The 134,224-nt window shown below is 43.4% G+C and overlaps 5 protein-coding genes across 10 annotated transcripts; 4 read left to right on the top strand and 1 right to left on the bottom strand.

The window, feature by feature from the left end:
- Positions 1–1,801: 1,801 nt before the first annotated feature.
- LOC142376989 (protein FAM72A) lies at positions 1,802–6,027 on the bottom strand. Its single transcript, XM_075460692.1, has 4 exons — positions 5,482–6,027; positions 5,168–5,245; positions 4,610–4,734; positions 1,802–4,521 (listed from the first exon to the last, which is right to left on the bottom strand). The coding sequence occupies exons 1-4, from the start codon at positions 5,631–5,633 to the stop codon at positions 4,427–4,429; spliced, it is 450 nt and encodes a 149-aa protein (XP_075316807.1). The 5' UTR covers positions 5,634–6,027; the 3' UTR covers positions 1,802–4,426.
- A 749-nt stretch (positions 6,028–6,776) lies between these two features.
- srgap2 (SLIT-ROBO Rho GTPase activating protein 2) lies at positions 6,777–62,584 on the top strand. 3 transcript variants are annotated; one of them, XM_075460701.1, is made up of 23 exons: positions 6,777–7,329; positions 36,501–36,693; positions 41,914–42,076; positions 46,183–46,245; positions 47,354–47,569; positions 47,924–48,052; positions 49,715–49,936; positions 50,030–50,131; positions 50,261–50,458; positions 50,608–50,692; positions 51,166–51,193; positions 51,447–51,477; positions 52,223–52,283; positions 52,484–52,561; positions 52,655–52,789; positions 52,878–52,983; positions 54,983–55,204; positions 56,514–56,593; positions 56,954–57,152; positions 58,457–58,594; positions 58,709–58,925; positions 59,285–59,395; positions 59,488–62,584. In XM_075460701.1, the coding sequence occupies exons 1-23, from the start codon at positions 7,263–7,265 to the stop codon at positions 60,040–60,042; spliced, it is 3,399 nt and encodes a 1,132-aa protein (XP_075316816.1). In that variant the 5' UTR covers positions 6,777–7,262; the 3' UTR covers positions 60,043–62,584. The 3 variants fall into 3 exon arrangements, with proteins under 3 accessions (XP_075316816.1, XP_075316818.1, XP_075316817.1); XM_075460703.1 differs by having other exon boundaries at positions 59,285–59,377; XM_075460702.1 differs by having other exon boundaries at positions 56,972–57,152.
- Positions 62,585–65,736: 3,152 nt separating this feature from the next.
- On the top strand, positions 65,737–77,135 carry ikbke (inhibitor of nuclear factor kappa B kinase subunit epsilon). The gene is made up of 21 exons (XM_075460707.1): positions 65,737–66,002; positions 66,299–66,398; positions 66,609–66,746; positions 67,446–67,575; positions 67,661–67,842; positions 69,046–69,206; positions 69,296–69,406; positions 69,566–69,745; positions 71,472–71,662; positions 71,946–72,004; positions 72,127–72,218; positions 72,354–72,455; positions 72,749–72,806; positions 73,065–73,177; positions 73,260–73,336; positions 74,523–74,562; positions 74,670–74,771; positions 75,868–75,964; positions 76,165–76,256; positions 76,569–76,640; positions 76,733–77,135. The coding sequence occupies exons 2-21, from the start codon at positions 66,300–66,302 to the stop codon at positions 76,794–76,796; spliced, it is 2,160 nt and encodes a 719-aa protein (XP_075316822.1). The 5' UTR covers positions 65,737–66,002; position 66,299; the 3' UTR covers positions 76,797–77,135.
- Positions 77,136–80,486: 3,351 nt separating this feature from the next.
- Positions 80,487–108,727, top strand: rassf5 (Ras association domain family member 5). 4 transcript variants are annotated; one of them, XM_075460709.1, is made up of 6 exons: positions 80,487–81,393; positions 94,524–94,651; positions 103,442–103,555; positions 104,398–104,725; positions 106,057–106,172; positions 106,273–108,727. In XM_075460709.1, the coding sequence occupies exons 1-6, from the start codon at positions 80,580–80,582 to the stop codon at positions 106,414–106,416; spliced, it is 1,644 nt and encodes a 547-aa protein (XP_075316824.1). In that variant the 5' UTR covers positions 80,487–80,579; the 3' UTR covers positions 106,417–108,727. The 4 variants fall into 4 exon arrangements, with proteins under 4 accessions (XP_075316824.1, XP_075316826.1, XP_075316827.1 ...); XM_075460711.1 differs by having other exon boundaries at positions 103,445–103,555; XM_075460712.1 differs by lacking the exons at positions 80,487–81,393; positions 94,524–94,651 and adding an exon at positions 97,376–98,416 and having other exon boundaries at positions 106,273–108,724.
- Positions 108,728–110,489: 1,762 nt separating this feature from the next.
- dyrk3 (dual specificity tyrosine phosphorylation regulated kinase 3) lies at positions 110,490–120,346 on the top strand. The gene is made up of 6 exons (XM_075460714.1): positions 110,490–111,359; positions 113,461–113,570; positions 116,610–116,815; positions 116,944–117,247; positions 117,340–117,756; positions 117,865–120,346. Exons 1-6 carry the CDS (start codon positions 111,317–111,319, stop codon positions 118,594–118,596), a joined length of 1,812 nt encoding a protein of 603 aa, XP_075316829.1. The 5' UTR covers positions 110,490–111,316; the 3' UTR covers positions 118,597–120,346.
- The last annotated feature ends 13,878 nt before the right edge of the window (positions 120,347–134,224 follow it).

The raw sequence follows: 134,224 nt of genomic DNA on the forward strand, positions 1-134,224 counted from the left end.
CCATCAAGGATGACATTAAGGAGTGACTTTGTGTTATCTGAAGCCTGGTTTTATTTTTCACTTTAAATGTACTTAAAATGGTGGCATTGGGTTCAGTTTGGAAAGTGAAATGATTTTGTGTTCAAATGACAAAACAATCCCAGGTGTTTTTTTTTTCTGGTGAAGCAATATCCTCCATTTGTTTTACACGGACCCGAGGCACTGAATATTTGAAAGGAAGAGGTTTTGCACAACACTGCAGTCATGTTATGGCAGGAGAAGCACGTATAATGAACGGCATCAATCATGGCTCCATTTCCAGGCTGGCTCAACACAGTGGCTTACAAGGACATTGAAGTGGAAAAACGTTTTGGGTACAATGCAGTGAAAGCCAACGCTGCAATACAACGCAGCATAGATGACAACGCATAGATCACTGGGAGGGCTAGTAATATAAAGCAGAATTCACAGTGTTTTCACCACGTTTGTTTTTGTTTTCTGGAGCCAGTAAGGGCCTGCTTGGTAAGCGCGGTGGTTATCGCTCTCACCACACAGCAAGAGGCTGCGCGTCAGGCTGATTCTACGTTTACTTCAGTCGCGAGTGTGAGCACGCGTGGTTGTTTGTCTCCGTGTTGGAGATCCACCTCGGGTGTCTTGCACAATGGGAGCTGGGACTTGCTCGGGCCGCTCCTGTGACCCTGAAAGGAATGAAAAATAGCAGAACAAGTGGATGGAGCCAATAAGAAAGAAATGTCTCACAAATACCACGTGACCAATAAAGGCAATAAAGGCATGACTGATGAGTGTGTATGACGATCCTCTGGTTTCCAACATTTTGGCCACGGTAACGCTGCTCCCTGTGAGAGATGTAAACGATCTAATATGTCACAGACGTTAGTTTACCAAATCAAGCAAGTAAAAAGCTTATTTCTGGAAAACAAGGCTATTAACAGGTAGTATCTGACTTGCATAAGCTTGGTATGAGTCTCTCTGTGATTAACCAGAGCTGCATTCAGATTTTATACAGCACTCAGTTACACACGCACCCGAAGGCCGCCCTGAGCAACCCATGAGTGCTTTAGGTGACAAAGCAGAATGACAGTCGCTTGTCCTCCAGGACACAAACGATCCCCAGAATCTGGTTTTGTTTACAACCTAACATCCAAACCACCGCGGCGATGTCCTGAGAGGAAGTTTTGAGTCACACCTAAAACAACGGGACGATGCCTTTGGTGAAATGAATGAAAAGCTGCTGCTGCTGCGTGGTCATAAATAAGTGGAGATGGAAGAAAAACATGTGAAAATAGGATGAGCCACAAGAATCTCTATGTCTTTTTTTTTTTTTTGCAACTCTTGTAGTTGCCTTTAACATGTCCCAACAGCAGCTGGGAATGCTCCATATGGAGGCACGAAAAAAAAAAACAAATTCCAAAACTTCAGTCAAAAAGAAAGATGGACTTTCATGGTGCATGTAGGTTCACAGTCTGAAAGGATAAGGACACAATGTTGATGACTGATGATCATGTAACACTTGGCACGTATTTGAAGCATGTTCCCAAATATCCATTACAATTTTTCAGGTCGAGGCAATTCCCCTCGTAAAGACAACCTTTCCATGTTCTGACCAACTAACCCCTTCCACCTTTATGCAACTCAGTACATCTACAAATTAAAATGGCTCTCCTTAACTAGGGTCCAGTTAGGGGAAGCTCTTGGATAATCCCTGAAAATGCCACTTCCTCCATGTGTTACAATGTCTCAAAATGACAGTTAAAAGATAGAAGATGATATGTGTTGCGCATATTACCATTAAAACAAAATCTGGAGCTTATAGATCTTTATTCCCTGAGCTCCTGATGTTTTTTTTGGAATCCAAGTTAGGTAGTTGAGGTAGTAGTAGTAATATTCATAATGATCATACAAAAGAATAACAATAAAATGAAAAATTGGGGTGGAAAAAGACAGCCGAACTTCAGTGTCTTAAGATGTTTTGATAAAAATAAAAATAAAAAAAAAGAAAAGTTTATTAATTTAACAAGCATACAAAACAACAAATGATTATTTTCAAACTACCAAAGTAGTTTCAGTGCAATTCCAAAATATACATTTTCAGCAGGGCATGTTAATTCACATCAGAAACAGCCATTTAAATAGTTTTGATTATCATTTGACAATTGTCCTAGCCAGAGGAAGATCACACATGATACCTTCTTGAGGTAAAACTGTACAAGTCCAATTCTTAACATACAAAACGAAGCACTACACAATGGAAACGTTAAATATATGAACAGAACCATAAGTACCATAGCACAATGCAAACTAAAGCATTTGTAAACCAAGTTTGTAAACCTAAAATTAAGGGGACAAAAAAGAAAAGTATGTGGTTATATGCATTCAGTTTGCGGATTTAATAAATATCTTTTTTTGATGCACCGTTTCCAATCCACACGCAGAGCATTTGGTGTGAAAATGTAAAACAGACTGTCAGTTAGAACTTCTAAAACTCGGTAAAGGGTTTCCTCCTCCGTTGACGTTTTTTTTTTTCCTAAACCACTAAAACATCGGAGCATTGGTCATTCTGGAGGCCAAGTAATATGGTGAAAAGCCACTTTCATCTACTCCTTTTATCTATCCTTTAGGCAAATAAAAAAAAAAAAGTTCAACATTCGATGTTTGCCACCCTAATAGGCAAATCTTTTCGACTCTCAGAAACACTGTCAATTTAGATAAACACAGCATTTGTAGGGCACAGCAGTGAAACGGTAAGAGCTTTCGGTTGGCACTGCCAAAAAGCACTGCTTCCAGTTACTTTCTTAGCGACTGGAGGATCTTTTGTTTTTTTCCGTAAGTTTGCACAAGACAAAGCCCGGTCAGTTAGTGCAGACTACCTCGCACACAGCAGGAAAACACTTCGAACGGTGGTTCGTTGTCAGAAAACACATCAGTACGGCTAAAATACTAAAGGTTACACGCTTTACCGTCTGCTGTCTGAATTGTCCAAGATGTCACAAGAGATGATCTAAAAGTGTAAAATGTCAGTTTAGAAATTGACAACAAATTACTTGACTATCATTTTAGTCTATAAAGTCAAATTCTGACGTATTCCACGATTCTCTTGAGTTCACGATTTCTTCTCCCCAGTTGCTACAGGATCGCTGCCACAACAAACGAAACAGTGGTGCAACGGAAGCACAACTTAAACACAGGCACCTATTTTGAGCGGCTCTTTTTATAATTTAGCCCAAATAATCTACACTGCAACGTCAAAGTTTCACAAAAAAAAGCCCTCTGTTGGTTCTGATTCAGATTTTTTATTTATTTTCTACATCACTCTGGACACTTGGTATTGGTTCGATCAAAAACATTTCTTTAAATTCAGCGGCTGTTCCAGTCTTTTCTGGAAGCGAATCCTTTTCCTAAGTTAGTACGTTAGTCCGCGAAACTGCTGCCGTCTGATTCCGGTGGGTGCTAAACGCATACTGCTGCTGTCAGAAGTGTGACAAACACCGCAACAACATATCAACATCCATCACTCATAGAATGTCCGATCATAAAGTACCCTAAACGTGCCCTTTAAAAAGCAAAGAACTCGTTCATTCATTCATTCATTCGTTGTGCCATTTCTCTAATGTGTGAGATTCAAAGAGCATTCCAGGTTTCAGCCGTCACCCAGCCACACAGCAACAATATAAGCCTTTAAGACATGACGGATAATAACTGTTTTTCTTATCACAGCATATTCAATGTATACATTATACAGTAACCACCATTAAAGATGGGCTTATGAGGCCATCTTCCCAAAAAGAAAAAAAAGAAAGTTATTTAGCGTGAAGAGTGTGAACAAGCACAGCATTCACAGGTAAGTTCCACTGACTTATCACAGCACACCCTCACCTTCTCATGAGGCTGATGAGAAATAGAAGCTCAAGAAAGCAGACCGCTCTAGTTTAAAGAGTCTAGTTGTCTGTCATCTTCAATTTGCTTAAGCTACATGTTTTATAATGGCCCATGGAAATTCACACACGAAAAAAAAAAAGAGGAAAAGGTGAGAAAAGAGTATTTGTGAATGTGTGCGTCTGTGCTTTAAACTATGAAAAGTAGGAGGGAATGGCGTGGTTACAAATTAAAGGGTAATTCAACACTCAACTTCAAGGACCAAAAACTTTTGAAAACGTGTGGTTCATGGCCATGATGTAAGAGCAGGTGTTCTCCATCATCCCTCAAAGGCAAAACACCAGGTGTGACGTCACCGTTTGGGCTATGGCCAGAGGTGCAGCATGCTCTGGTGTTTCAGAGTGCAAGCTTATCTGGCTTATATGTTTTGGTGTTCAATTACCCTTTAATCCTCCTCTTTTCCGTCTCATCTCAGCGTGGTTTGTACACTTCCTTTGAGCTCCTCCTTTCAAGCGTTAGCCTCCAGGTCTTCTCACATTGTCCATTTCCACGTCTACCTTATGCACTCCTCCTCCGACGGGCTTTCCGATTCTTCATTCTCGCTGTCATCTAGCTCGGGAAGATCTCCCCACAAGAGCAGATTCAGACCTGCGAACAAATTTGAAGAAGACTTATGAACAAAGACCTAACAGATCGGCACGGCGCAGAGTTTCAGTATTAGAAAGCAAATACTAACCTGTTGCATCCAGCCTGTTGAGAGTAGACACAGCATCGCTATTAAACATCCAGAAATGGCCGTTGTTACAGGAAAGCAGGCAGGGTTTACAGGGGGCAACTACATGGTAGCCCACAACATTACCACTGGCAGTGGGAGGGAACGAGAATAAAGAATAATTGTGAGTCAGCAAATTGCTGGGGGCACTTTTGAAAAGTGCTAACACCACTGGTGGATGTCTATTATCTAACAGATGTTTGTTTTTCCCATGTGTACAACAACAAGAAAAGGCTGGTATTACAAAAGAGGCTCTAAAAAGTCCAACTATGGCACCAACCTCGTCAAATAGAGCACTAAAATGATCAATTAAAAGTCATCATGCTGGCAAACGTCTTAGCAACCATCTTGATATCAGTTTTGCTTATATTTTCTAGTTTAACAAATGAGAGCCTTAGATAGAGGTGTATGAACTGCTGGTTTGCTGTGCTAAAAGAAGTAGCTGCCCTTTTACTAGCATTTAACATACACAGATGAACATTAATAAGCAAACCCTGCAAGTTACAGAGCAGGTTTACATACCATTTGAGGCATGCGATGTCTCTCAGTTTGCATTTGCAGCTTTCAGTAGAGTAGCAGCTGGCCACAAAGTCAACAGTCCTTCGGGGAGGGTGGGTTCAAAAAGAAAAACACAAGCATACAAAGGATGCAACTCACATTAATCATATTTCTATACAACAAATTCACTCATAAGAATTGCTATGCATTTATACTCCTACAAGTCAACAGCAAGACATCGCTAGCCTAGGGTCAATGTTTGACAGGTACGCTTTGAACAGCCTGGAAGCATCACATAAACAAAGGCTAGCGACGCCGCTAACGCAGTTAGCACCTACCTGTTTGGAGGTATATCAGTCGAAAACAGCTCAACCTCGGTGTCTGCAAGGAGCACTGCCTTCATGCCTCTGGTGCAAAGCAGACTCTCACAAAATATACAGTTCACCTGGGTAACGCACTTGTTTTTGAAATTGGCGTTGGATGTAGACATTGCGGTTCAGCTAAAATGGACGAACTCTCTCGGGCTTTCTGCCTACAGGCAGCAACTAAAGCAGAAAACAAAACGGACACTTGTCCTCTCTATCCGTTCAGTTCGATTAAATAATAGTTGATTTGAGTCCACTTTACGCGCAGTAGCGACAGTTCTAACGTCCTTGTACAAACGTTAGCTTTTCCCTAGCGGCGGAACGGGAGACAGTTAACGTTAGCTTGTGGAACAAACACTTCGGAAACCCACGAAGTAACCTCTTTGTGAGACTGATATCATAGAGATATACACAATACCGGCGAATAACCAGCCTGTTTTACAAAGCAAGCTCAACATCCATTCAGATGCGGTAAACAGCTAACTAAATAGCTGTCAGCTTTGTTTACAACTTCCTGATATTCAACGACACTTCCTGAAACTATCTTTAAAAAAACCTACACGTCATTCTGATTGGATAGAAACTAGAGTAACCAATGCCATTGGAGGTTTCGTTGCACATTCTGAATCTGATTGGTCGAACATTTGAGTAGGGAAACCTTTAATTCAAAGGTACTACTACTGGTGTGATTGGATGTCATTTAAATTCCGTTCTACAAACCGTGGTACGGTTAGTTGTTCCCTTAGGCGGGGCTATCGGCTAAAAACAAAAAAGTTTATACTATGGTATTTCGGAGATTGTGCCTTTTAACCAGACACTAAGGGACTAATTTAATTTTAAAGGTTATTTCCGAAAAACGTTTTAATCATAAACATGGGGGTGTCTTTAGGAGTTTGTAGTGGTATCCAGTAATCAGTCTTAACGCAACTGAGACGTTAAAATGGATTTTTAAACCAATTGCTGCCAACTGCCACCATTTCAGCTGACATGTTAACCCAAACAGTGTTATGTAAAAATGACATTATTATAGTTGTTCAGTTTATTTGTCCGTTGGTGATGCTTTCTCTGTCAGTCATTTAAACGAAACTCACCTGTGCGAACAGGACACACACTCCAGAAGAGTTTCTTTGGAGGTTTGTGCACCCAAATAAACATTACCCATGTATGCATACACGCCTGTCCTGCGCACTGGGACTGACCAGCCTCCATCCACTCCATCACCACTTGGTTTCCTCTCTCTCACTTCAGGAGGGGGGGAAGAAAGGAGTAGTTTAGTTCAGACAGGCGGACTGGCAACCACGAGACGGTCTCTAAGAAGGTTTTTCTTTTAAAAAAAAAAACCGCAAAATAACTTTTGTGTAAGCCTAGTATAATTGTTTGGGTTTGATTTTTTTTTATTTATTTATTTATTTTTTTTTATTTTTGAGAAGGGAATGACTCTCCTCTCACTTGAAGCTGTTTGCTCCATAACCGGTTTTGAGGAGGCGGTGAGGCGCGGCGGCGGATACAGCACCACTAGCAGCAGCAGCAGCAGCAGCGCCAAACTCACAATGCGCCCTGAGTGAGCAGAGGCAAGGAGACAATACAGACCCACGGGCACACTGAGGAACTGCAATCTCTCATCTGGCTTCTCTTTTTCTCGTCAAAGCCGGTTCCAGGGAGGCTTTTCCTTTCATCCACGTTTGCTTTACTGAGCAGTTGAGAGAAAATTGACTTCACAACGAGGACAAGCGGTTTGATCTCCAAACTTAGCCATGACGTCTCCAGCGAAATTCCGAAAGGACAAGGAGATTGTGGCCGAATATGAAACTCAAGTTAAAGGTAAAAACTTTTTAAATGGCTCTCTCCCGTCCAGGGACAACGCGTGCAGGGCCGATATGGCGTTAAATCTGTGCTTCTCTTGATACGTCGTGTGATATCCTTGATTTAGTGGATTGCATGAATTCTTTATTTTTTTTTCTCCCCCCCCCCCCACCACCCCTGCAGCCTCACCTCTCCTTTCATGCGTAAGGGGTTACGCTTGCTTTTGTACTTCACCAACCATTTGTGAAGGTTAATTGTCATTATGCGGACGTGGCAGGTCACTAATATTTAAATAATTGCAACCATGAATAGAACATCATGATGTCTTAAAGCGTGTGATCGCTTCACTGTGAGGCAGCGCGTGAATGGCTAACAAAGACAGTGGGGGGAGAAAAAAAAGCGCAGAAATCTGCAGTGATGTCCAGATGTGGCTTCAACAGTCTCAAAAACGAAAAAAGCGTAGGTGAAGGTGAAGTGTGTACGTTGTGTAGACGATCCGGGAGGCTGGGATTTCGACACAGAGCAGGGCAGGGCGTTTTCTTCCCCTCTCTGTCTCCTGCGTGTCTGTGCAGCTGGTCTGCGCTGCCGCTCGTTCATGCGTGAAAAGCAGATTGCAATTAAATGATCAATTTGTAAAAAAAGGCTTGCTCATTGATCACAGTTCACAGGGGCCTCAAGGGCAGGGGAGACCAACCCGTGTGCGAGGAGGGGGGCGGCAGATTGGAGTTATTATAAAAGGGGGCGTTCAGATTGTTAACTGTTTGCAGACTGATGGGTGTGAGTGGATTTTTCTGTCTCCAGGCAGGTACAGTGGATTGGTTTTGTGAGGCTTATCAGATCTATGGGGTAATGCGTTTCGTACGTCAATCTGGAGATCAAGGGGGGTGAAAGCAGAGGTACCTGGAAGGAGTGGGGGGCAGAAGAGGGCGGGCAGGATATTATCCTCAAAGTGAGCAGCATGTTTGCGCTGCTGCTGCTGCGGTGCCAGATCACCTGATAACATTCCATTCTGGAGCAATTCAACCGGCCATCGTCCCGGTCACATTAGGGCACCCCCGACCGCCCGTAGTGCTGCTGCCCACTGCGACTTTGTCTCAGGAATGAAGTGGTGGTGGAGAGGCGTGCAAATTGTGAAGTTGTTAAACTGGAATTTCTGGTTTTACCATGAAGATGAGTGATGAAAGATTATTAAACGGATAGGCCACAGAGACGCGTAAACTGAATCCAAACACATTTTGTCCATTGGATTAGTTTGAATAAATCCTGGAACTCATGACATTGCTGTATATTTTATTTCAGAATATGTTCAAATGTGATTTTTTTTTTAATTTTTTTTTTTTGCCTTGAGATCCTCTGACTGCAAAGGCCGCACTATGTAATTGAGGTCAATTTGATATCCACCAAATTATAAATCAAGTTTTCCTTGATGCCCTCATTCCCTGAGTTAGAATGTGTTGCTTCTCTACTCTGTCCAGGTATTTTCAAACAAGCATTGATGTCAGTTCCAGAGGTAACTCAACTTGTCCCACTGGTACCCTCGTCTCGATCATCTCTTCCCATTGGTTTACACGCCAGTTGAAAAACTTCTCTGCCTCTCACCACAATGACATTAATGCTGTTGTCTCAATCTCCCTTCAGACTGCCGTTTATGCTTCGCAGCCCGTGTAAAGGCTTTCTATCGGTGCTGCATTGTGAGAGCTGTCAGCCATGTTTGTCAGAATGTGGACTTAATGTTTGTCCATCGACCCTCTGCATTGATTTCTATCTGTCAGTTACTTCACTGCTCCCCAGTGAACAGCTATATTGTGCAGCCTCTTCTCTCCTCTCTTTGACCGCACATTTTTTCCACACACTGTCTTCGTTTTTTTTGGGAATAAACAGGTGAAAGAATGACCCTGTGTTTCTACATAGTTGTTTTAGGTGTACGAGTGTGTGTGTGTGTGTGTGTGTGTGTGTGTCCCGTACAGAGATGTCTCCAGATGTTGTACATCTGGCACTGCTGTTAGGGATTCTGTAATATAGATTATAAGAGAGCAATACACAAAGCAACTGAACGTCATACTTCAGTCTCTTTTTGGTCTTTTACAGATCCACTCTGCTGTTTCACTCCAGCCAGCTGAGAAGGACTCATGCATACCTGAGTGTCTCTGCTGTAATTAGACAGCAAGACTAGACTTTGCATGCTGCAGCCATACGCAGCGGCATCATGGGGAAGATAGACGTTAATCTTCCCGTGGATAACAGTCAGGGCTGTGCAGCAGGAGAGGGAGCTGCAATAACATCCACATATTCATACCGATAGGCTCGACACTGTAAATCAAGCACCTTAAGAATGTATTCCTCCAGAGTATTTAAGATCCTTCCTCGGCATATTAGCGAGCAATGTTTATTCTGATGTATTTTTCAGACGCAACACTCCTGCCATCCTTCCCGTAGCGCCACACAATTATGTTGTTGAACCGTCGTACTACTCTCAAAATACTTGTATACTCGTGCATCATTTTTATCAGTTTAACCTCATCTTGTTTGTTTTAAGCTCGAAGACTTAGGTTGTGACAGCTTAACTTTTACATTTTGTAATCAACCTAATGTGACTGGTCTTGTGTGGCACAGATACAGAGGTAAACATACTTGAAATGGTAAAGGGAAGACATCACAATCCACCATTTTTACTCCACAATGTTCTGAAGATTTTTACTGAATCCGGAAAGCTGTCGAGGGATGTCCCGCTCAAGATTTTATAAAAGGTTGAGTGTCTGATACCTACCTATTTTCCTAAAGCACGCAGTTTCAAATGAAACACTGTGTGTATATTAAAGTTATTAAAATCGGTGCCGTATGTAAGCTCGACACCTCAGTAGCTCTGCAATGCAGTGAGAAAACGACCAACTGGGAGAGTAGACCCTCGTGTACCGCCAGCATGAAGTATGTATGTGTGTGTGTGTGCAGTCCATGCTCCGAACCCCTTATCATCCATCACTTGTTTCATATTTCTTGCATTATGACATGCAGTTTGTCTGTCTTTAGCTTACTTTAAGTGCTCTGCTCAGTACGAAACCCACATACGGCTGGGCATGCATGCGTTTTTGATCAAATGAGAAATCAAACCAGTGTGCAGTGAAGCAATGACATCAGGCCAATACGTAAACTCCACAAATGTCTGTAGTAAAGCCAGTAGCATCAGATACAGCACCTCATAGGTGGTGGTGATCATTTTTAGACAGCTGAGGTGGTGCCGTGTTGGAGTGCGGGCTGTGCCGTGGCTCCAAATGCTCCAAAGCACGTTGAAAAGCCGTGATTTCATCACAACGAGGATCTTGTCATCCAGGAGAATCACTGTCCTATGGAAACTTCTCTCTTCTCTTTACAGTTTTGTTCAGTGTGTGTTACCTCAAAGGACCCTTAGCCCAACATACCTGAGTGAACCTGATGGATTCAGTTTATGGTTTGAACTTGACTTAAGTCGGTTGCACCAAATGGAGCTGCTCGAATGAAAATGCTCAAATTGCAGACACTGGAAGTGGTTGTACTCAATTTCCACTTTCAAATATTTCCACACAGCAGACATGTTGGTAAAGTGCCATAACTCGTAAACACCTTGATCAAGACCCCACTAAAATGTTTTGAGATTCGGATTGGGACATCGCTTATTCTGCGGGAATTGTTGCGAGCGTGCTGACAGGTAAACAAAAGATGGTCATTAGATGTGCATTTAGAAAAATGCTGCTGAGCATCTCACAAAGTAATTTGGAGACTTTCTAAAAGCACTCTGGTCTAATGGCTATCTGACATCCCTCTCTTTCCACTCAGCAAACTTCCCACATTATTTCAGGGTTTTAACTCAGGCCTTGGGAAACATCTTTGTGGAAAACTAAGAAGTGCTGAGTCTTTAAAAATATTTGACATGTTTTGTTTTTCTAGTCCTATTTTTGCCCGGAACTTCAGCATCTGCCCGTGTTGGAGGGGCATTCTGGGAATGTTCACATGTGTTTGTTGCCTCTGATAACGTGCATTGATTACTGTCTTTTGAGGACTAAGACAGTAAAATACAGAAAGTATGTGAACGGCTATGCTGACTGGTGATGCTTGAGTAACCGTTGACTTTTATTCTTCATGCCACTAAACACCCATGATGAAGCGTGCACAGGCAGAATCTTCAAAAGGCTATAGACTGTTGTGATTGTCCAAACTGGCTAATAAACTCATTCAGCTGTGCACAGATGACGTTGATCTGTCTTCCTGATGAGGGAGGAGTGCCTGTGGCAGTAAACCGAAAACTGCGACTGCTTACGTGTGCACTGCTAAGCTCCGTGTTTACAAGGAAGCTAGAGAAACGTATGATTTAGGGTAAATGGCTGCTTTCACCAACACACAATGGGAAAAGTGGCGACAGAGTTCAGGATTGTGGATCCGTCTCTTTTGTTTTGTGTGACACTCTGTGGTTGTGCCTCTGTTTCTGATTGTGAGTAAACGGTCAGCTGATTTTTCATCATTTTAACAGAAGGAATGGGGGATAATGCAAAAGGCTCGGTGAGTTTCTCACCAGCTGTAATGCAGTGAGAGGAAGAGGGAATAGAGAAAAAACAGGAAGTGAAAGGTATGCAACCTTATTGAAACACTGACCTTCATATCAGTCATGTGTGGTGGGAGGTATGTGAGATGCTAATCATTTAGAGGCAGTTTTAGGCGACTTATTGGTGTAATTGTCAACCACGAGTCAATCACACAACTCCAAATGATTCTGTTTACCCACTGCACAGGGGTGTGTGTGTGTGTGTGTGTGTGTGTGTGTGTGTGTGATCGTCTGTCGGAGTGTGTTGGTTAATTAGGCAGCAGGGTCCTGCATGTGAGGGTTGTATTGTGTGCTGAATGAAAATGCTGACGGAGCTCAAAATAGTCACTCAGGAAGGATGTTTGTGTGAAAATGGAACACACATGGATCATACTGGAGTGTGTGAAGCTTCCTGTTTAGGCCCACTGCTTTGTGTTTGGTCAAAGGGAATCAACTGCCTCCCACATAACACACACAGTGCAACTGTTCCTAAACTGGTGTGTGAAGCTTTTTATTTTTTTTGTTCTGCAGTTACTCCGCTTGCCTCTTTCAGTACAGGTACAGAGACGGATACATTCTCTAGTCTGTGTGTCACAATGGAGCAATGTTCTGTGTTCTTAACCAGGTGTCTTCTGTCCTTTAAGTTTTCTGTGTGTGTGTGTGTGTGTGTGTGTGTGTGTGTGTGTGCACGCTCGGTAACAGTTGCCTGGTGCTGTGTCAGCATCATGCACAACATGGCTGAAAATTCTCATTGATTTCCTGTTCCCTTTGCCTGCTTGCCTCTTATTCTCTGCTGTTCGATATGACAGTTTACTGCGGCACCTGAAAGAAAACACTGCATTAAATTTACTAACTCAGTGCTGAGCTAGTAAGATGTCTACTCCTGCTCTGCTCTAGAGGCAAACAGCTCATTTCTGTAAGTGACAGAAAAATGAAAGAAAACTGAAAGAAAACATAAGCGAATGAGAAATAATTGTGTAGAGAAGAAAAGGGCAGCCAGTGAAGCCAAGTGGGATAAGGTCAGAGTTCATCCGCTGAACTGTACACTGGTGGCAGATGTTCCGGATGCTCTGATTGGTTAACAGATGTTTCGTCGGCCCCTCGTTGGCTCATCCTGACACTTTGGCTGCAACCCCCAATCCTACTGCACTGAGGCCTGCTGGGATTGGTTGGAATCCCCCCTCCCTTTTCTCAGGTGCTCATGCTTTGATGTAGAAGTAGTGTGTGTTTATGTGCACCCGTGGGAACCTGATTTGTAGATCCAGGTCGCCTCTTGCACTAACATTTTGAAATCCACAAAACCCACATTTGTCCACGCACAACTCATACTCGGATGCAAACACACACAGGCACGCACACACCCCTGCAGCCTGGTAGCCTTGTTTTTACCTGCTGTGGGTTTTTATTTTGCATAATGTCAACCGTCACATTCCCCGGAGACAGTTGTTTTTTGTTTTTTTTGTGAGTTAATGAAGATGAACAGTGTTGCGGTGGAGAAGAAGTTACCACATGCCTGTGTTTGTATATGTGGGCGTGTGGGCATTGTGGCTCAAATCTTCCCTCATTTTTGTATGATTTTAATATTGCAGCATTGTATATTTTTGAGAAATGAAACAGAGCAAACCTTTATTTAGGAAAACATAATCAAAACTTGCTCACACTTTCCATTAGTCAATTTTGCCATGAATCTGTCTTTTTTTTTTTTTTTTTTTTTTTTTTTGTCCTATCAACCTACATCCAGTGACCCATTAAACCTTTATGAAAAGTGTTGGTCCTCACTTCGGATTCTCTGTTTTTGCCTTTCTCTATCCTTACCCCCTATTTTTCTCACTCTCTCATTGTTACTGTAATTGTGTGTGTCACTTGTCATGAAATATGACACTTGTTTTGGAGCGCACCTCCCATGACAGCCCAAACCTATAATCATCACTTTATGATTACAGCAAATGTGACACGTATCATGTGTGCATGCAGGAGCCTCTCCACCGGACACGGATTTACTACCAGCGGAGAGAGAGGATGTTTGCATGTGTGTGTTGCTGAGAACATCTTTGAAAACGCAGAGATCTATATAAAGCCGAGCTGGACTGAGACGAAGCCCGGTCACATCCTCTGTAAAACAATCAATAGGAGAACAGTTACCCAGCTGCAAATAAATAGGAGAGAGGCGGAAAGAAAGAAAGGAGAGAAAACACAACGGTAGAAGGGTTGGATAATGCTCCCAAGGGGCGCTAGAGGAAACAGGTTGTGTTTGAACAGCCAGAGTGCAAGAGGAGAAATAGCAAGGGCTCTAACCAAGGAGAGAAAAAAAGAGTGGGGAGAGAGGAGGAGGGAGCTGGGAAACATGCAATCGGAGGCCTGGTTTTAAAGAGGTATACAGGTGTGAATAAAGCATCTATTAGCTCAGTTCAATATGTGTATAGTATACTTCTGGTGGCCTTATCTCCGTCTCTTCCTCCCTCCTTCCCCCTCCATCAGCAGGTTTTATCGGCACGTAGGCACAGTTGGTTGCTAGGGTTACTGAATTGCCCCATTTTTTTTTTCTGGGTTTGTGAGGAGCAGAGGGAAATGAGGAAGAATAATGTAGATTTACCTCCCCTGTAGGGCCTGACTAATTAGGTTAGCAGTATACACATACACACCCTTTGGTTCCATTTCGAACCCTCAGACCGTTTTCTTTTTAAGGTCTTCCTTTGGATTGCTATTCTTTTTATTTGCTCTCCTCCAGTCCCATTATTCCTTCTTTCTTTATTGCGTTCTTCCTCCACCGTGTCACTGCTATTTCCTCGTCTCCCTCTGGCTGCGGGGTGGTATGCCATGCATGTGTGGGCCATGAGACAAAGTGCTATCCGAGGAGATGAAAATCTGAATTGCTGCTGATGTTGCCTGAAAATGATACGACCTGCTGTCATTAATATTTGAAGCTTGATGTTTTTCGAAAGCCTGAGGTGGCTTTTTAAACCCTGTAAATAAGTAGCAGAGGGTAGACAAGATGTGCTGGTACCAAGGAGAGAATTTCAGCTTTGTGACAAGCTTTTCTGTGTTGGAACAGACCAGTCACAGCACAGTGGCACTCTCTATTCAGGTTCACACCTCTCTTAATGCTGTTTTAATGAGTCCATTCATCACCTCTTCTCAGCTGAATCTGCATCACTTACACACACACACACACACACACACTCAGCCTCCTGCTTTCTCTTTTCTTCTATATATTCAAGTGCGAGAACACCGTGTTCTCCCCTTGTTGCTATGTGTATGTACCAGTTCTATTTTAGTTGTTCCCAGCATCAGAGCTGCTCTAGTTCAACCCTCTCCCCGTTTTCCCCGCAGTATTTCTTGCAGGCTTATTGAGGCTCGTTTAAAGTGCTGAGTCCTACCTCTACTTCAAATCCACTTTTATGCAGTTTTCTTTCCCACGGTAAACACACTTGCCTTCCATATCCACGGTGTAGTGATTGGAGGAAAAAAAAAAAAACATGACACGCACCCAGAAGGGGAGCATCCCCTGCTCTCCGATCCTGTAAGCAGAAAAAAAAACCTCTTTCCATCTTCAGTCCCCTGATGTCTCATCACCTCACACCTAAACCAGATACATAAACTCGACTGAAACCAAAGCATATTACTGTGTTTGGGTGCGTGCACTGCTAACCCTTTTAACCATAGCTGAAGGTTACATTGAAGTCACAGCTAGGCGGTTATGCAGGAGCGGGAAGTAGATGTGGAGATTAAACTTCACCCAAAAAGTCATTAGAAGAGGACTTGGTGTGTACAGATGAGGAAAACTCTGTGAACAGACAATGCATGCCAAAATCAACAAAGACTTTTTTTTTTATATATATATATATATATATCTTAAAGGGATGATTCATTTACTGGACTCTTGTCACAACCTGGTTTGAAAAAATAAAAATGACTGGATGCTGTTTGAGTTTGGGTGTAGTAAACTCTGGTGTAAACCCATGTCTTAGTGCTACCCCTGCTCCTCAATTTTGACTTTCCCTTTGGCCTCTGAAACAGAGTTACTAAGATTAATGGTTGAAATATTCCACCTGCTGAATTGGATGCCCAAGAAGCGAATGCGTCGTTTAGCAGATAAAGAAATTGTTGCTATTGTGGTTGTCAGCAGTAAATCTAGAAAAACAAAAAACATCTTCAACACCTGGGAATGCTGATGTATGACAGACTGCAAACTGATTTTGTTGTCAATTGAGACCGTTTGTGTTGGATTAATATCTATTTGTGATATACAAAAACCATGCATTCACCGTGAACACATGAATCAGAATATGTCTTGATGATGCCCTGTTTGAAATGTGCCTTTTTAAAAACGAAAGTTTACGGCGCCACGTAACCTGATCACTTTGCTCACTTCCTCTGTCCCAAAGAGAATGTGGACTCCCTTTTGTTTTAAAACCTTAATAGTCTTATCTTTCAATTCTGTATATTGTCTTACATGTTTTTTTTTTTGTCTTTTTTTGCAGAAATGTTTAATTTCTGTGTTAATTATCTGTATTTATTGATGCTTTCATTGGCTTCTAAGTACATTGAATCTACGTCTGATGTATGAAATGTGCTATAAAAATAAAGTTGACTTGGTCTAGGGCATGGCATGAATGAGGGTGGTATGGGCAAGGGATCAAATGGAACTGGGCCTACAAGTGGAGCGATTTTGAAATACTTTTTATATAATTTTTTTATATATATAAAAAAACTGAAAGGATCAAGAGGGACAAAGACACCGGCGGTGCATGTGGTGTGCAGGTTTGGGAGGTTTCTGTAAAGTTTACAGTTGATGGCAGATTTCCATGAATGTGATCAAACCGGGTTAATCACACCTTCAAAGGACGTGCGTCATTCATGTACTGCTCTTCATCTTCATAGCACTATATGTTAGAGGGCGTGGTTGTAGGCACATTAATGATCTTTTAAATTCCTAGCAGCATTTTTGCATTTGGGTTGAACCGACATGCCACTGCTGCACGGTGCTTTGGCTGGTGTGGATGAACCCACCCTGAAAATGTGGTTTACATGTGGGGTACTTTGTACTGGAGCTGTCAGAGGCTGGAGGCAGAAACGCATACCTGAGGCCTTTTTACGTGTCTGCAGCAACCTGCATGATGTCTCTTGATGTGCGCCTCACTGAGCACTGCCACAGTGACTTGTGTTGTGAAGAACAGAGTTATATATGCTCTTCACTCATGCATGTTAAAGTGTGTCCTTAGGATGTGGGATACGTGCTCAACTACTACTCAACGCGAGAGAAACAGTCTTTGTTTTGGTACACTTTGCCCACTCGCTAATCCGGCTCTTTGTGGCAATTATGACAACAACTTCGCAGCTAAGATACTAAAGATAATCACACACAGAGTTACCAGTTACAGTTTCCACCTGTACAAAAGCCGTGCAATAAATCATAATTGCCTCGCCACAGATGTCCTTTTTTTTGTCTGCGTTATGCTGGAGGCCCCGTTGTTTCAGTGGATCTGAGTCAACATGCCCCTGAAATTACAGACTTTTTTGATGTATGTATATAGCTACATTGCTGCTTTGCCTAGGTTAACGTAAAAACAACGACTGTATCAGACTTTCACTAGTATTTCACTCAATCAAATCAAACAAACTCATGGTTTTAACCAAAGTGGATTTTGTTCACTCCATCACCTTTATAGATGATACAGATCAGTTGTGTCTTACTTGCATGTATGTCCATGGAGGCGGGAGATATCTCTACAGGTAAAAGCAACATTTCCTTAAATGTTCACTTATTTTCAGGTTGTTTGGTTGTTACAAATCCCAAATGTGTTGGTTAAAAGGACAGGTTGTGAAGCGGCCGAGTCTGTGCTGCTTTTTTTCTTCTGGTGGTTGTTTAAGCAGCATCCTGAGATATCCCACCATGTGCCCTGTCCCGTACAGGGATCTCCATGCACTCAGGCATGTGTGCAAGTGGCAATTATGCAACCGCAAGTCGGATGGTAATTGTGAAAGTCTCCTAAAGCAAGAAGTATCTAAAGTGAACTAGATGGCATGGGGAAGTTCAGAGAAGCCTTTAATGGATCAGATTCCAGCGGCATTCAGTCATTACTAAAAACTTTTCCTTCACAGTTGATTAACACTAACATTTGCACAGAGCTTTAGAGCATTTAATTGCGGTTTAAAAATGGATATAGGCTGTAGGGCCGCACTTTTGGATGTTTTTCTATAGGTGAAGCAATAGCGCTGTCAAATCTAGTTATTGTCATCGGAAGCGCATTGTCAGTAGTTTGGTGTGATGACCCCTAACAGGGACTATTGTATTCCTCTATTCAGGCCTGTGATCAATAGGAGAATCTTTTCTGTCAGTGTTTTCTCTCCTTGTGCTCTGAGCCCAGAGTAGTGTGTAAAGACCATGTGCCTGCCTGCACTGTGGGATACCCCTCTCAGATTACTGCCTTCGCCCATCCCCTGACCCTCCCTCTGTTACCCTCCTCCCCCTACACATTCCGACTCTGTCCATGTGCTTCCAACAGAGTGAAAATGTGAACATCCTGCCCCTCATGCATGCACACGCACATGCTCATTCCTGTTGTTTAGTGGCCCGTACAGGAAAGGGGTCTGATAGGTTCTTTCCACACAGATGATACACTGTATGCTACATTTTGTCTAAAGGAAGGAAGTGGGAACTGAACCTCTGCCTGGACCTGTGCTGAACTGAAAGTTGAGGCCAAGAGGTTCCTCTTGGAAATGAGCAAAGACGAGTCCCAAGTGTTGGGCTATTGGAGATTTTTGACAAAGAGAGGAATAAAGCTCTAAGAGGGGGATGTGCTTTAACACAAAGACCCTTCCCATCAATCACTTCATCACATTTGTGGCATAGCTGTTTGACACAAGCATGTTCTTGTGACCCCCATCACTCTTTTTTTTCTTTTTTTTTCACCGAATCTTGTCTCTCTCACTGCCCTCCTCTATGATTTCTTTCAGTCTGAGGTTAGTATGGAGTGCTAAAGGTTGCTGCCCATGACACATATGCACATACACACAGGCATTGTCTGTGTGTAAAGGTTGCAGTGGGAGGCGGCAGGCTAAGTGACGGAGTGTGAGTGGGGCTCTTGTCATGTGCTGATGGTGTTCTCTCTGAGGAATGTGGCGGAGAGAGTTCCCCAGGCTGGAATGGTGGATTCCATAGCACTTAGCCAGAGCATGAACATAACCCAACAGGAATCATGTGGTCTTGTTTGTGTTGTGTGATTATTGTAATGTCTACTTAAGAAACTTTTTTTATCAGCAACCTTTTAAAGACATAATCCCATGTGCTAGTTAATTGTGCAAATATGTGTTGGGTGTGTCTAATGAAGCATGTTTTGGAGTTCATTAAGAACTGACCCGCGTTTTCATGCATCGAAGCATCAAACGCAGGATCAGAGCAGCCAATAAAACTCATTGCAGAACTAAAGAGGACCATAAACATGTTGTCTGATATAATCTAACTCGGGTCATAAATGCATGTCATCATCCAATTTGCAAAAAAACACACTGCACTTAGGTTTCTGCATCATGTCCAGTATGTACATCCGTGGTTCTCTGAGAGTTGTTTATACACCACTGGAAGCCTGTGCGGCAAAGGCAGCTTCTGCTAATAACCATGAAAACGGCTTCAAAGAGCTCATTCAAAAAAGTTTTGTCCCTGTGTAAAATGTGAATGCAAACAAGGTGCAATGATTTGATTAGATATATACACTCACTTTAAGGTTTGTTAGCAAATTATTTCAGAAAAGATGGGACGGGGCAACAAAAGACTGTACAAGGTGTATGATTTTAAACAAACACCTTGTGCAACGTCTGACAATTAATTAGGTTAATTGGCCTAAATACAAGGAGGGATTTACTACTCTGACAAACCACATGGTGAGATAGTTTAAGTCTTGGATCTCGATTTAAAGTTCCAAAACATTTTAGGGTTAATTTGATTTACAGTGGGAGATCATTAAAAGATTCAGAGAACCTGGGGAAATCTCTGTATGCGTGTGATAAAACAAGCCGACCAACTCTGAAAGGTCCTGATCTTCTGGCCCTCAAAGGGGACGGGGCTCAATTTTAGAACCTTTTTTAAGAATTTTTTTTTTTTTTTTTTTTTTTTTTTTTTTTTTTTTGCATTCTGCTGGCCTAAAAAGCCACCATAGACTTTTTCTAAAAGCCGACTCGCATTTAAATTCTGTCCAAACAAGATCTATCAAAGCCATCTGAGTTTTGAATGCTAACTGTGGTTATAAACTTAGTTGTTGATTATGAACAGTGCTGGTCTATGTATTGCATTGAGCTGCATTCATAGACATTGACTGGTGATTAAAACACTAAATGACAGGAAAACGTACCTGAATTATAAGCTTTATGGTTTGAACCTAACATCTATTGAAGCATATTTTGTAAATGTTCTCTTTTGAATTAAGTTGATAAGAGGCTTCCCGGCTCCTGTTTTCTTTTTTTTTTTTTTTTAATCATGGCGATCACAACATCTTAGTTGGTCTGTTTGTTTACTATACATCCACTCCCAGCCATAAGCCTATCTTAGATCTAGACCAGCAAAGAGTTAGCACAAATGTAGCACCAGTTTTCCGAGACCAAAGTTGTGCTTTTGCAGTCAAAATGCAAAGAAGTTGGGCACTGGCTGGCTCAGAAATGGGTTGGAAATCCCTGATGTCAGTTGATCAAAGATTCCTTAAACTGCAGTTAATGGTTTATGGCCTTTTTCTATACATGAACAGATATTTTTCTTAAACCTTGGATTTTTCAGGCCCTTTCATCCACATGTTAATGCAGCTTCACATGAACGAAAAAACAAAGCTTTTGGAAAGCTCATTAATTTTGTTTACATCTTACGGTACAGTGGGTGGCAAAATGTGGGGAGTTGGTATAGCGTCCGCCATAAACCACAAAGAAGAAAGAGAAGAAGGTGCCTGTTAGTTTGGCATGCTCTTTGCAGCACTTCAAATGGGTTTTTGTGTTTTCATGTGGACGGGCATTTTTTTTTTTTAAACGGTGCTTTGTGGACCGTTTTTGAAAAAAAACGAGAAGGAAAAACCCAACAAACAAACTGAAATCCAGTAAAGCTAAAGAAAACCAGTCTGGCTGGGATGCTTTGGGGGAGAAAAACAGCTATTGTATCTCAACACAACATGGTGACACTTACTGCTCATTGTTTTCAACTCCTTTTGTTACAGAAAACGGCCAGGAAAGCTTACAGTATGTGTGAGTCAGGTCCCTGGCTGTATCCCTCTCCATTGTGTCCTGCTTTGCTGAGGATGACAATGATAGCCACTGTGCTCTGAATGAAATACATCGCTGACATAGCTCACATTCTACGTGGTCCATATGCACACAGCACAGCTGTCCTCAGCACAGCTTCTACAGCATTGAGTCGGTTTTCAATTCATGAATAATTTTGTTGTTTCTGGTGCAAGAAGCAGAATGTCTCTGATTTCTAACTTTGAGGGGAGCGAGAATCAGGGACTCTTTTTTTTTTTTTTCTGTTAAGGAGTGAGAAAGGGAGTTCTCCTCTATATTTAGTAAGAGAGGACTGTATGCTTGATGTCCGGGAGCAAGAGAGTCAGAACAGCAGGACTCTGCCAGATCAAACAGGCTTCCTCTGCGGATAAGAAAGATAGCCAGACAGGGAGAGAGCTGGGAAGGGATAAAGGAAAGCAAGAAGATGGCTCCTTGTGGTCTTCCAAACTCAAGAGGATTGTCAGGCAATAGTAACTGCAAATAACCATCTCACTGGTCTTATGTACCTTGTGTCTGACTCCTGATCATCTGTCTGTGTGAGCCGACCTCGGCAAGTTTAGAACAGGTGTGGGCCACATGTCTCCTTTGACCTGCCGTGACTCTTAACCTCTTCCATTCCAGCTACACACTTTCTCTGGGGATCTGCTCACAACCCCCCAAGCCTGCTGTCACGAAGGACAGTTACTGTACATTTTCCTGACAGCTCTGCGTATCGGAATGTGCATGTTTATTATCCAGAGAATACACTGTGTGAAAGTGCTCTCGCCTCACACCTTTCAGCTGAAAGGCAGCATCAATAATTTAGCTACACATTGCAGAGCACAATGCTCCGCAGACCACTGCCTCATCTCTCTTACTTGCTGTATTCCTCTTGTTTTTGTCTTCTTTTCTTTGACTGTTACTATACTCCCATTTTGTTTCCTTTCTTCCTTCCTCTGGATTATCGAGTTCTGTCCTTCATACTGAAGATTTCACCAAAGCTGATGATTTGTCAAACCGCTTACTTTTCCTCGCTTCCTTTAGTAATGTGTGTGTATTTTTTCCCCCTCTTTTGCCTCCTTCCTGTTTTTCCTTTATTCCTATTTTTCTATTTCTGGTGTGTCCATTCCCTTTCTTCTTCCACCTCTGGCCTCTTCTTTTTAAATCTTTGGTTTTGAGGGGCCGCAGGGGAGGCTTTGATGGAGAGTTAGGAGGGAAGGGTGTGGCCACCCACACTGCAGTACTCTATTGTGTTGCCCTGATTTCAAAATGTCCTCTCTCTCTGGCGAGCACGTATAACATCACACATTAAACTAAGCACGCACTCTATGTAGAGTCATCGACTCTTTGTGCTAATCTATTCCTTGGAGAGGCGTATTCTCTGGGTATCAGGGCTGTCCGTTCCCGTGTACAGATTGCTTTGTTTTCTATCATGTTTGAAGCTCACTGACCAGACAGTAGGCTCCCGTGGTGTCAAAGGTCAGAACGCTGGAGAGAATGAGAATGTTCCGAAGTGCTCTGTCGGTGGTGCCTGTCAAACGCACCGCTACATGTTATGAGGTTTTGCTGCCAACTGGGGTCGCTCTCAAATCTGTGGAACATGAGCTGTGGACTGCTCTTAGTTCTGTTGGCGCTATTGATGATCCTTTTCGCTGTGCTCCGCTATAGAAAAGGCAGGATTCAAAGCGGACAAAGATCTTTCTCAGGGAGGTCAAAGCTGAGGTTCATCTACACATCAGGCACTCAGCAGCTCAGTCACATACACATTCCAACAGAAGTTTGTTCTTTGATTAAGGACCTTATGCAGGCCTTCTGAGTTGAGTATTGCAGCCACTTGCAATCTTTAACCACTATGTCTGTTGTAAACTAACAGCATCGTTATGTCAAGGCATTGTGGGTTTGTACATGTTTGTGCAGGTACTGGCGGGAAGATGAATTATGATTCATTGAGTCCAGTTTGAATGATACACCCATGAGGTTCATCAGATGTCAAAAACACTGCTCAGCAGGTTTTACTCCTTTCGGTTGGATTTTGCAGTTCTAGACATGTATGACAGAAGAAATTATTTTCTCCTCTTCCTTGTTGGAGTTATGCAAAAGTTATGACAGGATCACAAAAACAGTGTCGTTTAAACGGTCCACACAAGGGTGATCCAGTTGCAGTGGTCCAACCATCGCGGTTCAGCTGGCTTAGCCAGCGGCCTGTTAGCTGAGGCAGGAGTATGGCTGCTAGTCTTGTCCTCAACTGACTGCGGAGATGCTTGTGATGAAGACCCATGAGAGATGGTAACATTTAAGCTGAGGGGGACTATCATGTGGGTTATAAATCATGCTTTGTAAGTATGTGCGAGACGGCAAACCGACAGAGTGGTATGTCTTTGTGTGTTTGAGCAACACAAAGCCTGTCGTCACTGTGTGTCAGGGCTTCTTCAGGCTGACCTCAGGTGAGCGTTCCTTCTGTTCATTCTGAAGTGGTTTAAGCTCGTTTAATAGTTCACGTGTCGCTCACGGCGCACATGGCTCGTGACGTCAAAATGCCGTATTTCTGCATGCTCAGGAATTTGGAGGTGAGATGGGCACCATCATGCCTATTGAAATTTCAACTTCTGCAGGCTCATCAGCTATTATGTTAGTAATCTTTCTGTTTCGTCGCCTTTTCGCCGGCAAGGTTCTAAGCAGCATTTCATCTTCCAGATACTGCAGCAGTATCATTGATGACAGTGCTACTCTTCCTGCTCTTGACAGTTGCATTGTTTTCTTCTCCACTTTCGTGGTTGTAGAGTAGTTAGCAGTAACCTTCACGTAGCAGCAACACCTCTGTGACGGACAAGATTGCAACTACTGGCGCATCGACTCGTGCCACTATAAATGACCGGCACAGACACCGTGACGTCATCAACACCGCGGCAACTGTACTGGGCCCTTCACAAACACGTCCTCTAAGTGTTCTTTCTAACACATTAGAGTTCTGGACGGCAGCAGTCGTTTTGATCAATTCTGTGAGTGTGGGGAACTGAACAGTCGCATTACCTTTCATTTCCCCTTTACATTGAGCATCTGTTTTCATCACATTGAGACTTTATTACACCAAGTCTGATCATCCATGAATATGCCTGGATGTCTGTTGAGATGTAAGCAAGATATGCCGATTTGTCATTTATTCCTCATCTACTTTTTATTGGTGACTATATCGGCATCTGTAATCTATGAAAATTCCTCAACTTTTGTGCTCGCATTTGAGGATTGCAGTGATCGCCGCTTGTATGGTTAAGATGAAGAATATTTTGATGTTTCTTAATAAAATAGTAACAAAGAACAGAACAGCGACCTTGACTATCAAATTATGCACAAAGTAAACCAACAAAACAAGTGTGTGTGTATCAGTTGTCTGTAAAAAGTCTCTTTCGTTAGCCTCTGCTGATGATTGGGTAATGCAAACCACTTGATGCTGCACACATCCCATTATGGCAAGGCAAGGCAATTTTATTTGTAGAGAACAATTTGTACACAAGGCAATTCAAAGTGCTTTACTTTGGCCTCACATGAGAGCCGTCATCTAAAAATGAACAGTTCTTTTTATCTATGCTTTGTCGATATGCTGGTAAGTATGTTTACATTACACAAGAAAAAATTAATCATTGTGATATCCTGACCATAGCTATGTTTTTTAAATGCATGAAAACATCTTACATCTACTGACATCATACAAAAACAAGCTTCTCGAAACCGGACTAACACACCCAGATAATATAATATAGTTGAGGACTGAATCACTATGCATGTGCTCATCTAGAATCACATTAAACTAGGCTCTCCGCACACAATTCAAATTCAAATCTTTTTGTAAAAACAGTACCTTCGAGTTGAGTTGTCTAAGAATCACCATTCAAGTTGCGTAAAAACATCATATATACAATGAATTCAGCTATACCTACGCTTACGATGATCTCCCACAGATAAAATTAGAAGCAGTAAAATGTCTTGGAACATTTTCTCACACAGTCCACCGTGTCGCAGTGTTGGAAATACTTTAGTCAGTAACTCGATTTTAACTGCTTCCATGCACGTTGGCCCAGTCGAGCTATAGCTCAACTCAATTGTGCGCATAATCGTGCTATTTGTCTTTAGCTTTGATAAGCAGTTCTTGAAAAATACAATTCTAGCTAATGACCGTGATCTGGACAACTGTTCTCCTCCGATGGCTTGTTATACCATCAAAAAGAACAGAGATGGTTAAAAAAAAAAAAACTTTTTGCTGCTCTGGCTGGTCTGCCCTGGTGAGAGTAAAATTGTTTTGTTAGGATGAAAGCAACTAAATGTAAAACCCGCTGACGATGGAAGAATACAGCAGAGAATCCGAATGAGGGTAGCTAAACAAGTCTTTTTATCAGCCGAGTCTCTTGTGCTGCTCTGTTGCAGCAGGTTGCTCAGTTGAGGTGGGAGTCTCTTCATTCATCTTAGCCCAGTTTCTCCCTCTGTTCTACCTCATTGTCCCTGCAGCACTCAGGCAAGTGTCCTGCTGGATGTGTGAGCAGGTGGGAATGCCAGTGAGTGATCTTCATTGTATAAAAAAGTCAGTTGGTAAACTGCAGCAGTCAAGTCATACTTATGGCTGTTTTTAGCACAGTAAGTACCACAAGGCTTCATATTCTAGGAAATGAGTGACGGGTTAGGGTGGGGCTCCAATGTTCTCACAAGTATATTGCAATTTGTCCTTGTACTCCAAAGGGAAGGTGTCTGCAAACATAGCCAAGCTCCATGGATGCAGACTGTATGCATATATGGTTGCCATTGGTGACGGACATTCCCCTCCATTTCTTCTTATCGTCTGTCACCATCCTCAAAAATTCAATTTGCAACTAAATGCAAACGTTGTTAAGTTTTGACAAAGATTCGTATCACGCAATATTGCAGCCACGTCTATTTCTTTCACTGAATGGTTGTAAACAACCTCCAGTAATAGGTTTACAACATTTATAGTCTAACAGAGATATTCTTATATCCCCTCCAACACTTTTACAGGATCACCATAACTGCATCCTGGTCTTGGTGATACCCAAAATGATTGAGATTGGTTTAAAGATATAGACACACGTGTGTGTGTGTGTGTGTGTGTGTGTGTGTGTGTGTGTGTGTTCACTGCTGACACATGGCTGTGGAGATAGGTCTGGCTATTCTGCAACGGTTATTGTGACAGACTGCCGCCTGCATGAAATGGTGGCTATATTTCTTGGCTGACCTGTCATTTCAGCCAATCTTTGGCTCAGCTGGTTTCTCTGCGGCAGTCATGTTGTGCAAGGCCACTTGTTCTTTGTGTACAAACACGTATACATGCACATTAACACACTGCCAGCATGAGAATGAGTTGTACCTTTTTGAGCAGTGGGTTAGAGAGAGGGGTGAATTGGAGACGGAAAGGAAAGGTGCGATGGCAGTCAGGCTGTGCATTCCTGGCTCTCACACTGTTGTATGAACTTCATATTTAACTTCCAACAAAAGCTTACGTTGTATAGCGTTCCTAAGAAAATGGTGGCATAAGACATTAAATAAATTTAAAACAGTAATTTCGTAATTTATCGTTAGAAGATCGGGGCGCAAACCTGGACACTCACACACACTGTATACTAGAGTGGGTTTCATCTTTATATACTTTGGGCTCCTTCCTCAGTGTCTCTACTATATATTGTGCACACCCCCTCTTCAGTTATTTCTCAGCCATCACATCCTCTGTTGGAGAAAGTTGCCACTGAGGACAGCGACAATGTGACCTCAATGTGGATGTACTGATAGTATCTTGTGTTACAGACTGCTGTTCTGGGTCTCACCCTTAGTTTGATGGAACATATCCCTTTGCTCTCTTCCCCCGGCCTCACTGCCTTCCACTGGCATTTGGATAAGGATCAGCAGCCATCAGCAGATACCGCCTTTAACTCATGTGTCGCTGCACACCCTCTGCTCTCACCCTATCCTCTGTTTCCATCTCTGCCATTTTCCTACAGCCATTTTCAGCATGCCACTGATGTCTCTTGGAATGTTGCGATAAGAGTTTGCAGTGCGAGGACGCATAAAGAAGTCACACACAAGTTTAGCATTATTCATCTCTTCCCTTTGGATCTTGTGTGTGCTTACAGTTTGTTGGGTGACTGTTGTTGGACCACTACTAGGTGACAGAGAGAGGCTGATACAAGCCGTGTTTAGGCTTGAAAGCACTGATGCATCCTTCAGGAAGGCCTTTACTTGCACATGCACATACTGGCGTGGCTCTCAAGGTCATTGGGGATGACCGGAATAATTCTTACTGAGGCCCGAAAGATGAAGGAAAAAAAGAGTTTTACTCCATGATAGATGACGCGTTCATTCATTGGAATTCTAGTGTTAACCTGCTAATAAAGATGGGAATGAACCTTCACCCTCCCAATGATGCGTCTGACTCTGCTCATGAAAGACGTCCACGGCCATCCACTGCTATTTCAAAGTAGTCTAGGGCGATTCTTGTGATGTTCGGTCCTTAGACAGCGCGCTGTCCGAGACTGTCGCGGTTGATTTAACTTAACTACACACACTGTCAGACAGACCACTTGCGAAGACACACTCACACTCAGCGGGCTTCTTAGCATGCTTGCGTTGTGGATTAGTCAAATCCCCTGACTGTCTGTTAAGCTGATTAATGTGGTTGTTATGCACTGGCCATTCTGAAATACTGGAAAGGATGCAGACATAGGCTACACTCACAGAGTGGGACAGCTCAGCTTGATATCGCCCGTCTTGATGGCCTGGGATGGTATAAGGTGTGTGTGTGTGTGTGTGTGTGTGTGTGAGAGGGTCTGTCTGATACCTATCCATACCTCCTCAGACAGATGGCATGGATCACTATGCACTCATGGTTTGTATCCCTGCAGCAAACCCTGTGTGTGTGTATGTGTATGCTAGAGCTAGAGAGCAAATGAGACAGAGACGGAGACAGAGATGAAGCCTGTTGGAACAGACTGAGGCCCAGATGGCCATGTCCAGCGGAGACAGGAAATAGAGGTGACGCCAGGTGGACGGTACCCTCAAGGATGAACCACATACACAAAAACAATCAAGTTAGCCCAGAGGCCAATCATCCATCCTTTTCAAGAAGACTAGTCACAAATCTTTTGTAAGATAATGTATGATCTCATTTGATGTTGAAATGGTTGACAAATTGAATCATTTGACATGGTTGGACTTGAAATGATCCCACAACTTGCACATTTTTTTGGTCATTAGGTAATCCATGAAACCTACGTGCAGAATGTTTCTTCCTGCATCTTAAATGTGATTTGCTCTAACTGCAGCAAACACAATCGCCAGAGACACTAACTTGAGCTTATTGTATTTTTCCATAATACAAGGTCATTTTACTGGCAAATTTAAACACAAGTCTGAAGATTGTTTTAAACCATGTTGACAGTATCCATTAGTCGCAACACCAGTTTAATTTGATATTATTTAATTGAAAACCATCTACCAGTGGGCAACAGTGAGACAAATTACCCCCTCCCCCAAAGCCTTTTTCTAGACTGGGTTAGTAGAGCGCACAGGGGCTGGAAAATGGCTGAAAAGCTTGTTAACTTTTGATAAGGAGTGTTTTCATTATGCATGGAAACCCCAGCCCCCAATCTCCAACCCTGCAACCCCACCAAACGAGAGGAATTGGAGGACAAAATGGCTGATAAGGCCTGTAGGTTTCAGGAGGGAAAATGGTTTGTGATTGAAAAGTAGAGTGTCCTTTTGGAAAGAGTTTGATAAATAGTTGCTCATTTTTAGCAGCTGTAACTAATGGTTGTATTGTTTCAGGTATATTGTACTAGTCGGTTGTCATGGAAGAAGACTGACCTCCTGTTGGTAGCTTAGCGACCCCCTAACCTCTGACCTCTGCTCCCAGCTCATGGAGTGCAGGAAAGCCTGACAAGAACCCAAATGATTCAGACCGCGGACCACAGATCCATTTTGCCAAAACAGAAATTATTGAGACACACCTCTCATCTCTGGCTCCGTTTTTTTTACTGAAGATTAAAGCTCTCACTGTCTAGTAAAGGGTTAATGAATGTATGAACTTACCAGAGAAGTGTGGAGTTGTGCAGAGGAATTTACCCCTGCTGAGTACTAACCTGCACAATAACTCCCCCTTTCCCTACTTTTCACCTTCTTTTTACGTTCCGATTACCCAGCCTCCTCCTCCTCCTCCTCCTCCTCCTCCTCATGTGGACAAGCAGCTGGTGATCACCCTGCTTGGGGATACATGGCATGACTTTAAAATGTCATGCATTTATTGACTTTTTATTGACAATACCAGATTTTCAGCACACTTAACAGTGACAAAAAAATATCCCTAATTCGCACATAAGTGACGCACGAATCTACAGTGTGCGTGTTGCTCAAACTGCTATGAAATCTTTGAGGTTTGAGTTGTTTCAGAAGGGGGAAAAAAAATCTGAAGTTCTCATGGCCCATTATTTGAAATGTTTTTAGCTTTAGCTAGTCTATTTGGAAAGCTTTTAATTCTCCAAACAGAGAAAGCTCGGACCGCTGTCTACACAGGTTAGACGTGAACTATTCATAAGCACTATACACTGTTAGCTCGATTCTTTCATTGGAAGCCCAAGAACAAGCTGGAGAAATCTTAAGTTAAACAAAGTATTTATTGGTGGTCACATGTGAAGTATAGCAGCGCTGGACTCAGAGTGACAGAGCCCTCGCAGGGCCTCCGTCAGACAGAGCCCCGATATCCGGAAACATTTCATATTTATGTTCACCTTTATCTCACAGAGGTTGTACTTACACTTCACAAAGTATAATTGGACATTTGCTAGTGATGTGAGCAGGCCATCCACCGTCTTCGTCATGTTCTTTGGATGTGCTAAACAATGTGTGTGTGTGAGTGTTGTTTCAGGCATGTATCTTCTGTACCAGACCTATCTGTCCTAATAGAGACGCTGTATCTGACCCAGTTATTTTATCCCGCTGCGTCATCTTGAAGTCTTGGACATACATGAGCAGAGTGTAAAAGTACAAACTAGGAACATAGATTATTTAGTGAACTACATAATATGAATACATAAAGTCTAAGAATACAGCCAATTTATAACAACACAATGGAGAAATATCCCTGCATTGTAACAATACCCGTTCTCGTCTGATATCTTATATATATTGCATTAGTGGCCAGGTAGCTATTTCCTAACACCTATTTCTTTTCCCACTAATGTTAGCATGCTACATTGTCCTTAATATGTAACAAGTATCAACAAGGAAGTAACTGGCACAGGATCACTTGCCATATTATAATATGCCTATTATTAACACAATGTCAATTATTCTATTTTTTTTATATATTTATTAGTTATTGGTTTTATGACACTTCTTTTAAAGAGGCCTGCGCCTATTTCTTGAAGCCAAGTCTATCAAGTCCTTAAAGCGGCACTATGCAACTTTTTCATGGTCATAAAATTGCTTGGCAATCATCAGATAGCTTGGCTGACCCGTTCTGATGAAAACGGTGACATTTCCATCTCCATCTGGTGGCCCTAGCCCGAAACAGCGCTTGCAACTTTGCCTGTGGCGCCGCGTGCTTTGTTTACCTCTGGAAGTCTCGCGACACATGAGAGCCGAGAACTACTGCTTCACGGCAGGTCTAAAGGGCTCTGAGCCGAGCCAGGGAGCCTGATAAGACATACCTCTCTCCATTAGCTGTCGACGGCTAAATTGAATGTGGTTAGCTTCTAGAGTAGTAATATATGATATGGCTAGACTGTCGCCTTATTTTCTACGGAGCTCCCCCTACAGCTTTGGGGTGTGTATTGCATGGTAAACAAACCCCGTATTACTGAAAGTTGCATAGTGACGCTTTAAGTTTATTCATGATGAAAATGTGTATTTATTGAGGCCAGTATCATTTCTTTGTATATTTCATAATCCATTTCTTTCCGGTGCTTCATGCAGAATGTTTGTGTGATTATTGCTCTCTCTCTCTCTCCGCCCTGAAAGCATCCCTCAGCCTCGTTTCTCCGTTAAGAAGTTGGGTTCAGAAAAATTTCTGGAGAAAGACATCAATAACTTTTCTCTTCTGAAATTTCCCGTTCTTTACTTATTCATACCCAGCCGTGGCCCTGCGAAGTCTTTTTTTTTCTGTTTTCTTTCTGTCTCACTGCCTGCGTTGGTCTCCTCTGTTGCACAGCACATTTGCAGTGGTTTGGCTCCAGCTGGGTTTTCCATTTCTACAAGTCACTAAGCTTGTTAACTTGCATCCATGAGACGACACTATTTTTCCTAAGGCTCTGGGTGAGAAAGGAAATGCCAGTATAAGGTTTAATATGAGTGTGTGCGTATTTGTTTTTAGAGGAAATGTCCAGATCCAAGGAAAAGACTTTGGTTGGAATCTTTCCATTCCAGCAATAGTTTTCCCTCCAACACTTACTGTACTGTAATTCTATCTTTTCCTTTACTCTCCTCTCCACTTGCTTGAGTGTGTGTGTGTGTGTGTGTGTGTGTGTGTGTGTGTGTGTGTGTGTGTGTGTGTGTGTGTGTGTGTGTGTGTGTGTGTGTGTGTGTGTGTGTGTGTGTGTGTGTGTGTGTGTGTGTGTGTGTGTGTTCACTGAAGCAGACATGTCTGGAACTAATAGATTCCACCCTGCTAAAGAATCTTATGAGGAAACACTACCTGCAACCTGACATTTCAGTACCTACCCATTCAGCTGTCTGAAAGAAAAAAAATAAAAATAAAATCACACCATGCACACACACACACACACACACACACACCTTCGGCCCCCTTCAACCTGTAGACCCTTGGCCCAGTTTCTTTTCCCTCTTTTCTTGTCTGCTTTCAGGTTCAGATGGTTATATTGGTGAACTCTGTCTACTGCCTGTTTTTCTTCGGGGTCTTTCATTTGTAGAAATGCACACGCCTAAAGTCCACCCCCCCTGCGCCATCCTGCTTCACTCTGTATTACTCAAACACATATGCATGCTTCCTGTAGTTGTTTTAGTAAGACCCCCCCCCCTCCTGTGTGCTCCCTGCTGGCAATGAACTGTTGCGACGGACTTCCTGTCTCTCTGTCCTTTCTTCCTGTGTGTACAGGGATGAATGGACATATTATTCACACTGACGCTGTCCCCGCCCTCTTACTCACCCTTTACACTACTTTGTGTTTCTTTCTCCTTTTCTTTCTGCTTCTTTCATTCTTCTGAGGACAATAGTATGAGCTCACAGTGGTACAACTAAACCCCCCCCCTTCTCTTTTCCACCGCTCTGTAGTCTGTACTGCAGTATCAGCCCCCGGAGCAACAAAGACCAGGCCTTACTGCATAAACATGGCGCGTGCACGTGCTCACTCACAAAACCACACAGCGGTGCAAAAAGAATGGGTAATATTGTACCTCGCATGTAGCTACATCTCCTGGTTGGTTGTCTTTGATTTCTTGTGGATGCGTTCTTATGATCCTGACTCATTTTATGGGGAACTTGCACCAAGTGTTGGCAGAGAGGGATGTGTTAAAAGGATAATCTCACTTTATTACAATTTGCTTTCTACTCTGTATGATAACATGTGTTGAGATCTTGGTACCTTCCAGATTGCTCGTGTGTAGGCACAAGATAAAAAAAAAATAACACCTACAAGGAGACAGAATGGTTGTAAACATGATAACTGTTTCTCCAAGTTGTCTAAACCAGTTACATTTTTTTTTTTTTAGAGGAATTATTTTAGAACTGTAGTTAATTTAGAATTACTTGTCGTTGCAGTCTTTGGAAAACACAGCACCGTGTTTGCTGAATTATTGAATAAGCTACCCTGAATCTAAAACCCTTTTCAAAAGTGGGCTGCAGCTTATGTGTGACAAAACAACATCCTAGTTAACCCCCCGTTGTACATCTTTGGTAATTCACACAAGCCAGACAGATCCAGCTCAGCCCAGCTTCTGTTCTAACAGATATTCAGCCAGTATCGTCGAATCGGCTAAGTGACGACAGCATCGTTGGTTAGAGCCCGTTTCACCTCGGATACAAAATTACTTGCTCAGAGACATATCGCAGGTAATCATCATGGACCCCAATTAAATATGCAGACGTACCATGACTTCATGTACACCAGAACTATCCTTTAAAGCTACAGGATTGTCAGGGCAGTGCTAGATTGTTGTTCCTCAGGGGTTTGTACCTTCACACTCCCTCTCCAGTTAGTTCAAGCCTCGTCTCAAACACTCATCATATCTACTTGCAAACACTTGTCTCATGTGTAAGTGTTTGTGTACTTGCATGTCCCTGCAGTGATAGTATGGTAATTAAGGACAGGAGGGGCTTTCAGGGGCTGGCTGGGTAGCTGCCGCCGAAACGGCTCAGAGTGACAGCTTGAACTCCATGTCACATTGCAGCCAATGTTTGTCAGTGGTGTGCCTACAATGATTTCAGGTATGACTGGTCCTCGTAGCACTATGTGAACCATCCAGAGCAACCAGGCCGAAAGCTTTTAAATCAATTTCCTGCAAAACTAAATTGCTAAATTGAGCTACAAGAAGCCTATTTTTAGCCTTTGTGTTTTACTTTCCAGAGGGTTGATTGTCATGTGACTGGTTGTGTTGCCTTTTTCTAGCATATTTATTTCCTTTTCCAATTTTATTTCCTTCTGAGCGTCCATGTGCAGATTTGTATGCAGGGACATGGCTGAGTCTGGTTTGATCTGAGGCAACCCAGACTAACTGCCTTCAGCCTAAGCCCACTCCAAAATTAACAGCAAGCATCACCCATTGTGGTAATGCCTTATTGTAAGTCCTTATGTGGTAAGTCCATATTCATCAGGGTCAGGGTAAGAAAACAAATCAGTAATGAATGATCTTAGGTTTATGCCATGCTAGTTTGTGCACTGGTTCTGCTGGTTCTTCAGCAAAGAGTGCAAGCTATAAGAATAATGTCACTTATTCTTACCCTCTCACCTACATGGGCTGCAAAAACCAACCAACAGGTGACTGTTATAACTGGATAAAAGTCAGAAAGATAAGACCAATCTTGCAAAAAAAAAAAAAAACGAAGGAAGGAAGAGTAAATTAATTCTGCGAAGAAGAAATTAAAAATGCTCAATAAATGCTTAGCTGCTTTTGAATATAGCCACCATCTCCTTTTGCTTTCTGGCTACTGGTGGTGTTGTGGGTTGTGAGCAGGGTGAAAAGTGTGACGGGCAAGGCTCATGCAGACTGAGCCAGACAGCGTTTAGCACAACTGACAGAAGAGTCAAGGGATTGGGAGGGAGGAAGGGGAAGTCGAGAGGGGAGCATCAGTAAAGTAGAATCCCAGAGCCTGATTACAAGACCTGCTCTCATCTGCCTGGAAAATGTGACTGGGCTGTCTGGAGGAGGCATCACATTCCAGTTCACCTCCCACTTCATGTCCCACTGTGTGCTTGATTAAGGTGATGACCATTACAGCAGGACAAAACTGAAGTGAAGGTCTGTGCTGATTTATTTATTTATTTTTATTTACTTTCCTCTCTTGAACATAAGAGAATCTATTTGGATAAAGGTGAAAAAACTATCAATGTATTTCAGTTTAGCAACCAATACTGATAACATTCTGTTGTGGAGAGCTCACGGTTAGCCATGTATTTTGTAAATGGATCATGCCGTCAAACCCACTCTTCATTTTAATGTGAATGTGAGGGTCTCTCTCTCTCTCTCTCTCTCTCTCTCTCTCTAGGCTCCGGGGCTAAGGGCATGCCCTCCCTATTAAATTAATGTTCTCCTCATTAAGCCTGCTTTCTAAACACTAGGTCCACGTGTGACTACTGTTGCTATTTTTTCTCAACATATCCTCCACCCCTGCAGCTGTCTACCCCATGATTGCCGTAGGCTCTCTGTCACCCCCTCGCTCTGCTCATGGACGGGAAAGCTTGTTTTTATTGGAGCTGTTGTGCGTGCATTGTGTGTTGTTGTCTTGGATGGACTAATTACAAGGCCACCATCTCGAGGTTTTGTGTCACAGCATGAGGAGGCGGTACTCTGACTCACTCTCCTATCATTGACAACACTGCGCAGTGAGCAAATTATACACAAGCATGCACGCACACAGACTACGAGAAAATAACACATGTTGTCAAAGCAAATATTCACACCAGGTCATTAGCACTGACACGGACTGCGTGCGCGCATTTTGTTTGTGCTTCGGTGCCACAATGCCACAAAGTGACGCCTTTCTGGCCTTTTAATCAGCAAAGAATGACTGAACAGCCACTGGCAAGTGGCACAAAGTTTAGATCTGAGTCTATGAGGGAGGGAAAGAGAAAAGTGGGAGGAGCGGGGTGGTCACAGACACATTTAGATGTCCCACTTCTCTTTGTGGTAATGAGAAACTGCACTCTCAGCTATTAAACACAAAAGCAGCATCACCGTTAGCTTGACAAGCGGCTGACTCTCTGCCCGCCTCAGAGTGTTTGTGTGTCTGGATGTGAGTGCCAGTGAAGGGAATCCATACTGCTCTGAAGCAAGGATGGAGGCTAAAACCGTCCGATTTCTATATAGCCAGCGTTGTAAAGGTAGGAGAGCTGCAGTAGTTGAGCCATGATCAGGCTGACAGCTGTGTGGATGTGTGTGTGTGTGTGTGTTGTTGTTGCCTAACTCTCGAAAGGATGCATGCTACTCAGCATTGGCAGGCAGCTATGAGAGCATAGCATTAATCTGTCAGCTGTCAGCACTGATTCAGCTTATCACCTTTGTGTGTGTGTGTGTATGCACATGTTGCTGTGCTTTTGGTTTCCTCAGTCTATGGCTGCAGTGGGCAGCATTCTCCAGAGGATGTTTTTGTAGCCAGTGATTGAATGTGGTTACCAAGTGTGTCTGCACTGAGTGCACTCTATTAATTTGAGGCCAGACTGGAGAGCAGCGTGGAGGAGGGAGAGGGGAAGGACGCAGGAGGAAAATGAAAAGTGATAAGCCAGGATAGATGACTGCCTCTGGAGATGTCTGTGTGAAAGATGATGATGCTGACACGGAATGCGCACTTGCCTGTGAATATGATGACGCACACACAAGCTTAGCCTCAGAAACTGTTGGGAGGGGAATTTGCTTCACCTAAGACTGCAGGTGTTTCAGTGGAAGATGCTGTCATACACATCAACTGTAAAGGGCAAAAGGCTGGATTCTTTCATGTCTGACACATTGTTACACTCGTCTGAATGCCAACAGTAATACACACCTCTTATTCCCCAGTAGGTTGGATAATTGCGCATTGTCGACAAAGAATGCCCTTGACGTTTGAAATTTGGGGAAACGGGCATCATGTCAATACTATCCTTTGTTGTTTTGTGGTAATTACACCTGGATTATAGCGACCATAAAAAGGTTAGCGGATTATTAATAATCTGTATCCCTCTTGCTTAAATCATGACAGAGATCCGTGCCCAGCTGGTGGAGCAGCTTAAGTGTCTGGACCAGCAGTGTGAGCTGAGGGTGCAGCTGCTTCAAGACCTGCAGGACTTCTTCAGGAAGAAGGCCGAAATTGAGATGGACTACAGCCGTAACTTGGAGAAGTTGGCTGAGAGGTTCCTCACAAAGACACGCAGCACCAAGGACCATCTACTCAAGTATGTAACAGTGCCAACGATTCTTCCCTATGACACCGGGCAGAAGGTGACAACTGAGAAAGATATGTACAAAATAGCTTATAGATTAATTTTCAACTTTCTGAGTTTAAAAGGAGACTGTTTCCTTATTTAGCATAGTGCTTCAGAGACTGGTGACTTCCTTCCTGAAAAAAAAAAAAAAAAAAAGGAAGTTTTGGCAAGACGCAAGGAAATGAAACAGAATGTCAGGCGCAATGAATAGTCTGTAGAATTCTGACTTAAATCACTCATCTCTTTTCAGTTTCATCCACTAGATGTGACTCATAGGTTACATTTCATTTACAGGCTCCTTCTGAGGTCCTGTAAGGCTCTGGGTGCGGATGAGTGTGTTTCTGAGTTTCTGAGAGAAAGGGGGAGGGAGAGGGAATCTGTATGTTCTGCCAAAAATGGCCAGGTGGTGATTTTGTGCTCCGACTATTTTGTAGTGTCTTGATGGGAATGGAGCCTTGCCCAAATAGGGATTTTCTTTCACCAAAGATGGTCTTTCTCTTGCTCTGCCTTGTGTGTCTGTATTCCTTCTTCACTCCATCACTGATAAAAGATAAAGAATACATACAAATGCACAACCCAGTGGCTTGTTTTATTGGGGGGGGGGGTGTTCTTAGGAGAGGGTGATCTGTTTCCTTGTGCGGAGAGAGGCATTGTACTGCTAGCTAATCATAAACCACACACACACATAAATTGACAGAGATTCTGCAGATAAATGGAGCCAAAGGTCACTTTCTAGTTAGATCACTTTTCCTTTTTTTAAAATCTTATTGACTGATGTGCTACTATAGGCAGTTATTCATTGTATTATCTTTATCTGATTCATCAGTTTGTCAGCAGCATTTTACTGTAGCTGCCAGAGGGAGCTGGCCACTTGAACCACTTTGTATAGCCTTATTTAGAATGGCTATGATTGTAAGGGCCTTGAGCTGATAAATGGGTGAGGAAATAAAAGCACAGTTCAGATACATTGTCTTTTTCACCTTTCACCCTTTTCTCTTTTCTTTAATTTCAAACATTTAATTGCAAAAATGCCACTATTTGATGGAGCCATTCACAACTCGTAAACTTAAAAACGAAAGGTTGCAATAGAAATACTGTGTTGCAAGTAAGTCAAACTTGCACTACAGAACTTCAGTATATGGGCTGAGTTACCCAGAAGGAAAGCCTGTTTGAGCAGTTGCTGAGACCCCTTGGATATAAAATGTGTTAATGGTGATTAATCACTGATGCTGATTTAAAGGCGCTCCAGGTCTCTGTAATCATTACCACAGCCTCATGAATCTGTCATTCAACAATCCCAGGGGACACGCTGAATGTGTCATGATTTTTGGGACAGCTGTGAGTCATCAGTAAGTGCTTAGTCTTCAGAATTATGATGTCGCACAGAACCCTTCTGTAGAAACCAGTCTAGCATCCCCTCATGCTTTCATTTCGTGCAGTATCCACTGAAGAATGTGGAACCACTGAAGACCCAAGTAATCGAAGCAAGCGAGGAGACACATTGGCTTCTGTGAACTGATACTCCCCATGCTGTTTCAATCCAAGTGTCAGTAACTAAAACTTTTGCTTCGAGAGATAAACACAAGTCTTTTGTTTAACTAATAATTTAGTTCTTATTGCGTGGTGGTGATGAGGGCTATTTCAAGATCATGTAGACAAATACATTTTTCTCAAACTTCTCAAAGTTTAGTTAATTATCTCGCCAACTATCACCAACACAATCAGAATGACTGAATGAGGGTGTCAGCCTTAACAGGTACAATTTAGTTTTGCTTGAGAGGAAACTTTTTTTTCTGACTTCTGATGAACTGGATCTTCTAAATTTACCAAATCTTCTTGTGGGGATTTCTACTGTTCTATTTTCCTTCTCTCTCTCTCTTTTAGTTCCCGTCAACCACGGCCTTCTCGACAGCCAGCTTCCTCTTTTTTCCTGGCAGGGTTCTTCTCTTTTCTTATGTATCACGCACCCTTCCACAAAAACTCTTCTCTCTGATGGGGGGGCAAACCCACTTCCACGGCCTCACACACCCAGGCACAGACCAAAAGGGATCAATAGGTCCTCTAAACGAAACCCAATTCCAACCATGAGGACATACCCTCAGCAAACACACCCACATACACACACCCTCCAGCTCAAATCAATATTGAGACAGTTGCAGAGCATGTGTTTCTCTGTGTTGCATACTGGGGGAGAGAACAAAACTTGCAGAGAAGGGAAGGGCAATGGACACAGAATAAACATGTAGCTGAGCAGCTCAGATACTTTTGCTGCTACAGCTGGTCTGTTCACATGACACGACCTATTAAGAGATCATTTAGAAAATGATCATTTAAAGAGAAGTTTTCAGTATCTGTTTTTCATCAGTTTTTTTTTTTTGTTTGTTTTTTTTTGCTCTTCTCCCAATCTCTTTTTACCCCCGTCTTCCTCCAACATCTGTGTGTTCAGCGCTCTTCTTGCATCTGCTGCTGCTCAGTCCGGTTGCCACGCTGGAATCTCAGCTATTTTCCGGTTCTGCGTGTGTATTTTGGTGTGTATTTGAATTTAGGTGTGTACGAGGGGTGCCTGTGGCTGTTTCTCTGCACAGCCAGGCGTCAATGGTGCTCCCAGCAATGTGGGGTGTGAGGGTTGTGTGCATGTTGATCCCTTGGAGACCCCTGGTATGCATGCTATTTGGCAGACTGTACACAGCAATTGTTTGGGGGGGGGGGTCACATGATTAATTCATATCTCGTGTGTATGTGTGTGTGTGTGTGTGTGTGTGTGTGTGTGCCTTGTGCCTGACGGGCTGAGCAAAGCCGTCGCAAGTTGTACACTCAGGCTACGGCTACACGGAAACGAAACGAGGTTTTTTTTTAAAACGGGTACGAAAATTCTTGCAACCACACGGCAACGTTGCTGTAAAGACTCAGGTCCAGACGAAAACGGATGAAAACGATGAAACGATGCAGTACACACGCCACTGTGTCACGCCACGCTGTGAGACAATAGAGAAGTCTCACAGCGTCAACGTTTGACTGACGCAAAAACGTTTTCGCTGTAATAATGGAAACGAAACGACCTCGTTTTCAAACTTTCCCACTCTGGAACCCGTTCTCAAAAACTATCGTTTTGGGGTAGTGGGAACGCCGGCTCCGTGTGGCCGCGACAGCGAAACGATAAGAAAAAGTATCGTTTACAGTGAAAAACGTTTTCGTGTAGCCGCAGTCTGATTCAAAGCCCACCTTGTGCTAAATGTTAGTCCAGTTTTACCCAATTGCCAGATATTATTGTGATGTGGTTTAAGAGTCCCCGACTGCACGATTGTTTAACCACCAATGACAAGTATGTCAATGGAATTTTTTCTGCTGAAAAAAAAAGATAAAAAGATAATAACCACAAAATCTAAGATAGTTTTTTTTTCCTTAATATGCCTCTGGTATGTTGTGCTGCTATAACAAATTACGATGACTGCAAGGAGTGCAGGAGTTCCTGGCCAGGGGTGCAGTGGAACATGCTTCTTTTTTTTTTTTTTTTTTTTTTGCTTAGAAAGCTTCCCAACTGACTGAAATGACCCAGAAGTGGTAATTGCAGCCATAAGAACCCATTGAATTATGTTGTGTGTTGAGTTGATCTTTCTTTGACTTTTTGACGTTTGCCGGGGAGTCAAGAAAAAATGTTTCAGAAATGGTTGAGAGGTTGTTTTTTTTTTTTCTTGTTCGATTTTTTTTTTTTTTTTTTTTACTATTTGATCATACCCTCGGAGAAGGTTTGTGCAATGTAATGGAGCAACATCTCTACCATGTCACCTTTGGACACCCAGTGATGTTTACCTTGCGATAGCTGAGGGTTAGAGAGAGCTTTAAGGGGCTCTTTCACCCGATGGCATCGTCATGATCATCACTGGTGGGCTGAGGATGACGGGCCGTATCGGTATGCAAAGGGCAGCTTGCTTCTTGAAAAACCAGAGGAACTGCAGCCTTGTCTTTGTGTTGTGAAACCAGTGAAGAAAAGAACCGCAAAAGAAACAGTCAGCCAAGGGAAGTTGGAAAAGAAAGTGCGACGCACATTGTCACACATGACCAATGCTTTGAGCATACCACACGTAGAGTTTCAATATTTGGGCTTTGTAACAACATGCGTCGCTAGATTTTTATTTTTTTTTACTTTCTCATTTCAGCTTTGTTATCACTGCAGTCATTTGACTTGTGACAGCCAGTACCAGCCTATCACATCACTTTCTATACCTCTGCCAAACACACACACACACACATATTCCCCCTCCCTGTGGACACGGCCCCCCACTCTATACTCTTCAGTCAAATCAAAGACTTTCTCTGTCTGTCTGACATTGTGTATGCTTGGGTCACTGCTCTACTTTCCCTGACCCCCGTCTATGTGTGTGCGTGTGTGTGTGTGTATGTATGTAGGTGTGTGCACGAGTGTGTGATGTAAATGCCCTGCAGCTCTTTGCTCTCTCTATCCAGCTAAAGCTGCTCTTAATGACACAAAGGCCTTCTTTCATCCACTTACACTCACTCATAATCCATTTTGCCCACTAGATCATCCATAACTCATACGACACTCTCACAGACGCACACAAACTCACACAGTCAAACATGCTGTGTTTCCACCCCTGTGAAAGCAGTTTTGTTGTTGTGTCGGCGAGGCATCCAACACCCGGGGATTTTTGTACCCGGGGATTTACGACCACTCGAAACAAAGACGGTTTAAACAGTATTTGACAATTACACTGTTTAAGAATTGACTGCAGTTTTTCAAAGATCTCCCCTTTTCTTTCTTTTTCTTCTCTCTCTCATTTCTTTCGACAACAGCTGTGCTTTCTGGGGAGCCTTACCTCTTCCTGCTGGGTTTTGTACCCTGGCTGAATCCCTTGTTTGGGCTGGCTTACAGTCCCTCTGTGGCTGCGTGCGTGTGTGTGTGTGTGTGTGTGTGTGTGTGCGCGCGCGAGTGTGAGTGTGGTTGGTTTGTGCTCAGATCTGTCTGGGAGTCCTCTCTTCATCTTGTCTTTGTACAAAATGTGTTTAGTGTTTGTTAGTGACACTGCACGTGTGTGTGTGTGTGTGTGTGTGTGTGTGTGTGTGTGTGTGCAACCCGTTGTGATGAAAACGGGAATATATCACACAAATACACTTACATTGAATCATTCATTTGAAAACACATTTTAAGGATGTCTGTTTCCGTGTGTGCAGGAAGGAGCAGAGTATTTTATCTCCGGCGAACTGCTGGAACTTGTTGCTGCTTCAGGTGAAGAGGGAGAGCCGCGACCGCGCCACTCTGTCTGACCTCTACCTCAACAATATCATCCCACGGTTTGCACAGATCAGCGAGGACTCGGGACGCCTCTTCAAGAAGGTAATGCGCACGCACTCACCTAGAGGCGCTCAATAGATGCCTTCAACCAAAGGAAGTGGATGTCACCTGCTGTTGAGGTTACCGTTTGTAGTTTGTTGGACCCTTTACTTTGTTTAATGTGCGAAGTGGTGTTTCGCAGCTGGTGAGCAAAAGCTCCTCTACCCTTTTCGAAAAAATTAAGCATCAAAGAGGAAGCCAGACAAGCTAAATATGTGTCATATTTGTGCCGTGTCCATCCGTCCCTCCAGCATCTGTTTTCTGTCTCGGCTGATTTACTGACAGATGGTTGGTCAGCTGAACCCCTTATCCTGATCAGTTTATATTGTCTGTGTTTCATAGAGAGGCTTTATTATTGTCTGAACTGATCTTTGCCTTCCCAGTCTGAGAGATGAAAGTCATGGGGAGGAGGAGGAGGAGGAGGAAATGTGGAAGAAGAACAGAAAAAGACTGAACCAAAAGAGACTGGAATAGAGACAGCGGGGGGGTAGACATGATGGAGCTAATGCCAAGGCACACTCTCCCCTCGGAGACGGTTATCCATTCCCAGGATGGACATACTGTATTAGTATTTTTGTTCTATGTGAGTCTGACAGTGTGAGCATTGCTGCAGTATGAGGTCATTTTTGCTGATCGTTGGCGCTTCAAAGGACGAACGCAGAACTTTGGTCTCGATGTGAAATTGTATAAAATGTATTTTAATTTAGAATATTACAGATTAAGATTAAGGTAAAGATCGAAGCGAAAGCGGCTCGATTCAGTTGTACATTAGCAAAAGAATGTCATCGGCGCCTTCACAGGTATAGAAAGATAACTGTGTACGTGCGTGGACGATAAAAGTGAAGCCACGTGTGAATGGAATGTCAAGGCAGAGGCTGCTGATTTCCAACCTGATAGGTTGTCTTTGAACCACGTTTTCAGTCTGATCACAAGCGATGAGAACACACACTAATCTCCACCCTCATCTCACTGTCTGTCTGATACACCAGAGCAAAACAACGCTTTCTCTCCCTGTGTCTCTTGGTTGAGACGTGGACGTTTTGTTGCCTTTTTTTTTTTTTTTTTCTTTTTTTTTTCCAACACTGGTTGTTGTTTTTCTGTTTGGCATGAGGGCTGCTTTTATCTTGTGTGGGTCATAAACGGGCAGCACACATCCAATCAGAGATGTCTTTTATGGCCAATTAAGAGTGTAACTGGTTCGCTTCTAACATTTCTGGTCGATGGCATAAATAGCAGTACTGTCAGGGTCTCTGGGTGAGCGCATTCATCTCGACACACTTTAATCAAGTGTGGGTGGGAGAATTGCATAATGTGAGATATTTTCGATGTGACGGAGTACTTAAATATGGCACAAAAGAAAGAACAAACTGTCTCAACCTGGACCTCAGACATGAGGGATAATGAAGCATGCCAGTTGCTACTTTGTTGTGGTTTTGTTGAGCTGGACTACCGCAGGCAAAATGAAAAGTTCAAAGGTCAACATCCTCCATTGATAAATACAAGGTCTCGGTCAGACCTGATTGCTTTTGGTCGCTGTTGCCTAATACGAGCACTTTAAGGAGAGTTTGCAAGACAGCCTCAGTTATCCTGTTACCTCTCTGGTCTGCTGTCCTACCTTAAATCTCTTCTCATGTCACGTTGTCCTACTGCAGCAACCTTCTCTTTGTTCTTCACCCTCCTGCTCTCTGACCCCCCTAGCTGTCACACCACTCTCTATCCGCCCTTTTTTAAAATGATTCCCACCCTTTTGTTCACAAGATATGTTTATCCTTCCCAACATTTTATTTTATTTATTTTTTTTTTTTTTCTACCTATAAACCTCCAGCGTGTCCCATCTCCCCTTCTCTATCCTCCTCCAGGAGAAGACAGATGCTCAACATGCACTGGTGAAATCTGCTTTTGTTTACATTCTGCATTCCTTGTCCATGTTGTGTTACCATCTTTGCTCTTAACTCTTCTCTTAGTATTTCCTTGTCTTTCCCCTCTTTTTAGTCCTATTTGCATACTCAAATTTTAATATTCTGAACAGTATGCATGTTAATCTGACTGCTCATACACACAGTACAGCTACTTCACTTCAACTGCGTGTTGTTTCAGGGACTAAGTCCTCTGGTCGTACTTTTACAAAATAGCCAATTTCCAAAAGATCCTCAAATTTAGTCAGATGTATAATTATCACCGTTAAGTAAAGTATTACTCATGAAAGATTTGATTCTTCAGCATAATCAAGAGATAACTAATGGGTTTGTGTTAGATGAGACTTGAAGCCTACCCACCCACCTCTACCGTTGCCCATGTTGATTGAGCGATCATACATTTGGGTGGTGAAACATTTCACTCTTCTTCCACAGCCTCTCTCCCTCTATGTGCCTCATATTATCTGCTGCACACCCCATATATCCTGCTTGTCCGTGCATGTTCATCCACACAAGTCTCTTTTGGAGTGAGCAAAAATCCGTCTTTTCTCCACTGAATGAAAAACCTTCAGTGAAAAAGACCACTACACAGAGAGGGATACAATCCGAGTTTTCACCCATATATAGACATTTTGCCGTTGGGCAATGGGTGGGATACACCTTGGTGAGGTTGCCAGTCGGTTGCAGGGCCACACGGAGACAAATGTGGCAACAACCACGCACACTCACTCCTAGGGTTGATTTTAGAATCGCCAATCAACCTAACATGCATGTTTTTGGACAGTGGGAGGAAGCCGGAGTACCTGGAGAGAACCCACGCATACTTGGAGAGAACATATGATCTCCACACAGAAAGGCCCCAGCCGGGATTCAAACCAGGATTGGAAGAAAAAATAATAATAATGTAATGGTGCTAAATGTAGTTAATTTATCAACTACAACACTCAGTGGCTCTAAGTCTTACTCGTGGGTGGGGGGGTTCTCAGTACAGAAAAATCCCTGGAGTTCCTCAGGAGTCCCCCTACTTCATCTCACCATAGCTCATAGCTTTTCCAGCTTTTCCTCAGATAACCTCATTAAAGAAATCAACGTGGTGTCCTTTTTTCAGCTTTGGAACATGGCAATATTTTTGCTCAGAATCAGTTATTGTAAAGGTTTGCTTTCAGGCCCGTTTCATGTGGTACTAAGATGCTTTCGATATTTTCGGATTTGACTCTGCTTGAACTTTAAAAGTAAAAATAAAATGTCCACATAACCAGAGTTTTTAGTTTTCTCCATATTGGCTTATACACCCATTAGAAAATCACTTGGTTACATAAATTCAAAGTAGGTGCGCCCCTTTACTCTATCAGATCTCCTTAAACCTTCAGTTGTGTGCTCTGCACCCAGAACCCAAACCTCTTGTCCCCAGACGTAACATGATGTTAGCAGACTGCTCTTTCCTGTAGACATTAACATGAATCTGTTCACATTATACAGTATCTATATCTGTCTGTACTGAAAGAGTTTTGAGGGGTATTTGTTGGGGTGATGTTGAACTATATAAATAAAAATGACCTGACTTGACATTTGTGCTTCTCTTTGCACAAGTATTTGAACCATCTTTGAATGGTGTCTTTTTACTTGTTTGGGAGAGTCCCAACAGATTTATGCAGAAGTACGAGAAGAGCTATGAATGCATGTGTTTGTTTGTGAGTGCACATTTATGTGTGTGGAGTCTACTGATCAGTGGGTTGCTGTCATCAGTCACTTGTGGCTCCTGGCAGTTATGTCTGGAGAATGGTAGTGCCTGTACTGCTCTCCATCTTCCCTCTCTTATCTGTTTTTAAAAAAAAAAATTTAAATCTTTTGCAGATTTGCTATCCTTTTATCTTTGGTTCTTTTGTGCTCTTGTGTGTCTCTCCCATCATGTAGAGATCAGTATCTGTAGCCTCTTTACACATCCATCAAGTCCATTACTGCATTGCTCATTTATCTGGATTAGAGACTTCTCCACCCCTGCTCGAGCAGATGAACTGGTCTAGATTTATGATGGGGGAATTTATTGATCACATGACTGAGTGGGTATATATTTAATTTGCTGACGGAGGGATGACCAGACAGGTGGACTCCGGAACTGCAGGTGATGATGTTAGCCTAATGGTTAAGGCTGTTTATTCACATGAGCTTGTCCTTTTCTCTCTTTTTCGTTAGAGCAAAGAGGTCGGAGTACAGCTGCAGGAAGATCTGATGAAAGTTCTTAATGAGCTTTACTCGGTAAGCAAACCCCTGCCATTACACTCGCAGCATGTGAACCTGTAATTATGCGTCGCATTTTGTGGAGCACTTGGAGAAAGCTTTGCTCTGGCGTTGAGGCTGGTAATCCGTTACCAACAGATGCTACGGGACGCCAGAACTACATGAACTTAATTAGGAAATCAAAGTTGGAAAAAGATTTCAATTGCAAACATTTTTAAACGTTATTCAACAATTTCGACCAAGCAAGGCAAAGTTTTGAGGCAATATTAAAACATGACAAAGAGACATCTTGGTTCCCACCAGCAGGTCGACATTTGTGATCGTTGAGGGGAATGTTTATTCAGTTTTTCGCTTATTAGATTAAATCTGGGGCTCAACTTTATGGTTCCTTCAGGGACCCTTAAATTTTCAGTTAGCACCATCATCGTATAAGAATTCTAAATTGTCCAGTTGTGTTTGGTTTAAGACCCAAATGCCTGCAAAACTAATGACATCAACCTCAGTTGTGTGGAGCTAATTAGAAAATTATACTTTTCGACAAAGCTAAATGGAGATCATGCAAAACATTATACCCGCTAAACCTCTCTTGTTTTGGTTCTTTTACAATGTCGTAGGCATCGTAGCGTCTGGTTCCACATGTTGGCGATGCTGCCAAAAGGACGGGGGCAATGAGATTGTGTTGCCCTGTTAGCATGTGGGGGTTTTTCACGAAAGCATGCTCGTGTAATAGCTTCAGGTCAACCAGACTTATAAAAGCGAGTCTTATGTGTAATTATAGTCTATAGTAAAAGATAGAAATAGAACTGGTTGGAGTGACGCTCACATGTATGCTCATAGAGCGAGCAGCGTCTCTGTGTTGTTGGAGGGTCTGAGGAGAACAGCATAATGACAGCTTTAGGGGCTGTCTTTGGAATAAAGCTGACACTGCACACATGTTCATTTCATGTGTTTAACTCTTTAATGTAAAGCCATACTGTGCTCCCTAAGCAGAGTACCGTCGTGTACCGTGGGCTGGTTGTATGACTCTTTTGAATGCGTTTGTGATCAAGAGCCAAAAGTGAAAAAACAGGCACTCTGGGAAAACACACGGTCACGTTTATTGTTAAATCTCAACCCCTGTTCTTAGGTGATGAAGACCTACCACATATACAACACCGACAGCATCAATGCTGAGTCCAAGCTGAAGGAGGCGGAGAAGCAGGAGGAGAAGCAGATGGGACGGTCCAGTCGGCAGGAAGACCGCCAGACACCGCGCTCCCCCGACACCTTGGCCAGCATCAAGACAGATGAGAAACCAGCTCGACGCTCCAGTGTAAAAAAAATCGAGAAGATGAAGGAGAAGGTGAGTGGGGTTGGGGGAGGGGGAACATCCAGCAGACAGGGGAAGGCTGTGTCTGAGTGCTCCACCTGTTGTCACACAGACTTGTGCGTTTGTCTCATGAATGATTTATTAGCGCACGACTGGCTTATTGCTAACCTTGTCTGCTACAGCTGGAGCCTGTCACAGCAACACGGTTCCCCACCTCTTATCACCCCGAATCAATACCGAGGCGTTTCACTTTAACACCGATAATCCCTCTCTCATCCTTCCCTCATTCCGTCATCACTATTCCGCTTTCCTTGTTGCCTGTTTTCTTTATTTCTCTCTTCTTTTTTTTTTTAATTCTTTCTGCTATTTCTCTCTCCCTCCCATCAGAGACAAGCCAAGTACACAGAGAACAAGCTGAAGGCCATCAAGGCCAGAAATGAGTACCTGCTAGCGCTAGAGGCCACCAACAGCTGCGTCTTCAAATATTACATCCATGACCTCTCCGACATCATTGATGTGAGTATAAACACGCTGTGTTACTCTGCGTTCTGTGTGTATCTGGTGTCCTTATTTTTTATTCTGCGGCTGCCTCTGGGTTGGCCTTTTCACATTTACTTTAGCGCTTCCATTGAAGGCAGCAAAGTCGTCATCCTCTGTCATCCTTTTGTCCTTTTGCTTACCAAGCCTTCACACAGAGGCTGTTTTAGCCACGCATTCAGTATACAGCCAGTGGTGAAAACATCTAGATAGCAAGAAAGCAGTTTGTCTACTAATTGATATTAACACTTCACTGCCTGCTGGACTTTTTTTTTTTTCTTTGCCATGTTTATTTTAACAGAAAAACTTATTGCTGAATTATTTTGGCAACTCTACCATCTGGGTTGCGAAGGAAATAGCGGAAGTGGTTATGTGTCCTCTGTGAAGATGGCATGTTTATGCAGAGGTGGCCTAAAGATCAGCGAAACGGGCTTCGAACCTAACCATCACTGATCTGAGCCCTTAACTGCTCTACAGTCCACCGTGGTTGTACTCGCAGCGTCCCGCTGTACATGTGTAAGTCGCCTTGTTGGTCCCGGGAAAAAAACGGCACTCTGAGCAGAGCAGGCTTCATGCTCATTTATGCTACATATAAGAATTCGCAGGCATGACCATTCATATTTTACCATTTGAAAATGATCCATCTTACAACTCTTTAAACAAAAGAGACTTACAATTGAGGGACACATTGAAGGCAATGTGGCCTTCAGTATCTTGCCCAATAGTTCTTGAACCTGTGGACTTTTAAAGCCGTCTATCAAACTGGAACCTTTAAGATAGAAGGACCATTATACCTCCAGAGCCGCCCCATCTAAATAGCATTCTGTGACAGTTAAACGATGGGATACATATTTGTTATAGTACTGTAACTGTGATGAGTATACAAAGAGGGAAACTATCACATGGCATCTGAAATCTGTCAGAATTATCAGTCAGGTGGCAGCAATTCAACCGAATGAGGTCAGCATACATGAGGAGTGAACTACAAAACAAGTTCAACACATCCAGGCTGTCTTTGTGTTGGCTAACTTCACCCGGACGCAACATTTCCGACCACAGAGTACTTTCGGCAGGATGATGCACCATGTCACAAACCTCATATTGTCTCATACTGTTTACTGCAACATGACTCTGATTGCCTCCATAGCCACTAGAACTAAATCCAGAAGAGCACTATGGGGAAATGGTTTAATGATAAAATCAAATCATGAGGGTGCTGCTCTCTACTCTGCAGCAACTCTGTGATGCCTTCGTGTAACTACGAAGCAAAATCTCCGAGGAATTTTCATGTTACCTCATTTTATCAATAATATGAAGAATGAAGCCACTTCTCAAGGTTTACAACCCAACACTAGCTAGATGTTGCTTATAAAGTGAGCGGTTTGTGTATTTGTACAGGTCGCCAATGTGTGTGGGTAGTTTGGTGACATGAATCAAAAAATGTATGCAGCTTTCCTCGTTTGTTTCCAGCTCAGTGCTTTGTTGCATGTCCTTTCTCTCTCCATGTGTGACGGCAATACAAGAGGACCTAGCACAAAGTTATCATTTAATTTCTCTTCGCTTCATTATATTACCACTAGTTGTTGCTGCACATTGAAGGCTCTACTTATTTACTTACAAATGCATGTTGGTGTATGACAGTGCTGTGACCTGGGCTACCATGCCAGCCTGCACCGTGCCCTGAGGACCTACTTATCTGCTGAGCAGAATGTGGAGACCTCCAAACACACCGGCCTGGAAACACTGGAGGGAGCAGCGGAGAGTCTGGAGCCCAACGGGGACAAACAGAAACTGATGGAGACCTACAACAACGTCTTCTGCCCTCCAACTCGCTTTGACTTCCAGTCCCACATGGGAGACATGGTACACTTCTAGTTCTTGTATTTTTGTCAAAGTGTTAGTGTTCTTGTATGTTAATGATATCTGTACATATAAATTGTTTGTTTGTTTCTGTAGATGGGAGTGATGTGTTCACAGCAGCCGCTGGAAGTTGAGCTACTCCAGAGATGTCAGCTGCTGCAGTCCCGCCTCTCCACTCTGAAGATTGAGAATGACGAGGTCAGACATTTTTGCCTGATTTCATCACGCTTTTATTTGTTTCATCTTACACCACTTTCAATTGTCTTCGGTGTTGATGAGAGCTTTCGTTTCCTTATCTCGTGTTCTAACCTCTTCGCTGCCGATCAGGTGAAGAAAACCATGGAGGCCACTCTGTCCACCATTCAAGACATGGTGACGGTGGAGGACTATGATGTGTCCGAGTGCTTCCACCACAGCAATAGCATGGAGTCAGTCAAGTCTACTTTCAGCGAGTCCTACCTGAGCAAGCCCAGCCTGGCCAAGCGACGGGCCAATCAGCAGGAGACGGAGCAGTTTTACTTCACAGTCAGTACCAGCGATGATTACACATCATTTTAAAAGACTATTTGTGGGAGCAAACCTCTAATGTGCAAAGCAATATTCTTTACAGCTTCATAAATGAATGTAATTAGCAGACAATGTGACACTAAGTCATGTCTTTGTATGTTTTGCAGAAGTTGAAGGAGTTCTTGGACGGCAGGAGCCTGATCACCAAGCTGGAGGCCGAGCATGACCTCATCGAGAAGACCCTGGGAGAGAGTGAGTGTCTTTCATACCTTTTGCATATTATCCTTTCCCCCCCCCTCAGCCCCAGTAGGACGAATTTAGGAAAAGATCTGGTGCCTGGAGCCAAAACCGTGAGCAAATCCGAGAGATGAGTAGTGCAGCAGGATGTATATGGGTCTATTCAGTGCAGCAGAATGAGTTTAACATATCTAATGATCACAAGCTGTGCGTAAGTTGAGGGGCAGGTCGAAGTGACACTGACCATATGTGGATGCAGCTGTGTTCTTAAGTGTGTGTATGGGTGTGTTCCTCTCGGTCAGATGTGTCAGTGTTTCCGCAACTTTGCAGGAAAACCTCATCTGTATTGTTTGTGTGCAGCTTAAGTGGGAAGTTTGTTTCCCTGCACCATCTAAAGCCTTTTCCCTCATGTGTCCCGTCTCTCCCTTCTCTCATAAACCTCTTCCCTCTCACACCCCTCCTCTTCTTCCTGTTTCTCCTTCCTTTAGGTCAGAGAACCGACTGTTGCCTTGCCAGGTAGGTGTGGTGAAGGAAGAAGATATGCTCACACACGCTCTTACACCTACATATACCATCAGTGTTAAAACTTGATTCTTTGGCAGTTAGGGGTATTATATTCCTTGTCGTTGTTTATATATAGTCTCAGCACATGTGCATATGTGTCTGTGTACACAAATAGAGCATTACCAGAGTTGTGAGTATAAATAGACTTTCTCTGGAGACATAATGACAGAGTGCTGTTCTTTCTTCCCCCTTTTTCTCTGCGTAGTGGAAGGAGAAACTCAACAGTACGAAAGCAGGTAATTAGCTTTGTGTGTGCACGCATTTGTTTGCGATGGACGTGTGTGTGTGTTTCTGTTTGTTTCTGAGTAGCTGCTAGCTTCTCTATCAGAGACACTTTTTTTCACTTGGGTCACACTGTCTCACAGTATCCTCAGCTCACGTTATGCATTTGCAAAGTCCTTGGTTTGTCGTGCCATAACTCAAATCAATGTAAACTTAGATCGACTGTATACTCGAATGTTTTTTTTTTCTGCAGTTGAATCATTAGTTGATAGCTTTTGAAGGCAACTTCCTAATTTGGGAATCTATCGTTTGTAGCTCCCCCTTGTGGGATGACTTCCCATTTATTTATTCATTTATTTATGATTGTTTTTGTCATAAGCTCTCATCTTACAGAGAAATGTATATATTTTTCATTTTCAAATAATATTTTCAGCATTTTAAACCACAGTTTAGTTGATATGACAATGAATACATATACTGTCCAAAATATATTCCATAGCCTTACCTCCAAGAGATTTATGAAAACCCCAAACAAACAAAGGGAAAAGGAAGAGGTGCTGTCTCCTAGCAACAGCTGAGTACAGCACCCACCATCTCTTCCCCATGCCTGATACCACTCCCCTTTAATGTGTGCACTGATGCGAGTACATCTGCAGATGAGTGAGGGGAAAGATGTGCTGTTGTTTTGTTGTTTTTTTTGCCACCAGTTTGATATCATGTCTTTACTAAACAGGAATGATTCCTCTCCCCATATTTTAGGACTCGGGTGAAGCCATTCCTCTGATGGTTGAGAGCTGTATCCGCTTCATCAGTCGCCATGGTGAGGAAGTTCTCCCTACAAACTGATAGGTTTAGCATCATCTGTTTTTGATGCACCGATTGGTCGCGTTTTTATGTAAAATGTGATTGGTTGTGGTGCGCTTTGAACTGGAAATTTCACCAGAACCTTTTGCCTTTTAAACTGAAAATACCCAGAATGACAATTTACAAATTTTAACATGTGTGTTCATATATATGTAGGTCTGCAGCATGAGGGCATCTTCAGAGTGTCGGGCTCTCAGGTGGAGGTCAATGACATCAAGAATGCTTTTGAGAGAGGTGACGTTATAATCTAGCCGTAAGTGTAATTCCAAATTTAATTTGTGTATCCGGCGCTTTAATAGGTCTTCTTTCCTTTTTATCTGCATATAGGCGAGGACCCACTGGCAGAGGACCAGAATGACCATGACATGGATTCTATTGCTGGTGTCCTGAAGCTCTACTTTAGAGGACTGGACCATGCCCTCTTCCCTAAAGAAGTCTTCCACGACCTCATATCCTGTGTCTGTAAGTGTCTTTTCCGCAAGTCCGCCTGTGTCTTTTGAGCTCGATTGTCTGAGTAATCTCCTGGGTGTCCCGGCTGTGTTGTTTCCAGCTATGGAGAGCCTCCAGGAACGGGCAGTCCACATTAAGAAAGTTCTACAGTCCCAGCCAAGTAAAACCCTCATCATCATGAGATATCTGTTTGCCTTCCTCAACCAGTGAGTAGCAGGACTCTCAGAATGCAGTTTCCTTGTTGTATTGCAGTTGCATGAACTTCAAGATTTTTTTGACTGAAAAATAAAAAGCCACACTCTTAAACTAAAAAATAAAATAAAAATAAAAATCTAATTTGACACAGACGCGACTTGAATTGAAGTAGGTCATAAGTGTTTGGTGACGGACACCGTGCCGAAGTTCTATTATGACCACTGAGAAGAAAAGGTCCGCTTTGTAATAGAATAGAATAGAATAGAAAAATACTTTATTTATCCCCCAATGGGGGAAATTCAAATTCGTCAAGTAGCTCAACATTTTTTTAAATATTTACAATGATTGAATTAACAACAATAAAACAACAATAATAATACTACTACTAACTAAATAATAATAAATGACTAAATGGCAAAATAAATAAAAATCAATCAATCAATTTGAGAAGAACTCAGCAGTCACTGTTATAAAGCCTTATGGCTGTGGGAACAAAGGACCTCCTGAAGCTCTCAGTCCTACAGTGCAGAGAGATGAGCCTCTCACTGCAGCTGCTCCTCTGTCCTGTCAGGATGTTTGGAGAGGATGTAACGAGAGCCCTATAACTATAGTATTTAAATGACGTCAGTCACAATAAGATACCACACTAAAAACCAATCGCTGAACTACAAATAAAGAAACAGCCATGCAATACACATAAGTCACATAAGGAAACCAGTGTCAAATACACTAAATTGAACTGTTCATTAGGTTTTTTAATCTGCACGTTTGGAAAAAAATTTAGAAATGACTTGACATAGAGAGACAAAAAGCTAAAACCCACATAGAGACACACGTATCAGCCCCAACATTATTATTCACCTGCCCGATACAGCGTCCATGTCCTCAGTGTTAAAGAAAGAGCTCTGACACATATCGACTTGTTGGCAGCAGATATTTCAGTGGGTTATGGGGATTCTGGATCCCTGGTCAATGCAATATGCTGTTGTTTCTCAAGTCGTTTCTGAGCAGTTTTAGCTGCTCAGTGGTAGACGTCACCCTGTTCCCGGCTGACATTAGTTTCAGTGTTGTTTTGCTGATTGGTGTATAAAAACTATTAAGCCATGATATTTTTAAATGAGTCCACACTTCCAATCCACTTTCTAAAACTGATTTAATTCCCAAACACCAGATTTGGCCTTCTCACACCGTTTCTAAACATCCTTTAACCTCTGTGAGAAATCAAGTGTAGACTGCAATGAAAGTTCAAATTACAAACTTAATTGCTCTAAAAACAGGAAGCTGTACTCTTTTAGAATTAGTTTAATTTCCCCTCTCCGTATCAAGTTTGTTTTTATAGACCAATATTGCGCCCAGTCTCTCATTTAGGTCTGTAGCTTCAAATCACCTACAAACTACCACTCCAAGAAAACTCACAAAACAATGCTTGTAAAGTCCTGCTTATCCGATAGCGACGCAAATATTAAACTCAAGTTGTCTGAAAATGAATTTGTTGGCATGCATGTGCACAGCATAAAGTTTAAACACATGTATGCACGCACAGAAACATATTCAGATGCATAGACGTGCATTCAATTCTGTCCAGTCTATCCCTGAAATCTCCTTTTAAAGGGGGTTTCAGCGAAAAGGGAGTAAAGGGGAGAGCTGACATTTGAGACTCCTGGGTAAACCAAGTGGTCCCAGACAGCTCATGTGGAGACAGTGGAGCTCCCACATTTTACTTGAGGGATTTACAGTCAGCCCAGCGCTGCTGCTGCTTTTCACTCCCTGAAACGCACGCACACACATCATCATAACAGGCCAGGGTGGTGATTAGTGTTGGAGCTCTCGCAGCTACTTACTCAGATACTGGATACATCCACATCTTATTCACAACTACCAGGATGATTCAGGCTGTAAATGACACGTCATGGTTGTTTGGGTGTACGGTCGACTTTGTGTATTTTATATATTTGAGACATGGGGATGAGATAATGTCCTTAAACGACTCTTGTTTTTCCTTCCGCCAAGCCTGTCTCAGTACAGCGAGGATAACATGATGGACCCCTACAACCTGGCCATCTGTTTCGGCCCCACCCTGATGTCTGTCCCCGAGGGCCACGATCAAGTCTCTTGCCAGGCTCATGTCAACGAACTCATCAAAACTATCATCATCCACCACGACATTATCTTTCCAGGGCTGCAGGACCTGCAGGGCCCAATATACATCCCTGGAGCTGGAGATGACTTCTGGTGAGGGCAGGGGAATGAAAGGGGAAAATGACAAGTCATTTAGAGTAAGAGCTTAAATTGCTAGAGCAAATAGTAGGGCAAAGGATGTCCTGTTCCAGTCTTTTCTAAACATAGCAAAGGCAAGAATTGTGTGGGGGGGGGGCAAGTGGTTGATTTAGGGGCTGCCCACGGAGAGATTGCGGGCTCAGCTTGTCTGCTCCACTCAGGGCCAGAGGGCCACGAGGATCAGCTTACTCTCCATCACAGAGGAGATTAAAGCACCGCCTGACTACATTGGCCCACGAGAGCACAGCATGCTCACACCACAGTGCATACAATGGCTACCTTCCAATTTCATTCTAATGGCAAGACTTGGCAAAAGTTATTACGATTACTGCCTCTCAGTGCAGTTGTATAGAGTGAAGTAAGCTTTAATTCTGTGCTCGGGAAAGTCTAGACACAAGATATTTATCACACTGGCGGAAAAAAAAAAAAAGCTGGGCTTTGTTGGACCCAGGATTTTGTTTTTCTTTTCTTTCAATTTGGAAGTCTATCATTTCAGAGAACACACACAATGGCTATGTGATGCATTTAGCACGAATCACCCTGTTGAAAAGATATTTACCAAAGATTTCTTTCTCAGCCAAGCAGATGGAAAAGAGGAAATAAAACGGTTGAACAGATTTAATACATTTTCTCTTTTTATTTTAAACGATTGCATTTGCCCTGATGTTTATCAACAGCAAAATCAATGATTTACAATAAAAGCTTAGAGATTAACCTCTCACATTGGTGTTTTTCTAGTTTCTTCAGAGGCTGGGACATCAAAGGTTTTAGTAGTTTTTTTTTCCAGAAAGCATTTCAATTTAAGAAGCCTTTATTGACTCAAAACTCTTGGTTTGCTTCAAATCGGGCTCTCTGGTGGTGCAGCGTGCGTACTTAGTTTGCATCCACTCTTAATTGAGAGATTGCATTACTTTAAACATGTAGTTCTTAAAATCTGTCTCCTTTTAAAAGAAAGTTAACTCATTCGAAACTCTGAAGATTCACTGTTTTCAGAATTGATAACTTCTTGGAAAATGTGGGGGGTGGGGGGGGTGAGCGGATGAAGGTGAAAATGTGGAGATGCCTCTTACCTAAATGATACTATGTAAACTATTTTCGGAGTTATATTAGTTTGCGACGTAGTTGCGATCTGATATCCTGCACAGTGTAAAAGTGTATCCTCCTCCGTAGAAGTCTGTGAGCTCAGACTGTGAATCATGAATACATGATGTTAGTCTGAGTCTCTCACATCCCCTGACCCTCCTCTGCCCTGTCTCCACTGTAGTGACAGTGCACACTGTGAGCCCCCCCTTGTGGAAGAGCCAGCACCTGACACTGTCTGTGTCAGCCAAAATAGTGAAGATGGTGCGTAACACACACACACAGACACACACACACACACACTAGTTTCCTGCTATCACTAAGTTAATGAGATCTCATCCTGCTTCTCACTGTTTTACTTTTGTTTGTTTTAACCTGTTATTACAGCTGACATCTTGCTTCCAGCAACGATGCTGTTTTTTTTTTTGTTTGTTTGTTTGTTTTTTTGTTACCGCTCAGCTATTTTAACAATTGTGCAATCACAAAATGCAACGGCACTAACCTGCTAAGCTCTAACTGGCTTCCTCTCTCTTCCATCTCTCCTTCTTCCCTCACTCGTCGCTGCGCCCCACTTCTGTCACCTCCCGTCTCGTTTTTTTTTTTTTGCCATTCTCTGAATCTCAGGCTCCTTGGCTGTTTCAGAGTCCGAACCACTCGAAGCCATCGCTCGGTTCGACTACACCGGCCGGACCAGTCGAGAGCTGTCTTTCAAAAAGGGCGCCTCTCTGCTCCTGTACCACCGGGCCTCTGACGACTGGTGGGAGGGACGACACAATGGAGCGGATGGACTGGTGCCACACCAGTACATCGTTGTTCAAGACACGTAAGATGTGTTCCAGCCTCGTTAGAAGAAACGTCTGCTCATAGGGGGGGATGGAAGAAAAAAACTGTTACACTATTTGTCTGTTACACTGAGGTGATACTTTACTCGCAGGACAAAGAACGCGTGCTGTGGAAAAACTTAAACAGGAAAGATGTCACTTGTTGACAAGTCTGACAAGAAATTCCTTTTGTAAAGGAATGTGATCTGCAGTAATCTACAAACAGCATCTCGTAGCAAACCATTTATCTTCTGAATGTTTCAGTTCAAATCTTTCCTGCTTGTGCAGACCTGACTGGACTCAAATGGGCTTGGGTGCTCTGCAGATGCTCCAAAGTTGAATCTTTTTTTGTAAAAATGATGAAGTAAAAGTGTGTATTACAACTGCTCTCATTCACACATATTTCCCTGTCTCTTTAGTCAGAAATTCTTACTGAGATTCAGCCCGTTAAGACTATGTGTCAAGCTGCGGTGGCCTAAACCGTTTCCAGTATGTCACTCGGCTCTATTATTTGATTATTATTAGAATGACTTTCCTTTTTGAGAACCACAGTGTCATCTGCAGTGTCACAGTGTCACTTTTCAGCTGACGTAAAGACAACTTTGTGTGAATTCGGCCGTGTTTACATGTACGATGAGAAAGTTGAACAGCAGAATACTTTGAATGTTTTCTCGCACAGTCCAAAGCGTTGCGTTGGCCGACGCTCTTCAGTCAATAACTAGATTTCGCTCCAGTGCATACTGAGTGAAGGATGGAACATCTGTGCATGTAGCTGTGCTTAATGGTGCTCATCGCTCTGCAGCTCCTTTGCCGTTTTCTCCAACGGCTTCAGGGATTTACAGCGGAACATTGTTCACGAAAAAGATATGCACAAGGCTGTGAGGCTCATATTTTTTTTATTATTGTCTGTGGGTTGCCAGAGCTCTGCAACTGAAGTGATGAGTAAGAAGTTCTCTGTTATAAATCATAAGGAGATTAAACGTATAAGAACAGTTAACCCTTGAGTTGCGGTTTGATTTTTCTCTCCGCGACAACACTGTGTTGTTTAGGACTGTAATTTGTTTTAATCATTAAGTGCAAAAGAAGAGCACTTTTAATCTCTGCTCTTTCTTCCTTACACCCACCCAGTGTTGCCTATTTAGACCAGAGCAGAGTCTTTGCACAGTAGTTACAAAACAACACTAAAGTTACCATTTTTCTGTCAGACATACAGGCACGTTTCACCGCGGGGCCTTACCCCTCTTGGTTGTTTGGTGTAACGTTGGGACACGGCAATCATCTGCAAACTGTTTCTGGATCGTTTCAGGTCTGATGTGGGACGTGGAAGTCCAAAGCCCGACGTGGACAGCAGGGACCTGCTGGAGGAGAGGGTGTCCACTAGAGGCAGCGCCGCCTCGCCCACAGGAGCTCACGTGGCCGACGTCTATCTGGCCAACCTTAACAAGTGCGTTTCATGCGCAGATGATATCTCATGGCATATCACTTGGTGTCAGTTGAATTTTTTTTTTGGTTCTAAGCCTTCACCATTCAACCAAGACATTTTTTTTCTCTCACGCAGAATGAGGAGACGGCCTGAGCCTGGGAACATGAGAAGAGCATTCCGCTCAGACAGTGACACCACAAGTCCAGGAGCCGGCAGCGGTGGGATCGGAGGCGTGAGGACCGCTTCTCTTCCTGTCGGCGGGGCTCTGGTGAAAGACACGGGAGACAAGCGGCCTGTCAGCGCTCACAGCATACTCAACTCGGTCACTCGCCATTCCTCACTTAAGACAAAGGTACTTTTTAACCGTGTGTTCTTTTACAAACGCCTTCTTCAAATCTAGGCTAAAAAACTACTTATTTAAGATTGCTTTTAATACCCAGTAGTATGATGACACTTTTATCATATTTTATCTTATTTGATTTTGTTGTATTTTATTGCTTTCACTGTTCTTTTATTGTTTTTATTTGTTTTTACTTATTCTTCTCTTTATTTATTACCTGCTGTAAAGCACCTTGGTACATCGAAACGATTGTCTGTAAAGGGTTGTATAAATAAAATACATTTACATTTGATCTGTATCAGGTTTACATAAGCAAATGGACTGTCGTTGCATTCGGAAGGCATTTAACTGTGGCCATTGTGAACATTTAGGTGGAGAGTCCACAGCTACGGAAGACATCTACAGCAGGGCGCTCCAAGAGTTTCAGCAACCACAGACCGCTAGACCCTGAGGTCATAGCCCAGGTGGAGTACAGCTCACAGGTGCTTCATCACAACAATGCTGTTGTCTGCAACGTTTTGTGTGTGTGTGTGTGTGTTTGTGCTTATTTCATGGCTCGGCTCTTGTGTTGCAGGACATGCAGGACTCTGCCCTTAGTGAGCTCAGTAAGTTGGAACGGCAGAGCACTTCCAAACACACACACACCCCTGACGTGGTACTGGACACACTGGAGCAGCTGAAAAGTGTGGGCAGTGGTGGTGGAGGAGGAGCGTCGGAGCCCTCCAGTCCACTCCACACCCGTCTGCTGCGGGACACAGAGGGGGGCTCCTCACACGCCCATCCACTTCAGCGCAGCGCCTCGTCAGCCAGCGACGTCCCCTCCTCCTTCCGCCCTGCCAGGAGCCAGCCCCGGAGCCCTCTGCCCTCTGCCACATCCCCCTCTTTGTCCTCCTCCTCTCTCTCCTCGTCTGTACCTTCCTTTAGAGAGCAGCGGCCCCCAGCAACAAGACCCAAGCCAGTCGTGTTCCCCAAGAGTGGAGGGGGGAACAGTAGTCCGGCAATGGGCTCCCCGACTTCCACTGTTCCCCCTACGCCTCCCCCTCCACCTGCAAGCCACACACACTCTCTCTCTCACACCCCACCTCCTCCACCTCCACCTCAGTCTAATGACAAATCTTGCCCAGCTTAAGTTTCCTTGAATCTGAACAGCAAAATTTATTCTAACAAAGTCTTAAGATTGTTATAGCTCCTCTGCCAGGTGCCAAAATCACATTTTTGTTTCACGCAGAAGCCCTAACCCACTACTCACATGTAGCATTCACTTCTTGGTGTCCAGACAAGTTCTTAAGATACAATTTTTCTCTTTCGAGTGTCAAGAGCCTGCCCCCTCCTGGCAGCTCTGCTTTAGTACAGATTAGGGAACGCTTGCGTTTCAAACGGGCTTCTCTCTCTTGCCACCGGAGAGATTCCAGAGGTCGCTGGATTTTAAAATTCTTTGAGAAGGGAACAGGACTCAGGGGGGACACCTAGAAATCTGCAGCACCTGAAGCTTACAAACACTAGTTTGTGATGTATGAAATTGTGTTTGAGTCGCCTTTACACACAGATCTACGTGAGGAACAAAAAGCACTGCTTGATTTTTGTATAGTAGACATGACAGGGTTTTTTTCTTTCTTTCTTTCTTTCTTTCTTTCTTTCTTTCTTTCTTTTTAATGACCCCATGACTAGCAGAACGAAGGGGAGCCTTTGATTTCTAAGAACAGACTGTGAACAGCTAAGCTCTCTCTTTGTAGAAATAAAACACACTGACCTGCTGCTTCAGAAGTGGTAGACTGGAGTTAAACGAAGGATTTTTTTGGATGATGGAAGGAAGGAAGGAAAACTGGGCCAAATACCAGTGTAAGTCATGTGATCAAGACCTCTACTTTATCTCTTCCTCCGGTGTTTGATATGTTTGTGAGTTTCTTTTTTTTAAATTGCTGTTTAGTACTAGTGACACAGCAGGAGCATAATGTAACATGTACCTAACTTGGCCAACAGTATTTCTAATTCCATATATAGCAATAAAAACTATGAAAGCTGGTAAGTTATGGCATTATGCTGCTTTTCTCCTGCAGCTCTTAAAACCCAGCATTTTTATACTACATGTTGGACTGTACACACACATGCACATTTTTTCCTAATGTGTGTGTGGGGGTGTTTTGTGGCAGCTAAACGCCTTTCAGGTTTTCCATGCATGCTGGGGCAGTACACAGCAGCCACCATAACGAGCTGGCTGATTGCATCAGTTTGTGTCTGTAGTACCAGCTACAAAACAAACTCAAATACAGTTGCATCTTGCTCCTTTTAACTATATACTTCATAATTAACAGCAAAAAGGGTTTGATGATTCTAATACTGTGTATGTATATTTAGTAATCACGAAGAAAACTGGAAGCATGCAGCTGAGGATCCTCCTGAGTGTGTGTAGATAAAAGCACAACCGACCACCTCATCTATTGCTTTCTTAAGCAAAAGTTTTAGTTTTTTCTTGTCAGTTTCCCTGTTAATGACCTAAATCTCTCGAACATGGACCGTTGCATCTGTCTCCGTGCTCGTGTGTGTGCATGTATGGACAGAAAGTGTGCATAATCATCACCCAACTCCTGCCTGTGCTTTATATATGGATGCCACCTTACTGTGGCAACTGTCTGGGGAAAACACAGGAAAACAATTCTCCCATGTCCAGCAGCCGTAGTGCTGACAAAATATGCACTGTACACTTGAGATTAGATAAAAGCCTGCAGGGATACCTGAAATGCTGTCTCCAGTCGCTGTTGGAAAAACACCAGTGACACATCGACTGTTTGATTAGAAAGATCATGAGAAATGTGTTTTTTGCCCTTTGCTATGTTCCATCTGGTGATGAATTGAGGAATATGTGATGAATTTTGCAAACACTGACTTTAGAAGTGGACACATGCCAGTCGGGGCAAACTGAAACTTGTTGTATTTTACCTTCATGAAAAAGAACTCGGCTCCAACACACTGTGTCTGATCATGTTTGCCCTTCTCCTCAAACCCTTTTTCCAAAATATACAGCACACTCTGCATTCCTGTAATGAAATGTAATTGTCAAGTTATTTTTCTTTCTGTTTTTGGTTTTTTGGTTGTTTTTTTTGTTTTTTAGATCTCTGTATACTTTTTGTGCATACCTGGTGTATTTGTGTTGCTCTTACCTCATTGTGACAACTGGAGGGACTGTGTGTACTTGTACTTGTACTTAACTTACACATACAGACATGCATGTAGGTGGTTGGTGTGTTTGTCCCGGTTGTGGTGTCAAAAGGAGCCGGGACCTTCTTTGATCTCAAATCAATCATCGTGCACTTGAACAACTTTGGCTTGCATGTGGACTAACTGTGTGGGGATGATATGTTGGAGTTGAATATTGTTAAATATGCATTTTTGTGTCAGTTTGAAAACAGCAGAACTAAAAAAAAAAGAAAAGAAAAAAGACTATAATGTCAAATCTATTTATAGTTGTCTCTGTATTACTGGAGAATCCTGTGTTCAGATGTACTTTGTATATACAATGTTGTACATTACAGAGGTACACTTTTTTTGGTACAGTATTGTACAGTAATAGCAATAGTAGTTTAATCAAATAGGCCTTATATAATTCTATGTGTAGTTCTTGTAGTAGATCTGTTTTTTAATAAACAATGGCTTGCTATAAAGATTTTTTTTTATCCGTTTGTTGCGCTTATATTTTAGATAATCCTCAAATATTGGAAAGGAAAAAAAAAACTATAGTGAAGTCTTTAAACGTATCATATTCGCTTGATTACATTTTATTACCCAAGCACGTGAAACGCCTATAACTGACCTCACAAAGTTCATATTGAAGGCTTTTATTTTTTTAATTTCACTAGAAGTTAAGACTGCCCTTTGGAAACACTTTTGAGGCGTGTTGTCAGAAAAATGAGCAGAATGAGAAACACGGTTTTCGAATAGGCAACATAAATTCTGTTTGTGTAACTAAGCTAACTACGAAGTCATTCGAACACTATGGTATCTTCAGAGTGATGCTGACGATTGTATAAACCATAACGTTATCAGCGTCACAGCAGGTAGTTAGAACAGAGGGTTTGTGGAAAATAAAACAAAAAACACATGAACTTCCAGCCTCTCCCTTTATCGGGGGTCGCCACAGTGAGTCGATTTCGTATCGTCGATTTTGGCACATGTTTTACACCGGATGCCCCTCCTGACACAACCCTCACCATTTATCCGGGCTTGGGACTGGCATTAGAAACAGATCGAACAGATCAGTGTGTGGATGCAAAACAATTTCCTCCAGCTAAACTCAGACAAAACTGAAATCATTGTCTGTGGCCCACAGAAACAAAGAGAAAGTGTTCTCAGTCACCTTGAGACTCTCTCTCTAAAACCTAACTATCAAGTTAGAAATCTCGGGGTAGTGTTGGACTCAGACCTGAACTTTAACAGCCACATTAAATCTGTAACATCAGCAGCTTTTTACCATCTAAAAAACATTGCCAGAATCAAAGGAATAGTGTTTAAACCAGACTAATCCATGCGTTTGTCTCCAGCAGGTTAGACTGCTGTAACGGCCTGCTCACTGGGCTCTCTAAACGGGCTATAAGACAGCTGCAGTACATCCAGAACGCTGCTGCTCGAGTCCTGACTAGAACCAGGAAATACGACCATATTAGTCCAGTGCTCAGGTCTCTGCACTGGCTTCCTGTCGCTCAGAGAATAGACTTTAAAACAGCTCTGCTTGTGTACAAGTCTCTTCATGGTCAAGCACCAAAGTACATCTCTGACATGTTAGAGCCATATGAACCAACTCGGGCTCTGAGGACCTCAGGGAGGGGTCTCCTGCTGGTGCCCAGAGTCAGGACTAAACAAGGTGAGGCTGCATTTCAGTTTTATGCCCCTAAAATCTGGAACAGTCTTCCAGAAGATGTGAGAAAGGCCTCAACTCTGACAATGTTTAAATCCAGGCTGAAAACAGTTCTATTTAGCTGTGCATATGACACCTGAAAGTATTTTATCTGCACTCTTCACTTTTAAATTAATTAATTAATGATTATTTTTAATGGTTTTTAAAAAAAAATTAAAAAATGTTTTATTATTATTATTATTATTATTTATTTTTATTTTTTTATTTCTAATGATTTTATTGCCTTCTTGTGATTTTATGTAGCTGTGAAGCACTTTGAATTGCCTTGTGTATGAATTGTGCTCTATAAATAAAATTGCCTTGCCTAGAAATACAATGGCTTGTGCGCCCCAGTGGGAACCTACACATATCTGGGACGGTGACGGTGCTAACCACCACACCACCATGCAGTCCTATAACACAAATGTACATTCAATGATTATTTTTATTTTATTGTAGTCAAGGGAATTATAAGAAAATCAAGAAATCAAGCCTTATGAAGTGAGTTGGAAAGTTGGATGGGGAGAAAAGAAAGGAATCTGAGAATCCCTTCTATAAACATTTGATAATTACACAGTGTACTAGACTACAAATCCCATAGTTCCTGCATAGTCTGTGTGAATAATCCCTACATATAATTTCTACATATTAAATTTCTATCTGAAGTATACTGATCAGGATTCATTTTACTGTGGGTCAGTTAGTTGTCCAATCATCACATGAAATGTCTGGTATCAGTAACCTGTGATTTATGAGGAAAGAAAGAAATGCAAACAGGAATGTCCCCTTGTGAAGTATAGGCTTATGTGCGGACATATATGTGGGAGCCCGAGAGCAGACAGACCGTAGATGGCAGCACAGTAAAAAATCGAGGTATAGAACGGGCCCAAAAAAGTATGCATGCTTTGTCTCTCCAACTTTACCTGAGGTAGGGTGGCTTGAAAATCATGCATTGTACATTTATGTAGCTTCTGTTCTGTACATTTCATAGGACAACTCTGCCCCCCGAAGGACATAAATATACATTGTAGGAGGGTAGAAACACAGCTTAGCCTTAAACTGACAGACCTTTCATTCCACCCATTTTCTCTGCCCACTTTATCCTGTTAGAGGTTAAGGGGGGGAAGCTGGAGTGGAACCTATCCGACCTTTCATCTGGAAAGAGCTGAGATACAGTTAATCATGGGCTCAACACAGAGACGAATGAGATGAGCACTCTCTCATTCACACTTATGGCCAAGGCAGGATGTCCATTTCACCTTTACATCATGTATGTATTGAAAGTACCCAAAGAAAACCCATGTGGGTAAACTCCACAAACTCCACAACGAACGACCACAGCTGGGAGGCCCGAGTGCAAACCATCACGCTAAACGGCCCAAAAATAGATAAACAGATCAAAAATAAATCAACAAATGAAAAAGTAAAAAGCAGAGTAATTGAGATGGAAAGTGGAAACAATTTACTGTTACCCTGAGTAAACTAACAAACTCCATGCCATAAACTTAATCATGAGGATTTAGCGAGAAAACTCGGAGCACTCTAGAAAGCGTTATTTGCGTGTACTTTATGGTTATCAAATGTACAAGCAGGTACGGGTTATTATCACTGATGATTCTGTATCTCTCCTGCTGCTGTGTAGCTCAACAGCGTAAACTTGTGCCCAACGCTGCTCTGGGTTCGAGTCCCGGCCTGGTGACCCTGCATGTCTTAAAAGTCACGTGACTGTCTCTTCCTCCTTTCCTGTCTACATATGTTGAAATAAAGACAACTTGCACCCAAAACACAATTCCAAAAAAAAAAAGAAGCTGCAAATGACCGGAATTTCCTAATTTTACTGTAAAGACTCTGATGCATTTATATAGTCACACAGAAAAAGTTCCCATTTCCGCACAGAGTCAGTCCCCTTTAAAGCCAGCACTGTACTTCCTTCTTCGTACACCGCAGTTAAGCAAAACACCGGCCGATGCTTTTCATTGAATTTATGAGCTGTTTCGGATCCACGACAGAAACTGGGGTCGTTGTGTAGCAATGTCTCAGGCATGCAGTTACATATCACTGCGAAGGAAGTTTTTCACGGAGGCGTATGTTGTTGTCAGACAAGTATGATTTACCGTAAACACAGCAGTTAAAGTCGTTGACGCATACTACCACAAAGGACGCCTTGAATATACAACAGCCTGCTGCCAGACTGGGTCCAGGTAAGCTAACATTACAGCTTATCATGCTCAATGTAGTTGCTGACTTTCTAATTAACTCACTGAGCTAAATAAGTAACCTAATAGTTATTAACAGACTTTTTCTGTGTTTAATTGGAGAGTTAACGAGTGTTATACTAACTGGTTTACAGCTCAAAAACAAGTCTGTTTGAATTTAGCTTATTGTCAAGTATTCAGTATTGGGATACATGTTGCCATGTATGTATTTTTAATTTTTTTGGGGGGGGGGTTGTCACAAGTTATTACACTTGCATAATTTCCCTGCTTCGTCTTTCCAGCATGTCAGGGATAACAGCCAGTACAACCAACTACCTGTGGTCTTTACAAGATGTTCTCGGTCAAGGTGCCACTGCCAGTGTCTACAAGGCACGCAACAAGGTAGCCACTCTGAGGACGGTTTGTCATTTCATTACTGTCTCTGGAAAACACCCCTACTTAATTTCCTACGTCATTTCATTCCGGCTGCTCTTTTGATTGTCAAGCGGCAGAAGGGAGATAGGAGAAGGCTGTGGTTGCTGTGATGTGGGCTGTTTGCTGACGCTCTTACGGAAACTGTATTCAGTTCACCTGATATGTGTGTTTGTGCAGAGGTCGGGTGAACTGGTGGCCGTAAAGGTGTTCAACGTTTTGAGCTTCAACCGCCCCCATGATGTCCAAATGAGAGAGTTCGAGATGCTCAGGAAGCTCAACCACAGCAATATTGTCAGGCTGTTTGCTGTGGAGGAGGTAAGGCCACCCCAACAGGATGTGTTCATTCTCATCAACTAAATCTACTGATCTCATTACCGTTTGTCGCCAGTTAAGTTAGTTTGATAGGACAACTTCTTTATTATTTACATGCATTTTAAAGTGTAGAAAAGTGGTGCAGCTCACTCTTGGTCAGAGATGGGGACTCAAGTCACTGTGACTTGGACTCAATTCGACTCGAGTCGCTGTTTTGGTGACTTGTGACTTGACTTGACAAAAAATAAAAGACTTGAGACTCGACTTGGAAGTCAAAGACTCGGCGCTTGACTTGACTTGAGACGATGACTTGAATGACTTGAGTGTTAAGCATCTAGCATAACTTCGAACTTTCTTCGTCATTTGAAGATCAGTAAGTGCTTGTCAAATTAGCTAATATTATCCTGTTAGCCTAGTCTGTAGTTAGCTAACGTTAGCTTGATATGATACGGGGTGGACAGGTTGGACACATTGGCCAATGATGTTTACTGACAGTTAATTATATCTTGTCTTTTCACTTTATTAAGATCAGATTCTGCAGGTAAAATTGCAATAATAAGGTGACTTGACTTTGACTTGACTTGCCCAAGAAAAAATGACTTGGGACTTACTTGAGACTTGAAAGCTAAGACTTGAGACTTACTTGAGACTTGCACATGTGTGACTTGGTCCCATCTCTGCTCTTGGTGTCTCTCCTACCAGCTGCCTTCTAAGCAGAAGGTGCTAGTCATGGAGTATTGTGCAGGGGGGAGTCTGCTCAACCTGCTCGAGGAGCCAGAGAATGCCTTCGGCCTGCCTGAAACAGAATTCCTCACTGTGTTGCAGTGTGTAGGTGAGCATGCGTGATATTATTCCTCAGTTCTGTGTACTTACCTGCATGTCTGATGCGTGCCATCCCCCCTTTGTGCTCTCCACAGTGCAGGGTATGAATCACCTGCGAGAAAATGGGGTGGTGCATCGAGACATTAAGCCGGGGAACATCATGCGACAGGTTGGAGAGGACGGCAAGTCTGTCTACAAGCTGACAGACTTTGGAGCAGCAAGAGAGCTGGAAGATGACGAGAAGTTTATGTCTATTTATGGAACTGAGGAGTATCTGGTAGGGAAACAGCTTTTGTCTGAAAAACGGTGCGTGATTTGGACTGTTGACAGACTGGTTTACAGGGCCATTTGAATATGACATTTAAAGAATTCAGTAAAGATTGACTAAGGTTTATTACGTCAGCAGTGCAAAAAAAAGGCGGTGTCACAAAATTGTTTAAAAAGAAAGCCTCGCAATCCTTGAATGTTTAAGTTGTATGTGTCGGATAAGAAATCCGGGGATTTGGAGAATTCTCCTGAATTATTTTGCATTTAACTGAAATCCAAAGTTTTTGATATACAGTACTGTGCAATCTAAACAGGAAACAGGAGCCCACAAAGTGCTGAACCTTTCTCCGTAATCCGTATGCTGTCCTCATGCTATTTTCACATTTGTAGTGCATTGCATTTTATTTCTATTTTACGCAGTCGTAAATTCAGTGGAAGCAGGCTCACGAACGAGTGCTACACTGTATCGTAGTAGCTGCATTTCAAAGCTTTGGCTCTCCCTCAGACATCCTCTTTTATTTCTTACATCCTCTCTTTTGTGAGTTACTGGCAGTCTTAAGACAGTCTGCCACATTCATAATCCATTCCTGCTGTGTTAAACAAAAAACTAAAAAAAAAAATGATGACAAAACAAAGCAGAGCTCCTCACTGCTGCAGTGCAGTCATTCTCACCTACTGTCCTGTCCAAATAAAAAGTACTCTCAGCGATAAGTTGATACTCCTCCATAAGATTACCGCCATTGGTAACCTTCGGTTTTTTGCAGTCCTCCGTCAGCGAAACCCGCACAGCATCGCCTCTCACTTTATTGTGATAACACGTTTCTGATAGAATCCCAATTTTATTGCCTCCTTGAAATCAGGTTGAGTACGTGGCAGCCCCTTCCCCAGCACGCTCATTTTATTCTGCTTCGTTGCTCTGTGGCGATAACTTCTGATCTAAAACTCATTTACAGCAAGAATAACGAGTTAAAAAAAAGCTTGGCAATCCAAAGCAACTTGCACTTTCAAAACTGGAAGCCCTCTACTGGTCAAATGAGTAAATACATTAAATATAAGAATTATTAACTTGCGTGATGTTTGGGGACTGTGAATGACACAGCATAGTAAACATTAACTTCTTTCCTCTTGATAAATCACTATAACCATATCCCTCTCAGCTGACTGGCTTGTGTTTTTCTCCTCTAACTGTGTGTGTGTGTGGCTTTGTATGCAGCATCCAGACATGTATGAACGCGCTGTGCTGCGTAAGCCTCATCAGAAATCCTATGGCGTGAGTGTTGACTTGTGGAGTATAGGTGTGACCTTATACCACGCCGCCACTGGGAGCCTTCCCTTCACACCTTACGAAGGACCCCGCAAGAACAAGCCCACCATGTAAGCTGATACGTTAAAGCACGCTTCTGATAGTAGTTTTCAGTTCCAAGCTTAAAAACTCTGCCTGCCTCGTCTGTTTTGCTGCGTAGGTACAAAATTACAACAGAGAAACCAATGGGCGCCGTAGCTGGCGCACAGCGGGTGGAAGGCGGACCTATAGAGTGGAGCTACCACCTACCTCACAGCTGCCAGCTCTCACAGTGTGTCATCTAATTGAAAAAAAAAAAAGATTTAAGTTTGTATTTCTGTGATTCTTTGATCTGAGCAAGTGATGAATTTACCATGTCTCCATCTATTCCTTGTCTTTTCCACCCCCGTGTGTTGTTTTTTTCTTTCTGTCTCTGTCTGTGTGGCCGCAGGGGTCTGAGAGTGTTGCTGGTTCCCGTGCTCGCAGGTATAATCGAGGCCGACCAGGAGAGGTGCTGGGGCTTCGACCAGTTCTTCACAGCCACCACAGATATACTTCAGCGGCAGCAAGTCCACCTCTTCTCCCTGCAGCAGGCCGTGCCTCACTGTATCTACATACACCACTACAGCACGTACGTCTGCACGGCCTCATCATCACGCACGTTCTGATTAACAAACATTTGCAGACTTCATTTGCATAACATGGTTTATTCCATCCACCAGCAAGCCAGCATTCGTGGCATAATGTGTGGCCAATGGCATAATATGTGTTAAGGTTGCGAAATAATGGCGCATAAATGCTTAATGTGAAAATGCCAATAGAGTCTGAAAGAGCTCTAGATCGTATCTGCAATCCTACATTGCTTGCGTAAAGACTTTCTCTCCCAGTTAATTGTGTCTCTGCAGTAAAACTTGAACAACATGAGGACAAATCTATTCCTGATTAGTGGTCGTGATTCTGCCCGAGCTGAATAATTACTATAAATACTGTAATTTGGATAATGTTTATGATAGTTTGGGCTGCTTTAACCCTGGTGGTATTTTGGCATTTGTGTTTTATTTCCCTCCTGCTTTCCTTACGAGCTTGGAAAAAGGATAGAGCTTTGGATCACAGTGTGAGCAGGTTAACTTAGTCCATTTGTCTTCCAGGTAAAAGGTTTAAGTCTTATCACGTGTAACTGGATCTTATCGTGAAGTTTTCAGACACAATGCGTTCAAATTATTCTGGCGGGCGCATGTGTGGACTTTATGTTTAATTCAGAAGGCAGCTTAGCAGAACAATAACATCCAGTGCCAATAAACTGCACCTCCTTAAATGGCTATTTGAGGTTAGCTCCAAAAGCAACTAAAATTCCCAAATTCTTGGCCACTGTAGATCAGCCGTGAAACATTAAAACCGCTGGCAGGCATAAGTGATTAAAACCTCTCATCTTGTTACAATTCAACGTCACGTGGGTGGTCCTTTGATACTTGCCACCTACCTAAACATTTTTCACACATCGGTCCGTCCAGGAGTCTGTACTGCAAAGCAGGATTAGTGGCTTAGTGAGGTAACTGCAGGATTTCCAGTATCATGAAGCTGGTTCACTTCTAATCGGGTTGGATCACCGCGGCAGCTTATGCTTGAGACCTAACCCGCTCCGGAGGGAGGTAGGTTCAGAGATGAGAAGTCAGCACATGTAAAAGCACGGCCTACCCGCCAATCGATCGCCTTAGAAAATGAAAGAAACAGAAAACAGACAGCGGCGCAGGGAGAGTGAGTCGGTCTCTGTCCGTACATTCATGTTCATGTCTACTTCCAACTCATAAAATGCTCCTAATACCTGGAGAAATAAAATCCCAGAACAGTTAAACCCTCTTCATCATCAGACCTACTGTAGGTCATGGTGCTTTAATGATATGGAAGTAACATCGATCATTTCCGCATTTGCACAATTCTGTTTCCTTTTTTATGATCTTTACTAGCTCCTTTGGTTGTTTTTACTGTGTTACTTTTCGGGGCTGCTAGAGATATTGGTATCTGATGCCAACTCCGCCTCTTTTACATGAACATACCCAAAGCTGGAAAAGGGTTGTGACAACGTGGCATTTGGTAGTAAGAAAACTGACCTTAGCCAAGAGAAACTATGTAAAAGTGACCTGTGACTGAACAAAAGGAAAAAGAAAATTGAACCACCTCTTTAACAGATTGATTGCTGCTGTACTGACGCTCTATTTGTAGCCTGGAGACAATGATGTGAGTCATGGTATTCATGATCCTTTTCACAAAATGGCAGTGAATCCTAAAATCTGCTCAGAATGCATAAATTGCACCTGAAATGTGAACGTATAACGCACATTTTCCCTCCTCTCAACCAGTGTGACGGTGTTCTTTGAGGAGGTGGCGTCTCAGACTGGGATACAGCAGCAACACCTGATGTACCTGGGTCATGAGCTGCCCCTGGAGGGCAGCATGAAGGTGGTCAACCTGCCTAAAACGTCCTCCTCTCGGCCTCTCGTTCTGCTCAGCTACGCACCTGAAGCCAACATCAGCCTGCCTTTCAGAGAGCGTGAGACAAAAACAAAAACAAACTCGCCCATTGACACAAACCGTGAACTTTGAGCTTTTCTTTTCTTTTTTTTCTTCTTCCTGTTCTACATTACGGTCTAGTCGGCGTGATATTCCAGGATCAGACCAACTTTTCATAAATTCAGATTTCATTTATTTCGAATGTCAATTCAAGATAGGTCGGTTGGGAGGAGAAGCAGTCGTATTTGAAATCATTTTCCAATTTTCAGTTGTTTAAGTCCTCGTGTATCTGAGGGGGTGTAAATATTCTCTTTTCATCGTAGCCGAAACTCCCGCCATCCCATCCAGATTTGACGTTTTTGCGGACTACGGTTTCTCCAAGGTACTGCTGCTCTGTTTGTGGTCTGACGTGCCGCGCCAGCTTAGTTTCTATGCACACTGGATGTATCAGACACATCCAACTCATCCATTTTGTGCTCTTTTGTGAACTCCTTTCATCTTCAGGTAATTGTGGGCGTGGTCCACCAGTATCTGATGACTGTGCAACTGCTTCACACGCACCGAGAGCTGCTACTGGAGGGATACTACAGCTACATGTGAGGAAAAACAACGACTATTTGATACCTTACACTGAAATGATATATGTCACACATTATGGAATGAATTTAGGGGGAAGACCCTCTTCACCACTCCTCTATGCCTCCTCCTTTTCCACTTTTGTTGCTGCTCAGGATGAAGTTGCGCGGTGAGTGTAGAGAGGCCATGCACAGTATTTCGATGATCACCATTAGATTGCAGTCCTGCCTCAACACACAGCACAGGATCCAACGAGTGTAAGTTAATCTCCTGTTTTAGAATAAATACTGCATATGCATTATGTTTCACACATGTTTCACACATGGTTCCATATGCTTTTTTTGTGACTAGCATTACGATTCACAGCAGAACGATGTGACGGAGCTTTATTTATTATCATTATTGTGGCAGTATTTTCCATCCTTACCATTCTTGGGGATATTACTTGTTGACAAATGTTACCTTAACACATTCATACTGTAATAGTCTCATCCGTAACCTTTATCCCTTTTTCTTTTTTTCCCTCTGATGTACGCGTGATGCTTCTCAGTGGCACTTCCTCCTCTGAAAATCAAGGCTCACTGGATATCAATCAAAAGCTGCTGCAGGTGGGTGCCATCAAATACCAGCCTGACCGGTGTCGTAGCCGGAATTTCTCCCGACGTCTTTCCTTTTTGAAACAATACAAAAACAAAAATCACTAGGGACAGGAAACAGAGGGGGAAATCGGTTGATTCAGTTGAACTCCATTTTAGATGATGCGAATGTTAACTGATCCAGAATGCAATTGTGTGAATCATAACTCCTGCAGATTTGTGTCTCATTGACACACCAGGTATAAGAATCTGTGGCTACTGTCTTTGCAGCTTCATGAGCTCCTGCCCGAGTACACGAAAGGAATCCAAGGTTTTCAGAACAAACTGGACCTCCTACAGATAGAGCAGTCCAAGCTCGCGGAGACTCTGGCCAATGACAAAAGGTATTGTGGGAGAGCAGGTTCTCAAAGGCTCTCAAATGAAAGGTTTTTCGCTGTTTAGATTTTGACCTCTTTGCTCCCACAGCTCTCAGAAGATGGAGATGCTGCTGCAGAAGATAAAGACAATTCATCACCATTATCGAAAAGACCGACTGACTGGCAGTATGCAACCTTTTTCTGATTGCAGAGATATTTGGACACTGGTAGTTTTTTTCTGCTTCAGTTAAATGTTGCATATCCAGGTCACAGTTTTACGCTGGCTGTAAGTGCAGACTCTCAGCTTTAAATGAAGGGTATTTACACTCCTCAGCATTACGCCTAAACCCACTCAGCAATTTGGATATGAATACCCCTTAAAGGAGAAGTTTGTTTTTTTAAACCTGGACCTTATTTCTGGCATAAAATACGTTCATCTGTAGAAAGCTTCCATAAGCCCCCCGATAGCCCCCGATAACAACAACACGGCAGCTATGAGCTAACAGTGCAATAGTATGCGTTCATTCATCTTAAAGTATTGGTAAAATAAAGACAGATAATGCCTTATTTAGAGGCTGTATTGTCTATGCCCTGTTCTCTTCCGTTTTGTGGATATAAGCAGATCTCGAGTGATCTAAATAACATCCGAAGGATGCCGACTTTCACCAAACTGTTATCGGTGAGTAGATGAATGTATTTTATGCCAGAAATAAGGTCCAGGTTTAAAAAAAAAAAAAAAAGAAAGAAAACTTCCCCTTTAAAGCAATACAATGTAACGTCTCAAAAAGCCCATTATGGAGCTCCCCCTACAGGCTTGGAGGTAATGTACGGTTACACTGTCGTAAATACAACACCCTTTCGCTTTCACGTTTCACGTTTGTTGACGAACCGGCGAGGAGTCAGAAGGTGCAATCTATGTCGACCGAGAAGGTAAGAGTAATCAAATGTACCTGGGAGCGTGAGAGGGGTCTATTTGTTTTTGCGGTAGGTGTGCCAGAAAGCAAGTCGAAGTACTTCCGCTCAGCTCTCGGGCCGCTCCAGCAAAGTTACATAGCGCAGTTTTTCCAACTCAGACCCCCGAAGGGCATAGGAGACAGGCCAATCGTAATATTAAACTCATTCTAGCTGCACAACTTTTTTCAAGCTGTTATTTTAATGTAGAAATGTTACATAGTATTGCTTTAAGGTAATGCTGAGAGCCTACACTTTAAGCCCAAAGTGTGTTATTTCACTATGACTTGAATGTTTTGGTGAACAGCCAGAAAGAACAAAGATGTATCAGTGTCCAAATATATGCATACATACATTTTCTGTTCAGTTTGTGTTTGCTTATCGCTCTGCTCAGTTAGCTAATTCCTTCTTCTTACTGCAGAGTTGGCCTATAACGATGAGCAAATCCACAAGTTTGAGAAGTGAGTTGGCATCTTTGCTTTTGGATTTGTTTGTCCACACGGCTGGTGTCTCAGCATGTGAGGCGTCTCAGCTCTTGTGTAATCAGCTTGTCATTCTACCTTGCCAGAATCCACCTGTCGTCCCACATTAAGAGAGTGAAATCTCTCTTCCGAGAGGAGTGCGTGCAGAGATATAAAGGGCTGTTGACCTCAACAAGGGAGTGGAGCAGGTCAGAGCGAGCGTTCAAGTTTGGACTTTTTGAACTTTGTCAACTCTGCACTGGTATTGTTTCTCAGTAATTCTAAAAATGAGATGATAGACATTCATGCATATGGTCAAAGCATATGTGAAGAAGATTAGAACAGGCCATTTGTTCAGCAATGCATTATTAATCCTTACTCCCCTTCTGTTGAACATATTAGGTTCATCTTGTAAATTATGCTGCTATTTCCCTTTTTTTCTCTCTTTTTCTTCAAATGAAGCAACAATGTGGTGGGACTCTGAAGAGATTTAAGAGCTTACTTATGGCCTCGTTCTCTAAAACTACTCCAAACTGCCAAATTATTAATTGCTAATAATGTAGGACGCAGTATGCACAAAAAATAAATCAATTTGTATTTCCCAATAATGGTCCCATAGGTCTCAGTAGATCTGTTCACTCTGACAGAACAAACGTCCCACATAAGCAAACCATAACAAAGTAATGATTGTACATCGGTAAAAAAACAAAATGGAGGGAGAAAAGATTAAAAAGGGGAAGAAAAAAACAGACAAAAGAAGCGAGGGTGTAGATGTATTTGTGAAATCTAAATATTGAGATAAGTGCAGTGCTGTCACTGAACCCATTTATATGCTGCGTGGTGATAGTCAAAAATTATGGGTTAGAGACTGCAGACTAACCAAAGATTTGGATTGCTGTAATTTGCACATGACAGTTAGAAGTGCAGGGTGTTTATTTGTATTAGAGATTTTTTTTCTTTTGTAAATGTAGATGTACTTGTATATTTAAACCAAAGTGTTTAGAAAAGGCAAAGCCAGCAGGAAAGGTCCCACACATGGCTCGCTAACAAATAATCTAACTTCGTCATTCAAATCAGTGGAATTTATGGGCCGTGATCACTATTTCCAGTGAGACCTTGGAACAAATTGCTTCCACGTGTTATCTGACAACACTCTGAAAATAGGTGAAAGCATCTGATCTCAAGTGTTTTTCCGTTCCCGTTGGCGTTCTCTCCTGTATGTTTTTAACAGTATGGTAGGCAATAGGATGTTTTCTTAAACGGTCATTGTGACTTACTCATCTGTGCTTCGACTTTTATTTGCAGCGTCATGCTGGAGATGCAGACCCGGCTAGAGGACTTCGCCTCTTTCTCCACAGGCTTGTTGGCAGACTTGGAAATGAATGAGCAGCACCAGACTAAGGTGAACATCATTTTTCATGGTTCCCAGTGTGGTTTTTCTTGTTTGAACAAGAAATATTACAGAATTCCCAAACATGCAGGTGGACTTTTACGTGCCAGCCGTTGTTTTTGGATTTCTTGTTTCGTGTGATAGATTTCTGAGTCATGTCAGTGGTGTAATGCATCTCAATGAAGATGTAATGTCTCATCTATCCTCCTCAGGCTATGGACAGAATCATTTACACTCTGCAGTCTAAGAGAACAGAACAACAGCCGGGAATCGCACCCAGGGACAACGAACAGATGGTGTCCAGGTGTGTGCGTTTATACTTGTTTTGTTACCTCATTTTGTTGTCATGTTGTTTACCTTTTGCACAAGATGACTGGTCTCCATGACAACTTGTCTTCTAAAGCCCTGTCCCCTGTCGTATTGAGTGCTGTCAGGGTTTGGGGCAAGGTGTGATGGGGTTAGGTTAAGGCATTAAAAGGTTACCGTTAAGGTAAGGGTTTGGATTAGCCTCTCCACAACAAAATGGACCTCAGGTCAATGTTGTAATAAGGATAGCGTGTGTATGTATGTATAAAATAGAGACAGCTGCCTGCTAATATATCTCGCCTCGTTGCAGGATGCACCATTTGAGGGACGAAATGGAGATTTTGGTGAGAGAACTACAGTGTAACAACGGCATTATTGAGAGGTCGGTTGAGCAAACACCTTCCTGTCCGTAAATGCTATCTATTCAAACTGTTCTAAGGCATGATATTGATTGTGTTTCTTTGGTCCATATAGCCTTGGAACCGTTAACTCTGCAGCAGCCCGGGAGCTGAGTCCGGCCAGACCGTCCACACTGTGACAAAAATGCAGCATCTTTGACAGTCTCCTCATTTTATCTGCCATTGATGAGCAATGTGCTGGAACGTCTTTCAATCGATGGCTTCAGTCTGTTGTATAAAGTGGAAGCTGACTATCAATAAAAAATGCATCGCAGTTTAAAGATATGATGCAAAGAAAGATGTGGGATAGGCCATAAATGGGTTTTTATTCAGTGTGTTTGTGCGCTGAGTACAGCAGTTCAATGCTAACCTCGTGAATGGCTTTAGTGTTATTGGATTTTTAATTGGCTGCCATTTGAGGATGAAATAAAATGAATGCATTTCCTGTTTTTCCCTCAGGAGATGCATTAAGAATATAACGGGACTGCCCCTGACTGTGTATTTCAGTGTATACTAGCATCCCAGTTTGAAGTCTTAGCTTGATTTTGTTCATATTTGGAATGCAACATATACATGTAGCATGGGAAATCTGTTTTTTTTTTTTTGTTTTTTTCCCTGTGGAAGATCCCTGTTTGTGATCATCCGTGTGCGGTTGATTACAATTACACAGTAATTACGGTCTGTATCATAACACCATATTCAATTCAATTTAGTTTTATTATAGCGCCAAATCACTACAAATGTCATCTCAAGGCACTTAGAAGGTGTAATACAATCATAACCCAATCAAATCAAATTCATTAAATGCCAAATGAGTCCAATTCATACAAAGCCAGTTCATAGAAGGTCTACTTGCGAAGGAAACCAACAGATTGCATCCAAACGATTCAATCCCCCTCCTGAGTGTGCATGAGGCGACTGTGGAAAGAAAAAACTCCCTTTTAACAGGAAGAAACATCTGGCAGAACCAGACTCGGAAGGGCGGCCATCTGCCTCAACCGGCTGGCGGTTGAGAGGACAGGAAAGAGGGGACAATGAGCACCATCAGCCAGGGAGCCTGCTGAGAAACTACTGAGAAGTTAATGACAACAGTAATGTCATATATACCTGTAACCTTGGAAAATGGGTATGACTTGTCCAAACTTGAGGTCTGTCTTTCAGCAGTTAGGAGCTGGTTTTCAAAAAATTTCCTGTTCCTTAATTCTGCAAAAACCGAGATGATGGTCATTGGACCTCAAAAACTGCATAACCTATTTGAGAATGTTACTTTGTCTCTGAATGATTGTGTTATTCACTGTAGCGACAAAATGAAAAATCTTGGTGTTTTATTTGATCAGACTCTTGTGTTTGACAAACACATAAAGGAGGTAACCAAAGTGTCCTTTTTCCACCTTAGAAAGATCGCTAAGATCAGGTCCATCCTGTCTTTTGAGGATGCTGAAGTCCTCATCCATGCCTTTGTCACCTCTCGCTTAGACTATTGTAACGCCCTTCTATCAGGATTGCCTAAAAAATGTTTTCGAGGCCTACAGATGGTGCAGAATGCTGCTGCTCGTATTCTGACCAGAGCAGGCAAATTTGAGCACATTACCCCGGTGCTGGCCTCTCTTCATTGGCTTCCTTGTCAGGTTCGAGCTGATTTTAAGGTTTTATTGTTGACATATAAAACTGTAAATGGTATGGCACCCTCTTACCTGAATGATCTTTTAAACATGTATGCACCTTCTCGTGCTCTTCGCTCTCAGGGAACTGGCCTTTTGAATGTCCCTAAGGTCAGAAAAAAGACTGTCGGAGAGCGAGCTTTTTCTTTCCGGGCTCCTAAGCTTTGGAATAGTCTTCCTGTAGATATAAGACAGGCCTGCTCTGTGGATGTTTTTAAAGCTAAGCTAAAGACCCACTTGTTCACCTTGTGTTATGTGTCATGAGTGTTTTTAACTTTTTTATATGCTATTTTAACTGCCTGTACAGCACTTTGATTTGAAAGTGCTTTACAAATAAAATTATTATTATTATTATTATTATATGTTTCATGGAGGGTAAAAGAACAAAGCTGCATCATGGGAGGTTCACAAACCAAGATAAAAAAAAGTGGGCGATTCATCCTGACAAAGTGATGCTGCCATAGCAAACTAACAAGAGGGTAACATGCAAATATACTCAGCAGAGTATAGACTAGTCATTAGTAGTGGTGTGTATCTGTCCCTTATAAAAATACCTGATACATATCTAGATAGATGGGAAATTATTAGACTTAGGCAATAATACATTTTTTTACAGAATGATTCTGTTCACTTCAGTGCAATCCAATATGGTTCTGAACATTTGCTCAATGTAAACGGTTTTCATTAGCTCCCTTCAAATAGATATATTTGCTCGTATTTTTGGTGCTCCGTATCACAGGAAGAATTTGATAGTCTTGTTTAATGTTTTTTTTTTTGCTTTGATTTATACTGTAAGTCTGATGCACGTTTGTTTGGGAAATACTGTCTCTTAAGTAATACTGAAACTAATTATGCGAGAGAGAATGATGCATAAAAGAGCAAAATGGAGAACACTGCCCATTCTCTCCATACTGATAAAACACCAAAGTGTGTTCAGTCAGAGGTCTCTTCAGCTCTACTGCAACAACAAATGGTACAGCAGGTCATTCCTACCCACAGCAGTAACTATGCACTGCCTGTCTAATGACTGATGACTTATTGAGTCTTTATTCAGTGAAAAGAACACAAAGAATTTCCCTCTCTGAGACTGATGAAGGTTGATGGGACTTACCGTAAAATAGAGGAAACACAGGGAAAACCTGCACTCACCACAAGGTCTGTCTTTTTTTCACGGCACGTATTTTAAGAATGACATTAACCAGTGTGGTCCCGGGGAAGTCCCAGGCTTTGTTTTTTGTTGTTGGACAGTAATTACATAATGAATGTAAGTAGATTCATAAAGGTATATATAGATACTTATATTTATATACATATTTATATGTATAGGCTATATTACTTGAGATTCAACAACATGTGCTTGCTCGACTGGGTGAATTTTTAGGCTGCCCTCTTTTTTTTTTTAGTTTACCCTCTCAGCGTTCTTCTGTCAGGATGAATGGCCACGTTTTCAAACACCTGATAAATCGGCGGTAAGTGTGTGACACGAAACAAATGAGAAGAATTTTAAAAGGAATTGTCAATATCTTTAGAAGCCAAACGTGAAACACTGTGACTCCTAGGGCTAAAAGTGAAATTGAAAGTTCCCCCCTCAGCCTGTGAAGTGGGTGTCTTAGTGGACTTTCTCAGTTTAGTCAGGGGGATAAACTCAACTGCCTTTGTGGGTTTTTTTTTTTTGCAACTCATATGACAGGCTTTTGGCAAAGTGGAAAATCTGATATTAATTCTAGCCCACACAAACAAGTGTGACATTGTTGATGGAGGTTTTACCCTGAAGCAGACATGTTAGCCTTATTGAACTATACGTGTCATAAAGTATTTAAATGGCTCATCGTCATATTCTACATATCATACTTGTTAATCCAGACTCTGGTATCCCTCCACTCTGATATGATTGTGGTTTCTGGTTTATTCATTTTTTTTGGTAATCTAGTGATTTCATTTGGCTCCGTTTAACCTTCGGTAAACCCTTGGTTGCAGTTGAGTGGCTGACGATCGACTATCCAAAACTTTTAATGCTTTCTCGTGAAAGAGCTCTTAACAATTCATATAATACCTAATCGTTGCAGTCGGCTATAAACGAGAGGATTAGCGCGCGCTCCCGTCGCTGTAAAGCGGGCGCGCTCGCGACATTTAAAGCTGTTGATCCCTTGCGTCACTACTACACATTAGTCGCGGGCGGGAGTGGAGTTTACATTCGGGGCACGGAGGGAAAACACTAACAGCTACACACTCCAAACTGCCAAACACGCGAGCATTAGAGGAATGGCGTCTGTGAGTGTTGTGGGGCAGCAGCCGGGTCCGCACAGGCTGGACTCGGAACAGCAAATCCTGCTCCTCAAACTGTCCACCAGCAAGAAGAAAATCACCCAGCCGAGGAAATTGTCCTGGGAAAGGATGCTGTTCGCGAGAAGCTCAGGGAGCGGCGGGGAGTGCGGGTCAGTCACTCCCAAAGACGAAGCGCAAACTCATCCCTCGCCTCTCGGAGCCGCCGGAGGAACGGCAGCCGGAGGAGGGATGATGCCCTGCGAAGGATGCGGTGCCCCGGCCGCACCGGAGGCGCCACGTAGCCCGAACCAGGACGGAGAGGATGGCAACGACAGGGTCATCACGGGGACGCGAGAAAGTCAAACCGGGCACATCACCAATGCCTGCAACATCAGCTGTGACTCAAACCATAACACGGGGGGTCGGAGGGGGGGCTCGCTGAAGGACTCTCGGGTCGAGGGAAGCGGACCGGTGGCGAATAAACATAAACGATCCCTCCGGCACCGAGACGCGCCTCACGGGAGACGCAACTCTCGGAATGGAGAGAGCGACCATCAGGGCATCTCCTCTCCTCAGGGAGAGAGCGGCGGTCTGCCGCTGGAGCGGCTCACACAGGGCAGGACTGGAGTGGTGAAGCTGGCCCGAACCGAGCCCCACCGCATGGAAGCCTGGTCCATCTTTCCTCAGGGGATGGACCCGCGCGTGAGGACCGAAAGAGGCGAAGGACACCGTTTCAAAGCCATGCCGGTGAAGCAGGACTGGTGTGACGCCTGTAGCCAACAGATCACTGCGCATGTACTCAAGTGTCAAAGTAAGTATGGGAACCACACAAGCACTTTTGTGCATCACCATCCAAACGCCGCGTGACCGTTTCTGGTGGATTTCTCCTCATGAGGTGGTTTGGAAAAGGCTGCGTTTCTGTTTAAACTTAAAGGTCCCTGTGTTGTTTCTGGAACAATATTGCGTTATTGGATAGAAAAAGGCCCCCAATGCTAAACATTTCCATACTGGTGCCCGCATGCAAAATATGGTGCACGTGTCTTTGTGAGTGAACCAGCAGGAAATGGAAGGGCATTTTTTAATCATTTTTCTCCACAGACACAACCAAAATCCTTTCTTGCAAAGCCACTTATCTAGTCCTTCCAGCTTTTCCTTCCCAGAGTTCTCACTCTGGTTAAATGCAACCAAAGAAAGATAGTAGAAGTCACAGTGCCGCAGAGGTGAAATGTTCTTACCACTTTAGCTGATTTCGGTTCAATTTTACTCCAACAAAACAGAATTTTTCCGTGAAAAAAGGTTAGGAAAGGCAGATAAACTGTCGAATACTGTAACACAGACTCACTGCCCTCACTGTACATGGGCCGGTGCTTACTGTGGAGCCTGAAAGCCCACCCCGAAGCAGCAAAATCCTGCTCTGATTTTACATTAGTCATTGTGCTTAAATGTCTCTCTGGGCTTCAAACTTGACTACTGAGATTTGCTCGCATTTTAATGACATCACTCCAGCCTGCACAACTCTAAGAGAGACAAAGTTTGAGCAAAACCAATTTGACCAAGCAGCATGTGTCTGTGTTTAATCTAGCTATGTTGACACACACACACACACACACACACACACACACACACACACACACACACACACACACACACACACACACACACACACATGTTTTCACCAGAAACATTAAGTTCAACCTGAAGAACCTCTGTGAGCTTTCCTGTGCACATAGTGTGCATGCGGGCTCTGTGTTGAGTGTGTGTGTGTGTGTGCATAAATGTGTGTTCATGTTCAGCCTGCGGCTGCTGAGTTGGCATTGTGTCAGCAGCACTGTCATGGGGAGGCTGGGGCTGCAGGGCAGTGTGGGATAAAGCAAACGAGGGAAGAACTGACGGTGAGGAAAGAAATGAAGGAAGAAAGGGAAACTAAACTGAAACGGGGGAGAAAAAACCGAGTGGAAATGGAGCAGGGAGAGTAAAAGATGTGAGGAGCTGGAGCCCAAGGAAAAGTGGATGTCGTCAGGGTGATGGAAATCAGGAGAGACAAAGATCTGTACGCAATCTCGCGAGGAAAAAGTCAGCGTGGGTGAGGGATGGAGGGAGAGAGCACAAGTTTGTCCAGCACTGCAGAGCTGTCTGATTTAGTGTGCTATCAGCAAGAGCTCACTGGAGCGAGAGCAAAGATTACTGAAGCACTATTCACACACATACCCAGAGAGAGACACACACACACACATAGTTTCTTTATAGCCCGAGAAGTCTTTGCTTTGTTTTTTCCTTCAGCAGTCTCTTAATGGATCAAACTAATTAGCTGTACTTTCCTGCCAGCAGCTGTGCTCTGGAGCAAACCTCATGATTCTTTCTCTCAAAGCATCAGAAGTGAGAGTGTTGTACTCTCACAGAGGTCACCAGGCAATACAAAGTTAGGCATTTCAAGGTATTCTCTGAGAAAAAAAGGGCAACCGAAACTGCCAAAATAGAAACAGCAGACGTGCACCCGCAGTCGTCTTTCAACTATACACCCAGCAAATGACAGGGAATGAGAGCCGGAGGCCTTACAACCATAAACAACCATCATGCTGATTCTTTGTCTCGTTGCTTTTCTCCGTCTGCCTCTCGTAATTTATCACCCTCCCTCAATCTGCGTTGGATTTGTTGCATATAAGGCCTATAGGAACAGCTATTCAGAGCGTCCCCCTGGGACAGTTGTGGGCTTGCCCTGCAGAGGAATCTGTCAGTTTAACCTCAGCTCCCAGTCTCGTCATCTGCTGCTCTGTTGTTGCAGAGTTGGTTTTCATCTGGGTTTGTGTTTTTTTTGTTCTTCTCATATTTTCTCTCTTTATTACTCATCTTGGGAGTTCGATCAGAGCCTCATATGTGGCGCAGCTTTCCCACTCCATTTGCACAGAGACACTGCACAGATATGCAAGCCCTATGTCATATCAGACCATAACTGGTCATAACATAGTGAAACATTTTCAACCTGTCAGCTTGGTGCTGTACAGATGTTATGCACTGGGAAATATATAGCACATAAGATGTATAACATATATAGAAGACAGATATTTCTAATGTAAGTCAACACGATTACATAAAAGTGCACGGTAAAGTCAAGTTTATAGCAGATTTATAAACCTTTTTTTTTTAGTATTTGGGTTGTTTCATTTTAATAGTCAATTGGAACTTTTTGGTGATTTAATTTGTTAGTTCTCTATGTTTTCTTCCCCTGGATTAATGCTGGAAAATGGTTTGGAATGGTAGGGAGTCAGGGACGGGAATGGCAACCTCCTTAATCCCAGCCCTGAGCGTCCCCAGCCAAGGATTACACAATATCCCAGGAGTGCAGTTGTTGGGGATTACAGACAGACAGAGTTAGATGTCAGATTAATATTTAATTAAACGCTTTAGAGGACTCGTGCTGTTGTGGCACTGCTGCTCTCTCTGAATGCGTTTGGCAGTCCCGTCTCGTCAGTCTTTGTTAAACAACGAGACGTGTGCCCCTTGCTCGGTTACACTTTAAATGGTTGCCACCTTTAACATCATGTTAGCGCTGAACTCCTGGGTTTAGCATCTGAGTAGCAGAAGGAGGCTTGATGTGATCAAACCGCCAAACCTAGTAGCAGACTGTACAGATTTGTTGACATGTAATTGGATATCATATGTTTCACTGAATGAACTGTAAAATGTCAGTTTCATGCAGTTACCTTACATTCAACCACATTATAGGGTTTAACAAACATTTATTTACTGGCTGTTTACAAAAGCTTAATATCAAGATGCTCAACATCTAGAATTTGACCAACTTTACTTGAACAAATGTCCGTTGACATTAATGGCTCGAATTCAATTGCACTGACAGCATCATCGTAGGCATATTTTCTGTTTGGGCCACTTGGAAAAAAAGCGAAACCTTTAACACGGAGGGGCCAATTTGTCAGATTTGCAGCAAAAAGTTGATGATCAAAGGTGCTATGACCAATGTCAGTGGCGTAAAACTAAAAGCGACATAAAATGATCAGAAAAGATGAAAAAAGCATTGCCAACTAACGTTTAATGATTGCGGCCGTGCTCGCCTGAAAGGGAATGCCGTAAATTCTCATGAAGGAACTCTTAAGGAGTTTTTTTTCATGAACTTATCTTTGAATTGGGTTGTGTGATGTACTTATGAGCAGTGAGCGCTAACTGCGGCTGAGTAGTCAGCCTCGGCTGAGGAATAAAACAACTCAAACATAGAAACAATTTTACAGCCGTTCGAGCGAATGCTTTATTTCGGATGGTTACACCACGTCACTAATGAACTGGAGAGCGCATTGGGGTGGATTTGCGTAACACGTTGTTGCAGCCAGGGCAGTTCTTGAACGCACCGCGGGCAGTGTTGACAACTGACAACTGTTTGATGAGGAAGTGACGCGATGTAAATATCCAACCAAACTGCTTAGTCTTATAAAGACTTTATACAACTCCGCTCGGATAATCAAATTAAAATGAAAAAATGGAATTATCCCCCTTAATCCGAATTTAAATTTTTTTTTTATGTAAAAACGCATTTTTTTTAAATGATCAATGGTCATGGTTACCCTCCTTTGTTTACACACCATGACGTTCCCCATGTGTCTTTTCGAGAATATGAAGTACAATTTCCTTAATCCCCATCCCCTCCTGACCCTACCTCCTCCCCTGGCCTGCACAGTGCAGGCCTTGTCTTAGGAACCTTCACAGCCATTTCACATCCACTTTACCAAAACCCTATTCACAGTGTAAGATGAAAACATGGGAGGTGGGTTGTGTTAAATGGCTCATAACCTTCATGTCCCAACATACCACTGCTGCCACTCCTGCCAGACCTGCAGTGAAACCAGAGTTTGTATGTCTTGAGTTGAAATCAGTTACATCATACTTGTAATTAACTGCGTTTTACCATTACGCTGCCACAATGAAGCTTGCTGAGATGTAGGGCATGCAGATAAGGGTTTTTTGTTTTCTTCCTGAAAAGACCTGAATGTTTTAGTTCTCTCGCATGTGCATCTGCACTCTGCTGTTTGTATGACAGAACGGTGGGGATTTTCAGGCAGGCTATATTTAGGTCGCCCTTGGTGGATACTGATCAGAGGACTGCAGAGCCAGGGGTGGTCACAGCAGAAAGACACTCTTAAGGACATGCTACCATAGGATTGGGCAGTCTGGAGAGTTTGGACTGGAGAGAATGGCATGTGTAATGATACCCAATCTATAAAAAAAACAGGAACCTCAGAGAAATAGGAAAAAAAGATGTCATATGCCCGTGAGTGAAACTGGTGAGCACATCCTGTGCCTCAAAACTCTTCGGTTTTAGAAGTAGGGCATGTGAAGATGTCCTTGTGCCGATCCATCTCTTTATTTCACACTGCATATTGATAACCAATGTACTGCACGTCATTTCATCCCACACACACAAACACAAACACAAATACACACGGACTTGAAGCAAGATATGCACTTCACACTGACAAGATATGTGACTGTTTGGGGGGGGGAAAGAGAATGGCTGACTCACCTACCCTCAGCCAAGCTGGGGAGTTTTACAGCAAGAAGACAGAGAAGGGGGAGAAGAGAGGAGGCAGCGTCACTAACCGTCTCTGCAGTGCTCTGTGATGTCTTTGCTCTTTTGTCTAAAGATGCCCTCAGCTACTGAGGGAAAAAGTCAACTATTGGAGGAGGAGAGAGGGGAAAGTGTCCTGTTGCTGGTAAAAGAGGAGAGGAAGTAGTGGAGAAACTAGGACGCTGATGGTATTTGGGGGTGTCTGTCTCTTTAAGCTGGCTGGTTGTTACTGCAGAGTGTGTGGGTGCTGCAGTAGACGGAGAGAGGGGATGAGGGAGCAGTGGTAACAGAGAGACGGCAGGACGAGAGAGGAATAAGTCGTACGGCAGAGATCGGGGTCTCATGTCTCCTTGCGGAGGTGTGTGGAGGACAGTTTAGGTGCAGATCAGAGGAGAAAAAGTGTGGGGAGAGTAGAAAGGAGAGCATTGGGGAGTGTTGAGGAGAACAGGTGGAGGGGTGGCAGAGCGTGTGGAGAGGGGGCTGTTTATTCGGAGCGTGGCACCGGTGGCAGAGTGGCTACGCTGGGATGGCAGAGGGGGGCAGTGGGGGGGCTGGCGCTGGGGCAGTCCACAGAGGGACAGGGGAGGCCAGCGGCAGGACAGGAGGGCCAGCGAGGGTTACACGGTGCCTGCCGGATGGTACCACCATGCTCCGTCCATGGCACAGGTAGCATCTCTCCATACCGGGCAAGAGGAGGCAAGGGAAGGTACAGGGGTGGGGGCAGGGTCAAGGGGAGTCGAAAGAGTGGGCAGATCGTTTCTCGGCCAGGTGTCGCTGTGTCTGGAGGAGGTCAGGGGTGACTCGGAGGGGGAAGTGGGCAGCGCTTGTTTTGGGCACGTGTCGCGGCGGTTGGGGCGGCTGCTCAAGCGGCTGCCGAAGTCTCGCTCCTGGAGTGACAGCTTGCGAGTCCTCCGGCGATCATCCTCTAATGGATCTCTGCTTAACACCTCAGGTATGAAGATGCCAATGGAATGTGAGCAACACTGGAATTTTAAAAAATATGGAAATCTAACCAAATGAAATACCAGTTTCACAGGATTTAAAGAGGGGTCGGTACTTTTGGGGGGAAAAGAGAAAGATGATGAGTGGACAGGTTAAGCTGGGTGGGCCTCAAAGGCCGGCTGTAGGCCAAAATGTTTGTGTATTGTGTGCGCCAGTCTGCCTATCTTTGAACTGCAATGCCCTCCATCCCTGTTAGTCATTGTCTCTGTCCCCTATTAGCTAATCCATCCCCCTCGCTTTTGTGTAAGAGCACATAGTGTTTATCGGTGTAAGACTGTGTGATTTAACCACGAGGACAGAGGCTGCAGATAGATTGGAAACAGGGGAACAGTCTAGTAAACAGGTCAGATGAAAGCAGTAGCAGTTTTTTCTTGCCTCAGAAAGACGTCTGTCACACATACAAACACAGAAAACATGTTCACTCTTTTCAGAGAATCTTAGATAAGTGCATTAAGATATTGACTTTCTTATTTCTAGCAGAAACTTGAGATACGGGTGAGTCCTGCTGTAGGCTGCATGTCATCGATTTTTCCCATGTATTCTCCAAATAAAGTGCTGGCTAATGCCTTCTTTTTCTGAGGTTGATGAATACATAATGTAACATTAGCAGAAAGTGTGGCTGGGGTGAAAAGAGGCAGGGAGCAAAAGGGCTGGGTGCTGCAGATTCATTGATTCGTTCCCAAAGAGGGACTGACAGCGGAGTTTAAAAAAAGATGTGGCTCTGGCTCTTTTATGTGTGTGCGCGTGTATCCTCCTGTGTAAGTGTGATAAGACTCTGACCAAACATGACTCAGGGAGCACTTAATCAAAAACACCCCTCTCCACCTGAATGACGTCATGCTGCAGCCTTCAAAGCTTGAGAAACAGCGTCTCCAGCGCGGGCTGCTGCAGACAGATAGTGCCTATTTTTAGATGGTGTTCCCTGTAAGGAAACCTAGTTAATCCTTTTAGGAGTAAACTGTCCCAAATTGGATTCCTTGGTCCAAACTATCTATCATCTGCCCTAAGTAATTGTGGATGACACCAGATGTCAGGGAATTCTTCTTAGATGCTGCAAAAACTACGAATGAAATAGCTTACTGACAATAGTCTAAAGTTTGGCGGAGAGACGAATGTTGCGTTACAGGAGATGACCATTAACGTGTGTTTGTGCACGTATTCATTTCACAGAACTGTTTTTGCACTCATCTCTGTACAAAACTGAACATTATTTGCACTACTGTTATACTTGCACTACTCCAAATCCACTGCATACCATAATTTTAGTCGTAGAAAACATCAAAGACCTTTACATTTACTTTGCACGTATATATTTGCACATAAACATATTTATTTTATTTTACTTACTCTGCATGTGCCACTTTACTCTGATGTCAATATCAGAGACTTTGTATATATATATATATCCACACTGTGCTGTCACTCTTTTTACCAGCTACCATAGTTTATTTCTGCTTTGTATTAAAGTGTTAATTTAAGTTAAATGTAACTGCTGCGCTGAACTATTGAGTTGCCTGTGTATGTCCTGTACGTATACAGATCTGACAATAAAGTTGACTTTGACTTTGACTTGATTTCAATTGAAAGTTCTCGTCACTAGGCCTGGACAACATTTGAGGGCTGCTGCATATGAAGTGTTTCCAAAAATCTATCAAAGAGGCACCTCACCATCTTTACACACCAACATTAGCTAACCCTTTGTACGGAGCACTTCTCAGCATGTGAAGGAAGTCGAAGGCTCTTAAGTGTGAGGAACTAATCCCAGTTATCTCATCAGCGTCGGGCTTAGAGACAGACAATTCAAAGCGAAAGCCTGTGTAACACTTCAGGGACATGCAGTTTAAAACATGTGATACTGGGTGATAGGGTGATACTGCTGAAGCTAAACCATGCCGTTTGGGTGGCAAGGTGCAGTGGTTCTCCGGAGTGGTGCTCTGGTTTCCTCCCACAGTCTAAAGACATGCATGGTAAGCTAAGTGGTGACTCTAAATTGACTGTAGGTGTGAGTGGTTGTCTATGATTGCCCTGTTATGCACTGATGGCCGCTGGGATAGGCTGCAGCCAAGGGCAACTCTGAACAGGAGGCCTAGAGAATGGATGGATTGCATTATAGGAAATGTAGAATCCAGTAATAGGTTTTAGTGATATCAATAAATCCTGTTTTCTGTTTGTTAGATTTAGCTTTTGAACTTAAAGGTTTGTTTGAGTTTTCCTGTGATTGATGTGAGTGCTGCTGATGTTGAGACTTCACTCAAGCTCTGCTTTTGTGATCACATCAGAAGCTTTTAGCCACCTCTCATGGCCTACACGTAGTGATGGATTTTTTTTTTTTTTATCTACATGTTAACAGATGAAAGCGGCGTCATTTTGTCCCAACACAGATAAAAGCCAGAAGATAGTGTCCACCTGAGCATTTCCAGATTTTTCCATGAGACTACTGAATTGATCCACACTCAGCCAAGAGAATTATGTGTTCCATGCTTAGTATCTGTAATTGCATTTTGCAGTTTGGGTGTATAATGGCAATGGTAACAAATTGAGTTTAAGCTTCAAAAAATGCTTTATTGATTGTCTAATTAAACCCAAAGTGTTCAGTAATCGTACACATCCACTGCCATATTTTCATAAAGCAGAATGCATTGAGCATCCAGCTGTATTTATCTGCAGCTCTCTGAATAGAGTTAGGTATTTGAAAAGGAATTTGATTTAAAGTAGAGAAATAGAGCACAGTTCTTGTTTGTTTGGTTTTTTTGGGGGGGGAGCATCTGTAGTTGAAAGAGAGAGGAAGGCAGAGTCTGCTCATGCAGAAGAACAATGTCAGTAGTGAATATGAAATTACGTTTTTGCCCAAATAGACACAGATGTCAAGGGGAAGAGGGTCAGATTTTATGCAGCTTTTGGATTAGACTTGTTCGTTCATGTCTGGTGGGTCATCATGTGAAGTGATAATCATCATGACATGATGTCTGTGTGTGCAACTGGGGGAGAAATGGACATGATGCAAGATGTATGAAAATGGAACAGCTTGATATTTGAATTTCTAATGTGCTGAGAGATGCAGAACTGTGGGATGAGTAGCACGGTGTGTTTTTGTATATAATCAGCCCACAGAGGGACATGAATAATTGCTGTAAATCAACTGTGATGGGATCAGACTAGCTAAAGCCCCCCAAAGACCCCAAAGCTGCTTTTAAGTCTGTCTTAGACCTGCAGAGCTCATTTCAGGTTCATTAGAGACTGTGTTAATAACCTAACCCCGTACCCCCTCCATCCTCAACCAGACATGGAGTAAATACAATATAAACGCCCCCCTACCGTCCGTGGCTTCTATCTGCTGCCATACAGACATCCTCCATGACCTAAGAGAGACACTAATCTGTGTTTTTACCCTCCACTGTCTGTTCCACACCCACTGTCTCGCAGAAAAAAAAAACAACCACCCACATCCCCTATCTTAGAATTCCTGTCTTAGTCCAATTTTTGATTACACACAGGAACATCTCAGGTTACATTAGATGATCCCAAAGAGGTTAAACATCTGGTTCCTTTAGTTTGAGGGGAGTGGGGGAGAAAAGAATTATAAAACAAAGATTATTGAAGATAGAAATGAGAAACAATGTCCCAGAGAGCTCCATCATTCCCGTCTCCCCATCGCAGGCGCTGTTATCGATCTGCGCAAGAGTGGAAGTTAACACACCTGCCACAAATAGATCTTTACATGCTGTATATATGAGCTCCCTCATCTCTTCCAGTGCACACATACTGGTTTCCAAGGCTATGTCTCTCTCCATCTCTTTCCCTGTGCATCATTTTCCTGGATCTCTCTGGCTAGGCAATATCAGTTAAAAAGCTGTCAGACTGGAAGGTCAGACACCAAAACAGGTCTGGTCATGCATTTCCAGATGCAGCCAGGACCGGCCTAACACCGCAGTCCTCCTTCATGTTGAGACAACACACAGACTTAAGACACTGAAGCTCCGTACACGAGGAGGCTGATGATTGTTTATGGCACAACTTCATTACAGTCTCTTGGTGTCCTGTACCCATTTTACACTCTGTCATCAAAGTGCCTACATTTTAGAACAGCGTTATCCATCCGGGGAAACAGTTCGGTAAAATTATAGATATAAAGGAATTTCCTCGTAAAAGTAGCAGCAAAGGTGCGGTCGGTGGCGTAGTGGGTTGAGCAGGCGCCCCATGTACAGAGGCTACAGCTGGCTCCGGTTCGAGTCCCGCGCCCTTTGCTGCGTGTCATTCCCCCTCTCTCTGCTCCCTGTCTCCTGTCTCTCTTCAACTGTCCCGTCCATTAAAGGCATAAAAAGCCCCAAAAAATAAAAAATCATTTAAAAAAGCAGCAGCAACACATGGACAGCAATAAGGGGGGAATAATGACAAGAATCCATCGTGATGCATTTGAAAGATCAAACGAAGCTTTGCGGCCTACTTGAGAAAAGACTAAAAGAACAAGATTCATTTAAACTGACTGGCCCTTAATTCATAAATGCCTGTAAAAGCAGAAACTGGGCAGGCCACAGTCCTCCTGAATGGACCAATTTGCTCTGACTGGTCATCTCCACTGGACTGTGCAGGCACCGCTCACCATTTCACATCAGCTCAGGGTTTTTTTAGTGAATTCAAAGTAATGGGGCAGGCACTCTTAAAAGCTAGAAACGTTTAACCTTTAATGACCTTTTTTTTCATTTTGCATCACACCGCATATTGCCTGAGATGGAACTGAGTAGACTACACGAGGAATAATTTCCCTGCTTCAGTGCTGATCTTTAGAAACAAAAGCAAATGTGTGGAGTAAAAGATCAGATTTTGCAATGATAATTCCCCAGTAAGTGAGCCTGAACACAACCCTTCCTGAAACACCAGCAGAGGGGAATCTGCCTCAGAGTGTTTCATTTGAAGGAACTTCTCCATTTGACAGTCTGTATAACTGCGTACTTTCCACGGATCAGAAAAGGAAAACCCCTGCGAGTTCCAACAAAACTGTTACAGGATGGGCTCTAACTTTGCAATCAACCACAAGCACTCAGAAAAATAGACGAGAACCAATACAGCCGACTCCATTCTTCTGTACTTTCTCTTTTACTCTTTTTTACTTTCTCTTTGACTTAACCTGTGTTAACATGCCTGCATAACCTTGAGAAACCCCTCTGGGTGTCACACATGCTGCGTCTAGCAGAAGCACACCTGATAAATATATCCACTCTTGCAACATACGGACACTCACACGCACACACACCTTTAGTTACCTACGGTGAAAAGCCTGCATCATGTGATTTCTGTGACTCTCCCATTTAACAGCTGATCTGGAGCCACTGAGAACAGAATCTATGCGGCGTGTCACATGAGCACATGTGTGAATATTTGGTCCAAAATGCTGAAACGTCATTTTCTGTGAGAGGCAGACATCTTATCAGTGTGGGAATAATTTGGATAAACTATGTCTTGCTGACAGTGCCGTATCATGCAGGTGTACTTGAAAGATGCTCCTTTGCAGCAGTCTGAGCAGCATCTCTGAATCTTGCGGCCAATTATCAACAGGATCCTTCTCGTCGCCTTGTTCCAAAACTGATTCTCTGCCTCAAGAATGACTGTGGAACAGATGTAAACATGGCTAGATGTGGAGACAATGACAGAGTCTGTGATCCACACTGAGGATGGAGGGAGTAAATGAAGAAAAAACGTGGGACAGGAAAGGAGTTTCTCCTTTCCTTTGCCCTGTGTGCTTCCTTTCTTTTTGTCTCTCTGCAGTGACCTCTAAACTGTCATGAGAAGAGCAAGCCTTATCTGAACTCTTCCCTTTCCTCGACACATCCCTCCCGTCGGCGAGGTGACGCGGCCCTTCCTTCTCCCTCTATCTCGGCCGACCGCTCTGGCGCACACACGTACTTAGATCTGTCCTCGCCTCCTGTGCAGGGACCTCCAGAGAGCAAAGTATTCCGAATACGAGCTGCCCTATTTACTTGACGTGCGCCCTGTTTCAGACTACCCGGTCCAGTTCCTTTACACTCTGTTATCTGACACGGCTTTCGTAACGTGTGTTTCATTCCCAAAAATACAGTTCTCTATATTCATTTGAAGTTCAAATCGAATAGATGACTTCCACACATTGTATTTTACTTATGACTTTATGGAAGCAGAGCTCTTCTGTTTCAGCAGTGGTCATCAAGCTGCTAGTTACCATGGTGACAGTGCTGATGCTGAGTGTGAGAAACACAGTTGTGATATCTTAGCAGACAGAGCAGCAGAAAAAAAAACAGGCCAAGCCTATTTACTGTATTAGGCACTGCTCACAGCTCAGATATAAAATGGAAGAAAATGTTTTGTTTTTACCAGGATTTGTTTTTTAAAGACTAGTCTTTCTCATTGTTTTATACCCTACAGAAGCTTTCCCCCTTTGACTACTCAGAGTTCCCCCGAAACAGCGTCTCTTCTTGCCAGTGCAGCTTTAAGACCTTGTCGTCTTCTTTGCTTCAGCCTGGATTGTGTCGCCGTCTAAAGGGAGAAGTGAGAGCTGAGGCTGTGCGTCTTAGCAGGAAAGCCTGTGACCACAGTAAAGTCTGAGAGATAGAAACAGGCAGAGAATAACTTGTGTGGAATTATTTGGAAATGTTTTTTTGGGAGTTTTGGAGGAAGTATCTCAATCTTTTTATTTCTAGCTCAGCAGCAGATGAGAGCTGGCCATATCAGGACAGCTGAACCGGCAACATTTCCTTGGCCTTTAATGTTTAATTGGAGTATCACTCCGTTATGCCCTCATTAATGTATCTGCACTAGAAGGCTTCATCTTACATGGCAGATTTACACATTTACACATCTCCAGCGGTTAAATCAAGGTGCTTGATCAAAGCAGGTATTCAAGCCTTGAAGTATTTTTCTTTGCTATCACATTATTTGGCTTTGTTGTCTTGTTTGTATCTTGCATGAATCTCTCTGTAGACAATATATAAATTGGGATTAATAAAGTATCCATCTATCTATCTATCTATCTATCTATCTATCTATCTATCTATCTATCTATCTATCTATCTATCTATCTATCTATCTATCTATCTATCTATCTATCTATCTATCTATCTATCTATCTATCTAAAACAAGCTATGTTTCGCTTATGCTTACAGATTGTATGTGTAAGTATGGTTTTAGCCACTAGATGGAGCCATTTCTCTGTAGAGGGAGCCAACTAATCAGAATTGGGCTACCTTCTTTATGACAAACTCACACTTCTACAGGAGATTAATCGTTATTATTACACAGTCAAACACTGGTGTAATAGTGACTGCTGCTCTCTGATTGGTTCCATCTTACTGTTTGCTGTTATCTCTTATCGCTGTGTCTTCGTCTTCATCAGACTGCAGCTACACCTGCCACCTGGAGTGTGAGAGTCGGGTCCAACTCGACTGCAACCAGAGGGACAGGGAGCCAGAAGAAACCCAATCTCCCAGAAGCCACTGCTCCTCTACAGCTCCTCTGCGCAAAGTGAGTACTTAGAAAATAAATAGCTTTTGTTTAGAGGAAGTAAGACTTGAGAAAACGGTGTGGTGAACGACGTGTTATTTTAGGGACACTGAGAAATAGCAAACCCTTTCCATAGTTTGACCACCTTTTATGAGTGTGCTGTGTGTACGTGTGTGACTCAGGATTGGGTAATAGGATCCATCTCTCCATGCCTACACTTTTACACAACCATCATCAGATCACGCAACACGCTGTCCCTCCTTGACCGTTTACTTTTGGATTCATTTAAGCAGTTGTTTGCTTTTTTTGGTCTCATAATGTTCTCAGGACAGAAGACACGTCACATGTGCACCCATCTGCATCCTCCTCCTCCCCTTCTCTTGCCACCCTCACCCCATGTTTTTCCTCCCCATCACCTCCTCGCATTATTGGCTTGTTTCATCCTGTCGGTGCTGGATCATAATGTCCTCACTTCCTCATGTCTTGTCAAACAGAGACAGACCAGTTAGGTTACTCGCTGTTCTCTGATGCTTCTCTGCTGTGTCGTAGTTGGGTCAGCTTAAACTATTTCTTAATCTATTCTCTCACAACAAGAGAGTCAAGAATCAACTGCCCGAATCAAGAGAGAATAGTTTTCGAAAGAACAGTTCATTAAGTTGAAGTTCAAATTCATAGCTTCAGCTTTCAGTCAGCTTCCTGTTTTTTCTTACTGTACAACCAACAAAGTTATACAGTAGTGGTTGAGTAAAATTCAGCCTTAGAATATTTCCTCACTCATTCTTTGCAGAGGCACCTAGTAGGACACAAGAACCTAAAACAGTGTTTCTGCTCCCACGCAGTTTTGTCCGCACACTATAACCCATACACTGATACACATATTGTGTACAAGAGAAGGTTGGAGCCACAGAACAACACGAGCCTGGGTGGCAGGCTGTTGGCAGTTACTCTATGCTCCGGGCCAGATTAGACTAAATTAGACCCCCGGCAGCGTGCCATTAGTGGTGCTATCCTTGCAGAGAGCAGGAGCAAATGTTCACGCTGCCCTGGAAGTATGAGAATGGAGATAAATGGTGCACATTTTCCCAAAAGTCCTGTTTGGTGTCCTGTTTGGTGCATTAACTGCTTAACAGCAGCTCCTGCAGTTTACACAAACCAACGCTGGGTTTTTATCATTATGAAGTTTATTTGATGATCGATGATCATACAAATACAGTATTTGATTTTGATTTGACAGTGTTTTATGTACACTGTATGCAACTATTACAGTGGTTCATAATGTTCATCAGTCTCGTGAAGAAGACACACTTGGTTTCATGACTTACGTTACTTACCAATAGAGGAATACAGCATGGAAAAAATGGTGTGAGACTAAGCTGAATTAAGATGTTTTCTTTTCTCAGATGAATGGAAATGATTCGAACAAATATTACAAACTGATTGTGGTTGGCTAAACGTTTGCTACTGCTACTGAAAAACATTAATATACAATCATTAAACACTTTTCAACCTCTGTGTCGATGAAGAGAATGAGCTGCAATTTGGAATCAAGCGAGCGTTGCTTGGATGTGTTTGAACCCAGGGCCTTGCTTCTCTGTGCACGCTGTGGTTTGGTTCATAGAAAGCACCACAGCGGTACTGCAAACCAGAGGAAAGATTACAGTTTATTTCCCGCAGTCCCCTTTCTCTATTTGCTCGGTTTTATGGCTGTGGCTGTGTGTGAGGTTGTGTTTTTCCCATCTATTGTTACTAAGTGTGTGCCTCAGCAAAAATTGATCCCCTTTTCACCCCAACACGCATCTACGCCGCTGCAGTCGTGCTCACATTCAGCACACTGACCGGGGTTTATTGACTTGGGCCAAAAGGAGCGTCTGTTTAGTATGCATTTGTGTATGTATGTGTGTGTGTGTGTGTGTGTGTGCATCCCCCGCTTGCTGTCTTCCCCCACAGTGATTAAATTGATAGAAGCAAAGAGCGGAGCAGCAAGTCATCACTCTTGAGTTGACTCAAACCTGACAGACATCCCATAAAAGGGGGTAACAGTGTCTCTGCATGCCACAGCACTCCCATAACACGTAAACCGACTTATATTGTGTCCAAGTACATTTGAAAATCATATTACAGAAAGAGGCACATGTGTGCAATCAATATCAGAGCTGACAGGGGCATTAGCTGGTTTTTGACAAGGTGGGTCACTGCCAGGGTATGCGGTCAGTGTAAGGTTAGAGGTCAGTGTAATCTCTTTTCTGGAGGCAGCCATTCATTATTTTCTCAATCTCACTTTGAGCAACATAAACTGGCTGCTTCAGCATCAAACCTGCAGTGTTTGTGCAGATGCATTCATATTCTCCATCTGACCCTGGCTGGTTTGGGTGCTGACAGTTTAGCCGTTATTATGGATTGATCCTACATAAAAGCCCCATTTATGGTGCCTCTGCTGGTTTCTAGTCAACCGTCGCATGCTGCAGCAGAACGTCAACAGAGCAGCCATCTTTCTCAGACCCGCTGCCGCTTCCTGTCTCCGCTGCTTTGACGTATGCAACTCAAAAGCTGAGAGGCCGCATATCTCTCTCCCTCATCAGCATTTCTCTGTCTGTTTACCCATGCCTCTGCCTCTGTCTTGCTTTCGTCTTCTGTGAGAGGAAGTGGCCATGCTCTGCAGGGTGCAGTTGCTTGCAGGAAGGGAGAGAGAGAGAGAGAGAGAGAGTGGAGGGAGAAGGGGGAGGGAGCTACTGATAACGCACTCAACCACAGATGGTTGAGCGAGGCTGCGAGAGACTGAGGGAGTAAAGACAGGCAGGGAGGAGAGGAGAGTGGGAAAAGAGAGAAGCGAGAGTGGGAGGAATCAGTCTCTGATGGTATTGCCAAAACAACGGACAGAAGAGGAGAACGTCTTGCGCTGCCACCAAGATATCTTCTGCTGCTGCTCACTCCTGACTCCAGCCACGGATGGATGCTTAGACAAATAAACACCGGCATAACTCAGCTGCTTCTGCAACTAGGACGTGAACTGAGCTGTCATTTGTTCCTTCGCAGCGACACTGAGCAGGACCAAAGCAGGATGTGGTATTGCATGCAAGTCTTTATTAGTTTGTGGGTATAACAGGTGCCCTTAGGTGAGCAGAGTTAACTTGAAACCGACCTGTAAACTGACTCCTTGACACCACTGGGTGCCTATATATGCGTGTGTGTGTGTGTGTGTGTGTGTGTGTGTGGAAAGGAGTCCCAAACTGTGCGTGAATGCGTGCCGGTCTTTTAGCTGCAAATGGCCAGGTACTATATAGCCCGTTTGTGACACCAGCATCAGAGCATTCTCTCACACACCCGCCAGGAGGAAGTGACACGTCTGTGCTCACTCTCATATTTCCTGGTCCCCTCTCCGGTGGCACCCAAAGTGCCGAATCTGAGCCGAGTTCACCTGTTTAGCCCTCGCAGGTGGGTTTGAACTCCCTGGATGCAACAGCAGAGGAGCGCTGACTTCTTCTGGATGAGCAAAGGACAGTTAGATACGTGTGGACTCTGATTGTGGCCGAGTGTCACTTCAGACCTGCAATTCTCGAGACAATCCAACACTTCCTCAAGCTGTCAACGTGCTGCTCTGGTGCTGCTCTGGTGCCAGAAGCTGTCCTCGTGGACCTCTCCATGACTGTCAATACAGTGCTGACCTCCTCCATGACCAGCAGTAACAGCATGAGCAGCGGGTACTGCAGCCTGGATGACGAAAGTGAGGACTTCACTTTCTTCACTGCCAAGACCTCGTTCTTCCAGAAGGCCAAGCACGCAGCGAAGGTACAGAATCTGTATGATACTCACTCTGATGGATGAAATTGTAATATCAGGAAATGCTGGAATGGATAAGATGGTTGGTGTCTCAGTGGTGCTGGGAAAGAAACTGACATTTATACGAAAAAAAACATGTACTTCAAAAGCAGAAGTCATGGGAGGAAGTGGTGCTGTTGTTTAAGCAGGCCTCTAGGTGTGTGTGTGTGTGTGTGTGTGTGTGTGTGGGGGCGAACACATGCGAGTGTGTAAGAGGGGTTTACTATCACACATCTGCATTGGGTAAAACTGATCTGCCGGCTTTCTCATCGAGGTTGATGCCTCAGGCAGCTCATTTGTCAAGTGAACGACTGTTAAAGAGTCAGTGAGACACACATCTATGTGCGGAGTGAGGACCTGCTGCCGTGTGGCCTCATCTCCCATCTCCTAAACACCGCTTCCAGAGATAACGCGTTCGCTTCCTTTCAGCACGGACGTTAATGATCTAAACGGGCAGACTCCATAATGGCTTCCTCTCTACAGCGAGTGGGAGAGGTTTCTGTAGAAACAAAGCTGATACTTTTGCAGTAGAGCGCGTGTGTGTGTGTGAGTGTGTGCATGTCTGTGCGCGGTGGCAACTATTACCGGTACTTTGTAGTTACCATAGCAACTCATGGTTTTGTTGGCACTTCCTGAGATTTTTGCTATGCTCTGCTCTGCATTCAGTCGCTTCACACACAATTTTGTAATGAACCATTAGCATCACATACACATCGCTGCTTGCCCTCCGGAGTGGGGTTTATTTTTTGTTGGGGTTTAACACTCAGTGGCTGATTTTCCAGTCAGAAAACCCAGTTGCGTGTAAATGTAAATTGTTTCTCAGGCCTCCTCTCGCTGTCCTTGTCCTGCACTCCCTTTGGTGTCTTGATTTGGAGAAGGTTTAATCTCTGAATAATTGACCAGCTGTGTTGTCAGCATGAGGAGTTAGGGAGGCTGCCATGTTGACTCAGAAGGGTATTGAGGTTAGCTCGTCTGTCTGGAAGCTGGCATGGAGGCTTATTACCCTGGCACCGTAGAGCCAAGAGAAAATTGTGTGAAATCTAATATTGCACTATTGTTCGCTGGGGAACATGGAAGGGAATGTGCTGTACATCATCAGCAGGAACTGGATCGTGTTCTGTGGCGCTAAAAGCAGCCCTGTTTGAATATGGAAAAAAGGTATGCAAAGATCCACGTGCTGTCCCGTGGATGGACACTTTGTCAGAAGTTTTTTTGTGTTACGTACTAAATATGTGTCACTGGGTTGTTAAAGCTTCCCCCGTGCACGTGCGCTGAAATACACAAAGATGCATCCATTGAATCAGTGGAGTTCTTTTTCTTTATGAATTATTTCCAGCGCTGAGCCTTTTGCTCCAGATTAGCCAGCCAGCTTTAATGCACGTGTGTGCATGCCGCGCATGTGTGTAGCTCTGTTAAAAACAAGGGGTGGCAGTTTTCTCCAATCTAATGCAAATATATGAGTAACATCTCTGCCAACTATAGAATGCATGCTCCTATGCATGGTGTCGGCTGTCCTTGATGCTGGTGCTGAAGAAGCGTGTGGGCGGCTGGTTAATGTATGTCGCAGAGTGCTAGTTGACCAAAAAAGCAAGTCTTTATCGCACAAAACATATAATATTAGGTTAAACACATGGATTGGGCTGTTATTATGTGCATTTAATCAGGTAATTCTAATTACTTGATATAATTGTTGTCATGGTTGCATATTGGTCCTAATCATCTCGGTGAAACAGACAGAGATTTGACCATTTGATAGAGCTGATGCCCTTTTGATGACCTTATCTCATTACATGCCTGTCCTCTGCTGTGGACACGTCAAATCTGCCTTGTGCTGTTTTTTGTTAAGAAGGCTTTTATTCATGTTCCTGTATTAATTTCCAATAAAAACCCGTTCTTCCTTAGAATGGTTAGAAGTGAATAGAGAAAGACAGATAAATTGTTAATCGTAATAATTTGTATGACAAAAAAATAAACAGTCTACTAAAATGTTATAATTCTGACAGCCCTAGATTACAAAGAGGTTAAATCTAGGTTGAAGATAATAATAATAATAATAATAATAATAATAATAATATATTTTATTTATAAAGCACTTTACATCAACTAAATGACCTCAGAGTGCTACATTTTAAAACTAGCATTTAAAAATAATAATAATAATAATAATAAAATAATAAAATTTCAAATGAAATGAAATGAAATGAAATTAAATAAAAATAAAAATAAATATAAAAATCTCTCAACCAAAAGGCTGAAACATGTTCAAGAGCCAGAGTCCATTTACCTTCTGTGAGAATCTACATAAACAAGGTTAGAGTAAGTTTGCAGAAAATGAACATGTGTAACTGTAACGTCCTCTGAAATGATAGAAAGAAGCCTGTGACTGTTTGTCCATTCACACACGTGTGCATGTGCGCATGCACTGCTGGCAGTGATGGCACGCAGCCTTCTCAGAGCTGTGAAACAGAACCTGCGTGCGCGTTGTTGACTGCGCCTCTCCTCTTCAACACTTAAACCAAGCGTAGCTGTAGCACCTGAATGTGTGCAAAGGTGTCATCTTCTTCCTTAGTCGCACACAAACAAATACTGTGTGTGCACACACGCACGGTGTAATCCACTGTGAACAAAAATGGTGGTCAAATTATCCAAAGGGGCATGTTTTAGAACATGATTTAGTAGTGAGTGCTTTGCGGTGACATCTCCAGCAGTCATATGACCTCTGATGTCCAATCTCATCACAGTGAGCAGAGTCACTCTTGTCGCCCTGAGGTTGTGTGTGAATCTGCATGGCATACAAAAAAAAAAATGCTTACATAACAGTCAACGACATCTTACACTTCTCAGCTATATGACATCTGTCAGGATAATACTGATGGACCAGATAACATGGACTGTACCAGTCTATGTCACCTGCAATATAATAGTTTTCACCAGACAGTGACAAAACAATCAGTGGGCGCACTTTATAAATAGCCCCAAGCCTGAGCTTCAGTGGTTCAGTGTACCATTAATTGTCAAATTAGCATTCAGAGAAGGACACACTCTGCGCATCACCTGTCTCATGAGGGATGTTATAGCTACATGCCTCCCACTGTGAGTGGGTGCTGAAAATGGAGTGATGTTACAACTTGAAAGCGACAAGAGATGATCTCAGTACTATAAAAAAAAAAAGAGGGGGGACTTTTAAAGGTGCAAATTCAACAAAAGTGGATTATTTGGTACAAACGATTGAAAATGTTGATGAGATCATTAAATGATCCTACTAAACCTACTCTATGGTCAAATAAGTTTTGATGGGTACTTAAATTGATAGAAGAGAGATTCAGACTGACAAATGACTGCTTAAAGGACAAATTATATTTCCCATGCCTTCACACGCACTTGCTTAGAGTGCTAACTCCTGTCATCACTGTATATTTAGTTTCCCATCACTCTGCTTCTGTGGCCTCACGGTCATTTGCTCCACCATGACCTGATCCAGCCAGGACTTTGTGGGCTCCCGGGGCCAAAAGCTTCACCGTTGTCAAACTCTATTGTTGTTCAATCACTCTCACTGGTATGCAGAAAGGGAGGGAAGGGCACTGCCTCCGATACATTTGGAAACTCGCACACAAACGCAGGAATTCCTGCAAGGTTCTTTTCATTTTGTTGCTGTTGACTGGGAGGAATTTCGTGAAACAAGTTGACTCCTACATACCCCTCAGATTCTTTTCCTAACCCTGGATTACACAACACTCGCTTGACATTGCTCCAGCACAATTTAAGGATCTTTATTTATTTCTATGGATGTGAATAGGTCAGTAAACTCACTGTTTATGGGTCTTGAAACATAGAGAACAGAGGGTTGTGATCTCTGATGTAACACAGATACACCGAAAGAATATTATCTCCCATAACCTTTTTTTTTCGGTTATTCTTTTGGCGTTTATTTAAGCTTTATGACTGGGCCTATAATTGGCATTGAGGAGTGCCAAATTTTGAGTGGCCAAATTCACACACCTCATACTCTCTGTTTTCTACCCTCTCATGGACAAATATTTCCAAGCAACAGCTGCTAATCAGCCTTGAATCTTATTTGTTCTGATGTTGTCAGCCAGGACTGACTTATGTTCTGTATGTGTGTTGGTTGTCACCATGAGGATGCCTCAGTTTCTGCATGTGCACACACACACACACACACACACACATATGAACCCATTCTCCCCGCATGTATTGAAAGAAATAGTGACCTCATCGCACACGCTGAGGACTCCCCTTCAGAGAAAGATTCCTGCCCCACATTTGCTCTTCTTCTCACACTCTCCCTCTACACCAGAAAGTGCACACAAACTGTTGATGAAGGTGTGGGGGGGGGGGACTATTGTAAGATAGAGGATGCATCCCACTGTACTAAAAATAACCTAGTCAAACTCTGTGTTGCTAAGGCTGGCTCAGCAGCCACTCTTTCATCATTGCTCGCCGCTTACTTGCTTCTTTTACTGCCTCCCCCTCCTCCTCCCTTCCGTCATGGTTTCTTCCCTCTCTGTGTCAGAAGAATGAATGAGAGGGAGGCAACGCTGTCAATATTCTCAGGCTGTGATGCTGAACGTGTGATTAGCTCCATTCACAACATTTCTTGACTCCCATGTGTAAGAGCACTGAGGAAGAAGAGGTGTTTTGGTGAGTATGGGCATCCCCATCGATCACAGTCAAAGATTCAGCTGTTCTATCAAGCAGTGTCAAAGATGGAGGACAGGAGAGCTTGGAGATCACCCCGTTTAGCTTTGTTATCAACAATTACAGTATGACAGCACGTATTCCTGCAAGTCTTTAGGCCCAGTTTTTCAAAGGGATGCAGGCACCTCTGATTCTGCTGCGTCTCTTTATAAATTTGAGCAAAGACTAATTATTTGATTTGTACAGGACAGGATCAAGTGGCACCATCTGCTGGTTAAAACACTTGTATTACTCATGCCAACACTTATGCACTTGTTGTTTTTTTTTGTTTGTTTTCAGCAGAGTGAGACAAAAGAACAAGAGGAGAAAGGGACTAAAGACCTGTCAGAGGAAGACGTGCAGACCAGGATAAACGAGTATAATGCTCAAGTCTCCGAAAATGGCATGAAACTGGTGAGTATACACACACACACACACACACACTCTAAATCAGGCACACTAACACTAATTATAGGCGCATGATTTATCAAATAAAGCTTTATATTCTTATATATGTCTCTTTTAATTAAATGAAACACTACTTTATTTATTCCAAAGGGAATTTATGTAGTTTATCGGTAAATAAGACATATTGATGATTTGGAAAACTTGTTAAAAAAGTTGCAAAGAGACTAAATTATTTGGAGCAGGTTTTAAGCAAAACTTAAACACAAGAACAAAATAGAAAACACATTTTACAAAACAAAACAAGAAAAAAATGGAAAATACAAAACCTAAAGCCAACAAAAGGGCTACTAAGTTAAAAACACAGCCTTTTAGACCAAGCTACAGAAAAAAAGAGAACACAAAACAATGCTTAAGACATGTTTTTCCGTTTTTTTATAGTTATTTTTTATTAATTATTAGCGTCTTGGATTCGTAGGTGTTGTTTTTTTCTGTTTTGTTTGATTTCCTTAAGTGTTTTGCACCTCAGGGCCCCTGTTACAGTTTGATGAGAAAATCAGTGCCACTTCCATGTCTCATATTTACTTTCAATATATAAAGTTTTTCCCAGGAGCCACGTAGCTTTACGTAGCCTGAAGATACGATACAGAGCTTAATTCCCAATTTTGCTCTTTGGCTTTTCACAAATTGTACAAACAGGATTAAGATTTTTAAAAGTTAGAAAATATGGCAGAACGTAAAGGAGATGATTCTTGATTTTTCTGGTCACACACACACATACACAGTTCTTCTTTCCTGCTGTGTAAACATAATCATACAGAACTCTCTCCGTCTTCTCTTGTGTGCATCAGGCTGTAGACGGATCTTACACAGGTTTCATAAAGGTCCATCTGCGGCTCAGTCGACCAGTAACGGTCCCTGCTGTGGAGGCGACAGGCTCAGAGGGAGTGTCCAGGCTGACGGGCAGCCGGCGGGCATCAGAGGACCAGGACGATACGGACAGTGGGTGTGCTGAAAAGAGAACCTCCTTCTACTTACCAAGTGACTGTGTGAAGCAGCTCCACATCAGCTCTCTGACCACCACCAGAGAGGTCATTCAGGGCTTGCTGAAGAAGTTCATGGTGTTGGACAATCCCCGCAAGTTTGCCTTGTACAGGCAGACGCACCGCGACGGGCAGGGTGAGGAAAAAACAGCTAGGCACTGGGAGGCATGTTTTGCAGGACGCATTTCTTTTTTTTCTTTTTTTTCCCCAAATCTCTTTATTGAGTTTTTGCAGACAGTACAGAAGGAAAAAAGATATCAGTTTCACATTGCGTCGAAGCGTCTGCTTTAAAGTGAAGTACAAAATTTAAAAAAAAGGAAACAGGACAAAAAGAGAACCCTAACATAACTGCCCCTCCCGACAACCCATGTCAGATGTAGTCACAGCAAACAACGTAGTTATTATACAGCATATGGCAACATAAGAGAAAAATTGAAAAATTGAAGTATAAAAAAGTATAAAATAATAATAATAAATAATATATGAATAAAAATCAATAATAATAATAATTAAAAGGATAAATGACAAGAGAAGAAAGTAAACGGATAAAGTGTGTGGAGGGGGGGTATTCTCTCTTTCCAACTGTTAAGAAGCGTCCTCGGCATCGTCAGGAGTAACATCAAGACTATTACTATTATAAGCCAGCAGTGGGTCCCAAGTTTTATGAAATGCTGTCAAAGATCCCTTCTGTGAGAACCTTAAAGGTAGGGTAGGAGATCCTGGATTTTGAGTTCAGCGAAGCTGCATTTTGAAAATGCACAGGTCAAAAGTCCCAACCCTTTTCTTCAGACTTCCCCCGAAGCCACGCCTCTAGAGTACATGAACGCGCAATGCTTGTTCACGAGCACAAAGGTGCACGAGCGCTGTTCTGACAGCAAGCATCGATTGGTTTGGCTAACTTTTGCTAACTTTTTCTCATGGCGGATTCACAGGTAAGAAAATACCTTTCGACATCATAATGAACCGTTTAATAATGCTAGGTGCTAGCCAAGCTGGCTCTAGTTTAGCTTCCTGCCAAGCTTCTGGGCACGCGTAATTCATTCACAAAGCAGGGTACGCGCACAGGGGGAAGGAGGAGCAGATTGCAGTTTGATAGACGCATCAGAATCCAATCATCGTTAACAGTCCGTTCAGGATGATTGGATAGTGTTTTTCCTGGATTGTTCGTTCTAGAGGCCACTAAAACTTTTCATATTTGTGTCAAAACTTTTAATTAATTGGTTGCAATGGGGGTGTGAAGAGTATTTCAAGCAATATGTAAAAAAACGCTCCAGAAAAAGAACCCCTACCCCGCCTTTAACTTCTCTAACTTTAGACAGTGTAAAATTTCCCGTATCCAATTGTTGTGAGTCGGTGGAGAAACCTGTTTCCATTTGAGGAGAATGCTACGCCTGGCAAGCAGGGCGGTAAAGGCCATGACACACAAGACGCATTTCTAACAGTTGACTTGTTTTTGTCTTTGTGCAGACCTGTTCCAGAAGCTTCCTCTGTCTGAACGTCCCCTTCTCCTGAGGTTGATTGCCGGTCCAGATGCAAAGCAGCTCAGTTTCGTCCTTAAGGAAAATGAGACTGGAGAGGTAGAGGTGAGAGAGCACCGATAGTCAAAACACTGTTTTAACAGACATTCATAGAATGAATAGAAGATAAATATGCCTCTTTTGTTTTTTCCTGTTAATCCCACAGTGGCATGCATTCTCTGTCCCCGAGCTTCAAAACTTCCTGGTCATCTTGGGGAAAGAGGAGACGGAGCGCGTACGGGCAGTGCAGCACAAATACGATACCTACCGACAGAAACTACAGCAGGCCCTTCAAAAACACGACCCCTGACGCCTCACCTGTTACATACGTCTCCGACCCAGGGTGAGACTGACCCTTTGAGCACTGTCCAACCCCCACAAGACCCTGTGATCTATTCAGAAGCCCTAATCTGAACTTGCCTTCGGGCTCCACACCAACATGCATACACAGACAAATCACACATAGATGCTTATCCTTTTCTCAGGACTTACACAAGCCCCCTAACACGCATACATACATTTATCTGCTCCCCAAGGAGAGGATATGGACAAACTGTGTTTTCGTTGCCAAGGACACACACAGGAAGATCTGGACTGTAATTCCAACTTGAGAGCTCATTTGGGACTGATATGAATCAGTGGCATTTTTAAAGGATCCCTCATCTTCTGCTACTTCTGCTGCTGCTGCTATTGCAAGTGTTACTTATGCATGAGTCTGTCTCAGCTCATCTGTCATGCACATAGAGTTAGGACTAAAACAAAGAAGGCATGATTACTTTTTTTTTCTGCATCTAACTAGGATGGAAGGACAAGCGTACTACGCCCACCCCCTTTGGAAACAAAGAATTTGTTACGATTGGATATATTAGTTTTGTTGCTGGATATGTGGAATTGTAAGAGAAGCGCATAGGGTCAAGAAGCAGGGGGTAAAGTTTGCTTTCGTAGAGCAAGACGGGGTGGAGGCATAAGAAAAAAGAGATCCATTCTCTTGATTTTTCTCAGGGAGCATGTGCTGAGCAAAGAGAAAACCCAAAGGAGGAAGCATCGCCCTCCTCTAACACACACAAAGCTATTTTAGCACATGCTTATCTATTATTATTTGCCCACTTAAAGCTTTTATTTTTGTGAAAAGACCTGAAAAGATGAAGATGCTACCAGGAATATCTTCATTCACACCCAGTTAGAAGCCTCTCTCTCCTTTCTCCTCCATTACACGCTATTCTGACCTGTTCGCAGATGATAACTTTGACATCATTCCCCCCTTTTCCCAGCCTAAATCCCGATCCAACCGACCTTGCATGAACTCCGCCTGCAGGTGAAGCTGAGAGAGGCGGCCCACATCCCTTTACCGACACACTTCATGAACGCTGTGTTCGGGTTGTATTTGAATGTGAAAAGACTCTTACACCAAAGCTTAGAGGGACAAATCTACTGAGTGGATTGAAAACGGGCCGGAGACAATTGGAAGTTTATTGAATGGAAGGTGGCGTATGTAAAAAATAACAACCAGCTTCTGTTTTGCACTTATAGATGCAGGTCAACGAGAGGCCCACAGCTCTGGGGCTCGGCATGCATTTATGTTTTCCTTTGGTCTCTCTCTGTCTTCCACCCCCTTACATAAAATAAAGAAAAGAAACAAAAATCTATGAAATTCATGATAATGGCTATGATGTACCAATGATGTGTTTGCAATGCACATGAATTAATGTAGACACTGGAAAAAAAAAGAGTGACAAGGTTTAACTTTATTATTGTGAATATTAATATTTTTTGTATATTCCTACTGGTTGGCATGTGTGTTTGTGTGTGTGTGTGTGTGTGTGTGTGTGTGTGTGTGTGTGTGTGTGTGTGTGAGTGTGTGTGTGATCATCTAGGTCGGTGACGATAATGTGAGGAAAAGCTTTGAAATGAGTGTGTGCGTGTGTCATCAGCGCTGCCTCACAGAGTATTAAGACACGTGTTTACTCTCACATTTCAAGCGCAGACTGGCAAATTCATTTCTTCTAGTTTTTGGAAAAATAAAAATAAAAATTGGCATCCACGTCCATCATCAAAGTATTTGATCCAAAATCTCTTGCAAACTTCAACATGTCCCACTTATTCTCTTGAAATACTAATGAATGGGGGCTGATGTCCATAAATACACGCTTTTCTGTCAACCTAAACCTGCGCTTTTACCGCCCCTCCTTGAAGCGCGAGCTGTTCCTGCTGGCAGTGCCTTTTGTTTCACGTGTCCCTGTGTATCTACGTACGGTGTGTTTCGGCACACACAGGTGCCTGAGTACATGTACGGGGGCTTTTGCATGTGTGCAAATCTTTGTTTCTTGGGGCAGCGCTGTTTGTGTGCGTCGTCTTCTCAAAACGCTTGTTTGTTTCCAACGACTCCTCTGTGGGCGCGTTTCTATGTGTGTGTGTGTGTGTGTGTGTGTGTGTGTCTTATTTATTTCATGGTCCACAACCATCCATGAGATGTCACGTCAAGGATGCTGAGACTTGTTGTTGCTTTTTTTTTGGGAGGGGGGTAGAGGGCATTTATTTTGATTTATTTGAGGAAGTGTGTATAAATACATGAGTAGATCTGTACAGAATATTCAAATAAAAATAAGGGGGACATACCCTTTATTGAGATGTTCTAATTTCTTTGTGTTTTTCTGCTAAAACAGAGCTGTAATGTGAAACATCACATCAGTATAAAGTCACATTTTGGTGCTCCTGATATTATTTTTGTACAAACTAATTGTCTTTTGTTGGGAGAGGCAGTTTTGCAATACTTAGTGGGTCGTTGATATGAGCAGGATGTGGTGTTTCAGACATGACCCAAAGTAGAAAGTGCTGAGATCTTCATCTGCTCTCCTCGCCAGGAGCCAGCTTGCATTTGGCTTCAAATCACCAGCAGGTGGCGAGATATCATCTAATCTGCTAATGCCGTCTGTAAAAGCTGAACATCACCTACTTGAGCTCACCATCAAATGCACGTTGGTGTGATCTTTCAGATCTTTGTTTTTTAAGTTCTAATATGTTTGACAAAAACAAACTATTTATCAACACTCAGTTTCACAATGCATTCTCTGATATGGTCGTTTTAAGGTAGTCTCTGTGGTCAAAGGGCATTCAGAATATGGTGTTGGACCAATAAACTCACAGGTGCCAGTGCCTGTCACAGGGCTTCATACCAAATACAGCCAGAACCTCGACAAGGACCTATAGGTAGCTTTGCACCTGGTCCCGAGTCTTGCTGTAGCTGTAAATTTACTGGCTGTGATTAAACCGGCGCTTGCTCACACACTCGCACCTTGAACTCTCTTTGGAGGAAAGTGCAAGACGCACATCAGTATATAGGCATTCTCACCCTTCTCTCTCTATACGCCACCGTCTAAGAATACTGAGCGCGGCCAAAGTGGTCTTAAGGACTGGCTGCCGGCCGGCTAGCGGGCCACCTAAAACTGTGTCAGCATGCTTTATTTATGGCAGCAAATATTGACAGATCCCTCTTCTCACCTTTGAGAAAGAGCTAAGATTAGCATCACCCTCTGCCCAGCATATATCACTTTCTGAATTTAGCCTGTTCCCCTTCTCCTGCTGTCCCGGTCTTACTCCGTCTGTCCTCTGCACTGCCTTCAACTATTTCTAGCCCTGTATAGATCTCAATACCCGCTCAAGTTTCAATCCACAGTTCTCCTCATAGGGTATGCAGAGTGAATGACCAATAGCACTGTGTGAGTCTCAGGGCTGCAACTGACATATGCTCTGAATATGTATTAATGTGACAGGCGTTTTTCTTTTCTTTTTCTAAGTTAAAAGAAAAATAAGACAAAAGTGCAAATGCTTACCAAAATTTCAGAAAATTCTAAATGGGTTTAGTCAGATCGATTGATTGTCTAAAACTCACAAACAGCATGTATTCATATTTCGGGAGCTCAAACTACTGAATTATTTACACTTTTGCTAAAAACACTTGGAATCATATGTAGCTGTCACTCTCCAATAACGCATTCTTTGTCTGGTTCTTCATTTGTTTTTTTAAACTCTTTCATTTGCCAGAAAGACTCCTCCTGAGGGTTGTTAAACATCTGTGTTTTTTAAGGAAGGTCTGGTGTCCAAATAGGTGGCCCTTAAGATAATACATCGAGCATATTTGCAAAAAGAATTCAATTAGGTTCGTCCTAAATGATTTGATTTATTTACCAGTTAGACTTCTTCAAATTTTTTATTCCAAATCCTGCTCTGGCTGTTATAATGGGAAAGTTTGCAGTAAAGCCCACCGCTCCTCTGCAGAGCTCCAGTCAGACGCTAGGGGGCGCGCTTCTGTTGGCTCTCTAAGCGCCCCCCCCCCCCCCCCCCCGCCCCTCCCTCTGTTTTCCTGCTGATTCCAGGCTCATTGAAGACGCCCTTAGCAACAACACACATCGCCGTCGAATAAGATACTCCCTAGTCTGAAGAAGGATTTAATAGTGCAGCTTTACTGCACTCACTCCAGGTGAAGCTTTATGCGAAAAGGATCCTCTGTTTGTTTCTGCAGCAAACATGGGACTTTTGTACAGCTAGCTTGTTTTTTTTTTTTTTGGCTAGCCTTCCCTGAAGACGAGCGAGGCAGCCCCTAGCTGTCCCGAAGGAGGACAAATCCTGGGGGCTCGACGAGTGGTTGCATCGCTGTTTGCTAACTACCAAGTCAGCTAACCGGGACGGGAATGGTGCTCTGGATCGACTCATTGTACCGTCAGAGAAAGGCGAGGGGCAAGCGGGCCAGACCAGCAAGCAGTAATATTTGGACTCAAACTACTTTGAACAGAGGGAGCGGCTCCCGTCCGGACGGCTGTTTTTGTGGCTGCGCGAGCTAGCCGAGCTGCTAGCTGAGGAAAACGACCCCCACTGCCTGCTGTGGAGCTTTTTCAGACTGCTGGAGAGGCTAATGTTAGCCAGAGCGACCGTGAAAGCACGATTCTGTGGTTTTAATAAAAACAAGGATGAATCACTGTTAAAGCCAAGAAAATAGTTGGTTAACCCCGAGGAGAAACATAACTAGTTAGTTCGTCTTAATAACTCAAGGGTATTCGGACTTTACTTGCTCGTGAACACTTTAACTCGAAGTTTTAAATGCTGTTTGCTGACTTTGCTAGATGATTTGAACTTTTTCTTCTTTTTTTTTTCTCCGGGATTTTTTTTTTTGTTTCCCCAACTTCGGATGCTGGGGTCACAAGTTAATTACAATCATGATGATAATAAGCAGAAAACCAGAGGGCCCAATAGCAACAGGTAACCACAACAAAGTGTTGCACTCTCTATCTGTGTTTGCTGCACGTTCTGCTTTCTTTGTTTTTATTTCAAATTTTAAAATAATAATAATAATAAGAGTGTCAAGAATCTCAAGTGGGAAGTGAGAGCAGCCGCATTCGTGTCGTGGCATTAGTTTCATCCTCGTGAATCTGTCCACACAAATGGGCTTTATTCTTTGTGGCTGACACATTTCTCCATGCTTCCCGGTTTAAGTGGCACGTCGCGTCCTGTGGAAAAAGGAACGGACAGATGCGGCTAATGTCGTAGTGTCGTGGGCATTTTACAAGGTGCGGGTTGTAAACATGTTTTCTTTTGCTTTGGGAATCCATCCCAGTCACGAGAGCTCTGTATGGAAGTGTTTTCGGAGATCCGTCCAGGAAGTGCTGCGTTGTTTTCACTGGTCTGGTGTAGGAATTGATTGTGTTTTATTGACCGCTGTGTGAGCTAGTTTTTGTTTTGTATATATGTGCCCTGAGAGTGCCAGTATTTGGCTCTAGGTCGTGTTTTGAGTTGGTCGCACTTTTCTTATGACGTGTACCTGGAAATGTGAGCGGAAACGCGCCGAAGCCTCTGTTGGATTGTGTCTGTGGTGTACAGTGGGTGTACGGACTGTAAAGAGACGCTGCCCAGAATACCGAGACGAGGTGGTGGACAGAAAGCTGTGACTGGACCCCACCACAGACCCACTCGCACGTTTTATGACACATGATCCGCCGTGTGTCTGTTTGCGTGAACTTTGTTCTCTACCCTTTGCTGTGCAGAGAGAGGAGGGGGAGGGAGTCAGCCTGAGGGGAGCTGGACGCCAGCTGAGTGTATTGTTCTGTATGTTTGCTTACATAGAAGATTGGGCTCTGTCCTTCATTGTTTGTTTGTTTGTTTGTCCTCTTGGAGGTTTTGCTGGGACAACAAAGTCAGATTCTGCACAGCAGTTGCTGAGCCCCTGCCCGGTGATTAGGAGTTTGCAGTGTTGCGTATGGGGTCTGTGCTTTTTTACGTGGAGCCCTAATGCTGCTGGTTGCTGTGCTGTGCAGGTTTAGTGCGTCTGTATCCAGGCAGCAGGTCTAATCTGTCCAGGAGCATGTCTGTTGACGATCTAGCACGAGGGACGTGGGCTCTGACTCACCTGCGCTTGGTTGCAGCGCTCTCGGGGACCAGTCGGAGATGGCACGAAACATGCCAAAACTGGGGGCTTTTTTGCTAATGCGCCAGCCCAACACAATGGCTTCATAAATGGCTTAGGCTCCCAGGCTGCTCGACTTCTCAAGCTAGCCTTTGCTGTGCTGAAGTATTGTGTAATCTATATGACTGTTGAGATGCATGTCACACGCACATCATTTTAGTTACCGACTTCCTCCTACTGTCCCAAACACTCTGCTCACGTTACTGTAGGCGTTTGGCTCAGTGCCACAGAGGTGGGCATGAAACTTGGCGCTATTGAATGACAAGCCCCCACATCCCTCCATGTTGGCTCAAAGTCTGAGCACACCTGGTGTGTGCCTTAAATGACTTGGCCTGAATGGACAGATGGAAAGATGCTGTCGTCACTGAGGCATCTGTTACCCCCATTAGGCCAATAATACCACTTGCAGCGCTAGCGATCTGGGACCCTAAGCCCTATCTAAGCTGGTCAGGTCAGCGGCCTGGCCTTGGATACAATGTATAGGACACAATAGATACAATGGTGTACCTGCTAATAATGGCTGTTTCACAGTAAATGTGGGGTTATGTTGTAGTGTCAGACAACATTCATTCCCACTGGGAACAGTAGGACGGGGGCAGCCCTGCTGAGGTGAGCTGAAGGGATTTGTCGGACCGTAGCAAATCATTTGTTTTAGTGTCGAAGTAGTTATCGGTCGTGGGGGGTTGGTTGATGAGAAAATCAATGGGTCTTTGCCTGGTTTAGGCAAACGGGATTGTATCTCTCTGCGGAGGAGATTAAATTGCTTTCTGTAGACTTTACCTCTAAATGCCATCAGTAGCTTTTTTTTTTTTTATTTATCCTGGAGTGAGTCTGTGTTGCAGATTTCGGTGGGTCCCACCGTGACACACCGATTGATTTGTTCCTCCTCTGTCCCTTTAGCACGCCATGGTGACGGCCTGTACGACTCCTACATGAGGACAGACCACATCCTTAAAGAAGAAGCAGACACAAACAGTCCGTCTGGGCTGCCCCCGATGCCCAAACACACGGTGAGTGCGCACACAAACACATACGCAAGCACAAAGCCAGTTAAGCCCAGTTTCCGGTGCTGAGGCGCTCTCTGTCTCCAGACATCCTGTTCCTTCGTGAGACGTCCCATGGTCAGCCTTGTTCGTATTCATCACATTTCTACCCCTCCTCCTCCTCCTTCCCTCCCCCAGTCTTACTGGGTTGTTTGGGAGGCTCTTATCTCTGGCTTCATCTCTTATCTCCAACACACGAAGCAGTTTTATAACAGTTACCAGTAACAGTTTTAATGCCCCCCAATAAGAACGCCACAGTCACTTGTGTAACATTGACTGATGCCCTGGGGGCATATGATAATGATTGTTGTGTTGGGCAGCGCTCCATTTAATTGCAGTAAATGTACCTTACTTGGATGTATCAAAAACTTGATTTCAGGATACAGACAATGCAGATTGATCAGTATGCAGTGCGCCGGCACGTATGACCTCCACTAGCCTGATACACAGCTGCCCTTGTCTGCCCGGGCAAACAACTCGACGGAACGACCAGTTGCGGGCAGTTTTATGAGCCCCAGTAAATCAACCGATTTTCCTGATCAGTGGATCCAGTTCAGGTCATCATAAGCTTATTTGGGACTTTGCTCGCTACGGGCATGTTCAAACAAACCGCACTAATGAAAGAATTAATGGGCGCATGTAAATTAAGAAGTTGCTGCCTAATGTTCGCAGCTGTTCCGTAGGTTTTGCTCGCACCGTCCCCTTCAGCAGAAAATCCGCAAACAGCGATGTACGCAGCCGGCTCCGCGTCGGCAGAGGAAGGCGGCCGGTTTGATACATTGTAAAGATTTATTGGGCTTGAAAATGTGACCCACAAACAAAGTCGCTAATCAACATTCTCTCCCTCCTCCCCTTCTCCTGGCTCGTCTAATCCTCCATCAGTGGGCTTGCACAGAGGTTAGGCCTAGTTTTCTATTTCCAGTCCTGCCCCTCTTCCTTTGTGTCCGTCTGTCACGCTCACAGAGGTGCTGTCCTCTACTGAATGTGACTGGCAGCGAGTCGCCCCAGTTCAGCATGTTCAGCGCTCGGAGAAGTGTCTCATGCTCTATTAAAGTGATCAACTGATGTCACCCCGGTTCTATGTTAGCAGCGAGTATGAACTATTTAGATTGTAGCCGTAAATCTAGTCGCACTTCATGATCCGAAACGACTGACCGAGAGGCGGTGATGGTGTTCAGGTCTGCAACGGACACCGGTCTTGTTAGGATTGCGACCCGCCTCAAGGCTGCACATTACCCAGTTTTGCTGCGTTTAACGCAGCGTTGTGAACGCCACATGCTTTGAGTCGTGTTGTGCAACCCTGTGTGTGCTTCAGAGAAGAAGCAGTGAATGCTACGCTGTCTCTTAACAGCGAACAGATTATCTCTTCTCCATCTGTTGCTGCATACAGATTTACACGCAGTGCTCACCACCTCCAGTAATACCTGTGTTGGAGATGATCCGCTCACCACTCTTCCTGTCTGCGTTTTGATCACGTTTTTTTCCACACGTGGAAAGCTTTGATTTTTATGTCAGTGTTTGTGCGGGTGAGGGGGGGCTCAGCCAATGACATTCACCGCGTTTCAGCTCGGCAGCTTTTGCACAACAGCTGCATGGGACCCTGGGTCAGCAGAAGGGCTTGTAATAAGTTAAGACTATATAGTTACATGTATGGAAACCAGTCCTGCATTCCAGCTCTAATTTTAGGCCTCAAACCTACAACACAAACTCTCTCCCAGCCGAGTCCTCTTTCAAGGGAAGATGTCAACACCTCCTTTTTAAAGTACGATTCCTTGAGGTGCCGTCTTTGTGAACCGACACGGTTTCAGCCATAGATCGGCTTCACAGTGAAACCTCAAGTGTCACGGAGCAACGCGGAGAGAGAAAGAAAGAAAAACAGGACAACTTTCCGCTCCGCTCTGCCATGAGAAGAAGAGACGTTCATATGAAAGAGACACAGCCGGGAGGTCAGTGTACGTCTTCGGTGTAACTCTGTGTTGGAAGTTGTGACGGTCTTATGTCAGAGTGTCTTCGCGGCAGAAGGGCTTCCATAAGAGTATAATTTAACTTTAATGACCATGATTTCCCCTTGTGCTCCATAATCTTGTGGAGGGCTTTTTTTTCCGCTGGTGGGAACGAGGCGGGCGGGAGAGGCGGAGAGCGCGGAAGAATGAATTCCTGGGGTTGCCAGAAATAATCTATTCACTGGATGGATTTAAGACCTTTCTTTAAACTACTATAACCGTGCAAATCATCCCGAGTACTGGTTGATTTCTTACTTTTTGAATTTATGGGTTATGGATCTGTTCTTGAGAAAAGCAGTTTAGAAAATGACATTTATATTTTAGTCCAGACAGATGTAACGGCTTGTGCTCCGTCTTTCGGGTCATTTGTGCTCATCTCCAACTAAAGTGCGACAGTGGGCAGTCACTGTTCTTCGTCTTGACCAAATTGAAATCTTGGAGTCGCTTTCGCAGGTTGAATATCAGACTGTGCGAGTTAACGAGCTGACTTTATTGCTAAGCCAAAGATTGCTTGGTCTTTCACCTAATTGTGAACACAAGCAAGCAGGCGGGGATTTGAAACATTTCGAGTGCGTTTCGATGGGTGTCTTTCACACCTAAGCGTTTACAGTCAGGCTGGATCTGGATCCTGTCGTACTGGTTCACCCGCTGCAGGTTGAACCTCAGCTGCTTTCTCGCTGCTCTTTACTCAAGAGTAGATTGAAACTCGCATCCAACAAAACTGGCATCTGCTGCATATTCTGCCTTTGCTGCAATTATTCTCCGTTTCCTTTCCTCGCTGCCTTTGGCCACAAAGAAATGTACCAAAACACCTTCTCGTGTGTATTGTTGATGGGGATTGATGGTCCCAGAGGGGACCGAAACAAATGCTCCCTCTATTCATAAAACAGTATAAACAACATGTTTGGTTTTTTTCATATAGAATATGAATTCTCTGGATTTTATTTTTTTTTTAATGCCTTTAACGATGTGCATCTCTTTTGTATTTCATCTTTTATCACAGATTGTCAGTAACAAGGTTGTAATGAGGGATCAGGTGACTGTGCGAGGTGGCCAGCTGAAGGTCAAGTACCTGTATGAAGACTCGACTAATAACCGAAAGATCAACGCCATCACCACAGCAACCACACAGACCAGCGGGAGCGCGGGCCAGACGCCCACTAAATCTGCCCCAGTCTCCGGCCTGTCCAAGGAACACAGTGTAGACAGGTGAGAGCCAGTCCCAGTGAGAAAACTGCTGGAGTTTTAAGTTGCTGAAAATGTAGCATTTTACAGGGGTGAAGAAGATCCCAGCAGGTTCTGACCACAGCGTTGCTGCCGTGCTCTTTTGTTCACAGCACTGAATCCAGTAAGGGCTCCAGTGAATCCTCCGGCTCACACGGAGCTGGGAATGGAGGGAACAGTGGCAAGCTGTGCGGCCCGCTCACTCCTGACCAGGCTCTGAGACTGTACCGATCCCAGCTTAACCCCCTGGAGCAGACAGAGATCCACTCCTACCCAGACATCTACTTTGTGGGACCCAACGCCAAGAAGAGGCCTGCCATCGCTGGAGGCAACAACAACAGTGGTTATGATGATGAGCAGGGGGGTTACATCCACGTTCCCCACGACCACCTGGCTTACCGCTATGAGTTCCTGAAGGTCAGGCTTACAGTTTGTCATTGCACACTTTAAAGACTCGCTGTTGTCCCTGACTCCGAACTAATCACAAATGATCTTCATTCCCGCTTCAGATAATCGGAAAGGGTAGCTTTGGCCAGGTGGCTAAAGTATACGACCACAAGCTGCAGCAGCACCTCGCTCTGAAAATGGTGCGCAACGAGAAGCGCTTCCACCGGCAGGCGCAGGAGGAAATCCGCATCCTGGAGCACCTGCGCAAGCAGGATCGTAACGGCACCATGAATGTTGTGCACATGCTCGAGAACTTCACCTTCCGCAACCACATCTGTATGACCTTTGAGCTGTTGAGCATGAACTTGTATGAGCTCATCAAGCGCAACAAGTTTCAGGGCTTCAGTCTGCCGCTGGTCAGGAAGTTTGCACACTCCATCCTGCAGTGCCTGGAGGCTCTAAGTCGGCACAGAATCATCCACTGTGACCTCAAGCCAGAGAACATCCTACTCAAACAGCAGGGCCGCAGTGGCATCAAGGTAACGCATCTGGCACATTCAGGTCGTGGGAAATCGTGCGCTTTTTTTGACGGGTTTTGTAAATTTGATGTTCATTTCTACAATCTGTTCTCCCCTCGTCTCTGCCAGGTGATTGACTTCGGCTCCAGCTGCTTTGAACACCAGCGGGTTTACACCTACATCCAGTCTCGTTTTTACCGAGCTCCAGAGGTGATCCTTGGCTCCCGCTACGGCCTTCCCATCGATATGTGGAGCTTCGGCTGCATACTGGCCGAACTGTTGACCGGCTACCCCCTGTTTCCCGGCGAAGACGAGGGTGACCAGCTGGCCTGTGTCATGGAGCTGCTGGGCATGCCTCCGCAGAAGGTTCTCGAGCAGGCCAAAAGAGCAAAGAACTTCATCAACTCCAAGGGCCACCCTCGCTACTGTGTAGCAAACACCCTGCCAACCGGGGCCACTGTGCTGACGGGCTCTCGTTCACGCCGTGGCAAGGTGAGATGCCCCCCAGGTAGCAAGGAGTGGAGTGCAGCACTCAAGGGCTGTGAGGACCCAACTTTTACTGACTTCATAAAGAAGTGTTTGGACTGGGATCCCTCATCTCGACTCACCCCTAGCCAGGCCCTCAGACACCCTTGGCTGTATCGTCGGCTTCCCAAGCCCATACCTGGGACAGAGAAAAGCCAAGGGGCTACCGGGAAACGACTTCCTGAGCACCACAGCACCTCCTTTCCCTCTATCCTGGCCAAAGGCGGGGCTGGCTTAGGCACCACAGCTGCCAGCAACAAACTGAGGAGCAACATGATGGGAGATTCAGGGGAGGCCATGCCCCTTCGCACGGTCCTACCTAAACTTGTCTCATAATCGAGAGAGAGTCCTCTGATCTCCTCTCGTTCTCCACTTTCTCCTCCTGTGCACTCCTCGGGAGGAGTCAGAGTACGGGAGGAAGTGGTTTTAAAACTTTGTTTGGTTGTTCTTTTATTTGTTTTCTACTGAGAGGTGTCGACACCCCAGTTCCTGGTTTTAATATTAGCAAAGCAAGCAGATAAATCATCAAAGAAGCATTAAAGTTTTTATACAGGGGAGTGGCTGTGGAATTTCTGTATGCAGCCAGTTGATAAGGTGTGATTAGATAATGCTTTTTAAAACCTTCCTTGTGTGAGTGGACAGCTTTGTTAACGAGAAAATGTTTTTGGTTTTTTTTTTGGCCTGTGCTTGATCTCACGTGAGTGTTTTAGCAGTAAACACTCTGGAGCACACCTGTCACTTGCCTCACTTCACACTCACAAGTATTCGGCCGTTTTCATACACGTGAAACTTGAAAAGGGCTACAGAGATTACTCCCATCAGGTTGGAGTCAGCAAGAATACATATTTATTCAGCCAAAATAAGTCGATGGAGGAAGAAAGAAAAGAACCGGACTCTCGTCGTCAGGCCCTGCAATCGCTGACACAATTATTCCATACGCAACACAAATACCATTAAACTGGCTAGACCGGGTTGGATTGTTGTTTTTTTTCAGAGTGAATAATTAGGATAAGTTAACGGCGAGCCTTCACTTCCTCTTTTTTGCGTGAGGCCAGCTCACATGAGCCGATCAATATAGGGAGGGGAAAGGAGAGAGCTGCGGGTCAGTGCACATAAACGCCCGTGTGGTGATGGCCAGGAAAGTTGTTTGAAAGTTTGCATGATTGTCACGTTGCTCCCCCCTGTGATAAAGCTGCTGGGATTGTTGGTGGGCGGGTGTTAGTGGAAGAATAGTGCAAGGTGAGAAATACCTCGGGGTAATATGAAGAGCAGAATGTTTAATATGAGCCAGGATCCTTTTTTTTTTTTTTTTTTTTTTTTGTTTGTTTTTTTTCCCCCTTCAGGGGGAGACGTAGAAGGCAGGCCAGTGACAAAAGGAGGATTTCTACGGTACTGAAGAATGAAGCGTTTCTCAGGGAGACATACTTGATACATCCCTCAAAGTTACATTTACGTTCGCCCGTGCTGTGGACGAACATGCATGCAGTTCTGTCCAGCGAGAGAGCGAGAGATTGCATTTACGATTTTCTGCGGAGGGGGTATGCATGCGCCACCGTCTGACCTAGATCCATTCTCCCACATCCCCCCCCCCCCCAACTCTTTATCTCACCCATGTAGGGCAGGGAACCTCTTTTACACATAAATAATGAATTATGGTGCTGTCCAAAGCGCGCACGCACAGAGACACGCACACAGAAACACGTCAGGTGCATGTTGATATGGACCACGGCCACGCCATTCAAAGAGTTCTTTCTCTCTTGTCCCTCATTTTCTAAGTGAAACTGTCAGGGATTTCTACTTTTGCTCCATTTTTTTTTTCTTTTTTTTTTTATAGAAGTGGTTTCTATTGCTTTTCACTCCAGAATATCAAGAGGATGAAAAACGCAAAAGCAGGCGAGGAGAAAAAGTCGTGTCCTGTCATGTTGTAATAGTGGTGTGAGTTAGTAGGAGGGTGTTTGGTGTTCAGCATGAAATCACAACCTGTTATCTGACCGAGTGACTATGAGAAGAGAAACTGTACAGTAACCAAATGAAGTTGTGATAGTTTCTTTTTCTAAAAAAAAATAAAAATTGCTGTTAAGTGAAACCAGCTGCTGTGGGGTGATTTTTGTTTTGTTTTCTCTGTGAGGATCAGCCTCTCTTATCTCGACACAGTGGGGAAACGTCACCTGAGCGCAGTGTTCAGGTGATGTGGATGTGATGGATAGACGGAATGTGGCTGAGGCTAAAAAAAAAAGACTGATCAGGAAATGCTTTTAGAGATAGTGATACAATGGCCACTCCTGCAGAATACAGCGCGTGCATCCTGCGGGAACAAGTGTTTTTTTGACATTTGACACCGGCAAGCCCGTGTTATGAAACAAAATGGCCTCTCGTGTTTGTTGTATTTTTTTTTGCTTACAAGTGAGTTGGATTTCAGTCAGTGATTCGGTTACGGACTCGGCGAAAACAGGGACAAAGATGAGTCATTGAGGCCCTTATCATTTATGCACTTCTGTGAAACCTATTTTTAAAAAAAAAATAAAAAAAAAAAACAGCTGAAAGGACAATTCCAACACACTTATAAACCCCTGAACAGGCTCATGAAAAGAAGTTAAATGAAGTGCACTATTTATTTACTTCTTTTAAACAAAAATGCTTTCCATGAAGTTGTTGCAGATATGTTGAAAATTATACTTAAGTAATACATCTGGATGATTTTCCATAGCCTAACCTATAACCTCACATGACCAAATGTATATCAAGAAGGCCGCTTTGGGGAATAGCTTAGAGTGAACCTGGTCTTTTAAGTACTGTGTTACTCAAAAGACATCAATTTCAAAACCAATAAGATTAAGATTCTCTGATACTTAATACAATGTCTACAACACAGGACTTTTGACATAACCAGCAAACGCCAGTAGTAGCAACATTTAGGAACATTTGCCAAAATAAAACAGTGGATTTCTGTATATATGCAGCTCTAGGGCTCACACCATCCTGTTTAACTCGTCAAGCTCAGCACCATGTGTGCAGGGGGTTGATTCAGTCCCAGAGTTAACGAAGACATGAATGTGTACCAACAAGGTGATTTACTGAATGGAAAATCTGAGTTGGCCTCTTCCCGTTGTGAGCTGGAGCTGAGCCACTAATAGTCCTGGTGCATCACAGCTTGCCTCATCCAATGATAGATTACTGTTGCATAACTAACAGATTAATGTATGGCTCATAGTATACAGCTGCCATGGAGACTGAAGCTTAATTGAAAACTAGTTGCGTATTCAAACTTTGAGACTTTGACCAAAAAGTCAACTTTTCAAGCTAAACGTTGGACCAATCCATTGACACAGTGGGCCTCTACATGCGAGTGATATTGGGTTTAGTCGTTTCAGTGAGTCTGCTTGGGGAATATGCTTGGCTAATTCAATAAACATAGAATGTTCTCATTTGTTTTTTTTGAAGGGATTGTGAAACACAAAAAAACTTAAATGGTGGTAAAAGCCGATTTTGTTCTTCTGTTACAAAAGAGCCTTTGCAGAGAGGACGCAGCTGCAGCTAATGAAATTAATGGAGAGGGCCGGAATGCTCGGTGAGCTGATGATTTAATATTTGGTATTGCTGTGGATGTAAAGCTGCAGCTCTGTCTCCCCTATTATGGCGCGTGAAACGGGTCTACTTTGTGTTAAATGGTATGACTTCCGGTCACAGAGAGAGCTCAGCAGTCCAGTGTTGTCATTGTAGGAAACTCTTGTGTAATATGGACAACCTTTGTCACAGTTTCGCCTCACTTTGACTTCATGTTCAGATCAGAAAACTCGAAAGTTAACGTCAGCTGAAAGACGAGAACCGGAGCGACCTCTGTCAGGGTTTCCTTACGCCTAAATGTTGTGAGGCTCTCAGGTAGGGGCCAGAAAATCCATTTGTAAAGTTTACTAGAAGAATGATTATGTGATGCATTGTTTTCTCAACCCAGAGTCCCATTCGTCTCTTTGCCCTTCTAAAAGAAAAGCGGGGGAAAAAAACGATGCAGCATTTATGACCGCAGACTGATCATCTGCACTGATGACTCATGGGTATTTACACTTGCTCACAGGTGCCTGGAGGGATGAAAAAGTCAGGTATACACGCAAAGGGAGCAGGAGGAGAAACCGGTTGAACAACATCACCTTGTGCTGAAAACACAAGAGGTGATGTGTGCGTGTGTGTGTGTGTGTGCGTGTGCGTGTCTGCGTGTGTGTGTGTGTGTGTGTGTGTGTGTGTGTGTGTGTGTGCGTGTGTGTGCGTGCGCGCGTGCGTGCGTGCGTGTGTAATGCAGTTTGGCCGACATGTTTTAGTGCCAGCTGGTCTTTAAAGAGAAATATGTAAGATGCCTCACTGGGAAAATGACGTGTTTATCATTATTTTTCATCAGCCTGGGTGCGGCTTTCCATCAGCGGCGAGTCGGTGTGATTTCATTAACATTGTTCTTAGAATAAAAGTCCAGGCTGAGCAAACAAGCAAGCAAAACAGCGTAGGAGAGAAGAAAGATGACTCTGTTATGTTAAGCTTAATGGGATTTGAACCTTAAAAACGACATATATCTGCTCGGATCTATTAATCTGTCTTTACACACAAGTGCCTTGTTTACACGTTGACATATAACTCTCATGTTCTAGTTTCACTTTAGCTTGTCTTTTTACCCGATTCATCAGCAACTTCCTTTCAAAACAAACAAGTGAGGAGGAAAGGTTTGAATCTAAACGATTTTTTCCCCCCCTTCTCCTTCTGTCAATGTAAAAAGCAGATTAGCCCAATCCCATTAGACATCAACCCAGTCACCTTCTGACCATATGGCCCAAAGCCCCTTCGTCTCTCTACATCCACTTTGACACACTGATTTCTACTCTGTGAACCACGCACATCACGTAGTGTCTCTCCTCACTCCTCTCATCCTTCACACAAGAAACTCCGCAAGTCTGCAGACCAAATGGAGCCACGGCAGGATTTCTGGTCCCGACTGAGGAGCGGGAGGGGCCGGGTGGTGACAGGTTTCTTATTACCACACAGGTTAAGAAATCCTGACCTGCTCGTTGGGCCACGTTTGGCTTGATACGTAAACGTGTGTCTATGTCTCTCTCTCTCTCTCTCTCTCTCTCTCTCTCTCTCTCTCTCTCTCTCTCTCTCTCTCTCTCTCTCTCTCTCTCTACACGTGTGAATGTTCCCTTAGTTTTCTTGTTGGTGTTGTTAAGGAGGTACGAAACGCTTTGTTGGGATAAACAGAGAAATCGCGAGCCTCTATTTCTTTTTGCACATAGGTCGATTCGGCAAAGTTAAGAAGATAATTGAGGTAATGGGCATACGTTTGTTATCTGAGGTTTACTGGAAACGTTCCCATTGCCAAACCTCCCAGAACTACACATTTTATGGCTTGGAACCAAAATTTCCACGACCTTTGACCTGTTATTAGAAAGTCTAGAATGTCATGTATAAGTCTCGTCTACACAGTTCAACCAAAAACATTTTTTTTTGCATTTTCGTCCCTTAAAGAAAGTCCCTCAAAACAGCAGCAGACTTGTAAAAGACAGCTGAGTTACTCAACCTGCATTTAGGGATGTGAGAGAATGACGGATGTGTCTCATGTGTCTGGCCAACCTTGACGGATTGCCTTTAGGGCCGCCAGTGATTATATCATGTTTTGTTTGTTCACATATTTGTGTGTTAAATTTAGAATAAATCTATCAAAAAAACACTTCTTATGTGGCTTGTCTGAAGTCACTATAGTGTTCCACCATAGGAAATTGTGTTGTCTGGACCGAAGCCTCAACTAGAACTCTGACTCACTACTCTACAGCGCTCATTCGCAGGATACTGTGCACTTCATTTCTCCAGTTACACAAGCCTTTTTTTTTTTTAACTTGATATTGGAATGGACAATACAGCCAAACACACACACACACACACACACAGTTGCAGGTCACAGAGTGCAGACACACAGCAGAGCTATGTGTGTCGCCTGGCTTCGGTCCACTGGCACAGCTGAGGTACGAACCAGGCTTTGGAAGCAGTGGGAGAATGTCAGATTAGTGCCCCCCCACCCCTCCTCCGTACACACATAACACAACACATGCCCCCACATGCTCAAAAGCAGACTGCAGCCCACTGTTTCTTACTCATATGCTCACAGTGACACACTCGCAGCTGAGCTCACACCAGTTCGAATCCCCACATACACAGCCGAGCACATGTCCGTACAAGATAAACAGATGCAGATCGTTGGCTGAGGTGGGGTTGTGCTCCAGGAACACACGCCCACCCAAACCACCAATCTACATTCCGCACACGCTGCAGGGTAGAGGAGCCGTGCATGTGGGCATTTTTCTTGTTGTTGATTAGAAAGGGACGTTAGCTGAGGCCTCTAACTTCTTCTAACTGGCTGAAACAACAGCTTGATCTGTTGCAACAGTAAATGTGTTTGATGCCTGTTAGCGTAGCCGTCGTATTTAGGTTTCTTCAGTTTCCTCGTGTTGTTTACATGACCCGGCTGGGTCACAGCTGGGCCGGGAATAGAGGCTGACTCATCCTCTGTCTACGGGGATTAATCTGACTCTGTGTCTGTCTCTCTGTCTATGTGTGAGTGTATAAGTTTGCATGTGTTTTTATGATTGCGTCTTTCAAGTGCTCTTATAGCCTTAAGGTGGCAGGTCTGCATGGCAACACTCTAGGGAGAAACTCAAAGGTCACATCAAAGCTATCACTTTGCATTAACTGTAAACTCACCCACTCAGAAGCTCCTCACACGATATTATCTTCACAGTCTGATATAAATGGAGAGGCAGATTGATGTATTTATTACGAAACACTTCAGTGGAGTTTTTTTCTCCCACCCAGCACACTGTAAGGCAAAGTAGGTTGGTTTGTAAAGTAGCTTTCAACAACAAATGCTTTGCATGTCATATAAAAAAAAAGCAATATGACAAGATATGTCGAGGCACGCAGAAGTTCAGACAACTCTGGTCAAAATCTGGCTCACTGTGGGTTGCCAAGTTAGTAAAGTATGGCACGATTTCCAAAGGGCACCCAGTTAAACAACGGCACATTTCTTTGACTGTTCAGGTGAAGGTTTAACCAAGTCTGAACTTCTAGAGGTGGTCAGCTGTGGATTTTTAGGTGCGTTTGGGATGATGTTTGCCTCCAGAATTTTTGTAGTATTTACTCGAATCCCCATCTTTTGTCACTGGCTCAAGGCATGATTGATGGTTTGAGACGTGTTCTTTTCATGATAGTTTTCAAAATACACATTAAACATTATGATACATTAATACATAATACATTATGGAGGTCATATTTACGCGTGTGTGGTGGCACAGAAAAAAAAGTGCATCACCATTTCAGAGTCAGCGAAAACCGCCGTGAAGGTATGGAATTACATCATGAACTGAGAAAACGCTTCCCTGAAACACTTTGCTATCTTCTTACATCTTCACCTGCTTTCCATCTGGTTGTTTAGATTTTCTGAGTGCTGGGCCACAGCTGAGACGAGCAGCTCAATTTCCACTCGTTTGACTTTTAATACTACAGCTGGAGCCTATCCCAGCGGCCACTGGACGAAAGGTAGGGTCCACCCTGAACCGGCCACTAGTCCAACACAGGACACTTAAAATCCACACAGAAAGGGCCACAGACCGGGAACCCTGTTGCTGTGAGGCAAACATGAGACAATAACCTCCACACCACCTTACAGCTGACATCAGAGATCAGGATTATAAGAAATGTATGTCTTTTTTCTATGCCAGTGTAGTTTATTAACTCAGGCTTCATGCTGAAAGCCAGGAGACATGCTTGTCCTTATATGTAAGCTACAATATGATTGCTGAAAGCTATAAATACTCCTTAAACCAGTTCTTACAAGACTTTATAAATGATCTCCCTTCACCCCTTTTTTTCTCTTGAGCCTACATGTTATTCTCACACTCTCCTCCTCCCCTCCATCATCCGCACATGCCTTAACTACCTGTGTTACAGTTGATAAGCATGGCCAGCCTTGACTGTCCACGGGTCGCTGGAGTCATTACGTGACGTACATGATATTTAGCAAGTGCCGCAGACTCCTGTATCCTGGCAAGGCACCTACAGTCTGGACACGGTTGTAACATCCTTTCTGTTGCTGGGTAAATTGGATATTTATGGTTGGGTTCAGGTTTCCTGGGGAAGACAGGACAACCTTTAGCGGGGAATTTTTGGAGTTTAGCAGACAGTCATCTGCCAGTCTGAACCTTCAGTGAGCACTCCTGCAGTCATTCGGGTTACCTCCCTTTAACTGATATGAAGTTTGATTGCGTTTGTAAACTGGGCGAGGTGCATCTAGAAAGCAACTCAAATAATCAAGCAAAACAAGCACACTGCCTCTAAGTTTCCATGTACACATGGGTGCATGACGCAGGCTTCTGAGCTGCGTCTGAGTAAACATGGATTCATTAGTTTCTGTCACATGTCCCATCTTGTTTGTTCTTTCGCTGAAGCTGCTTTCCAAGTAAAGAAATCAATATATTCCAGTGTTATTCAACAAGAACAAGGAATTCTGCGAAATTGACATTTCATGCTGGTCCCCAAGTCCAACTATTTAGTAGGTATTAGTCAGGCATACTGTACTTTGAACGCTCCCACATCAACTAGTAATTCTCCATAATTGGCTGCTTGTAAAGTCAATTCACTACTGATTATGGCAAATCTAGTTTAAGGGGTATACTGCATTACTTTGTTTCAAGGGACAAAAGTTCCACTGAAATGTTCCCTGAGAGCAGTAAATCCTTCGTTATAAGTCAATGCATCCAGGACACGGTGGCACCAGTGGTGCCGACAGGATGTATGTATGAATATGTTTACATGTTTGTGTGTGCCAGGAAGCCCCACTCTTCTTATTTTCTCTCTCAGAGTATTCTCTGTCTTCTTTGTAATGGCCGCTCAGTCGATTGTAGTCTTAAGAGCTTTTTCCATGGCAGAGAGGCAGGAAGCCGTCTCTGACGAGAAACACGCCGACCGACTGAAGAGAGGAGGAATGTTTCCCTCTGGAGCAAAATCTCAATCACACTTTTGCATCAACTAATTTCTGTCTCTGTGTTTGTCTTATTGTTTCTTTCCCGCACGCACACACACACGCACGCACACACACGCACACACACGCACACACAAGCACGCACACACACACACACACACACACACACACACACACACACACACACACACACACATACACACTTAAACACTCGCATATATGCAGCTACTTTAAGGGAGACTGGAAAACATTATGAATAAAATCATCAGCTGGGCATCAATAATTCAATCGCACTACATGACACTAATGTTTGTGTTTCACCGGCGGCTGAATGCACACACGGGTGCTATATTTAGATGTGAGGCATGATGTTAAGAGGCAAACAAAAGCGGCTTTGTAAAACTTCACAAAACTGACAAGAACTTTATAGGCTAAACTGTCGGGCACATTTGCAATGAACATGGGATTTACTTTAGCTATCTGTTTGTTTGTTTTTTAAATCCTTTTTTTTTTTACAAACAACCCTCCAGAATTCAAGGAATAGTTTGATATTTTTGGAAGTTCCTTCATCAGATTTTAGATGAAGACTTGAAGAGCGACACCGCTTTTAAATACGTCAGCAACCCGGCTGCTTAGTAGACAGATGAGGAGACGGCCGGCCTGATTCTGTCCATCTCTAACAAAACGTGCCCACAACATCTAAAGCTCACTAATTAACAAATCATAATTTGGTTGATTAATTCACAGAAAACAACCTTTAAGATGATTCATAGTTTCATGACGAACCCATGTCAAAACAACAACAGTTCTTTCAATGAAGGGTGTGTCGTGTACACTGGATAAGAACCTAAATGCAGGCCATCAATGGCAGGCAGATGAAGAACAAAACACAGGCAGAGCTGGTACCAACTGGAAAACCACAATTCATCATCCACGGAAGCAGAGGTGGGTGAGAACGACGAGGATCTTTTATAGAGCAGGGGAAACCAAGGACTGTACATATAGAAGAGAATAATCACTGACAAGATGAAGGTGAGGCAGTTAGCAACAGAACCCAGTGAGAAACATAGATGGGATGTAAAGATTAAGGAAATATTCAAGGGAGAAAGGATGTCAAAATAACACAGGAAGTTGACATGTAAAGGGAGTTCAACAGAAATTTTAGAGGTACAAGGAAACCCCTACTGGGGCAGGAAAATTCCAGAACAATGTCAACACTAAGTTGAGGAAACAAGGAGCAGACTGTGATACATAATGTCTAAAAATGAAAACACACCCAAAAAAAAAAAAGTCCAGATTGGTGAAAGAAAAAGTCATGTAGGCATATGTTAAAAAAAAAGGACAAACGTAGGTAATCAAATTCTGTAAATGTGGTCTGAAACCGGGCCAAACATATCACCGTGATAGTTCAGAATTTTGAAAATGGAAAATGGAAAATGGAAAATGGATGGATGGATGGATGGATGGATTGAGTCCTCTCCTGTGAGGGCAGATATCAGGTTTTTATTTGGGTCGGTGTTCATTGCTGCTCAGGTTGAATAGTCCATCTTTTCCTTTTTAGATATTCTTTTTTTGCCTTTTGTTGTTTAGTTCAAGTCCCTGTCCTCTTGAAAAGACCAGGGTAAGAGACATGTTGATGCACCCAAAGAAATTGACTTTGGTGTCATCTCTCCAGACAATATTTGCCAGAAAGCGTATGCTTCAACCCTTCAAGTTTGCCTTTTTGCACCATTCTTTCAGTGACAGTGTCCTGCCAGGCATTTGCCCGTGGAGAGCCACTTTGTGCAGCTTAGAATACAAGCTGAAGCCCAACCCCCCCCCCCCGCGCGGGAGAATGATCCAGGTCAACTCCAAGTTCTTTAGATGTCATATGTTGTTGTTTTTTCCACTGTATTTACCAGTACAGACTTTCTCCTTACAACACAATTATACTCGGTTATGATCGCGCACATGACCCCCAGTAAATTTGTACTTTTTCCTTGTACAGCAGTGTTTACTTTGCTAGGCCACAAGTTTGCAAGGCTCTTTGTGGATTACCATGAACCAAGCAATTTGTTGTGACCCGTAGACTTGTCACTGTGCACTCGCTCTGCATACCAGGTCTGTACACTGTCCATGAGTCTACAATTAGAGGTTAATAGGCGTACTAGATGAGGATTACAATGAGGTCTGTTCTTGGCTGTTATCTGACATTTGGACAGTGCTAGGCCAGCTGTTTTCCAATGTACTCTCTTCATGCTCAGTTAAGCTAACGAGCTGGTTGCCGTATCTTCAGATTTACTGAATAAGTGTGCCAGTGGGTTCAGTTGTCTCACCTGACAGTTTCCACCAGAGAGTTAAACCGAACAGTAGTTGTATGTCAGCCAGGCTCTCTAAGTGCATAGAGTCCTGGGTTCAAGAGTTCAGGGCTAATGTTACTAATCCAGTCAGTTGGTGAAATGTACACTGGAAACGTGAGGCTGGCAGTGCTGTATTGTCCATTTACGTTAGTTCTGTAAAATGGCATGGGTTCACTTCTTGCGCATAAGCAAGTGTGTGAATGCTGCATGACCATCTGGACTTATTGCATATGTGTGATGGGAGCAGCTACTGGGCACAAGGCGTGACAGGACATGATAATGGCTAAGAGGAATATATGTTGTAGGAGTGGGCTCCAGGAATGGAAATCAACACCTCTGGGGCATGCTGGTCTATGGGTCATACAACCATACAAGGGCATAGGAGAGGCAAAGGGCCGTCATACCAACCCTGCACATGCACATACACATACTACTGTATGTGGGTGTGTGCGTCTGTGGTGTTGGTGGAGGGGGTTGAAATGCCAGCTGGACAGCTTAAAAATAGTGCAGAGCGGAGGATTGCAACTGCACGGGACTCTAGGAACACATGACCATCAGTCCAGTAGTAATTCACAGCAGATTTCACCCAGCTTCGTGATGACTGATTAAACCGAGAGAGAATGATGATTAAACTGAGTTGTCTCATAAGACCTTAACTCAGCTTTCTGCCTCTATGAGACACCAGAGGAGACAGAGGGAGCGTGTGGTTTGTAGGTCAAGACGATGGCGTACGTCACGCGGGCGCCACAGGGCCAGTAAACCGAAGAATATGGAGTCTTCTTTGGTGGAGCTTGCCATGCAGATACGCAAGGGGCAGTGGGGCAGTAGGTTGAGTGTAGAAGGTGAAACGTGATGGGGATCAGACTGCCAGGGTTCAGAGAACGCTGGAATGATCCCTGCTAATGCAAAGAACACAGGAGACGGATGAAGAACCAGCGGGAAGCTGCAGGAACAGCTGCTTGGTAAAAAAGACCCAATCTGCGGTGACCTCTCCTCCCCTCACAGCACATCAGTTCTCGTACACTTATTTCAATATACCGTATGTGCATAAACAAAAGCATGCTAATGTGCACACATAAAACATCAAATATACTATGAAACTAATTTAATCTCATGAACAAAGTGGCTCTTTCACCCTTAATGGAATCTCAGTTTGGATTAAGGTGGATTATTGGATTACAAGAGCCTGCTGGGAGGGAGAGAGGCAGACTGGCAGGGGCAAAAGATGGATAGCTGGCAAAGTGCTGTGAAAACACAGGAAGCATGCGCATTGAAATGTTCCATAATCATAAGTATGATTAACATTACACGTCATTTTATTATATGATAACTTCCTACATATGCAGCATTAATATATGCACGTGTTGGTAAATAACATATTTCTCATGTGGTTTTCTGCTGTGCAATATGAAGCGATTTGCACCTCCACTTCCTACATTTATTTATTTGGTTCTCTTTTGGGGTTTAGATCTACAGTTTAAGAAATACACTTCTTTTCTTTCTCGATGCAAGGGTTTGCGACCTCCTTTACAGTTGCAGTTATGATTATTTGACCCCTCCTAACTTACAAGACTCTCTTGTGACATACAAGCTAAAGCTGAATGTTTAATGATTGAGGGATTTCCGTGCAAACAATACTGACGTTACCCAAAGTACATTTTTTGTAAGAAAAGCCCATAAAACAAGGCGTAAGAATTACGTTTAAATATTTAATCTTCAATCTTCAGATTGTTTCTCGCAAGATTCTTCCTCTTTTGGAATTTTAGCGAGCCTACTAATACCCATCTGGGTCAGTGTAATTCCTTTCTCTCCTTCTTTCTGTGGATTCCACCAAAGATTTCAACAAGATACAAGTCTAGGCACTGAGATGACCACTCAAGGAGATTCCAGGAGGAATTCCTGAAGCTCTGCTTCATATGTGGGATAATTGTCCTCATGGAGGGCTTTATAATGGCCCAGTGTTCAGAGAACTCTGAAAAGATGCCTTAAGTCAGCCCGAAGTCAGCCTGTTCACGTGTAACAGTTTCGGCATAGTGTGTGTGGCAGTGGCTGGATGGTGCTGTACCCATCATATGTCAAATGTGTGACTGATCCAAGCATCCTAACAGTTCCAGCTTCCAGGTCTCAGTGCTCCATAAAGAAGACTCGTAAAACTCAACAGACCATTCGTACATATTCAAGTCAGTCTTTTTTAAGTAACTTTTGGTCAATTCAGAGCGCCTGTATTTCTGTCTACTTGGCTTTGCCCAACAGGGAAAGAAAATGAGCTTCTAGTTATATCTGGTGCAATACATGTATTGTGCATTGTTCCTGTTTGATAAACATTAAACAGATATTAAACAAACATTACACAAACCCATGTATCATTGTTCTTTCCTTCATCTGATCCTCCTGCATGTATTTCTCAGTTTTTAAAAAAAACAAACAAAAAACAAACAATTCTTTCTTGGCTTGCTCTTACGTGGAATTTTATTTGTGATGGAAAAGTGTTGAGTTGCAACATCAAGTTGAAGAACTTAAACACAAACCTAGCTGTGTCCTGGTAATCTTCTTTCGAAATGTCCATTTTTTGACTATTTCGTCACGTATCTTTGGAGACAACTCCTTAAAGCGTATTTTCTTAAATTAAAAATACTTTCATTGGCTTCACGATGCAACATTGATTTCAACAGACATGGAAAGTCAAGCACCAAACACAGTGTACAACTAAGTAGGCTCTTTTATGGACAAGAAGACCTGCAGAGTGTGAGTGAACATCACTTTACACACACAGCTTGTACACAGTTTGGCAAAACTCACGGTAACCATTCATTTGTTCATACATGTCCATGAAAGGAAACTTTTAAGTTCAGGCCCAGTAAACTTCTAAGCCATCGAAGAGGCTGGAGCTTACGTGACAGTGTGTGACTGAGTAGGTCTGAGCGCATCTTTTCAACACTGGGCAAGTGGCCAGGAGCGAATCACGGTGAGAAAAAGCATCCGTCCGTGTCCGGATAACTGGGCAAATTTGAGAAGGAGGCAACAGAGCTACAAGTATATGAGTGAAAAGGTGAAAGGAGTGCATGTGTGGTTGTTTGTTAGCAGCATGCAAGTGAAACTGGGGCATTCTTCACAGCTGAGCAGTGCAAAAGAGGAGCTGGCAGCAGAAGTAGGCTAAACAAGCATCTCCAATCATTAAATGGTCTTTTGTTTATTGGAGGGATGAGAGAGGGGACAGGAATGTCCATGTGACAAAAACGTGAGAGCCAGTGCTCACACATAAGCTGACAAGTTGGTGTCCCACTGACCTCAAAAGAATGAAAAGAAAGAAGGAAGGAGAGCTTATGCTTTACGTTTCTACTCTGGACTAATATGAATTCTACAAGTTTCCTGCTTCCTTTATGAAAGCATTCACATGTGCATCAGCTTCTTTGCTTCTTCTTTACCATCTCTGCCCAGCTCCACAGCGTTTTGATTTTAAAAGGTCAGCACAGCCATCTCACTTAGGGCTTAGGGCTCTACAGAGACCAATGTGATTCAGCCGATTCTCACAAATGAAAGGGGGATTCCAGCGATGGTCACATGCTTCCTGCAGGGCTATAGAAGCGGCCGACCACTTTATGGATGACAAGCCTTACATGGGTTTTCTTTGTGTGTGGCGGTGTGCGCTATGTAACACTGTGCAGTTTCTCAGTCAAAAGCAACCTGTGCAAAACTCACGGTAACCTGCACATGTGACACTACGCCTGTTTGTGTGTGTGTGAGAGAGAGAGATGTGAAATTGTTTGATCTTGGTCCTGAAGGCTTTAAATTTGAGTATACTAGCAAGCAAAATGTTCACCATTAGAGCAATAGGAATGAACTACTAATGCTCTTGAATATGTATGAGGTGCATTAATAAGTTATACCTAGTTTCTGTAGTACACATGCACACTAAACTCCATGCTCTTCTGCAGGTCGTGGCAAACTTCCACCTCCTGAGGCCTGAGTTCCAGAGCTGAGAGTGGAAGTGACTTTGCACTCTCTTTGTCTGTTGGCCCATGAAAAAAAGCTGCATTACATCGGAGCCGAACATGTCTGTGACAATTCACTGGAAATTCCACAACCTTTTCCGTTCTCTGGAAAATGAGGAAAATGGAGAGGGTGTGAGAAAAGAAATGGTCGGCTAGAGAAAGAGGGAGCTCAGAGAAATCATCTGTTGTGTCCTCAAGAGTGTTTTTGTTGAGCTTGACTGAGGCAAACCAGGTCAGGAGCACAACATACGGCAAACGTACTGACACAAACAAACAAACAGGCGGACTAACTGATTGGTAAGGCTTTTAAATCCTACAGATTATGTTCTAAACCTAAATTAAGATAGACTGCGTGTAAACGAATGCATTGTAGAGGTTCAGGGATGCAGGTAAAGCAGGCTTCAATGAGATCGCATGTGGATATAGGTTCTTGTTCCCTTATGATATCAGAGAGACAAGAAAGCCATGAGAGAGAGAGAGATCATAAGAGGGCATCACAAGAGGTGACTGGGTGTGTGTGTATGTGTGTGTGTTTGTTTGTGTGCAACAGTGGGGTGAGCTGGTTCAACAGGTCCCATGTTGGGCAGGAGGCTTGCAAGTGTTCAGGTGCTAAAATCCTATAT

Source organism: Odontesthes bonariensis, chromosome 3 (assembly GCF_027942865.1).
Source record: "Odontesthes bonariensis isolate fOdoBon6 chromosome 3, fOdoBon6.hap1, whole genome shotgun sequence".
In the NCBI taxonomy this organism is placed as follows: domain Eukaryota; kingdom Metazoa; phylum Chordata; class Actinopteri; order Atheriniformes; family Atherinopsidae; genus Odontesthes; species Odontesthes bonariensis.

Coding starts and splice junctions, on each gene's coding strand:
- LOC142376989 (XM_075460692.1), bottom strand. CDS start 5,633: ATGTCTACATCCAACGCCAATTTCAAAAACAAGTGCGTTACCCAGGTG. Junction 4,735..5,167: donor GACATCGCATGCCTCAAATG/GTATGTAAACCT, acceptor TCCCACTGCCAG/TGGTAATGTTGTGGGCTACC. Junction 4,522..4,609: donor CAACAGGCTGGATGCAACAG/GTTAGTATTTGC, acceptor ATTTGTTCGCAG/GTCTGAATCTGCTCTTGTGG.
- srgap2 (XM_075460701.1), top strand. CDS start 7,263: ATGACGTCTCCAGCGAAATTCCGAAAGGACAAGGAGATTGTGGCCGAA. Junction 55,205..56,513: donor GGAGCTGGAGATGACTTCTG/GTGAGGGCAGGG, acceptor TCTCCACTGTAG/TGACAGTGCACACTGTGAGC. Junction 57,153..58,456: donor TACATCGTTGTTCAAGACAC/GTAAGATGTGTT, acceptor GGATCGTTTCAG/GTCTGATGTGGGACGTGGAA.
- ikbke (XM_075460707.1), top strand. CDS start 66,300: ATGTCAGGGATAACAGCCAGTACAACCAACTACCTGTGGTCTTTACAA. Junction 72,219..72,353: donor GAGGGATACTACAGCTACAT/GTGAGGAAAAAC, acceptor GTTGCTGCTCAG/GATGAAGTTGCGCGGTGAGT. Junction 72,807..73,064: donor TCAATCAAAAGCTGCTGCAG/GTGGGTGCCATC, acceptor CTGTCTTTGCAG/CTTCATGAGCTCCTGCCCGA.
- rassf5 (XM_075460709.1), top strand. CDS start 80,580: ATGGCGTCTGTGAGTGTTGTGGGGCAGCAGCCGGGTCCGCACAGGCTG. Junction 103,556..104,397: donor CCGAAAATGGCATGAAACTG/GTGAGTATACAC, acceptor TGTGTGCATCAG/GCTGTAGACGGATCTTACAC. Junction 104,726..106,056: donor GACGCACCGCGACGGGCAGG/GTGAGGAAAAAA, acceptor GTCTTTGTGCAG/ACCTGTTCCAGAAGCTTCCT.
- dyrk3 (XM_075460714.1), top strand. CDS start 111,317: ATGATGATAATAAGCAGAAAACCAGAGGGCCCAATAGCAACAG. Junction 116,816..116,943: donor AAGGAACACAGTGTAGACAG/GTGAGAGCCAGT, acceptor TTTTGTTCACAG/CACTGAATCCAGTAAGGGCT. Junction 117,757..117,864: donor AGGGCCGCAGTGGCATCAAG/GTAACGCATCTG, acceptor CGTCTCTGCCAG/GTGATTGACTTCGGCTCCAG.